Source organism: Pinus tabuliformis, chromosome Q (genome assembly GCF_031772625.1).
Source record: "Pinus tabuliformis cultivar Carrire ecotype Pingquan chromosome Q, CPIR1, whole genome shotgun sequence".
NCBI lineage: Eukaryota > Viridiplantae > Streptophyta > Pinopsida > Pinales > Pinaceae > Pinus > Pinus tabuliformis.
This window is the reverse complement of record NC_142296.1, coordinates 1,223,294,495-1,223,438,673: the sequence shown is the minus strand read 5'-3', so window position 1 is coordinate 1,223,438,673 and position 144,179 is coordinate 1,223,294,495.

Genomic DNA, 144,179 nt, shown 5'->3' with positions numbered 1-144,179 from the left:
AGGCAAGTGTCACAGGAGAAGATTCTGGAAGCTTCCATTGCCTCTCCACCTCGCGGAATGACACTGCCATTTGTCATTTCTCGCCCATCGCACCCCACAGAAGGGACTTTTGAAATGCAACGCACCCTCATAGTGTATTTAGGTGAGATGCAACGCACTTAGCCAGTGGAGCAGCTGCAATGATCCTGTTTTGACCAATTCTGAGTAGTTTCTCATGGAGAACTTCTGGGAGAAGCTGTAATCTGTTGACCTTGTTCCTTTAGGGGTTAGAACAACACTTTTAGGGACTTAGGAGCCCTTGGTTTATGGACATTTCATGCTTGGGGTTGTAGGGCACAAAAATGTCTATAACAGTTGCCCCCTAAAGTATGAGGCCGTTAACCTTTTGGTGTTAGGTGAAATGCTTTATTATGAGGATCCGAAGTTCTTTCAATGCTGGGAGGAGACCTGTAATAAGATACAATACAATAAATTATCTTCATAATATTTTCATGATCTAGCTGAGGCGGGCATTCCCATGCTCAGCTTTATAAATTCATTTTCATGTACATAGGACAGACAATCGTCTGAGTGTAGACTGATGATTCTGATAGAGCCATCATCCTTTTGAGTGGATGATTATCTATGCGGAAAATGATGTACATTTAATGTCTTTATTTCCCTGAATATATATCGCAGCCCGGATGGATGAAACTAGATCCGGGGTCTTCAATCTCGTCCAATCTTCACTCGAAGTACAAGTTGATCCATGTGAGAAATGTTCTGAAGTCGAACATGGAAAGACATCGCTTGATTACCAGTCAATGATGTAAACTGTTAACAAGCGCAAGAGGAATCACCAATAATGATAATGACCCGCAAGGTACTGCAGTACAATTCACGTGGTGTGAATAAAGGACTTGGCGTCGAACACCACGCAAAATCTTTCGGTCGAAGGCCATTGATGTAAACCTGTCGCCGGAAGTGAGAAACTTGCCATTGAGGCATGCAAGATTCTAAGTACTGAATGGGGTGTTCCTAGATCAACTTCTTGGATAATGAGCTGATGTCAACAAGAAGTGATCCGTCACAGGAGGGCCTTAATGAATCCCACATCAATGACACGGAACGGAGCAAATGATTTTAATGGAGGTGAAAACGATCTGGTGAGATAAGGTTCAGGGTGGCAGTCATGAAAGAATGGAGTATAATGTATGGTAGTGGGTGAGACACAAGTGAATTCTCTGAATGACTTCTCTTGAATATATCGGCGACATTGATGTGATGGATTGGTAGCATTAACCCCAAATGTGGATGTTATGATGGGACCATGGTGATGTGACCGGTGAATGAAACAACCCAACCCGACTTGGACAGGGAGTGGAAGTGTCATGTTCAAGAGCAACTTGCTACCAACAAAGTTTCTTCAAGTTTTATTCCCAATTTTCCCCAATCATTGTTGACCAGTACCTCTTTATTTTTGTCAAGCTTGAGGAGGATAACATATGCTTGTTCTATAATTTTCCCTTCAGGCAAACCCATCGCTATGTTTTAACGAGCCTAGCGATAGTGAAACTCATTCTCGTCTATAGACAAGCTTGTCGCTATTACACTTTTAACGAGTTTAACGACAAAGATAACTCGGTCCTTTTCAATTTTAGAGAGTCTGAAAAGGAACGTAAAGGTAACTCCAAAATTCCTTTTTCGTCATCTAATCCCTTAAGTCCGAAAAAGTATAAAACAATACAGAAGGGATGAATTTTGGATACTTTTAACGAGCCAAACAAAACAAGCGCTCGATCTTTTTGTGTAATAATCTCTCAGGTCCAAAAAGATTAAAATCTAGAGGAGAGATAGCACTTCCGGTCCCTTTAACGAGCTGGAGACACCAATGGCTTGACAATATTTTCATATTTTACGAGTCAGTTGAAAAGAGATTAAAGGAGACTCGTCTTTTGAGGAACGAGTGATAAAATGGGTAGCAACTGATTCCAGGTAAGGTTTGGAATTTTCCAATCACGGCAGTGTTACAAGGATGGCTAGTGAAATCACTCTTCGCAGCTGTTCCTCAAAATGGGTAAACAATCAAATGGGGGTGAATGATCGGCCAATGCAAAAGTGGAGGTGACGGTGCAAACACGACCAAGGCTTTAATGGCTGAAGTACTACATTCACGATGGTTATTTACCGGGGAATAGTTCATTTTTTAACGAGCTTAAACGCGGGGGGAAACATTTGCTCATGGCTTATGTTTATTTTTTAACGAGCTTGAACTATGTGCTAAAACTGCTCGATGTGGGTTTATTTTTTAACGAGCTTGAACCTTGCGGTAACACTGCTCGATTAATCCAGTTGTGTGATAAGAATGTCTCATATAAAATGGCAACTTTTAGAGTTTTGCCCCACATCCTTTCTTTATGCAAGTTAGGAAACGACCAATCCAAAAAATAGATAAATGACCGCTCTTTGCTTGCACTCCAAAAGGTTTGCATGCCCCTAGGTATAAAACAGAGTTTCAAGGTTACCCCTACTTCTTTCCGTTAAAACATTTGTTTTAGCGAGAGAGGCCTACCTCTTACAGGTTACCCAAATATTGTTCTATCCACAGCGCAAACAAAACACTTCTTCGGCGATGTCTACCGAAATAAATAAAGGTGAGCGGCGATGCCCGCCAACTCACATAACTTTGACAAGAGGATCTTATTCCAGTCCAAATCCCTCTTCCAATCACGGACGGGAGTACGGAGGTCATATTCTCTCGCGGAAACCTACCTTATACCCAAAGTTTTCCTACCGAAGCAGACCAGGGTGCATGCCCCCTAGGTTTCAGTCATGTCCCCCCGAATCACTCGCGCTCATCGGGTGGACGGACTGGGGATTGAGACATTTCTTACGTGAAAAGACCGTTCAGGGATGGTATATGACTATTTGCTATGCGTGATCCGGGAAATGAAAGCTGGTCTACGAGCTTGACCATTCTTCCTTCGTGCGGAAAACACATCACTCAAAAGAGTGATGAGACAATGGCTCTCATGCGATAAATATAGTCTCGTCCAAGGAGTAGATTGTAATCCAGGGGTCCTTGAACTACCATTACGTTCATGTGAACGGTTTTCCCTCTCAATGTTATGGGCACATTGGGAAGGATGTAGGAATTTACAGGGTAAGTTCCTCAGAAAGAACACCAAAAGGACACCGCTCACAACCAGATCTCAAATCAATACACCAGTATTTTTGACGTGGTTAAAACCCTCAAAGTGCAAGGAGGGAAATAGTCCACGGCCTATCCCAACGTGGGTACTACAGGTAATTTATTAATCAAAGAATGAAAATTTACATAAGCTTCTCTCATGCACGGATTACCTAAACAATGACCCTCCATGCGCTTTAAATAGAACTCATGGACCAATCGGGTGTCAAGCCACGGATCAAGTGTCGGTAATACCGAGGTGAGAGTGAACCGTCGGATCACTACATATCGTGACCGTCGGATTGTAAGTTACAAAATGTACAACGGTAAAGAAAGACACTTTACCTAACTCTATACCTAACTCTATACTAGACCAAGTTGAACTTAACTATATCCTATGTGTCGGAATATCCTAACATCCCCCCTTAAGAACAACTTGGGATAGGATTGAAGGATTTACAAATATGACACAATAGGAGAAGGAAGGAGGCACTAGAGCTTATCCCCCCTTAGTGACAACTTCCTGAACTCCAAGCATATATCGAAGTTTAGTGAACTTCGCCTCTGTGAGAGCCTTTGTGAAGATGTCTGCAACCTGATCATCTGTTGAACAATATTGCATTTCAAGAACATGGTCATGAATGAGCTTTCTGATGAAGTGCATGTGTAGTTCAATGTGTTTGCTGTGCTGATGCTGGACTGGATCTTTGCATAGCTGAATGGCACTTTGATTATCACACCAAAGTGTGGTTGGATGCTGCTGCTCAAAGCCAAACTCTGATAGGATCTGACGAAGCCACAAGGCTTCCTTACTAGCTTCCACGGCACCACGATACTCTGCTTCTGCTGACGAAAGAGAAATGGCAGCCTGTTTCTTACAAGCCCATGTAATAGGTCCTGAACCAAGAGTGAAGACATAACCGGCAGTAGACTTCCGATCATCAGGGTCACCAGCCCAATCAGAATCAGTGAAACCAACTAATAGAGGAGCTGCTTTGGCACTGTAATGAATCCCAAACTGTACTGTACCTCGAACATAACGAAGTATTCTTTTAGCTGCTTTCCAATGACTTTCACGGGGGTTTTGCATAAAACGAGCAACAAGGCCAACAGCAAAGGAAAGATCAAGACGAGTATGGGTTAAATACAAGAGTTTTCCTACAAGTTGACGGTATAAGGTAGCATCAACTTCAGGAGAAGTACAAGAGACTGAAAGTTTGACTCCAGACTGAAAGGGAGAAGGGGCTGGCTTACAGTCTTCCATGTGAAAATGACGAAGAATATCACAAGCATACTTGGACTGGGAAAGGGAAATACCCTCCTTGGATTGCAAGACTTGAAGACCGAGAAAATAGTGTAAGTGTCCTAAGTCTGTCATTTCAAATTTCTTTTTAAGGCTAGACTTCACATGGTTTATAAGGTTGGGATCACTACCAGTAAGGATAAGATCATCAACATAAAGAACAAGGATGATAAGAGAGTTGCCCACTTTCTTGGTGTAGACAGTATTGTCAGAATGACACCTAGAAAAGCCAGATTCTAAAAGAAAGCTATCCATTTTGGCATACCAAGCCCGAGGAGCTTGCTTGAGACCATAAAGGGATTTCTTAAGTCGAAAAACAAGGCTGGAGTCTGTTTGTATGAAGCCAATGGGTTGTTCCATATAGATTTCTTCCTGCAAGTCCCCATGCAAGAAGGCAGATTTAACATCCATCTGATGGACTTCCCATTTTAAAGAGGCAGCAAGGGAAAGAACAAGGCGGATAGAGTTCATTTTGGCAACAGGGGAGAAGGTTTCAGTGTAGTCAATGCCTTCAACCTGTGAAAAGCCCTTAGCAACAAGACGAGCTTTATGTTTATCAATTTTCCCATCTGGTCCATACTTGGTTCTGTAAACCCATTTACATCTTACAAGTTTGCGTCCCTTTGGTAGAGGAACAAGATCCCATGTATCATTTGTCAACAATGAATGATATTCTTCATTCATAGCTGCTTCCCAATGTGGATGGCCTGAAGCTTCTGCAAAAGTGTCAGGATCATGATTTACTGGAGCTTGAGCCAGTAAAGAAGAGGCTCTTTCAAACTGAGAACGTGTACGTCGCTGATCTGTAGGATCACCGGCAAGATCACCTGCTGCATCCCGAGTAGCACGGACCCATCTTGGAAGTTGAGGATCCTGAGAAGGTGGGGGAGGATTATCATCCTCACTTTCATCATCTGAAGAAGAAATGTTTTCAAAAGTAGAAGAGATAGGAAGAGGTGGCACATCCGCCGGACTAGGCTCGCAGGCCGATTTATTTTCATCAAATTTTACATCTCTTCTAATGATAACATTTTTGGACTTAAATGGAATAAGTCTATAACCTTTTACATCTTCAGAATATCCAACAAAAGTACATTTCTCACTCTTAGGTTCTAAAGCTTTATGCTTTTCATCTGGAATATGGGCCCATGCTTCACTTCCAAACACACGAAAGTGACTTACATCTGGTTTAATGGAACTCCAAGCTTCTTCTGGAGTGATATTCTCTAGAACCTTAGTAGGAGTGCGATTGATTATATAATTTGCACAATTAATTGCTTCGGCCCAAAAACTAAGACTGAGTCCTTTAGATTGCAGCATACAATTAGCCATTTCCTTTAAGGTGCGATTTTTCCTTTCAGCTACACCATTTTGTTGTGGAGTGTATGGAACAGTATGTTGCATTTGAATTCCATTTTCGGTGCAAAAGTTGATGAATGTGTTTTTAACATATTCTCCACCATTATCAGTTCTTAGCTTAAGAATTTGATGTCCAGATTGTTTTTCAACAAAGGCTTTGAAGGCCAAAAATGTGTTAAATACTTCGCTCTTGAGTTTTAAGAAGTATACCCAAGTGCGTCTGGAGAAATCATCAATGAAAGTTAAGAAGTACTTGCAGCCAGAGAATGAAGCAACAGGAAGAGGACCACATAAATCACTGTGCACAAGCTGTAAAGGGGCTGAGGCGTGCCAAGAGGCACGTTTGTCAAAACTGTCCCGATGATGTTTTCCGAGTACACATCCGGAACAAACACCATCTCTGCAAGATACCATAGGAAGACCTGTCACCATATTTTCTTTACATAGATGCTGAAGGGAGCGATAGTTTAAGTGACCAAATCGCTCATGCCAAAGTTTGCTCACTTCATCATTATGAGCAACAAATACTGAGGGAAGATTTGATGACCCAAAGTTGTGAAACTTATACAACCTTGTGGAATCATCAGCAAGACCAGTAGCTAGAATCTGTTTAGGATCTTTTAGATCCTTGATTACAACATCATGAGGTGAAAATTCAACAATTTTACCTTCACCTGAATGAGTTATCTGATAGACAGATAGAAGGTTGCAGGATAAGGTTGGAACACATAATACATCATTAAACTGACCATTGTCTAGATGAACAGTTCCAGTCCCTACAACATTAAGAGATCTATCATCACCAACATATATATTTTTGGTGTTACAATCATTTAAAGAAGAAAACATGGCTTGGTTTTTGGCCATGTGATAAGAGGCTCCAGAATCAATGAGCCACTCATGAGAATGAGAAGAAGAAGAAGATACATTTAATGCATAACCAGACTGAGATGATTGACAACGACATGCAGAAAGTGCCATTCCGAAAGTTGAAGTTGAAGTAGGCTCCACATGGATGTTATGTTTCTTCATTGCGGCTTCCAAGGCTTCCATCTTCTTAAAGCATTTAGATTCTAAGTGGCCATCTCGATTACAAAAGTTACAATGTCTATCAGTCTTCTTCCATTTGTTTTTATTGGTCTTATCATTTTGCTGAAATGATCTTTCATTTTGAGGCTGAGTTGGTTTAGGACCATTCTTTTGAGGATATGACTTCTTAGGATTCTTTGAATTTGGTTGCTGCTGGGCGGCTAACGCTTTCGTGGAAGAGTTTCCAAGATTAAGAAGACCAAGGTGTAAGAGTTTTTCTTGTTCTCTTATTAAGGAATCACAAAAGGAGTCAAAGGAAGGGGCCTTGTAGTCTTTTCCTTGACAAATGAAAGCTTCCCTTGTAGAATGGAAAGTGGAAACAAATACAGAGTAGGCTGGTCCCAACTTAGTAAGGATGGAATAAATAAGGTTACCATCTTCTTTCTTAACTTTAACACCTTCCAAGAGATATCTAAGGGTCTTGAATTTGGACAAGAAATCTTCAATGCAAGAAAAATTATTAGGATCCAAAGTAAGCAACTCATTTTCAAGTTGATGGGCTCTAATTTCATTTTTAATCCCAAAAACTTTAGCGAGTTTTTCTAATGCTTCATGAGGAGTCTCAAGTTCTGCAATGTGGAATCTAAGATCAGGAGAAATAGACATCCCTATCAAACCACGTGCTTGATCTTGTCTATTTTCCCATTTTGCAGCCTTGTCTTCATCTTTTGGTTTCTTCTCTTGGTCTGTGGCTATTCTGAAGAGACCTTTACTTCTAAGTAAATCTTCCATGTAGGCTACCCATTGGAAGTAGTTAGTGCTGTCAAGAATGACTTGGCATGGACTTTCCATTTTTTTTTTAAAACTGAAGCTGAAGATGCTGAAAGTAAGTGTTCCAATGGATAGATCTCGAAAAAATAGGTGGTTTTAAAAAAAACGGCTCTGAAAAAGGCTTCCGGATGAAGAAGTTATGGCTTTTTGAAAAAAAAATTGTTGATGTTGCCGGCAAAGTGCGCGAATGTGCGGGAATGAAAAAATCCGCCCCCACAAAATGGAGACTTGAACCCAAGACCTCTACTCTCTTAAAATAGCTTTGAACCAATTGATCTATACAAAAAATTTGAGAGAGAGAGAGAGAGAGAGAGAGAGGGGGGGGGGGGGGGGCCTTGGTTTGCGTGCTTGCCTTGAGAAAGCTCTTTTTCCCTACAAAACACAAAACACAAAACCCAACACGAATATGCAAAGAAAAACGAACCTTGCGGCTCGAAGTTAGCTTTAGCCAAAAAACTAGAAATTTTTAAAAAAAAATCTCAAAGTTAGCTTTAGCCGAAAAACTAAATATTTTTCTCAATGTTTCTGATTTTCCGAGATCACACTAAGGTGCAGGGAAAAGAGCATACGCATGAGAAAAATCCTTCCTTTCTGTTTCTGATTTGCCCAGATCGCACAGAGTCGCAGGGCAAAGAGCATACGCAGAAATGAAAGGTATAGATCCGGTTAAAAAAAAAGGCTAAATAAACCGAAACCGAAATAAGCAGAGAGAAAATAACAGTAAACTGCAAAAAACACTGTATACCTCCCGATCTGAAAAATGACGCAGCTAGGGCTACCGGAAACCTTTTCGCGTGAAACGAAAGGGGTTCCTCACTGGAACAGATGCTCCAAACGCAACAGAGCAGTCCTCTCGGCCCGAAAGCAGTCAGAAACAGCAGATCTAGGAAACGACAGCCGCATGCAGTTCTACCGGCTTCAGATTTGGATCACCAACGCACGCGGCCCTCAAATAGCTCTGATACCATGTAGGAATTTACAGGGTAAGTTCCTCAGAAAGAACACCAAAAGGACACCGCTCACAACCAGATCTCAAATCAATACACCAGTATTTTTGACGTGGTTAAAACCCTCAAAGTGCAAGGAGGGAAACAGTCCACGGCCTGTCCCAACGTGGGTACTACAGGTAATTTATTAATCAAAGAATGAAAATTTACATAAGCTTCTCTCATGCATGGATTACCTGAACAATGACCCTCCATGCGCTTTAAATAGAACTCATGGACCAATCAGGTGTCAAGCCACGGATCAAGTGTCGGTAATACCAAGGTGAGAGTGAACCGTCGGATCACTACATATCGTGACCGTCGGATTGTAAGTTACAAAATGTATAACAGTAAAGAAAGACACTTTACCTAACTCTATACCTAACTCTATACTAGACCAAGTTGAACTTAACTATATCCTATGTGTCGGAATATCCTAACAAAGGATCCCTAACAGTCGACTGGTTCCTTTATCAAAACCTGTTAGATTTCTCATCTCAGGCAAAAGCGATGGCGAACCAAGCACTTTCCAAGTAGTTGAGGAAAGGATACTCATAGAAGCCCCCTCATCTATGATGGTACCAGCCATAACCATTCTATATATTTGAAAAATGATTCGGAATGGTACACTAGCTGGTAAACGGGGTCTGCCTAGTTGATTCCAGTCGAAGGAGACAACTAGGTTGCTTGGAGGTGGGACCGAATAGACGGCCGGGTACGACTCTGACGAACTTCCTTCCTGCGGTAAAGGAACGGGTAAATTGCCCCCATGTTCGTTGGAGTCTGTGCTTATGAAAAGAATTTGGATGGTGTCATCCTTGTTCTCTTCAGTGACTGTATCATCTGAAGATGGAACCTCTGAAGGCAAGACCGGGTCAACTGCCGCCTCAACCTTTTGACTTTCGTCTGGTATGGGTTCAGATGGTTTATCTTCAATGATAGATGCTTCGGCCAACCACCTAAGCGGGCCAGCCGGGTTTTCAACTAGTGACGGACTCGGCAAGAGTTTTTTATATCCGGGAGGAAGTCATAACGGTGAAACCGGACGATCGTTCAAAACTCTTTTAGCTTCGTCTAAGAAGGGACAACGGTGGACGGCATGATCGCCTTCGCATAGTTTACAAGGAAATCTATATTTTCCTTTTTGTCCTGGGGCTTCACTTTCACTAGTTGACGGTGTGTTTTCAACATGATCATTAGAGGTTGACGACACCGGGTTGTGCAAACAAGGAGACCAGTCCCTTAAGATTCGAGGGATGCAAGGACAATCTCTGTGATAGTGGTCTCCTTTGCAAATGACACATGGTGATTTAGGCCTGGTCGGTACAGTGTGTGGATTTTCGCTAGACGACACTCGTTTGCCCCCATTCGCTTTTGGCTCCTTCTTCTTCTTCTCTTTCTTCTTCTTTTCCTTCTCCTTAGGTACTTGACTTTTGGCTTTACCAGCCCCATCAAGCGAAGAGGAAGGAGGAGAGGAAGAATTAGAGGAAGTAGAAGGTTGGTGGGTAACTCTGGACTCATCTAATTGCTGATTCGATTGTTCAGGAATTGCAGTGTTGTGAACGACAGAGGTTGAGAAGAGCCATATAGGTAAACCAATTGTCAGTATTGGAAGCGACAATGTGGCCATATGGGGTGCACCAACATCTCCCCAAGAGGAGAAGGGACTAGGATTTCCTCCAAGGGGAATCCCTTGGTTGGTGGATTCCATTTTCTCAACCCAAGATCAACATAGGAAAGGGTAATGAATATTCCGTTTAAAATAAATTTTAGATGCTTTGACACAACTTGTTTTTTCAGTTTTTAAGAGTCGAGAAAAAATGAAAGATGACTCTAGTCTCCTTCGATTTTTAATGAGCATGAAGTGACAAGTGCTCAGATGGACCTTTTTCGTTAAGGAGTCTGAAAAGGAGCGAAAGGGACTGCTCTGGAAGTCTAGGTAGAGGGAGTATCAAACCAATCGCAAAACTGCAGAATACTTTTTACGATACGGCAGTCAATCTTCCCAAATGCTGTGTTCAGTGCATTGCGATCGATAGGGCGGCAGACACGGCTTCCTATGGATAAAGGATTAAGCCTATTGGGGTCTCCCAAAATATACTTGACGGTACATGGGAGCACAAGTCCGTACTGGCACTTATCGTCTCAAAGTGGAGGAATCACCCAACCATCAGTGAGAACAACAGTTACCAGGCTTTACGATGCCAGAATACGTCTCTAGCCTAGACTTCTAAATGTTGTGTGTTAAGTTCCAAAGCGTTGTTAGATTCATTGAATTTATTTTAAGTTGATCTTGTTTATGAAGTTTGCCTTTCGGGTTCACCACGAGATGTAGATGTAATTCCTAAAATGCAATCTAAGATGATAAACAAACTTTTTATCTTCTTTTATGCAATGAAAATCCTAGCTACTAGGGAAAAGAAAGACAGAATCTTTTCACAAAGAGCAAAGAGCACACTCTAAATGCACTTTCCTAATTCAAGCCAATCAGACTGTCTATATGCAAATGCACATGCATGTATTTGTTTTCGACTTTCTTAGTATATGGATGCTAAAAAGAAAGTTGATGCACAAATCTGAATTTCTTTTCAAGCGACAAATATCAACAAGCTTCTTTTCGAAATCAAAAATGGAGACGATCACAACACCTTACGATTTTGAAATGAATACTCATTCTTGACACTAGAAAATTACAAATTCAGACCAAAAGCAACAGTAACAGGATAATCGACCATCAACAGCAATCAAACTTTTTCCTACGATCGAAATCGACACTTGTGATAGATTCAAATCAAAGGATGACAGTGTGACTATGCTACTTTTGCAAAGGAGAACTGTAAATGACTCAACAAACACACAAAAAAATCTACAGTTCTTTTGTACAAAGGAGGTGGAATAACAGTAAGGAAAAGGGGTTTCAAACAGACATATACTGATCACAGGCAGCAAAATTCAGGAATAGAACTGGAAAGAATGAATCACAGAAGCCACAGCTACACAGAGCTAGTCTGATCAGCGCACCTGTAACATAGAGAATCTGAAATGCAGCGCATGTTGTCCACTCGGGAAGTGCGCTGAAATTCAGAATCTCTGAACAGTACCTGCGTTGGGCCAGTAACGAGACTCTGTTCGGGTTCCGGGTCACAGTTTGCAGTTCAGTCCTTGGGTTTTGGCCGAGTAAAAAGCAATCAGTAATGCAACAATCAGGGGTAGATCTAAGGAGGATCTAAGAGCTATCACAAGGGCAATCAGATAGTTTGTGAATCAGTTGTTTAAATCATAAACAGATCCAGTAGACGGATTGAAGTAGCAGTTGTCTACTTTGCATTTGTTATGGCAAATGCAGTTCGAATGCTACTTGTAAGTTTATGAAACAAACAACAAAGAATGATAAACAAACAAACTAATTAGTCTCCCACTATGGTCGCCATTTTGTTACAGGGAAAAGTGTCTATTTAGAACTGCTCTATCCCACTAAGGTGTGACAGCTGCCTTAGAAACAAACAGAGAAAAACTACTTTTGTTTTTCCTTTATGAATTATAGATAGAGAGGAACAGAAAGACCAACCTCTGTCTTGCACTAGTCCTTCGATTCGATCCCTCTCTTCTTTGATAGTCCTCAGCTACCTGCTCCCTTGCACGCCCAGCTTCACAAAGTACCTGTAAGATCACAGAAGCATAGCACTATACAAAGACATGGATCTATAATCATAAACAATCTAGGATCAGATGTAAATTGACCATACAAATGTAACAAGCATCAATGATACAAAAGCATGGAGGAAAACTCAAATAGTTTTTATTGATAAATAATAAAAGATCCAGGAGGAGTTACAACCAGTTTTTCTGACCCAGCATCAACCTCCTAGCAAAGAAGCCCCTCTTCACCTCAAACAAAGCTTAGATCACCCAACAATCTGATATTTGTCTCTAGAAACCAACAGCAATTCCTTACAATATGAAAAATTCCAGCCTCCGGATATCTGGGATGAGGGATCCATATATAGATATCTGTAAGGGGGATGAGTCAGCTTTTGATTTGATTAGTGTCTTCTCTCTGACAGTTCTTGCTTCCACTTGGAGGCTGAGGGCCTCTTACTCATCCTTGGTCGAATTCAGTGAGGCAAGTGTCACAGGAGAAGATTCTGGAAGCTTCCATTGCCTCTCCACCTCGTGGAATGACACTGCCATTTGTCATTTCTCACCCATCTCACCCCACAGAAGGGACTTTTGAAATGCAACACACCCTCACAGTGTATTTAGGTGAGATGCAATGCACTTAGCCAGTGGAGCAGCTGCAATGATCTTGTTTTGACCAATTCTGAGTAGTTTCTCATGGAGAACTTCTGGGAGAAGCTGTAATCTGTTGACCTTGTTCCTTTAGGGGTTAGAACAACAATTTTAGGGACTTAGGAGTCCTTGGTTTATGGACATTTCATGCTTGGGGTTGTAGGGCACAAAAATGTCTATAACAGTGATCTTGCTTTTCATGAGGTGAAGAGGGCTTTGATGTTGGGAGGTGGTGGGCTCCAGTATTGCAACAATAATGTTGCAACTCTTGGGACTCCCTTCTTTACTTTTATCAACCCGGTAGTTCGTAACAAACTTGGAAGCGACGGTGTTGTATGCACAAGTACTAGCTCTTGTCGCAGCTGTCACTTGGTCAGCTGGCACAAGTCCACTAGGAGCTTAAGCCAACTTCTATGAGCTCTTAGAAGAAGCTTTTTAACTGATGGATGAAAGCTAACTCAAAGAAGGCTAATCTACTTGTAGAAAGAAACTGGAAAGCTGAAAGGAAACGCAAACCCTAGCAAACCCTAATTTTACTAGCTAGCTTTACTGATGCAAGAAAGAGGATGCAAGCTACTGAAAGAGATGCCATTGACTTCTAGGAAGGTAAAATGCATGTGTCTAAGCTACTTCTACAGTAACATCTGAAAAAAACATCTTTTTGTATTTTTGAATAAGTTGTCAGAATTATCATGCATGTGCTTTGGCTGTTTTGACTGTGCAGAGGTGGATTGGCCATAGGAAATTCTTGCAAGAGGTTGGGAAGGTTAGAAGGGGGCCTAAGGGGTCCCTAGCACCCTTCTAGAGAGTTTCAATGAGTTTTTCTATCAAGAAACCACTCCCGTGAGCTTCTACAGGAAGTTTGCAGGGGTTCTACAAGATGTTCTGTATTTTCTACAGGATGTTCAGAAATGGGATTTTGGAGGGTGGATGGAGAGAGAAAGGTGGAGAAGTGAGTATGGAGGTAGGATAAGGGTGTGAGGAGGTCCAGGACTTGGTGGATGGAGTTGAGGAGAGATGAGGATGGCTGGATTTGTTCAAGGAGGAGTGGAGCAATGTTGCACAAAAAATATGGAAACTGGGTCAAGATGTAGCAAATGTGAGGAAAGAATCAGAGTTATGGGATGGAGCAAATTGGATTGATGGAGTACGGATAGATGGAGAGGTGTTATAGGTGCTCTGCAAGTTACTTCTCAAATTGAACAAACAATGACTTGGAAAACCAATGACCTAGCTACTTTATTCTAATCTGGCCTAAGTAACAGCAAAGGAAATGAACAGAAGTTTATTTGCAATGAAATCATGTGAAATAGTTATGAAAACTGAGCAATCATGAATCTGAATGCTTAACCACAACTGGTATAAACTTCTGCAAATGAGAATCTAACACTAATGATTACATGGTGAGGCAATGACAGTGTTTTTGTTGGCAGCAAAGTCACCTTTGTCCTAGCTCATGATCCCACTGAGGGAGAGGTGAGATCAGAGGTCCTTGATGGCCTTTTTCTGGAGATATTCCCGGTTAATAACCTATCAACTCAATCTGAACATAAAAATCCTTTATAATCATCAACAATGACCTAGATAACCAGCAAGATTTTAATCTAATTAACAGAAATTATTTTGCAAAGACATAAAAAACAAATAACAGTACATAAAGGAAGACTTTGCACTTGGGTTGGGCCCAACCCTAAGAGCTATAGGCTCCTAAGAAAAGCTCAGAATTGATGCCAAGTAAAGCTGCTCTTCATTACTCAAAAATAATCATGTCACAAGAAATTTATACAGTAGTAGCTACAAAAATGAGCTGAGATAATGATAGCACTATAGTGCAAAACCCAACAGTTCCAAAAGTAAAATACAAAGGCTAAAGCCTTCCTATTTATGCCCTATGAGGGTCCTAGCATCCCTCCTTAACTCAAGGGGCTCGGCTGTTCAAACTGCCAATAAACAGTCACTCTTCACAAAGCTGCTCGGTTGCCTTTAGGATTCATCTTGGTGGCCTGCTGAGCTCCGAGTTGAGGGTGGAGATTTCGAGGAAGGGCCATTTAATGCAAGATACAACCTTCCTATGAATCCTCACCCTTGCTCCTTCATGCTTGGCTGTCACCTGGCTCATAATTGCTTGGCTTTGTTCCAAAATTTGTCCAAAAAACCTGAAATAACCACGTATTAGCCTCCTTGGTAAAGTGACCACCCTTATTCATTCAAATAACATAAACATACTCAAAAAACATGCATAATCTATGAAAAATGGTGGATTGATGAAGAACAGTAGGCAAAATGAGCCCAATAAGTTACCCATTTTTGGGGCTCATCATCACCCCCCTGCTAAATGGGTTGCTCATCCTCTGAGCAACTAATCTAGCTCATCATCCTTTATAGCTTTAACTGCCTCCCTCATGTCCCAGGCCTCCGCAGTGGTATCTTCTTCCCGGTCATGAAATCTTGCTTTCCTTTCCACTTCCTCCCACTGTCTGTTTTCCTCCTCTTCCTTAACTCCTTCTAGCAATCCCAAAAGCAAGGGAGGACTGAATTTCAGGCCGATCCAATTGGCTTGCAGATTTTGCATCGACTATTTGTAGAGAGGTACCCCTGCCAAGGCCTCCCTCATCCTGGTGGGAGAGTGGTATTCTCTTATCTTCAAGTTGTGAAGCAGTGTGTTCCACTACCTTGTGTAGGCATGAAGGCAGTTATCCCCCAACAGTCTCTCCATGTTCTCAAAGTGGGCAATAGATTGAGCCTATTGCTCAATGTATTCTGGTAAATCCTGAGGGCTATTGGCCAAGTGCTGGTGGGCATTTATCACTACTGAGGGGTCCTCTGGCTCTGCTCGGATCATTAGTGGCTCACTGAGTTCCCTGCTCATAATACTGCGGACCTCTGCTGCTCTTTTTTCCTCATGATTCATCCAAGAGGCCATGGCCATAAGTTGGATATCTCCTATCACAATGTTGGGATCCCATGAATTCATGTTTGGAAGGGCTAAGTTGTGCAAATAAAACTCTGCCAATTTAGCCTTATCCTCTGATGAGCTACTGTCACATAAAGCCACAAATTGGTGATAATTTTGAAATGGAGTGATGCCCCTTTGGGCCAAGGTGTTAATCTAAAACTGAAACCACTAATCCTTAAGGTATAGGTCGTATGATTTGGCAAGCTACCTACACTGCAGAGCTTCCATCGCCCAGCTGGCCATGCAGGCCAGTTGGGCCTCCTTTTCTTGTACCTGTTCTTTCAGAGGTTGTATCTCCTAGCCTGCTTGCAAGTCCTTCTCATGTAGCTGTCTAGTTAGTGTCTCAATTTCAGCATGCAACCCATCTCTTCTCTGTTGTTCATCAGGGGTTTCTTTGTCTGTTGTGGGCCCCTCCTGTTGCTGTTGTTCTCCGAAGATGTGAGGCCTGTCTTCCTTATGTTGTCCCTGTAGGTGTAGCTGTTGTTTAAGAAGCTCGTTTTCTTCCTATAGCTTGGACCGTCAGCTTCTTTCCACATGTCGTACCATAGCCAACTCCTTTCTCACCTCTTTGAGTTGTTCCTCCAGGGGACCTATATCTGCCACACCCTTGGACTTAGCGATCTTCATCCAAGTGTGGGTCCTCACTCTCTCTTCTTCTAGTGCAAGGAAAAGTGGCACTGCGAATTTTTGGGGAATGATCTTTCCGGCCTCTAACAAGTTATAGTAGGAGCCCAAGCTGGGCTGGGGGCTAGGTTCCACAATTTTCTCCACCTTTTCTTCCTCCTGTGGTGATTTAGCTGCCTCTCCTTCCATTTCTTCGGTCTCCTTTAGCCTAGCCAGTGTTTCCTGTAGAACAGTCTCAGCATCCTGTAGAGAGGTCTTTGTGTCTAGCATTTTCATCCGTTCTCTCCAGGTGGATGTTTTTGGGCTTCCCCGTTCATAGGTGATGGATGCCTTTGAAGGCGACCTTTCCTTTTATTTAGCTGGGGTGTCCACAACCATAATCGGCTCCTTTGACTGTGGCTGGGGTCTGCCAGTTTTTATTCGCATGCTCCTTCTAGCCTTAAAATACATGGAAGGCTCCCTTTTTCGCTTCCCTTTTTGCTTTGGAGATGTGCTTAGGGTAGCCAGCACTGCTACCATCTCCCTGGCCAAAATCTCAGGTGATTTCTCCCTTTGCTGCTTCATTTCCAGGCTTCCTGTAGAAATTCTTGTGTTGACTATTTTCATGCTTCCTGTAGAAACAGTTTTCATGTTTCCTGTAGAAACTGTTTCAACTATTTCGGTCTGCTTGGCTGGATGTGTCTTTCCTTTTAATTTCTGTGTGGTTGCCTTGGTTGTGCCCTCCTTTGGTTGGACATTTTCAGTCCTCTCTTCTCTACTCTGCAATTGTTTCTCCCTTGGTGTTTGTGCCTTTGTTCCTCCCACATTTTTGGGCTCAACAACTTGGTCTTTCCCTCGTTTCTCTTTTTGTTCTTTCTGTGGTGGTCTGTCCTGTGTTTCTTTACCACTGGATTTCTCTTCTGCCTTAGTGTGTTCCCTTTCTTCACTGCTAGATGAAGTGAGTTCCTCGGCCAGAATTCGAATATCATCATCCTTGGAAATGTTGCGGAAAATCTCCCAGGAGAGAGGGATAGTGTAGGTATGGAGGGCATCTTCCACTAGAAGCTTGATAAGCCCATGATGGGCTAGCTGATCCGATGTCCCTTCCTTCAATTTTGTGCCACACTCAATTAATGATTGTACGAGGAAATAGGGGATGCTTAACTTCTATTCTGGAGGTAAATCCATCCCATGTCTGAGTTCACTCAGAAACCGGAAGTGATAGCCATAGACAATACTGAACTGCCCCTCACAGGTAATGTATTTCATGATTTGAAAGCTGACTTCACTCCAAAAAGGATGTAGGCTAGCTCTCCGGACCCCGTTCTTGTCTTCTGCAAACTGTTCCTTTGGTAGGAAGAATTCTTTCTTGGCTTTTTGGCCCAATGCCCTCTCCTCTTTGCTCTAGGGTATCCCCAATGGCAGATCAGTAACTCGACTAATGAGTTGTGGGGTAAGCTTTAGGGTCAACCCTCTGAAATTCACAGTGGCCGGTTTCTTTGACTTAGGCTGTAGGGACATTAAGAACGCCTCCGTTATCTCATCGTCATGACCTTGAATTCTGTCACAAAAGGTCATCCAATTGGCACGGGTGAAGAGGTTCACCACCTCGGGATGTTCACGCAATTTTCTGGAATCCGAGGGTTCCTTCCTGATAAACCCCCCTGGCATGGTGAGAGTGCTCTGTTTTGTGCTCTGAGCAGAGAGGACTTGTTGTTTTATGGTTTCCTCCTTCGAGCTTGAAGACAGTATCTCTCAGGTGTTTATATTTTAACCTTGCACCAATTCCCTGGTTCTAAAAACTCGACTGTCCGTGTATAAAAGGAAGACTTGGGTTTCCCCAGACAGAGTGCAGAGCTCAATTTCCACCCCCAGCATACATATAACCATGTAAAATTCACATTTTTCCTACACAGGTTAGCCCTGACAGTGCTTTATCTTTTCTACAGGAGGAATTTTCTTAACAAGAACTATGGAGGAAAACTTGGACGCAAAACCAATGAAGAAATTCCATGCAACCACAAGTAAACTGCTATTTTTGACTCACAGGCAGACTTGTCTCTAACCCTCCAATTCAAGACAGCTCAATTCACCATGTTTTCGAAATATACCATGCATGGAGGAGTGTTTTCGAGCCTACCTCTCTCAGAACTCCAAATTTGATGAAGAAAAGTCCAGACCTCTCTGCTCCGGAAGGCTATGCTGTATTTCCTGTAGAGCCTCTTCCTATAGAACGCTTTGCCGGCTTCTGTAGGATGTCACGGTGCTTCTGAACGAGCCTGGGACGTGGGAGAATTTTGAAACAGGCCGAAAAGCTCGGGCTAACAGACTGTGGAGGAAGAGGACGCGTACTTCGCTGAGAACAGTTGCAAGTGCAAATGAACAGCGGTTAACGCGAGTTCTTCGGCCGAGCATTTTTGAATTACGGCACAATTCGTGGCAAGGGGGTGAGGTGGTCAGGCCGATCTGTTAGCCAACGTCATGGCCATCATTCCTCTACGTGTCCTTGACCGCCATTACCTTTCCTCTACCATTAACCGCCGCCACCATTGCCAGTCCCACCGATTCTCCCTGACTAGACACTTCACACGTGTCGGATGCAAGTATCGTTGGCAAATTCGAATGTAACCGAGCTTGTTCAGATCCCACGAAGCTATGTGACTGACTGTGGGTGGCCAGTTGACTAGCCACTGAATTTGTTCAATCCGAACCATTTCACAGAAATGCAGTTTTTGAAATATAGTCTATGCAATTTGACGAATAAGGTTAGACACTTACCTGTGTGGCTGTGGACATGTTCTGTAGGCTTCGGGACTTGGAACAACTGCTTCGCTCGTTGCTGCTTCGTGCACAGGCGCTAGAACTCATTCTTTCATTGGTTGATGTTGTATGCATGGCTTTGGCACCCAATCCTCGGTTGGCAATGCTGCATGCACAAGTGGTGTTTGGTTTCAGCTGTCGAGGATGTTTTCACGTCTAGGTGGAGCCTTTTTACAGGTTTCCTTTTTCTGGTTTCGGCTGCCCCTGCCTCTAGAGTATGTCTTCCAGAGGGATCAGCCGCTACAGGACTCCTGTAGGATGTCTTGTAGCTGCTTCTCCTCCTGGGATGCAGGCTAAACGAGTAGGGCTGAATTCGCTGATGAAGAGTCCAGATGGAGCTTGAACAGGTAGAGTGTGCAGGCCTTCGCTGCTTGATTTGTCACTGGAAAATTTTCTGTCCATCTGAAGAAAACAGGATTCCTTGTATGACTGCAGGAACACATAACCAGGTGGTTGCAATGGCGGTGGAAAGAGATGAAACAGGTGATGGATGGAAGAGAGGGGTGGCTGCAGGCCTAACCAACAGACTCCAAGCTTCAAATCCCCTTCCAAAATCGAATTTGGCCTGCCCGAAGGCTCTACAGGATGTTTCCTGTAGAAATACAGAACTTCCTGTAGAAAGCCCAAAACTTCCTGTAGAAATCCCAGAACTTCCTGTAGGAGGTGGAATCTCGACCCGAATGTGATCAAATCCTGGGAAAAGTGAGTGTCCATGGAGGGAGTGTCTGTAAGGATGTCCTATAGCTTGGTACGGACCCCTGTCCTCGTTTTGTGTGACCTTCTTTATCTGCAATGTATTCCCTGCAACCTGCAATAATTTTACAGAGATTAGACCTGTTTCTTTTTCTCTTTTTTCTTTTTTTTTTTTTTTTTTTTTTTTTTCTTTCTTTCTTTTCTTTCTTTTTTTTTCTTTCTTTCTTTTCTTTCTTTTTTTTTCTTTCTTTTTTTTTCTTTCTTTTTTTTTCTTTCTTTTTTTTTCTTTCTTTTTTTTTCTTTTTTTTCTTTATTTTTTCTCTTTTTTCTCTTTTTTTCTTGAGAGACAGTTGGGCACCTCCATGAGGTTTTCACCCCCACTATCTGCCTTGGGCGCCTCAGAGAGGTTTTCACCCAAGGATCTTTTTTATTCCATTTCTTTATTTTCTGAGAGATAGCTGGGGTGCCTCCATGAGGTTTTCACCCTCACTGTCTGCCCTGGGTGCCTCAGAGAGGTTTTCACCCAAGGATCTTTTCATTCCTTTTTTTTTATTATTATCAAGGTGTGGGTGGAATAGACGCAGAGCCTTGTTCTACTACCAGCACTGATTTTTCCAAAGTTTCAATGAACTCCTGCCTCGAAAGGGGTTTCTTGTAGATTTTCAATCGATGCCCATTGACAAGCATGGGAATGGCTTCTTCATCAATGGTCCTGATAAGGACTGAACCATTGTCATTGCATTTTTCCACTGTATATGGTCTTAACCATCTTGTCCTCAGCTTCCCTTTGAAATCCTTGTATCTTGAGTCATACAGTAGCGCCCAATCTCCCGGCTGGAATTTATTTTCACTAAGGTGCCGGTCATGCCATATCTTCCTCTGAAGTTCGACTACTTCTGAGTGGAGGAGGGCCTGCATTTTGTGTTCATCTAATCCATTCAGCTACAATAATCTTTCACGTTGAGCATGGTTGAGATCTAAGTCCAGCTGAGCTGCCACCCTCAATGTGTTGTACTCAAACTCTATGGACAGCAGAGCTTTCTTCCCGTAGACCAGCTCATAAGGTGTGAAACCTGTTGTAGTCTTCCAAGTGGTGTTGTAGGCCCAGGTGGCCTCAACCAGGCGATCTGCCCAATCCTTTCTGCTGCTGCTCACCACCTTAGTCAAAATCCCTTCCAATGCTCTATTAGTGACTTCCACCTGCCCATTTTCTTGTGGATGATATGGGGTGGAAGTCCTGTGCTTGATCTTGTGATGAGCGAGCAAGTCTTCAATCAGGTTAGAGGTGAACTGGCTTCCTTGATCGGTGACTAACTCTCTTGGGTAGCCAAACTTGTAGAAGATATTTTCCCTTAAAAACTCAGCCACCTTTTCTTTTGTCGCTGCTTTGATTGCCTTTGTTTCTGCCCACTTTGTCAGATAGTCGGTGCACACAATGATGTAAGACCTTTGCTTTGAAGGAGGGTTGATAGGACCCACAAAATCCATGCCCCACTTCTCAAATGGCTCAAAGGTCACTTGAGTTTGGAGAGGCATTTCATCCCTTGGAGTCAGTTTCCCCATCCTCTGACATCGGTCACACTGGATGATGTATCTTTTGACATCTTGGTGAAGTGTAGGCCAATAGTAGCCTGCCTGTAGAATTTTGAATGCAGTCCTTTTTGCTGCAAAGTGGCCTCCACAGGGCCCATCGTGACAGGTTAGGAGGATGTCAAATACTTCCTCCTCCCTAACACAATGGCTCAAGATCTGATCTGGGCCAAGTTTGAACAGGTTGCCCCCAATCCAAGTGAACGGGGCACTCTTCCTCACAATTCTGCTCTTCTCCTTTGAGGATAGATGTGGAGGGAACTGTGCCGAGACCAAGTAATTTGCTAGATCAGCAAACCATGGAGAGGGTACTGAGATAGAAAACAGGTGTTCATCTGGCATCTGGTCATCCACTGTCCCTTCTTCACCTGCAGGCAAATCCAATCTAGACAAGAAGTCAGCAACAACATTTTCCTTACCTAGCTTGTCGACAATAGTCAAATCAAATTGCTGCAACAAAAGTAACCATCTAATGACACGAGCATTTACATCAGGCTTATTCATTAAATATCTAATCGCAGCATGATCAGTGTGTACAAATGTTTGATAACCAGTGATGTAGTGTCTGAACTTGTTTAAGGAATGAACTACAGCCAGGAACTCTTTCTCAGTTACAGTATAGTTCATTTCTGCATTGGACAGGTTTTTGCTGGCGAGGTATATGGCATATGATAATTTCTCCTCAACTTGTCCTAAGGCTGCCCCTATGGCTTTGTTCGAGGCATCAGTGTGGATGTGGAAAGGTAGGGCCCAGTTTGGACCTCTTAAGATTGGGGCAGACACCAGCTTATCTTTCAACTCTTCCAGAGCCCCCTGACAGTCGTCAGCCCATTTGAACTCAACATCTTTTCCTAATAGGCCAAACAATGGCGAGGCTAGCTTACTGGAATCTTTAATGAATCTCCTATAATATCCTGCTAAGCCTAGGAAACTCTGAACATCTCTCACCTTTTGAGGAGGTGGGACCTTCTGGATGATAGCAATCTTGTTAGGATCCACCTGTAATCCTTGCTGGGAAATTGTATGACCTAGCACAGTCCCTTCGATCATCAGGAATTCACATTTTTTGGGACTGAGGGACAGGATCATCTCAATACACTTGTTTAAGACTTTTCCCAGGTTAGTCAATGCTTCTCGGAAGTTGGACCCATAAGGAGTAAAGTCATCCATATAGATTTCTACCGAATCGTGGACCAACTCAGAAAATATGCTCAATACTTCTCTCTGGAAAGTAGCAGGAGCGTTGCATAGCCCAAAGGGAAGGACTCGGTAGGAAAAGGTACCCCATGGACAAGTGAAGGTTGTTTTATCTTGGTCCTCCGGGCTGATTTGGATCTGGTTATACCCGTTGAACCCATCTAGGAAAGAGAAGAACTTCTTCCCTGCCAGTCCATCCAACACTTGATCTATGAAAGGCAAAGGGAAATGGTCTTTCTTGGTGGCTTTGTTAAGTTCTCGGTAATCTACATAAATTCTCCACTTCTCGTTCTTCTTGAGCACAAGCACTAGAGGTGAGACCCACTCACTGTCGAAGATGGGGTAGATGAATCCTACATCCAACAATTTTTGCAATTCTTCTTTGACAATGTCTTTAAAGGCTGGATTCATTCTCCTCTGAGGCTGCTTGACTGGTTTACAATATTCTTTAATGTAAATGTGATGGGTACAAACCGAAGGATGGACTCCTTTCATCTCCTTATAGCTCCAAGCGAAAGCATCCAGATGATTGTTCAGTAAGCTATACAGCTCCTTCTCCTGGGAGGGAGATAGGGAGGAGCTAATCTTTAAGGTTCTTTCAGGGCCAAATTCCACATTCTTAACTCTGGGAGAGGTCAGATCAGTCACACAGAGGTCCACTAAAGCGCTGGCTTGGGTATCTCCCACCAACTCCTCTAAGGACATTGCACTGGGAGGTGGATTTTAAATCAAATTCTCAATCAAGTCATCCTCGGTTTGAGGGCCTCCCCCGGTGGTTTCTACTATGCACAATGGTGCAGAGTAGACCTCATCCTCATCTCCCTCTTCCAACCAGAGTGGTAAGTCGTGTTCTAGCAGAGGTTAGGTAGGAGGGTATAGGACTAGCTGTTTGGACCTAAGCCCATTCTTAAGGTCATGCTTCCAGCTCGACAACTGATGTAAGCATCCGCAGTGGCTAACCAAGGCCTTCCCAAAATGAGGGGGTATCCAGTGAGCTTTTCCTTTGGCTGAAGGACAAAGAAGTCCGCAGGGTACTCCCAGGAGTCAACAGAGACCAAGATATCTTCCACAATCCCTTCGGGAGTCATGGTGGAGCGATCTGCTAACTGCAGGACTGTCGAGGTCTTCCTTAAGGAACTCTGAAGGTTGAGTTTAAGCATGGTGTCCCTGGTCATCACATTAATGGTAGCCCCTAGATCAATCAAGGTATGGGAAATTATGGTGCCATTGATGTGGACATCAACTACAGAACTCCCAGGGTCCAAATACTTTGGACAGATTACTTGCCCCAACATTAGATCGAACAGTTGTCCTATGACATTGATAGTCGAGGCATCTCTCTTTCGCCTGCCTGGGTGCCTGAAACACTTCTCCTTAATCAATTTGTTGCATATTTGTACATCTTTTATGGCCTGGAGAAGTGGTATTTTCACACACAACTGTTTAAGTTCTCCCAGAATTTCAATCTCCTCTAGGTTTGGTTGCGTGGTTACTGTTAGTTGCTCAGGAAAGGGTGGAATGGCTTTGGGTTCACTTTCCTGTTTCTCTTCCTCATCCTCTGGGGGAGGAGGTTGGCGATCTGGAAGGACCTTCCCCAATCGCAGGTTGATCTCCTGGATCTCCACAGCATAGGTAGGGCATGTTGTCTCCCCAATGTATACTTGTTGGGCCTATCAGTTGTTGGGGTTCGGGTTCAGTTGAGCAGGCATCTGGGGTTGTCTTGGAGGAGTAGGAGGTAATGGTTGTGGCTGAGCCAGTGGTGGAGGCAGAATGGCGGGAGAAGAGTTGTATTGGGGCCTCCACCCCGGTTGAGGTGCATTCCACTGAGGTTGTGGCTAGACATGTGAGTGAAACGAATGAGTAGTGGGTTGAGTATGGTATTGAGATGGATAAGACCACAGAGGAGGAGCGAACCAGGAAGGATGAGCAGGGGGACTACAAGAAGGTATGTGAGAAGATTGGTTGGGGCTATAATAAGCTTGGGATGTCCCTTGCATCCCCTGCTCGTAAGGTCTGGGCCCATGCGGCCTCCTTTGGTTGAGGAGGTAGAGAGGTTCAGTGGTTGCCTCAGTCCCTTGGTACATGGCTTTAAATCCGGGTAAGGTTGGGCATTGGTTTTTGGGGTGGTCTTCCTCACAAACGAAAGATACCTCTACTGAGTGCAATGGACACTCGTTCTTAGGGTGCTTCCTTGTACATCTAGGACAGAAAATGGCCAAAGCCCACTCAGCTTCCTCTTTCTTTTGTTAGATTTGGAAAGTATCAAGTTGCATGGAAATGGTCTATCTCACCTCACTTTTGAGGTCTTCCATCTGATTAGCAAACTCATGCTTGGGGAAGGCCGTACTAGCTGAAAGCAGATTCCCCCTACCTATTTTCTGGACTGCCCTAGAATGGTTTCTAAACACAGTCTTTATGTCTTCATAAGGTAGTTGGTAGATGTCCCCTCTAGCTAGCAAATGGAGGGTATCTAGAAGGTCTTTAGGGACACCTCGAAGCAGAACCAACTTTAGAGATTCAGGGTCAAGTGTGCACCTGGCCCGTTTATAGCTAAGTTGGAACCTTTCCTCATAGTCTTCTAAGGTCTCATCATTTCCCATGGTCATCTGGAAGATTTCTCCCTTTGTTTCCTTGGACCTACAGTATCCCGGTATTTGTTGTTAAAGGCTTGTTGCATCTGAGCCCAAGTAGTGATATTGTTTCCAAGTAACCCCATGAACCAGTGTAATGCTGCATCTTTGAGGGTATAGGGAAAGAGTTTCAACTTTTGCTCGTCTTCTTCATAGTCATAAGTTCGACAAAGGACAACAAACTCAAACAGGAAGGTATCAGGGTCTTCAGTGGTCAATCCATGGAAATGAGGTAAGGCTTTTTCATCTTCATGTCCCCGTTGGTCTCTCGGATGGGGAAGGTACCTTCTATTCTCTCATCATCTTCTCTATCGTTTATGTTTTTAGCCATGGTCTCAAAAGGAATGTTTTCTTTCTCTTCTTCTGTTATAGGATCTTTGTATATCTCAGGAGGTTCACCTATAGGTTCTTTTGGGTCACTGCCACCAAAGAAGAGAGAAGGGTGACTCAGTGAAGTGGTGGGGGTGTTGGGTAGGAATTTTCCGGTATTATCTCTATTCCTACGAGGCATGAAAAGATTTTTGGTTGCTTTTGCTTTTTTCTGCTTGTACCTGCAAAACTGAAACAAATGGAATTGCAACTAACTAAAATCTATCTTGCAGAAATGAAAATGCGGAATTGAAATGAAAGCAGGAAAGGACTAATCTATTTTGCTGAAATAAAATTGTAGGAATGAAATGCTAGGCTATGCTTGCAGAATTGAAATGCTATTATATGCTTGCAGAATTGAAAAGCTATTCTACGCTTGTAGAATTGAAATGCTATTCTACGCTTGCAGGAAATGTCTAATCTACTTTTGTAGAAATGAAATTGCAGAATGAAACTGAAATAAACTACTTAGCAGAAGGTTGGAGTAGAAAAATAGAAGAAAAGCAGCAATCACAAATACTCTGACGCGTCCCCGGCAACGGCGCCAAAAAGATAGTGGGCTCCAGTATTGCAGCAATAATGCTGCACCTCCTGGGACTCCCTTCTTTACTTTTATCAACCTGGTAGTCCGTAACAAACTTGGAAGCGACGGTGCTGTATGCACAAGTACTAGCTCTTGCCGCGGTTGTCACTTGGTCAGCTGGCACAAGTTCGCTAGGAGCTTAAGCCAACTTCTATGAGATCTTAGAAGAAGCTTTTTAACTAATGGATGAAAGCTAACTCAAAGAAGGCTAATCTACTTGCAGAAAGAAACTGGAAAGCTGAAAGGAAACGCAAACCCTAGCAAACCCTAATTTTACCAGCTAGCCCTACTGATACAAGAAAGAGGATGCAAGCTACTGAAAGAGATGCCATTGACTTCTAGGAAGGTAAAATTCATGTGTCTAAGCTACTTCTACAGTAACATCTGAAAGAAAAAACATATTTTGTATTTTTGAATAAGTTGTCAGAATTATCATGCATGTGCTTTGACTGTTTTGACTGTGCAGAGGTGGATTGGCCAGAGGAAATGCTTACAAGATGTTTGGAAGGTTAGAAGGGGGCCTAAGGGGTCCCTAGCACCCTTCTAGAGAGTTTCACCAAGTTTGGCTATCAAGAAACCGCTCCCGTGAGCTTCTACAGGAAGTCTGCAGGGGTTCTACAGGATGTTCTGTATTTTCTACAGGATGTTCAAAAATGGGATTTTGGAGGGTGGATGGAGAGAGAAAGGTGGAGAAGTGAGTATGGAGGTAGGATAAGGGTGTGAGGAGGTCCAGGACTTGGTGGATGGAGCTGAGGAGAGATGAGGATGGCTAGATTTGTTCAAGGAGGAGTGGAGCAATGTTTCACAAAAAATATGGAAACTGGGTCAAGGTGTAGCAAATGGGAGGAAAGAATCAGAGTTAGGGGATGGAGCAGAGTTAGGGGATGGAGCAGATGGGATTGATGGAGTACGGATAGATGGAGAGGTGTTACAGGTGCTCTGCAAGTTACTTCTCAAACTGAACAAACAATGACTTGGAAAACCAATGACCTAGCTACTTTATTCTAATCTGGCCTAAGTAACAGCAAAGGAAATGAACAGAAGTTTATTTGCAATGAAATCACGTGAAATAGTTATGCAAACTGAGCAATCATGAATCTGAATGCTTAACCACAACTGGTATCAACTTCTGCAAATGAGAATCTAACACTAATGATTGCATGGTGAGGCAATGACAGTGTTTTTGTTGGCAGCAAGGTCACCTTTGTCCCAGCTCATGATCCCACTGAGGGAGAGGTGAGATCAGAGGTCCTTGATGGCCTTTTTCTGGAGATCTTCCCTGTTAATAACCTATCAACTCAATCTGAACATAAAAATCCTTTCTAATCATCAACAATGACCTAGATAACCAGCAAGATTTTAATCTACTTAACAGAAATTATTTTGCAAAGACATAAAAAACAAATAACAATACATAAAGGAAGCCTTGGCACTTGGGTTGGGCCCAACCCCAAGAGCTATAGGCTCCTAAGAAAAACTCAGAACTGATGCCAAGTAAAGCTGCTCTTCATTACTCAAAAATAATCATGTCACAAGAAAGTTATACAGCAGTAGCTACAAAAATGAGCTGAGATAATGATAGCACTATAGTGCAAAACCCAACAGTTCCAAAAGTAAACTACAAAGGCTAAAGCTTTCCTATTTATGCCCTACGAGGGTCCTAGCAGCCCTCCTTAACTCAAGGGGCTCAGCTGTTCAAACTGCCAGTAAACAGTCACTCTTCACAAAGCTGCTCGGCTGCCTTTAGGATTCGTTTTGGTGGCCTGCTGAGCTCCAAGTTCAGGGTGGAGATTTCGAGGAAGGGCCATTTAATGCAAGAGAAAACCCTCCTACGAATCCTCACCCTTGCTCCTTCATGCTTGGCTTTCTCCTGGCTCATAATTGCTTGGATTTGTTCCAAAATTTGTCCAAAAAACCTGAAATAACCACGTAATAGCCTCCTTGGTAAAGTGACCACCCTTATTCATTCAAATAAAATAAACATACTCAAAAAACATGCATAATCTATGAAAAATGGTGGATTGATGAAGAACAATAGGCAAAATGAGCCCAATAAGTTACCCATTTTTGGGGCTCATCAAGAGGATGATGCAGACAGCTGGGTTGTAATTCTCCCTTCTATTTTAATAAAGTTCTTTGAGTTTTCCTCCATACAATCATGTACTTGTGAATCTTTTTATTTATGAATTCCATTGTATGATCAATGTATTTCTAATTCTCCATTGTTTATGATATTATGGATCGAGATGCTTTGATGGTGTTTTGTTACTTTGTTTCTACAGGTATTCTCTAAGCGAGACAAGTAGGAGAGGAGTTGCAAGCTCTATCAAGGGAGAGAGAAATCAAGCAAGGAGTCAAGCAGAAGATCCAGGTTGGTCCCTTTGCTTCTCCCTTATCTATCATACATAAAGGAAATCACAAATTGCTTTGATTGTTTGTTTCTAAGATAGCTACCAATCTTAGTGGGACTAGCAGATCGAAAAGACACTAGTTTTCCTAGAAACAGAACTGTTGTTATGCATATATTTTATCCAATAAATATGAATACATATAAAACCTTGCTCTCTCACCATTGGGAGGACTCTGAGCCTGTGCTACATGGTCCCTCAACTGTCGAGCCAACAAATCTGACTAGTTGAATGGTCTACCCTCATTCACCACCTAGTCGAATAACAGTTCCCACTCTCCAGGAAAGGTTTTCATGCTCTACTGAACATCGATCCTACAAGATAAGATAACCAAGAGCTAGTAGGCATTCCTTAGGGAATTTGTCTTTTATACATGGGTGGGTGTCTGTCAAAACTTCGATGGCTCTTTTACTGAACCTTTGACAATGTCTCTTGTGTTCACATTGCCATGGGTGGCACAAAAAAGTGAGTCCATGCACTCTATTGGCTCAGGAAAGTGATACATGCATTGATATTCTTTTGTCTGGAAGGTGGAAAGCTTATGTCCACTAGCACTACTCAATTTCATTGTCTTCTCATCGATGTGTGAAACAATCCAACTGATGACATATGCACATGTGAAGGCTGGATACCTGCATGTAACCTTGTATAATCCTGACTATGGAATGCTGAGATACACCTTCCAGTCCTCTAAGCCTACCTCAAAGTCATTTTCAAAAGCATCTTTAACCTACTTCCATGTTCGTGGTGATCCCTTTTCTATAAACAGCTGAGTGTCTGCATACACTAGGAAGTCTACTAAAGCTTGCTCAACTACTTCCCCACTACTGTTTTCAGTGGTTTCTTTTGAAGTAACTCTCTTAGGTTCCATGGTAATAGTGACTATTGGAGAGGTGTTCAAAAATTGTTATGCATATGGGAGAGAAAAGACACTCATGGCAAGAAAACATTAGTCTTTAGCAAATCTACTTTCAAGGCATGTTCAAGCAACAAACCAAGCATCTGATGGGGAGGATTGTGAAATTTTCATTGATAAGTGGGACTGAATTCTTGTGGTAACTACGCACTACATAATCCTAGTAGAGAGAGTTGAAGCTTGTGGATTGAAATTGCGCAATGCATAGTTCAGTGAGGGTAGTTATCTAAGAGAGACTATGCATTGCGCAGTCTCAGTGCCCAAGTTGACAAGATGGCTCTTGGAATTGTGTAGTGCGTAGTTGGAGCTAGCTTGTACTATGCACTGTGTAATTCCAGAGGCCAATATTGTGGCTTGAGACTTATGATTGCATAGTGCCTAGCTGGGAAAAGTGAAAACCATGAAAGAAAAGTGCATATTTTCCCAACCGAAGTGTGGAAAATGAGCAGATCTAAGAGATAGTGTGAGGTTGTGTGCAGATCTAATTAAGTATGAGTAAATCCATGTATATCAAGTGCAACAACTAATTAAATAGAAGGAAAATCAAGTATGTGAGGGGAGTCGATGCAACGATGACCTTTGGTGAAAAAATAGGAAAACCAATTCGACACTTGTGAGAGGAAAACTGAAACTTAAAATGAAACTTCTGCAAGTTAAAACAAGTTGAAATGCCAGCAACTATGAAGATAAATAAGTAAAACAAAAATCACGTAAGAGAGATGACAAAAAACAATAGAAAAAGTGGCAAAAGTCGACAAAAGAGAAACTTGCCCAAAAAAGCGACGATGATTGCACCGAAGGTTCCTTAATCTCCTCTGGAATGTTATAGATCCAAGATTGAACATGGAAATGAGCTATAGAAGTGTCAATTAAATAGATTTGAGAAAATTAGGGTTTATGACATACATGCCTAAAATCAAGGAAAATGCAACACATAGCAAAAGTTTCTAAAAATAGAAAAAATGCCTCCTTCATGATACTAAAAATAGATCCCTATTTTTTAAGGATTTTTTTTCCTTTTTTGGGGGAAATTTGCCATGCACACTATCGGGAAATACTGCACAGTTCATGGGAACTGTGCAACTTTTCGGCTCAGTGCACAATGCATTTTCTAAGCTTAGTGATGGATTACACAGTTTCTAGGCTTAGTGTTGTGTTGTCTTCCATGACTGTGTAGTTTCTAAGATCAAGGTTGACTTAAAGTTAGAACTGTGCAATTCCCGTCATCAAGGTTGCTTGCCATTAAGTACTGCGCAACTTCTGGAGGCAAAGCCAGAACTGTTGTTAGACCAAATTGGGAGATTAGCTTGTGACTTAGAAGGATCAACTATGTGTGAAAGCAACCAAGCACAAGCATAAATGAAAAGATAAGCCTCATTCGAAGCATGAATACCTGGATCAGTGCAAGATGAGTGCCTGTGGATAAGAAGGAAGCCTCCAAAACCAAAGCATAAGAAAAATTTTGGAGGGTGGTTGTAACCACTACAACGAGTTAGAAACAAGAACTTGACTCTTTTGCAAATTGCTCCAAAATTTCTTCCATACTACCTTGTCTAGTTTAGGAAGCCAATTTTCAAGCAGGATCCATTAATGTCAACTCATATTTCAATTCTCCTCAATCAAGTATTCTGTCATCACTATTTTTCCTTGAGCTCTCATCTATTGAATTAGCCACTCAAGTTTGGCTTGATCCCCTAGTCTTAAAAGTTGCTTAAAAGATTCAACCCATAGTAAAGTAGTACATCCATTTCTTATCTACTAAAAGTAGTGCTTATGTATCAAATTCATACCTTTTTCTTCCAAATTCCAGATTGACGAACCAGGAACAGTAGTATTTTATCTGATTAAGTATTATTGAGAGGTGTGGGGGACATATTTTCTCTTCCAAATTCTTTCCCAAAGGTACTAGCCACCTTATAGCTACCTCCACCAGATCTTTGCACCTAATATTATTTCCATGATGGACGGATCGTGGAACCATAATCCTCCCTATAACTTTGGTCGATGATGGACAACTTTGCCCAAATCCTTCAACGGTTACCCAGGGGCGAAACATCTACTCCCAGCAGCTACTCTGGAAGCGACACACCCTTTAAGGTACAAGTTAACTTTGACATTCCCATATTTAAGGGTCATATAGATGCAGATGTTGTAGATAAATGGTTAAATCTACTATAAGGGTATTTTTTGTTCATGATTTTTCCAGCCGGGAAGTGATTACTTTCGCTCTTCTCAAAGTCAACCCCCATGTCAAGGACTGGTGGGAAACCTACTGCAAGCAGAAGAATGAAAGTACAACCTCACTTTTTTCAGCCGCACCCACTTGGAATTCATTCCAGAATGCCATCAAGGAGTAGTACTACCATGTCAAAAGCTATGAGGATAAATACATAAAGTGGACCATGCTACAGCAAGGAAGGGACCAAGATGTGCCGAAGTTTACCAATATTTTTCATACCCTTTGCACAAATTTGGGTATCAAGGATTCTAAGTTGCATTTGGTACTCAAATTCCGTGGCTGCCTACATAGGTACATCTAGGATGAGATGGAGTTCCTGGACATCTCCTCACTTGGCACGGCGTACCGATACGCTGTCAAGATCGAGTAGAAGTTTAAACAGAAGAAGCTAGACTTTGGATCTACAAATCCGAAGCAAGGGAAATGATCTAAAATGAGATCCAAGACGATTAATAAGGTATTACATACTCACTTGCATGGATTAGTCTATGTCATTATATGTAATGGATCGATAAGATTGCGAAATGCACAGACAATGAAGTAGTAAACAAACATAATAGATAACACATGACACAAAAAAATTAATAAGGAGTTCACCCAATACTCCTGGGCTACATCTCCTGGTCCAGCCTTCAGTGGTGGCCTCTCTATTATGTCTTCAAGCAGAGTTTTTTTTACAATAGTGAGCTCAATTTGAGCCTCACACACAAACAGATTACAATAACAAGAGCTTCACTTGAATCCCTCAAGCTTCCTCTGAGTACATAGACTCCCACACAGCTCTCAGTCTACCCTAAACTCTGTCTCACATTTGCACTTCAATACTACCTACCTCTTTGCTCTCTATCTGTGGCTTTTAAAGCCATTCTAGGCTGCCTGTTTGTTTCGCATCCTCGGCTCTCAGTCTCCCCGGCCTTTGAATGCTCAGAATCCCTCTTCCAGCATTGTTCAATCATTGTTTAACGTATGGATGGGAGGTGGCCACCTATCCATAACGCCAGAGTACCCTGGGTCTCTGAAATTATTAAAATAATCGCGCCCTATTAACTCACAGGGAAATGCATTTGAAACGGAGAAATCCGCCAAACACATGACAAGTCGGACTTCAAAAGTCCTTAAATCCTCCCTATTCTCCATCGGGTCCGCCTATTATCGCTGTCACAAATCGCAATGGCTCATTTCCTTTGTATTTTGGAAATACACGAAAATCGTGAAAATACATTGAAATGGCCCTATTTGCAGATCTCAAATCCTATAAAATATTACCAATAATCCTATCGGTTCTAGATCATCGGATCACTCTGATTGCAATATCACAATCGCTCATCGCAATGTCCCCGGGCCATTGTAAGCACTCTTGCAATCCCTTGATAGTGATCTTGTGATGTAATATGGGTTGTCGATATGCGCGCTTGATTGACAATCCATATTAACTCCACCAATCGTCGTTGCCATATGCATATGTTAAGCACTGATATCATTGTTTGCGATCGCAACTCTTATGTGGATCTCGTTGATCTCTACCGAAGGTCACCACCGATTATGATTTCTAATCCGATCTAGGCTATTGATTGGCCAGATCAGACAGCTATTGTGCATCACTTATTCTGCTTGCAATTACTTTATTTTTTATTTCACGATTTCATGGGTTTTGGGCCTCCCAATAGTGTTTCTCCACCCTACTAAGGGTGTCCCTCTAATGATAATTTTGATATTCTAAGGGTTTTTTAACATTGGACATGATTTTTAATAGATTCATGAAGACTTAGAGGGCATTCTTGGATCCATTTGGATCACGCCTTCCCACTGAAAAGGGCTTTTGGACCACCAAAAGTTGGTTTTCGAGCATGAATCAAGTGAGGATACAATTGCCTCACTTGTCCAATCTCTGTCCATTTTGCACTGTTGGGTTTTGAACTTTTGATTTCAATCCTTAGGTACTCAACGTCTCCTCTACATGTTGTCCTCACCCTCATGTCCAGAACTGTATCTTCCTGCAGCTCATTGAGGTATTCAGGCAACATGTCATCAATGGAAGGAAATTGACTTTACACTTTAGGATCTTCAATTAATGAAGGTTCAAACAGTCTTAAATTTTTTGCATTTACTACTGAATAGATGTGCATGTATGCTGGCAGATCAAGGTGGAAAGCATTCTCACCAATTTTCTCAAGTACCTTAAAAGGCCCATACCTTATTGGCTTCAGCTTCTTTCCTTCACCTTGCATTCTGTCCTTGCTGATATATAGCCAGACTTGATCGCCAACTTGGAAGTTGTGCTCCACCTGGTGTTTATCATGCCTTGCCTTGTATTTGGCTTGGCTCTTTTCCAGTTGTTCCTGCACTGCCTGGTGAATCTCTTGGATCTGTTCAATGAATTTGGTTGCTTTGTCCACATCACTGTGTCCAGCAACTGCTATGTCTTTTTCAAAGACAAAATCCAAGGGAGACCTTGGTATAAAACCAAAACAGGTCTCAAAAGGAGATCTTTGTGTAGAAGAATGTTTAGCATGGTTGTAAGCATGTTGCACATAACATAAATGTTCATCCCAAAGCTTGGGATGCTTGCTGCAATAACCCTTGAGCAACTGGATCACTGTTCTGTTGACTACCTCTATTTGGCCATCTGTTTGTCGATGAAAATCTATGGTTTTCTTCAGTCTAGTGTCCATTAATTCCCACATACTTGACCAAAAATTCCCAACAAATCGGGAGTCTCGATCAGATACTATGGAAGTGGGTAACCCAAAATGCACCCAGACATGTTGAAAGAACAATTTCGTTGTTTGTTCAGCTGTAATCTACTTATTACAAGGTATAAAAATACACATTTTGCTGAATCTATCCACAATAACATATAAATAGTCATGTCCCTTTCTAGATTTGGGCAATCCCGCAACAAAGTCCATGGAAACACTTTCCCAAGGACATGAAGGGACTGGCAGTGGAGTGTACAGGCCTATTTTTCTATTGCTAGGCTTACTTTTAGCACACATGGTACACCCTCTTACATATCTAGAAACTGTTTCATGCATTCTTAGCCAATAGCAGTATCTTTGTAGTTGTGAAATTATTTTTCTTACACCAAAATGACCTGATATCAGAGAAGTATGTGCTTCCCTAATTATATTAATTATCTCTGTTTGTGGAATGCATAGCTTTCCGAAATGATACAAGAGTCAGTCCTTAACATAGTAATCCAATTCTCCTACCTTTTTGCCATTACTTAGAGCTGCATATACATCTTTAAAGTCTATATCTTGAGCATATTGTTCAATGTAGCTTTCGTGCATTACTGAATTATGCTTAAGTATAGTAGATGCATTTATTATTGGTCTAGAAAACATATCTACAACTTTATTGTGTATTCCCTTTTTATATCTGATGACTAAATGAAACTGTTTTAGGAAACCCATCCACCTATGGTGTCTTGATTTTTGCAACTTAATTTGTGAGTGTAAATATTGAAGTGGTTGATGATCAATATGTATAACTATTTCTTTGCCCATTAAGTAATGTTTCCACTTTTTTAGATTCTAGACTAATGCATACAATTCTTTAACATATGTAGGATAATTAACTATTACAGAATTAAAAGTCTCAGAATGGTAGCATATGGGTTTACCATGTTGCATCAACACTGCTCCCATGGCATAATCACTGGCATCTGTTTGGATCTCAAATGGTTGTTTAAGATTTGGAAATTCTAGTACTGGTGTTGTACTAATTTTTTCTTTCAAGGTGTTGAAGGCTTTCTGCTGTTTGCCTCCCCACTGAAACACCTTGTTCAATCCTATCAAAGCATGTAAGGGAGCCGCAATTAAGTAAAAGTTAGCAATAAACTTTCTCCAATATTGTCCTTCCCCTAAGAAGCTTCTAACTTTTGTAGCAGACTTGGGTTTAGGCCAGTTTACAATGACTACAACCTTAGAGGGATATATCTTCAATTCACCACCCCCTACAATATGACCCAAATAATTCAAAGATGTTTTACCAAATTCACATTTTGATAATTTAACATAGAGATTTTCCTTTTTCAAAACATCTAGAGTCTGCTTCAAATGTTCTTCCCATGTTTTACTGAATACAAGATTTTCGTCTAGATATACAATTACAAATTCATCAATAAAAGGCCTGAGTACATCATTCATTACTCTCATGAAAGTGGCAGGAGCATTAGTTAAGCCAAAAGGCATAACTAGTCATTCATACAGCCCTTGCTTTGTTTTGAAAGCAATCTTCCATGCATCTTGTTCTGCTACTTTGACCTGATGGTAACCACTACGTAGGTCCAACTTGGAAAAGTAAACAGCCTCTTTCAGCTAATCCAACAGATCATCTATGCGAGGAAGGGGATAACGATTCTTGATCATTATTTTATTCAATGCTCGGTAATAAATGCACATCCTCCACGAACCATCCTTCCTTCTCACCAACACTATTGGGGATCCACATGGCGATGTGCCTGGTCTTATGAACCCTTTCTCGAGTAGTTCCTGTACCTGCTTCTTGATTTTTACATTCTCTAAAGCAGATAACCTGTACATTCCAATGTTAGGCAATGGAGAATCCTGTTGCAAATTAATATCATGTACAATTTCCCTTTTGGGTGGTAGACCTTTAGGTTCTTGAAATAATATATCATATTCTGAAACAACTTTTTCTAAATCAGCTTGTTGTTTAGCATCAGAGCCTTCAAATACATTGGTTTTATCAAGTTTCTTTTCCTTTACAACCATCAGTAAAAATTGCTTGCATGAATTTACAATTCTTTTCATCTTCCCTGAGTTTATGAGAGTATAATTATTCTTGAGTTTATGAGCTCTTACAATATATTTGATTCCATATTTAATGAGTTGATACCTATTTTCAGCTCTATAAAATATGGCTTTTCTATCATACAAGTAAGTGTGGAGCACCTGGAAGGTATGCTTTTTGATAAGTAATCTAGTGGTTTTTCAGATACTATTTCTAATCCTTTCTGCATATTGAGCCTAAAAACATAAGGGTTTTGGTAAATTATGTGAAAATGGACAAACGAAGCTCAATCACTAATAAGCGATGTTTTCTATGCAGAAGGACGCGGAAATAGGGGATTATCGAGTAAAAACGAGAAGCGCAAGGAAAGTAACTGCTGCCCCGTCGACAAGGAACCGGATGCGGACAAGATCAAGTAAAATTGGAGCCGAATAATCCAGGAAAAGAGTGCAGGATACCGTGACGAAGAACGCAAGAGACCTGAACGATTAAGTGAATCCCTCAGGATATTCGATCCTGAGGGATCGCTGCTTTAAAGCTTATCTTTTGTATCTAGACATCTCCGTCAGTTATGTTATATAAAGGTACCACGCCATCGAGCGTGGGGGGATGACTGTTATTATAATTATAAACTCAGAACGATTTTGATCACTGAGCTTTTGTAAGATCTGATTCTGTACACTTTTGTTATGCAATCAATATAAAGGATTTGGTGTTCACTTCGTTTCTGTATTTGAAGTAACTCTAAGCAGTGTACCATCGTAGCCAAGGGCCCAGCTCCGACGGTCACTTGCTGTTGTATCATACGGTGACTTGTGTGGTTTGCTTATTTCTTTCATTACAGTAATCCGATACATTTCTTATATGATAGACTATGCTTCTTAATTAATATCTGAATCTGAATAAGTTCTGTAATTCACGTCTCTGTATTACACAAACTGAATCTATTCGAATTGCATCCATTTCTACAGCAAGTTATTGGCATGAATGTTATCATTATTGGATTCATATGAAATAATTACTTGTGAGACTTGAAGATAATATTACTTTGTTCAGAACCATAGTCGCATCATACATTGCTCTCGGATCGCTACAGTAGTACAGACCGTGTACATACTTCGGGATTTGCTGTTCCATTTGAGTTTGCTGTTCCATTTGAGTTTGCTGTTCCATTTGGGTTTGCTGTTCCATTTTATATGATTGACGTTTCCTGTTTATGATAGTCTGTTGTTCCATTTTATTACTGCTGTTCCATTTCATTACTGCTGTTCCATTTCATTACTGCTGTTCCATTTCATTACTGCTGTTCCATTTTAAGAATTGCTGTTCCATTTTACTTTCATTAATCTGCCTTTATTGCTTTCGCATGATAGCAGGCCTAAGGCTGTCGTGAGCCCAGCAAGACGCTGCCTAGCTCCCTGACCTATAAGCCCATGCTTTGGTTTTCTTTCTTTATCAGTTTCTAAAGGGAAGGGTTATTGGTTCCGTACCCTTGACTGATCATTTGCCTTGTGTGATTTCATTTTCTGAATTGGTTTAGTTACAGCTTAGCGATTGTTTCCTTTCAAGTCATTAGAACGCTATACTACCGAGCACTACTTGGACAGAATAGCCTCGGATTGAGTTACTCCTTGAAAGAACAAAACGATCCCGGATTGACTTAATAATGTGGAATAATTGGTGGTGTGGGAGACCCTAGTTATAGCTCTACAGTAAGGACTTCCTGAAACAATTCCACATATATACAAGAGAAAAATATCTAATTCAACCTCATCCACAAATGCTGACCCAAAAGAAAACATATGCTTACATTGTCTAGTCACTTATAGTTTTGCTTTATCACATACCCAACCTAATGGATATGGCTTCTTGTGAGGTGTGGTTAGTAGTCCCAATTCTTTACAATTTCTTCGGAAATTAAATTTACTTGTGAGCCACTATCAAACAAAGTATCAATCTTTTGATGCTTGGAGATAACTCTAATATGAAAAAGCTCATGTCTTCTCTCATTTTCTTCACTATCAATAGTTTGGGCATAATTATTAGTGGATGCTTCAGAATTTTTATCTTTTATACCCGTGGCTGCAATTGTTGTTTCATCACCTAAGTCTAACCCCAAATCTTTTTGTATAGTGGCAGTAGTCTTCTTCTTCTTACCATCAAAATTCTTTGGTTTCAGCTCCAGATGCAAAGACCAACAATGTTCATCATCATGTCCATCCTTCTTGCAGTGAGTGCATGAAGATTTGGCCTTTTGTACAGCATTGGCCTTCCTCTCTTTCCATTTCCGCTTCCTCTTTTCCTTGTTCTTGCTTGCATTGGGTTTTGATGATCCCCCAATCTCTGGATTCACATTCTTGCCTCTAGCCTCTAGATGGGTAGCTTGAACAGATACCTCATATGCTAGTAGGGTTAAACATGAGGATGGTATGTCTCAAATAACTATGTAGACCACCTATATACTTCAGCAAAGTTTCAGGTGAGTCTAAAGAAATGCCTAGAATCAAATCTCTTTTTCTAAACTCCTAAGTGTAGCTTTGTACACTTTTCCCTTTTAATTGGAGAAGATTTTGCCAACTCATCATAGCTTGCTGCATATAAGCTAGTGGATAAAATTGTTTTTTAATTGCAGAAACAAATTCACTCCAAACAAAAAGAATTTTACCATGCTTCTTCAAGTTAGCTTGTGTCCTGGCTTCCCACCATACTAACGCAGTTCCTCCAAGGCATAGGCTGGCCAGCTGAATTTACTTCTGTCTGAGTCAATATTTTGCACCCTGCAATACACATCAATTTGCCTAATCCTGTTATCTAACTTCTCTGCATTCAACTCTCCATCATAAACAGGCAAATCAAATTTAACATCTAATTTAATCAAAGATGTTTTCTTCTTTTTAATTTCAAGGCTTTCAATAGGTGTGGACAGAGGAACCTCTTTTTCTTTCCCTTTGCCTTTAGAATGGCCATCTATAAGAGATTATTTTGTTCTCTGTCTTGTTTGGAAGTAGAAGAATCTGCACTTCGACCTTTCTTAAATTCTCTATACATTTCTTCTACCATGGCTCTCATGGTCATGAAACTGTCCATGAACTGAGAGTATGATTTTAAAGGGTTTTCTTCTGCCATTTTCCTCCTAGTATAGACTCTACCAATTTCTGGGTTAGATTCAACCAATTCTCCTTCTCCTAATTTAAGCTTTGATCTAGTTATCATTCACAAACAGTCCAGCACATGCTTTTCTAACCTTAGCAACCTAGAGCTCTAATACCACTTGATCTTAAATGAGATCTAAGACAATTAATAAGGTATTACAGACTCACTTGCATGGATTAGTCTATGTCATTATACGCAATGGATCGATACGATTGCGAAATGCACTGACAATGAAGCAGTAAACAAACATAATAGATAACACATGACACAACAAATTTAATAAGGAGTTCACCCAATACTCCTGGGCTACTTCTCCTAGTCCAACCTTCAGTGGTGGCCTCTCTATTATGTCTTCAAGCAGAGTTTTGTTTACAATAGTGAGCTCAATTTGAGCCTCACATGCAAACAGATTACAATAAAAAGAGCTTCACTTAAATCCCTCAAGCTTCCTCTGAGTACACAAACTCCCACACAACTCTCAATCTGCCCTAAACCCTGTCTCGCATTTGCTCTTCAATACTACCTGCCTCTTTGCTCTCCATCTGTGGCTTTTAAAGCCATTCTGGGTTGCCTATTCATTTTGCATCCTCGACTCTCAATCTCCTTGGCCTCTGAATGCTTAGGATCCCTTTGCCAGCATTATTCAATCATTGTTTAACGTATGGAGGGGAGGTGGCCACCTATCCATAACGCCAGAGTACCCCAGGTCTCTGAAATTCTTAAAACAGTCGCGCCCTGTTAACTCACAGGGAAATGCATTTGAAACAGAGAAATCGGCCAAACACATGACAAGTCGAACTTCAAAAGTCCTTAAATCCTCCCTATTCTCCATCACGTCCGCCTGTTGTCGATGTCGCAAATTGCATTGGCTCGTTTCCTTTGTATTTTGGAAATACACGAAAATCGCGAAAATACATTGAAATGGCCATGTTTGCGGATCTCAAATCCTATAAAATATTGCCGATAATCCTATCGGTTTTGGATCATCGAGTTGCTTTGATTGCAATATCACAATTGCTCATCGTAATGCCCCCGGGCTGTTGTAAGCACTCCTGCAATCCCCCGATAGTGATCTTGTGACGTAATATGGGTCGTCGATCTGTGCGCTTGATCGACGGTCCATATTAACTCCACCAATCTCCATCGCCATATACATATGTTAAGCGCCGATATCGTTGTTCACGATCGCACTTCTTATGTGGATCTCTACCATCTCTACCGAAGGTCACGCCGATTGCGATTTCTGATCCAATCTGGACCGTTGATCAGCAAAATCGGACAGCTTCTGTGCATCACTTGTTCCACTTGCAATTACTCTGTTTTTTTTTCACTATTTCACGAGTTTTGGGCGTCCTGATAGTGTTTCTCCACCCTGCTAAGGGTGTCCCTCTTATGATAATTTTGATCTTTTAAGGGATTTTTAACCTTGGGCATGATTTTTAATAGATTCATGAAGACTTGGAGGGCATTTTTGGATCCATTTGGATCAAGAAAGGTGCCCCTAGACCGTTGAACAAAGGACGAAGCCAAGGCGTGGTGGCCCAGGACAACCCGCCAAAGCCGTAAGCAAATAACAGCACCGCGAAGCCAAAGAAGGACACGGGAAAGTGGTGTGAGTTCCATAAGACCTCCACTCACAACACAAGTGAGTGTCGGGCCAAGCAGTCACTAGTGGCTGAGCTAAAATCTTGGGAATCAGATGCATGTTCAGACTCTAAATCAGAACCCGATAAGGTGAATGACAAAGGGAAGCAGATTATTGATGCAACTCCCAACACCACTGTTGCCACCACGAAGATCCAAAAGGAGGAACCCGAAGATCCATAGGAGGAGGAGAGCCTATTTCACTCCCAGATGTGGGTAAAGGGCTCCCTACTACAATTCATTGTCGACGACGGGAGCCAAAAGAACCTCATTTTGGCAGAGGTCGTAAAGCGGTTAGGCTTACCGACCACAACACATCCACAACCGTACATCATCAGGAGACTTCACCAAAGACGGGATCTTTGTGTGAGCCAACAGTGTCACCTTCCATACAACATCAAGCCCTTCACGAATGAGGTATTGTGTGATGTTGCTCCCCTAGATGTTTGTGATGTATTATTAGGCCAGCCATACTTGTGGAAGCGACATGCTATATATGATTCAAGGCCTTGTGTTGTTATTTTTCTTTGGGAAATAAGTTGTATAGGATACTGGAGGTAGCACCACCTACCGCCATCTCTTTGGTTACTACAAAACAATGCAATAAGCTCATTTCCAAAATCAGGAAAAAAAATTTCCTGATGAAATGCCCTCAAGGAAAGAAGAAGACAGTGGCCACGACCTCCAGACCAGGCCCCTCCGCACGACAACTACATATGGACAAGGTCATGGAGGAGTACGAGTATATCTTCACCTCCCCGCAGGGGTTCCTCTACACTGTCAGTTCAAGCACTCCATCAGTCTAACCCCAGGTGCGTCGCTGCCTAATGGACTAATCTATTAGCATTCTGTTCTAGAGAACGATGAGATCAAGAGGCGGATTCAGGAGCTACCACAAAAATATCACATTCGACTGAGTTCATCACCCTGTGGGAGCCTGATCGTGTTGGTACAGAAGAAGGATGGGGCTTGGAGACTCTGTATTGACTATCGGGTGTTGAACAAGATCACTGTTTGGAATAGGTACTTGATCCCACGGATTGATGACCTTCTGGACCAACTGAAAGGGGGAAAATATTTTAGCAAGATCGATTTGAAGTCTAGATATCACCAGGTACAAATCAAACCCTTCGATGTGTGGAAGACTACCTTCAAAGCCAAGGAGGGCCTTTTGGAATGGTTGGTTATGCCTTTCAGGTTGACCAATGCTCCTACAACCTTCATGAGGCTAATGGATGACATCTTTCGGCCATTCACAAACTCATTTGTAGTGGTATACTTGGATGACATCCTGATCTTCAGCCAGAGTTAGGAAGAGAACCTCCACCACATCCGACAGGTTCTCCAAACACTACAGCAACACAAGTTATGTGCCAGCTTAGAGAAATGCACCTTTGGCATGACCCAAGTTTAGTATTTGGAATACATTATTAATGAATAGGGGGTGCATGTGGATCCAACCAAGATCCAAGTCATTCGGGATTGGCCATCTCTAACCACTCTAATAGAGCTCCGCAGCTTTCTGGGTCTTGCCAACTTCTACTGTAGGTTCGTGTTGGGATTTTCTCATATCACTTGGCCCTTGAGTCAAGCCACCAAGGGAGGAGAAGAAGAAAAATTATTTTGGTCTGAATCTCAACAAAAGGCATTCACAAAGTTGAAACATCGCCTCTGCTCGGCACCAGTGCTTGCATTACCAGACTTGCAACAACCATTTGAGATCGAGACAGATGCCTCTGACTATGCTATTGGGGAAGTCCTTACTCAACACGGGCATCCAGTGGAATATCACAGTGAGACACTTTCAGACACAGTCCGAAAGTATGTCACTTATGACAAAGAGATGTATTCCATTGTGCAGGTCTGTCGACAATGGAAGCATTACATTTTGGGGAAGGAAACAATCATCCACATAGACCACCGGCCTTGTAGTTCATACAGATGCAAGGGAAGTTTCAGAATGATCACCATCAGAAGTGGTCCACATACCTGCAACAGTTCCATTTGAATATCAAGTATAAGAAGGGAAGCACCAATAATGTTGCAGATTGCCTCAATCGACCATTGATCATGGCGTTAACCACCATGCTCAACTCTTGTGTGCAGGAGACTTCTGATTTTCTAATTCGGCCACACATGCCAAACACTCTTGGAGGGTCAGCGTGTTCCATATTTTCACCTCCAGGATGCCCTGTTATGCCACTTGGGTCACCTTTGTGTTCCTTCAAGCGAGCGTGCCAAGATGATTTATGAAGCACACTACAGTCGGGTTGCTGGGAATTTTGGGGTCGAGAAAATAGTGGCAGTACTACAAAAGTATTTCTATTGGCTGAATCTTCGACGAGATGTAGGGAAGTACATCAAATCCTGCACTGCCTGCACCATTTCCAAACCGACCATCAAGAAGCAAGGCCTCTATACTCTGTTGCCTACCCCTAGTCGACCTTGGGAATCCATCTCCATGGATTGCATGTTGGGACTTCCTTCTACTAAGCATGGAAACAACTATGTTTTTGTGGCCAACGACAGGTTCTCAAAGATGGCCATTATGGCAGCTTGCAAGAAGAATATCATAGTAGAAGCCACTGCTAAACTCTTCTTTGAACGAGTGTGGGTACATTTTGGGATCCCACAGTCTATCATCTCAGATCGGGACAACAGGTTCCTCAGTACATTTTGGTCTAGTCTCTAGTCGATGTTGGACACCAAACTCACTAATTCCACAGCCTTCCATCCCCAAACTGATGGCTAGACAGAGGTTGTCAATAGGATGATCGTACACGTTTTGCGCATGTACAACTCAAATCATCCACGCACAAGGGATGAGAGCACAGGGGCTGAACTGGGGAGCAATATCATACCACGTGGGTTCATATTGGGGGATATATATATTGAGGAAAAAATGACAATATATTGGGGGATATATAGGGGCTAAAGGGTTTTAATATTGGAAAATATAAAAAATGGAGCTCAAAGTTAATGAAAAAATATAAAGGGATGTAAAAAATGTTAATGAAAAAATGGATACATATAATATCTAGTGAAAGTAGGGGTTTTTTAAATTGGGAAGCTATATTAGGTTTATATTGGTAGGGGGTTAAATAATGTGATTTTTAGAGGGATTTTCCAATATGTAGTCAAATTAAGGTTATTGTTTAATATGCCACGAATGCACGTGATATGTCAGAGGTTCACTGAGTGAATCCCCTATGGATGAGAGCCTCCCTTATGTTCAACATAGCTATAACCAGGCTCTCCACATCTCAACTGGCCATAGCCCTTTTCAAGATGGCTTGTGATTCCAGCCACTATGTCCCATTGATGTGGTCATGCCATTTGCAGCTACTCAGGCAGATTCGGTTCATGTCCAGTCTGAAACAGATAAGGCAAAAAAATTCATTGAGCACATCCAACATATCCACCAACAGGTCCATGACATTCTGGAGAAATCAAATGCCAAGTACAAGAAATGACATGATCAACATCGGGTGCCACACAAGTTTCAGGTGGGCGACAAAATCTGGTTGCATTTGCAAAAGGAACACCTTACCAGAGCCTATCAGAAACTTAGACCACTCTGATATGGTCCTTACACCATTACCAAGGCTATGGGAGACAATGCATTTGAGCTTAGCAATTCCCCATTCCTTGGCCTGCACCCAGTGTTCAATGCGAACCGCCTTCGGCCATACTTTCCACTAGTACTCGACACATCCGACATTGCAGAATAGCTCACACCAACAGAGTTAAATCTAGATTGCATGGAACAAGCTACAACTAATTGGATCATGGACACGCAGATCAAGCATACTTGCCAGCAGAAGATCCAACTATATCGAGTTGTCAAAGCAGGGCAACTCCTTCACCAAGGCAAGTGGTTCATCAGGGATCAAGTTTAGCAGACGGTTCCTCATCTCATGGAGGAACTCAACGCAATGGGGATCATTGCTTCCTAAGGGGGGAGGAATGATCCAGGTGGATATTGGTGGCCACCCACCAATTCCACTTGGACCCCCACCATTGTTTCTTTCAGTTCTCGAGTTTCCTTATTTGTAGCACAATCTACTATTTTTGGTAGTTTTTCGGGTCCTGAACTTCCGGAGCCATTTTGAGGCCCTAAACGATGTTTTTTGGGGAAACTGAAGGCAACATGTGTCCACCAAAGTTGTATTCCTCAGATAGATCTTTCTAACAAGGTATTGAGCGTGTCAAACAAAGATCATATGCCAAAGTTACGACCCTGGGAAGTTGATGTACCAATTTACCCAAAACGAGGCCCATAGCTTGGCGCTTCATCTCCTAGGGTTAGGGTTTTGGATGTTTAGGGTTTTCCATTGTTTCTCAATAGTAAATAGGCCTTCGAGCCTCATTGTAAGGGAGTTCAGAGGCATGTAGCCGCCACATATTTCCTCAGAGATAAGCTACCATCTCCTGAGATAGTTTATTTCCATTTCTGTTCGTAAGCATATTTCAATATTTTACATTAATGAAATGAATGTTAGGTTGTGTTATATTCTTTCCACGTAGTTAATAGGGGGTTTGAAGGGCACCCGTAACCCCACTTTATGGGGTCCGAGGTAGCGTCCTGGAAAATTTTGGTTTTGGACCCCATGTTAGGTTGGGTGGACCCAACTATGGTTTTGTGCATGATTTTTGCACATGTTTTTTGGACGCGATGGTTTTCGATCCATGGTATTGGACGCGATGGTTTTCGTTCAATGGTATTGGAAGCGATGGTTTTCGATCCATGGTATTGGATGCTTCGGCATGTATAAATATGTATTGTAACATTGAAAGGAACATAATGAAAAATCAAGCTGGTAGTCCCGGTTTTGGGATCCAGGGGAAAATCTCTGTGTATATGTGTTTTATGTGTTATGATCTCGCATTGTTTATTTTCCGTGCTTTAGAATTTGTATGCAAGTAATTTATGTACGGGGTTAAAACCTATATTTGGTATCAGAGTTGTTTTGGCTTCAAGGGGATGCCTTTGTTGCTGAGAGGTTTCGCTCAGGCCTGTGGTAGACCCTGTTCAGTGGGAGATCTGCGAGATCGATTCTGGTGGTGAAAGAAGATGGTGAGCAGTGGAAAGATAGAGATCGAGAAATTTAATGGTCAGAGTTTTGAGTTGTGGAAACTCAAGGTGGAGGATCTGTTGGTATATAAAGACCAGTAGATCGTGGTAGATCCGGGTACTAAACCAACGGGAGTGTGTTATGTAAAAAATTAGTTAATTTTAGGTTTATTATTTAATTTTAGATTTAGTTAGACGAAAGGGCACGATCATAAGATCATGCCTTTTCCCAAAGGGTGCCCATGACGGTATATAAGCCAGGAACCCCATTGTAATCGATCATCATCTGTCTATCCATCTTTTTAATAAAATATTTATATTATAATTCTGTGTATCAGAAGTTTTATGCTTCATTGGTATCCAAGCAAGTTCAGTTCTCTGGTTGTCCACCCGCTGACTCCACTGCCCTCTGCATAGACCATATCACAACCGTCACCGCTTTGTGTGTCCACGCCGCGTACCATCCTCAGCCTGCTTGGCTATACCGCTGCACCACTGCAATCTGCTGCTCTCTGAACAGTCGATATCTGATAGCGGCATCAACTGTGCCACAAACCCTATCGTGGAAGCAGTCTCTCGTCCAGCAAACCCTCGGTCCATTCTGCCGTGCCTGTAATTTCCATTGTCCAGTCTTTACCGCCGTCCGACCACGTCTGCGGTAGTAATTCCTAAGTTTTGAACCGTAAAAAAAAAAAAAACGAACATTCAATTGACGTGACTGTTCTGAGTGGGAAATCCAACATTCAATTAACATGACGGTCAGCGAAACTATATACAACGTCCAATATATATTCAAGTAAAAATAGCATTTATTTGTATATATAACGGGAAATATATGCATATAACGTTAATTTATATATAATATATAACATATGTATAATATATTATATATTATAGATAATACATAAAATTTAATTAATTAAATTTATTTTAATTAATTAAAAAGATATATATATATATATATATATATATATATATATATATAAATTAATTTAATTAATTAAAATTTATATATATATATATATATATATATATATATATATATATATATATATATATAGATATAAATTAATTTAATTAATTAAAAGTTATATATATATATATATATATATATATATATATATATATATATATAAAAGTTAATTTAATTAATTAAATTTATTTTAATTAATTAAAAGTTATATGTATAAAATTTATTTTAGCTAATTAAAAAAAAAAAGGAAAAATATTTTAGCTGGCAAGTAAATACACGCCCCCGCAAACCCGCTCAATGTCGACAATGACAATGGCGGATTTCCAAAAAAAATTGTTGGACTCGGAGCATAAGATAAATAGCAACCACGATGAGGTCAGTAAAAAATTAAATGAATTCCAGATCAAGCTTGGGGAGCAAGCTAACGAAATAAAAAATCTTCACGATACGACAAATCGAATAGAAATAAAGATGGAAAATCAACATGTCCAAACAGAAGTAAACATCAGAGAGGTCTTAACAATGCTGAAAATTCTATGTAAAAGGTCAAATTGTACACCCGAACAACTACTAAAAGAAAGTGAAGAGAATCAACAACACATCTCATCAGATTCAACAAAGTCAATAGACTCTCATGAAAAAGTTGAATCCCCAAAAAATCAGCGACACCCCACCAAGAAGTGAGTAACACAGCCTTTACAAACACGCAACTATGGGATAATTTTACCAATCAACACCCTTTTTTCGCTCAACCATTAGCAACATACCAGCGAAGGGAAAAAGTCGAGATGCCTAAATTCGATGGAAATGAAAAAAACAATGTTGCATGGATAAATAAAGCAGAAGAATACTTTGATATATATGACATCAATGACGATGACGAAAAGCTCAGGCATGCATCCATGAAAATGGAAGGAGAAGCATATAACTGGTATATGTGGTGGAAAAAAACAACACACGTCATTAGCTGGAGAAAATTTAAAGATGCCTTCTTTAAAAGATTCCAAGGTGTAAGAGAAGAAGAGTTCTTTTCAAAACTCATCAAGTTACGACAAAAAGGAAGTGTGGACGAATATACTCAAGAATGGGAGACCTTAGTAACACGAGTACCTGGGTTATTAAAATCTCGTCTAATTCAATCATACGTCTCAGGACTCAAAACCCATTTACAAGCAGAACTTGAGATGCATGACATTACATCAATAGAAGTAGCAAGACGAAAAGCAAAAACAGCGGAAAAGAAATTCGAACCAATATTTTGGTCAAAAGCGGAAAAAACATATGCAAGACGAAGGATACCCCAGTATGTGGACTCAAATAATACAAGATATGTTCCACCACATCGTCGTGAAGATGAAAAATCTAATGTGGAAATGCAAAGGATAAAAGAGGGTAAATGTAAACATTGTGGTGAGAAGTGGGACCCCAAACATAGATGTGCTAAAGGAAAAGAACCAAAAAACCTATATAATTGTGAAGCAACCCATGATTTAAACAGTGAAGGTTCTGACATAGAAGAAATAGAAGATGCCCAAGAATTCTCACCAGAATTAGATGATGGGAGTATTCCGCAAGTGTCATTATCAGCCATGACAGGTATATCACAACCTCAGACTTTAAAGTTAAAGGGACACATAAAGAAGAACAACGTAGTGGTTCTCATCGACTCTGGAAGCACACACAATTTTTTAGATGCAACCGTGGCAAAGAGACTCAATGTATTTTCATTTCCCTTACCAAACATGAAAGTGATGGTAGCTAACAGTAAGAAGATTGAAAAGGTGGGGAAATGCCATAAGGTCAATTTGCAGATTCAAGACTTTAATCTAGAGTCTTTGTTCTTCACGGTACCATTAGGAGGAGTAGATGTAGTCTTAGGTATCCAATGGCTATGAACATTAGGTACTTATGCCACCAACCATCAAGTACAATTTATAAAATTCAAATGGGGAGGTCAAAAGTACAAACTACACGGACTCCAAGCACCAGAAAATCAAGTTGTATCATCATCTCAGATGATGAAGTTGAGTCGAAAAGGAGCACCTGCTTATGTAGTACAATGTCACCAATTAGAAATGTTATTTGCAAATATGACCAGAGAAGAGTCACTAGAGATACAAGATCTAATTCGGAATCATGAAGAAGTAATTCAAGACCTACCTATGAAGATGCCACCTAATAGGGAAATTGAGCATACAATAAAAGTCAAGGCAAGATCAGACCCCGTCAACATCAAACCATACCGATATCCACATCACCAAAAAACGGACATTTCAAGATTAATCCAAGACCTTTTAAAATGTGGGAGCTTGATCATCTTGGAATATTTGATCAAGTGGAAGGGCTTACCGAAGAAGATGCTTCTTGGGAGAATGAAACATTTTGTCAACAACATCCGTCGTTGCATATGCTTTGAGGACAAAGCATTCTTTCAAGAGGAAGGCAATGTTATGTAAAAAATTAGTTAATTATAGGTTTATTATTTAATTTTAGATTTAGTTAGACGAAAGGGCACGATCATAAGATCATGCCCTTTCCAAAAGGGTGCCCATGGCGGTATATAAGCTAGGAACCCCATTGTAATCGATCAGCATCTGTCTATCCATCTTTTTAATAAAATATTTATATATATAATTCTGCGTATCAGAAGTTTTATGCTTCATAGTGTCCGATGAAGAATGGAAGAAGTTGGATCGGAAGGCAAAGAGCACAATACGATTGTGTGTCTCAAATTCAGTATTGCTGAATGTATCAGGGGAAGCTACGGTGAAGGCTTTGTGGGACAAGTTAGGGACTTTGTACCAATCTAAGTCTCTACTGAATAAACTGTTCCTGCAGAAAACGCTGTATAACCTGAGGATGAAAGATGGAGACTCGGTGATAGAGCATCTGAATGCATTTAATACTATGGTAAGTCAATTAGCATCTGTTGATATTAAAATTTCAGATGAAGATAAGTGCATCAGTTTGTTGTGTTCTCTACTAGATTCGTGGGATAGTCTAGTTATTGCAATAGGTAGCAATGCAACTACCTTGCATTTTGATGAAATAGTCTCATCCTTGCTGACGGAGGAGATGAGACGGAAAAATATGGAAAGCCAAAATGGTGATGCCTTGTTTGTACGAGGGCAAACCCAGAACAGAAACAAAAATAAGTCATCGAGTAGGAGATCTAAATCTAAAGGGAGTTCTAAATATCCAGGAAAACCTGTAAAGGTGGTATGCTGGAAATGTGGAAAGGAAGAGCACTACAAAAGGGACTGTAAATCTAAAGCTCCTAACAAAGGAAAGGGATCTGATGAGGCTCCTTTTGCAGAGGCGAAAACCACCTCAGATGAACGTGGGGATGTGTACTTGGCTTCTTCAAGTACACATGTAGATCATGAGGCATGATTGATTGACTTAGGTGCATCCTTTCACTTCACTCCCCATAGAGGGTGGTTCTGCGAGTATGAGAAATATGATGGTGGTGATGTCTTCTTGGGGGATGACAGGAAGGATAGAATCATTGGTCGTGGAAAAGTAAAGTTGAAGTTGCAAGGTGGAAGGGTTAAAACACTTCCAGGTGTTCTACATATTCTTACATTAGCCAAAAATCTGATTTCTATTAGCAAGTTGGATGATGTAGGTGTAAGAATAGTGTTCGAGAAGGATACCTGCAAGATGGTTCGGGGAGCACTGGTATTGATGCGAGGAGTTTGGATTGGAACTTTGTACACGCTGCAAGGTAGCACTGTTATTGATGGGTGCAATAGTTTTGTGGTTTCTGAAAGTGGAGCAGAAAATCTAGTGATCTCTAGAGAGAAGACCATGTTGTGCCATCAAAGGCCTATACATATTGGAGAAAAGGGCCTTTAGATACTTCATGGTAAAGGTATGGTAGAAGGTATGAGTAATAGCTCTTTGGATTTTGATTTCTGTGAAAATTGTGTATATGGGAAGCAGAATCGGGTGAGTTTCCCCTCTGGTAGTAAGAGGGTGAAATAGATATTAGAGCTTGTGCACAGTGATGTGTTTGGACCTATGAAGGTTCCATGACTGGGTAAGTCTGTGTACTATGTATCATTTATAGATGACTTTTCAAGGAATACATGGATATATTTCCTTAAAAATAAATCTGAAGTCTTTGACAGATTTAAAGAATTTATGGCTCTGGTGGAAAACCAGAGAGAGAAGAAGATAAAGGTGCTGAGAATAGATAACAGTGGAGAGTTTTGCAGTAAGGAATTTGAAGAATTCTATAAGAAGTGTGGTATAGCATGGCAAAAGACTACTCCATATACACCTCAGCAAAATGGAGTTGCAAAAAGAATGAATAAGATGTTGATTGAAAGGGCAAGAAGCATGCTTAGTGGTGCCGGGTTAGGACAAGAATTCTGGGCAGAGGCGGTGGATATTGCATGTTACCTGGTCAACAGTTCACCTTCATCAGCGTTGGAGGATAAGACTCCACAAGAGGTATGGACTGGTAAGAAACCCTCTCTTTCACATCTGAGGGTATTTGGATGTGATGCATATGTACATGTTCCAAAGGAGAAACGAACCAAGTTGGATAGTAAATCTGGAAAGTGCATCTTTATTGGGTATAAGGATGGTTTAAAGGGTTATAAGCTTTGGAACCCAGTCACACGGAAGGTTGTGTACAGCCGAGATGTGGTGTTCAGAGAGGTGAAAGATGTTATTAAACATGAAGTCCAACGAAAGGAACCTGAGAAGATAGAGTTTGAGCTAAAGGAGGAAGAATCAGACTCTACAACAGAGGAGGAATTAGAAGATGAAGAGCCACAAACTCAGGCTGTGAAAAGATCAGTCCGAGAAAGAAGGCAGCCTGAAAGGTATAGTCCATATGCTTTCTGTTCAAATTTTGTTTTATCTATTACTGACGATGATCCCAGAACTGTGAAGGAGGTAGTAGATTCAGAGGATGGAAAACTCTAGAAAGAGGCTATGGTTGATGAAATGGCATCTTTGCACAAAAATGAGGCTTGGGATTTGGTGGAGTTGCCGGTTGGAATTAAACCCATTGGCAGCAAATGGGTGTTCAAAAAGAAGACAAATGCAGAAGGAAAAGTGGAGAAATACAAAGCTCGGTCAGTAGCAAAAGGTTATTCCCAGGTGTCAAGAATTGATTTTGGTGATATTTTTTCTCCTGTTGCCAAGGTAACTTCTATTAGATTACTTTTATCTATTGTTGTTGCTTTTGATTTTGAGGAAGAACAGATGGATGTGAAGACAACGTTTCTTCACAGGGATCTGGAAGAGAAAATCTACATGAAGCAACCTGAAGGCTTTGCAGTGAAGGGTAAGAAAGAACTAGTATGCAAGTTAAAGAAGTCTCTGTATGGGTTAAAACAGTCACCAAGTATGTGGTATCAGAAATTTGATACATTTATACGGGGATTTGGCTTCACCAGAAGCAAAGCAGATCACTGTGTTTATTTTAAATTAATTGGTGACCATGTTATTTATCTGGTCTTATATGTGGATGATATGTTGCTGGTTGGAAATGACAAAGAAATTATCCAGGATTTGAAAACCCAATTGTCCTCCAAATTCGAGATGAAAGATCTTGGTGCTACAAACTATATTTTGGGCATGGAAATTGAAAGAGATCGGGAAAAGAAGAAGCTTTGGTTAAACTAGAGGAAGTATGTCGAGACAATACTGCAGAGGTTTAATATGCAGGATAGTAAACCGGTGAAGGTTCCTATTCCTGTAGGTGTGAGGTTATCTGCTGAACAATGTCCCAAAACACAAGAAGAGAAAGAGGACATGTCCCATGTTCCATATGCAAGTGCAGTCGATAGCCTGATGTATGCAATGGTCTGTACTAGACCAGACATTGCACATGCAGTGGGAGTATTGAGCATGTTTATGTCAAAACCAGGAAAGGAGCATTAGACAGTAGTGAAGCGGGTTTTCATGTATTTGTGTGGCACTAGTGATTATGGTCTGTGCTACCAAGGAAGACCAGGATTGGACAGAGTGTTGGATATTCATGGCTTTGTTGACGCAGACTAGGCTGGAGATCTGGATCAGAGAAGATCTACAAGTGGGTATGTGTTTAACCTATTTGGCGGTGCAATCAGTTGGATGAGTAAAAAACAATCTGTAGTGGCACTATCAACTACAGAGGTAGAATACATGGCAACCACTTATGCAAGCAAGGAAGTAGTTTGGTTGCAAAGATTGTGTTCAAGTATGGGGTTAGTACAGGAAGCTATAAGGATAGACTGTGACAGCCAAAATGCAATTTTCTTGGCAAAGAACCCTGCATATCATTCAAAGACAAAGCACATTGATGTTCAGTATCACTTTGTGAGGGATATGATAGAAGACAAAAAGGTGTTGCTGGTAAAGGTGGACACTTTGAAGAATACTGCAGATGCATTGACAAAATCTGTGAGCTCTGAGAAGTTCTCTTGGTGTAGAGAGACAATGGGCATTTTAGCACTGGGAAAATGACTAAGCTCTCTTATGGCCCCCTGTGGAAAGAAAACAACTAGTGGGAAAATGTTAGGTTGTGTTATATTCTTTCCACATAGTTAATAGGGGATTTGAAGGGCACTCATGAACCCTCTTTATGGGGTCCGGGGCAGCGTCTCAGAAAATTTTGGTTTTGGACCCTATGTTAAGTTGGGCGGACCCACCTATGGTTTTGTGCATGACTTTCGCACATGCTTTTTGGACGCGATGGTTTTCAGTCCATGGTATTCGATGCGATGGTCTTCGGTCAATGGTATCAGACGCGATGGTTTTCGGTCCATGGTATTGGATGTTTCGGCATATAGAAATATGTATTCTAACATTGAAAGAAACATAATGAAAAATCAAGGTGGTAGTCCCGGTTTTGGGATCCAGGGGAAAATCTCTGTGTATATGTGTTTTATGTGTTATGATCTCGCATTGTTTATTTTCCGTACTTTAGAATTCATATGCAGGTAATTTCTGTACAGGGTTAAAACCTACAATGAAGTATTATTTTTGTTGTATCTCTATATTTATGGCTATCTCTGTAATTTGTTGCGTTCCTGTTTAAATCTGGATCACTTGCACTATGGGTTTTACCAAGCCTATTGCGTCATCGACAAATTGTTGATGACTCAAAGGCAAATCATCTCCATACAACATAAGACCAAATAACTTCATTTCAGATGCAAGTTCCTTGAATGAACACCCCAATCCCTCAAGGTTGCTTGCCCTCAAGGATTGCGCAATTTTTGGAGGCAAACCCAGAAATGTTGTGAGACCAAGTTGGGAGATTATCTTGTGACTTAGAAGGATCAGCTACGTGTGAAAGCAACCAAGCACAAGCACAAATGAAAAAATAAGTCCCAGTTGAAGCATGAATACCTGGATTAATGCAAGATGAGCGCCTGTGGATAAGAAGGAAGCCTCCAAAATTGAAGCATAAGAAAAATTTTGGAGGGTGGTTGTAGCCACTACAACAAGTTAGAAACAAGAATCTGACTCTTTTGCAAATTGCTCCAAAATTGCTTCCATACCACCTTGTCTGGTTTAGGAAGCCAATTTTCAAGCAGGATCCATTGACACCAACTCATATTTTGATTCTCCTCAATCAAGTATTTTGTTGTCACTATTTTTCCTTGAGCTATCATCTATTGAATTAGCCACTCAAGTTTGGCTTGGTCCCCCAGTCTTGATAGTTGCTTCCAAGATTCAACCCATAGTAAAGTAGTACATCTATTTCTTATCTCCCAAAAGCAATGTTTATGTATCAAATTCATACCTTTTTCTTCGAAATTCCACATTGACGAACCAGGAATAGTGGTATTTAGTCTGATTAAGTATTATTGAGAGGTGTGGGGGACATACTTTCTCTTCCAAATTCTTTCCCAAAGGTACTAGCCACCTCCACTAGATCTTTGCACCTAATATTATTTCCATGATGGACGGATCGTGCAACCATAATCCTCCCTATAACTTTGGTCGAAATAACTTATCCCAACCCACTAAAGGCCACCTCTATTCTAACAGTGAGACGCCCCATAGAAAAAATATCTTTGTATTCTATAGAATTCTTGGAGAATATCAGTTGGTGCCAGTATAGTTGGACACAAATATTTTGGGGAAGCATGGAATAGTGCCTTGAGGAGTACTAACCAGTGAACAATATTCAAGGATCAAAAGGTCCAACTCGCGAGTTTATTATGAAATCTTGAGAGAAGATCCTCCCATAGGCTCCAGTTATGGTAGTTGTTTGTTAGAGGAGCGCCTAAATATTCAAACAGGACTTTACTAATTTGAATCCCCAATACTTGTGCCACATGTCATTGAACAATCACTAGTGTATTAAAAAAAAAGACCTATGACTTGTTTATATTAATATCCATACTTAAAGTTATATCAAACATATCCAAAATATTATTAAAGGTATAAGATTCTTGCACTATGGGTTTTACCAAGCCCATTGCATCATCAACAAATCGTTGATGGCTCAAAGGGAGATCGTCCCATACAGGATAAGACCAAATAACTTCTTTTCAGATGCAACTTCCTTGAATGAACACCCCACTGGAATATGGTGGTGGCTCATATCCCACTGGGAATGTCTAATGTGATTGCCTTAATCTCTAAAACAGTGACAAATCTGACATACCATTGGCATATCTCTAAAAGAGTGACAACTCTAACATGCCACGTCATTATTTCGTGACATGACTTTCTTAACTTTTCTCAACTTTTCAATATTTTTGAATGTGATCTGTCACTGACACCTCCTAACATAAAATTTTCGAACGACTTTTGACATACCAGTTTTTTAGTGTGAAACACCCACAACTCTGACATACGACGCCATTATTCCGTGGCATGCCTTTCTTCACTTTTTAATATTTTTGAATACGGCTCTCAAATACCAAGGATCAGTTTCGAACCTTTTGATATTTTTATATGACTAACAAAAATGTATCAAATAAATATTACATACTATGAAATATATCAAACAAATTTTAACAAAGTGTATTTATAAATAATTTTCACTATTCACCGTCCTTAGGTTAAATATGGTAAATTTGGTCAAACAAACCTATGTTTAAATTTCCCCTCTTTAGCACAGCCTTATTGTTAGCGTAAAACGTACCAGCTGCGATACGGCTAAATCTAGAATGATATGCAGTACTTTCCATAGAAGATTTTTTAAATAATTTTATTTTTTTATTATTATCTATTTTAGGGTTTTTTGTTGTGTTTTTTATTATAAGTGTTTTTTTTTCCCGAAGGTGGCAAAACCTATCAAACTCAGGTGTCAAACCAACAGTGAGGACAGCCATCTCTGGCTGCTATCCGCGAATGTTGGTGTGACTCATCACTGTTATCAAGGAAAACCACGCCACCTGTAATAACCCGCTGGTGGTCCGTAAGGGAGCAGGCTTTCACTCCTGCCAGATGCCTCTGGGTCTTGGGCCGTTAACCTGTTTCCTTACGTCCGAGGAAGACGAGCTCTTAGCCAAGCAGAAGCAGTTTTAATAATACAAATAAGAATGTTTTTTGGATTAATTACATTATTAAAATTTGATTGGTTTTTCGTACTAACTAATAACAAAAATTTAAGATTTAACAATATTAGTTTTAATGATATAAATTTGACAAATCACAATATTACATAGATTAAATGGTATTAGTCAAAATTTAGTGATATAGTTTTGAATAATGAGATGGAAATATCATAATTTAAATATTCCTTTTAAACATGTACATTAATTCAACATCCTCAAAAAGAAATTATAATATTAAAATCAATGTCTTCAAAAATATTTATAATACTAAGATCGTGCATATTCAACAACAAATAAACAAACAAATATATATATATCGCACAACCACATTAGTAAATGTAGTTGATATACGTCGAAGGTGTATAACTACTATTAATTATTATTAATTGATTAATTATTAAGTATTATTAATTATTAATAATTAAGAATAATAATAATATTAATAATAAACCCAAGGGAATCATATTAAACCCAAAAGATTAATATTATAAACCAAATGTATATAAACTTGAAGATTAATACTAAAACCCAAGGGATTAATACTAAAACCCAAGGGAATAATATTCAACCCAATGGATAAATATTATAAACCCAAGGTATATAAACCCTAAGATAAATATTATAAACCCTAAAATAAACATGGTTGACCACGATTGATTTTTATATTGACACAAACTTTGTCGCAATGTGACGTTGGACTATGTTTGAACATGATCAATTTTCATTTTGAGACAAACTTTGGCGCAATGTGATGTTGGACAATGGTTGACCATGGTTGATTTTCATATTGAGACAATCTTTGTCACAATGCAGCGTTGGACCATGGTTGACCATGGTTGAGCATGATTGACCATTTAGACAATCTTTAACACAATGCGATGTTGGAACATGGTTGACCATGGTTGATTTTCATATTGAGACAATCCTTGTCACAATGAGACATTGGTTGGTTTTCATATTGAGAGAATCTTTGTTACAAAGTGACATTGGATCATGGATGACCATGATTATAAACCCAATGGATTTATATTAAACCCAAATATTAATAGTATGAACCATATGAATAATATTATACCATAGAAATATGAACATTTAGATTAAAAACTGCAAGGGATTATCACTAAAAACCTAAGGGATTATAAACCCTACGGAATAATATTAAACCTAAGGGATCAATATTATAAACCCATGGTATAAAAGCCTAATTACTATAAACTCAATGTATATGAACCCTAAGATAAATACAATAAACCCTAAAATAAACATGGTTGGCCATGGTTGATTTTCATATTGAGACAATCGTTGTCACAAACTGACGTTGGACCATGGTTGATCATGGTTCAAAATTATTTATTTTTCATATCAAGACAATATTTGTCACATTGTGATGTTGGAGCATGGTTTATTTTCATATTGAGAAAATATTTGTCAAAATGTGAGTTCGACCATGGTTGACCATGATTATAAATGCAAGGGACTTATATTTTTTTTGTTGTGTAATGCAAGGGATTTATATAATAAACCCTATGAATAATATTACACCCTAGGAAAATGAATCGTTAGCTTAAAAAACCAAACAGACTAATATTATAATCCCAACGGAATAATAAGCCCAAGGGATTAATACTAAAAACCCAAGGGATTATAAACCCGAGGGATTAATATTATAAATCCTATGTATATAAACCCTAAGATAAATACAATAAACCCTAAAATAAGCATGGTTGACCATGTTTTACCATGGTTGATTTTCATATTGAGACAAGCTTTGTCACAATGTGGTGTTGAACAATGGTTATCCATGGATCACCATGGTTGTCACAATGTGACATTGCATGAAGAGAATTTTTGTCACAATGTGACCATGGTTAACCATGATTGACCATGGGTGACCATGGTTGATTTTCATATTGAGACAATATTTGTTACAATACGATGTCGGAACATGGTTGACCATGGTTGATTTTCATATTGAGACAATCCTTGTCACAATGCCACATTTGACCATGGTTAACCATGGTTGATTTTCGTATTGATAATATTAATAATAAATCCAAGGGCTTATAAACCCAATGGAATAATATTAAATGCAAATGATTAATATTATAAACCGAAGGTATATAAACCCTAAGATAAATATTATAAACTCAAGGGATTAATACTAAAAACCCAAGGGAATAATATTTAACCCAAGGGATAAATATTATAAACCCAAGTTATATAAACCCTAAGATAAATATTATAAACAATAAAATAAACATGGTTGACCATGGTTGATTTTCATATTGACACAATCTTTGTCACAATGTGACATTGGACTATGTTTGAACATGATTGATTTTTATATTGAGACAAACTTTGGCACAATGTAACGTTGGACAATGGCCCTAAAATAAACATGGTTGACCATGTTTTGCCATGGTTGATTTTCATATTGAGACAATCTTTGTAACAATGTGATGTTGAACAATGCTTGACAATGGATCACCATGGTTGTCACAATGTGACATTGCACGAAGAGAATCTTTGTCACAATGTGACCATTGTTATTGACCATGGTTGACCATGGTTAATTTTCATATTGAGACAATCTTTGTCACAATGCGACATTGGAAAATGGTTGACCATGGTTGACCAACTCAAGACAACCCTCAAGGCAATATCATATCATCTCACTTCCTCAGGTAGTATTTATTTTCCCCTGTGTCTAACCCTTGCCTTGTCCCACCTCAGATATTTTTACCTATAGGGTCAAGGAAAGAAGGAGATAAATTCCCTTCCCCAACTGTCTAGAAGTTCAAAATTAGTTAGTGGATCCTCATCAGTTTGCCAACTTCTCAACTATTTTTTTTTATATATTTGTTTTAATTTAACAATTAACAACATTTGTTATAAAATACTTGTTTCTTGTAACATTGTTTCTCTCATAATAATAATTAAAATAAACAATAGTAATTATAAAATTTACTGTCAGGTTTGAGGGTGTTACATTGTTGAAATCGGAAACCCAAGAAATAAATATTATTTTGAATTTTTATATGTTCCGTAGAAGTATACAATTTAAAGTCGTTGGGATTTTTTTTATAGAAGACATTTCGGCATAATAGGGGGAAACCTTGGGCACTCTATTTAGTAGAAAACAATACCAGTTTGAAAGAGAAACCATATATTAACCACCTCACATATTTACATAACACCTATTATGAGAATTATCGAGCAAATAACACCTATAATCTTTTCTTTGAATCGTAGGGGCTTCACGTGATCCCAACAAATGCATTTATTGACTGACATAATCTTTGAACAATTGTTTGTTTTCTTGATTAAAAGAAATCATTCCTAACACTGACCACCCACATTTCAATTCAACTAAATCTGTTTCATTATGTCATGTTACCAGTAGTCGAGGATGTGGCGTGTAAAACATATCAGCAGTCAAGGATCCACCACATAAAACATACCAGCAGTCGAGGATCCACCACATAAATCAAACTTAGCCATAGATACGTCTCTGACAAAATTATATTCCCAACACATTAAATCTTTGTTGTTGATTTAAAAATTCAACCAACCTCCATCCACCCGAAAGTTGAAATATATATGCCTTTGGTGAAATATAAAACAAAGACTTTTCCAAATTCTCACAACTTTCTCAGGATTTAAAATTATGGTTTTCCAAATTTCTAACCGAGTTCAATGTTTAAAATTGGCCCAAAAATTTTTCCAGTTATACCACAACAATATTTATGTTCTATTATTTCTCTCATTTTGTCCTTATTTTGAAGTCAATGAGACCGTGATTTATTAGGATATTGCTTATTTTCAACTCGATCAATACAAAGGGCATGTTATTATGGGAGGGAAGCATGATAACCAGAATCAAAAGCAATGATTGCATCCTATGCAGAAGCAAGGGTTGCATCCTATTTAGAAGCAAATATAGGGGGAACATAGGTAAAGCTAGTTAAAGAACCAAGACCTGCTTATGATTTTGATTGTTCAGAGCTAGAGCATAGGTAAAGGTAGATAAAGAACCAAGCGTTGATTATGATTATGATTTTGCAATTGATCTACTTAGTGATCTAAATTTCCCATTAGCATAAAAGGCAATGTCTTAACCAGGATAAAGGCACTAGCCTTTAAAGCTGAACTACAAAGTCCTCCAGGAATCACAGCTAAGCACTTACATCTTTGGTTTCAGATAATTGGATTAAGGGGTTGGTATGGCTGACATCTTAGTTTAAGTGATTACATTGGTTTGATTGCAATTTCGATTGTATTAATTTAATATTTTGATTAATAATAATTAAAATAATGTAAAAAAAAAGAATTATTTAATACAAAGAATTATAGTGAAACATTATAATTGAAAAAATCAATAATAAAGTATAATGTTGAATTAATTAAAAATTAATAGAAATAATTAATCTAAGAATATTTCATCTCTTATAAGGAAATATATGTTATTAATCTAATCTAGATTCACTCGAATTTTATATATATATATATATATAAAAGAAAGAAAGAAAAATATCATATATATATAGATACATACATACATACATACATACATACATACATATTATGAAAGTTCTAGTATAATTAGAAACAAAGTTATTGTTACATATAGAGATGTGATATATATACATATATATAATACAAATATTACTTATAAATTATATATTTATCTTACTTAGTAAATTAAAATAATGATAATTATGTTACTAAACATGTTTATGTTGAAATAACCTTTTAAGAATTATAATTTAATTATCAATAAATATTAGGTGAATGGAATAGATTTATCTTTCATAGAATATTCTAGAATATTCTTAATAGTATACACAAATCAAAGGGTGACATTTATTTTCAAAGTAGTTGTGTCTTTCTTGGCATTTAATTAAATTCATTAATTAAAAAAATGTCATATGAACAAGTGCTACATGAAATGAGTAATGATTATTTCGGCATGTGGTATTGATAAGTCATAGTAATGTAAAGCCCCAAGGGTTAGCTCAATCGGTCAAGTCAGGGCCTCGCCAATGGGAGGTCACAGGGTCGAAACCCGAAAGCTCTTGGGGTTAGGTCTGTGGTGACCGAGGGGTGGACCCCCTTCGGGTGGGGTCCACCCAGATTTCTCGAACCTGGAGTAGCGGATCAACTGACCAGGGTCCGTGAACCAGCTGGAAACAAAAAAAAAAAAAAAAGTCATAGTAATGTAACAAAATATTTTTATAGAATAAGAATCTCCATGATAAAGGGGAGTGAATCTCCATGCTTAATAATTTTGTTACAATTTTTTTAAACATATATATGTTTAACTTATTTATTAATTACTTTTTAATGATTGTAGTTATCATTAATGTATATATGTTTAACTTATATAATATATTCTTTAATGATTAATAATAATAATTATTATTATTTTAAAGAAACTATAATTTAGTTAATTCATATTTCTTTTAATTCTAGCAACTTGAGATGTATGCTAAATTAAATTTTTTGATTTTTATTGTAAATTGATGCATATTGATATTTTAGACCCGATTCAAGCGAACTTGGTAACTAAGAGGGAAACCAAGTTTTTTTAACATTTAAGTAATATCTAGATCATTATCAATAGCATGCACACATCACCATTTATTTGTACAACGGTCAACTGCTTCTTCGAACAATTTGATGGTTTTGTTATAGAACATAATCTGCAGTGCTAACACTACTTCGGCCTTGTAACATGGTGTTATGTGGAATTTTGCATCTACAGATAAACACAATTTACTTATGGGGGTAGCTACACCTAGAACAACAGATTTAAAACATTTAACTTTTTTCTGTAGAAGATAAATAAGATAAGGGACCTACTTGTTACCTTTCGCTTCCCTTCGTCTCCTTTGTTTGGCTCTCGTCACTCCTTCTCGAACTTAATCCACTCGACAAGTACTTGCAATCATAAATAGAAGACAAAAACCAATCAAAGCAAGAGATCTATCTACTATAAGCAAATGGAATCGAAAGCATCTACACATATAATCATCACACATAAAGACAAGAATATGGGAAAATATGTAAACAACTTTATTAAACAGAAGGAAGAGTTACAACCATGAAGTCCGATCCAATGTCACTCCTCCAACTTGGGTTCCAACCAAGATCACATCAAAAGCACAACACTCTGGTAGCATAACAATACTTGCTTACAATCTCAAACCTCACACCAACAGTGTCTCCTTAAAAATTCTCAAATTCCAACCCCTGATCACTTAGATGAGTTCTCAATTTATAGGAAAATGGAGGAGGTTTGGTCATAAATGAGGGTATTGAATGAACTTCTGAACGTAGAGTTAGTTCCCATTCAGGAAGGGATGAGAGGGTAGGAGTTTACTTAATTCATTCCCTATCCAATTTCAAGCTCATAGGAGATGATAAGTGTGGGAATTTTCTAGAAGGATCCAGAAGATAAGAACATTCCCAGAACCCTATGTGGATTTCTCTCAATCTCACCCAGTGCAGGTCAAAGTGTCCCTAAGTGCTCTGGAAAGCACCCTGACAAGGGCCTACCTACACTGAAGTGCACTTACCCCTAACGAAGGTTGCACTGGTCCCTCAAGAAGGCATTTCTAGAGGGCTTCAGGCCAAGAAACTCTCAGGGAAGGAGGCATTAAAAGTGTTGACTTATCTAGGGTATGTAGCAACTAAATTAGGGTTTGGTGTGCCCTAAAAGTACTGATCTGAATGATGGGAGTGATGTGCCCAAATGGATTTGTAATAGCTTCCCCCTAAATCATGAAGTCGAAAATGTTAATGTTGAGTGATATTCTTTACGATGTGATGAGGAGGTTGTAAAGTGGATGGTGATCTGCATTAATTACAATACATAATATCCTGATATTTTTATTTTTTCTCATGAATTGCTGAGGGAAGGCATACCCATGCTCATCTTATAAACTTTCATAACATCTACATAGATAGTTGTCTATAGATATAGACCCATGATGGGATGACCATCAGTGTAAAGCCATTGTATGGATGATTTGGTACTTTCCTAAAATCGCAACCCGGATGGATGAAACTAGATCCGGGGTCTTCTATCTCATTCAATCGTTTGCTCAAGTACAAGTCTAACCATGTGAATATGTGATCTGAAGTCAAACATGGGAAGACATTGTCTGATTACCAACCAATGATGTAAGCTATTAAAAGATTGGAGAGAAATCACCGATAATGATAATGATCTTCAAGGTACTACAATAAATTATGCATGGTGTGAATAGATGTTTTGATGTCAAACACCATACAAAGTCTTTCGATCAAAGGCCAGTGATGCCCACCAATCACCAAAAGCGAGAAACCTGCCATTGATGTATGCAAGCCTCAAGGTACTGGAAGGGTGTTTCTAAGTCAACTTCTTGGATAATGTACTGATGTCGACAAGAAGTGACTCGTCGTAGGAGGGCCTTGATGTATCCCACATCAATGACACAAAATGAGTGTAATTATTTTTGGAGATGGAATGTAACTGACGACACAAGGTTCAGGAATGGTGGTCATGAAAATGAAGGTTTACGAGTATTGTAAAGGATGAATTTAACTGAGCGACTTCTCTTGAACATGTCGGCGACACTGAATGAATTGGCAGCATTGACCCAAAACCAATGTAATGGATGGTATGATAGACCAAGGTATGATGACCATCAAGCAGATAACCCAACCCATGTAGTCACAGTGATGAAGTGAAAGTGTCATGTTCAAGAGCATCCTGCTGCCATAAATTGGTTTACCCCTTTTTCAATTCTCCCTAGTCATTGCTGACCAGTACCTCTTTATTTTTATCAAGCTTGAGGAGGATAACATATGCTTGTTGTATAATTCCACCCTTCGGGTGAATCCATCGCTATGTGATGTTTTAACGAATCTAGCAAAGGTGAAACTCGGTCTTCTCATGATGGACAAATTTTTCACTATTTTATGGTTTTAATGAGTTTAACGACAATGATAACTAGGTCCTTTCCATGTTTAGAGAGTTTGAAAAGGGACAAAAAAACTCCACAAGTTCATTTTCGTAAATTTTTCTCTCATGTGCGAAAAAGCGTAAAACAATATGAAAGATAACCTATTGAGCATGTTCGATAAACGTATTTCTTTTTCGTAAATAATCTATCTCAGTCCGGAAAAGGGTTAAACTTATATTGACTAGCTGTCGTTTCCAATCCGTTAATGAGCTGAAAAGGACAAGCATTTGACTAGGTCTAGGATGATTTTTGCATGCACTAGGTCTACTTAGGATGATTTTTGCATGCATTTTGAGTTTTTAGGTCAAATGACCAAACATGTCCTGGACACAAATTTTGTAAAAACTTTTTAAAACATATATCTATTTTTACTTTCAAAGTTTTATATATGGTTATGTGCAATCCTATTCAACTAATGATGTGAATTGAAAATTTACTTTACATGTGTTGCAAATGTCTGTTTAACACATAATTCACTAATGAATCAGTTAATGTGTTAAAGTTTCTCGAAATATGTTGATATTGAATGTACTCAAAATATCTTTCCAAAATACGAACTCTAAGGAACATACAAAGAATTGTTGGGTTTCGAAGAGTATAAACGTTTGTTACTTGCAGTACAACGAGTTGTGAGTCCATCCCAATGATGATTCGGAAAATGCCAAGTGAAATGGCATCAGACAGAAGTTTGATCAACGCTCTATACTCAATGATATTGTTCGTAGAACGACCGATACAAATCCCTCGAAAACTCACTAACTCGCCACTTGGAGCGAAAAATGGCCCATGGTGCAGAAGATAGGTTCTACATACTACGACTAGCACCATCGGCGTAACCAGCAAATGGTTCCAAAGATTCCAACATCTGCAACAAATGTAATGCAGATTACTTAACCACATAAAAAATCTAAAAGATACACTGACACACACAGATGCAATTAAAGCATATACACAATGATTTTACTACACTTAATTAAGCATAGTAACATTTGAGGTACAGCCCGTTTCAGGGCTACGACAATGGAATTCCATCATAATCCACCAACTCGTATGCACCTTTTGCCAAAACACGCTTGACAATGTAAGGACCCATCCATAGTGGTTCAAATTTCCCTGCTCCTAGTTTATCAACTTCTTGATCATAAAGCAAGACCAGTTCTCCTTCTGAGAAAATGCGAGGCTTGACATTTCTATCGTATTGCGCCTTGATTCGTTTCTTATGTGCTTCATTAGCTAATGCGGATTCACGATGGGTTTCATCTAGATGGATTAGTTCTTAGAAACATGCTTCTTAATACGAAGTGTCACGTAACAGGTCAATTACGAGTTTAAGAGATGAAATTTTACATTGTATCGGAAATATTGCCTCCAGACCATACACAAATTAAAAGGTTGTGAATCTAGTTGCATTCCCAACCGAGGTTCAATATGCCCACAAAGCAGAGTACACGATTAAATTTCAGTTTCGTTTATGAACCCCTGTCATGCTTTGAAGCATTCACTTCAGGACTTTGTTAATGGCCTCAACTTGTCCATTAGCTTGCGAATAATAAGGAGTAGAACTGTCATGTGAAAGTCCTAACTTAGCTGTTAACTCAGTCATCATGTGATTGCAAAAATGCGACCCATGAAAAAGAAAAGTGCAGTCGTCTCACCATTGTTGTTTAATGTAGGCATTGCCTCGGCCCATCTTGTGAAATAATCAACGACGACTATAATGTTCCCATGCCCCTCGATCGAGGTGGGGTTACATGTCATGAAGTCAATGCCCCATTTGGTGAATGGTCCAACAATGACGACAGGATGTAGTGGTTCAAGTGGTAATCTAGCTTTACAGTCGTAGATCTGGCATGCATGACAGCTTCTGATGGAAATAATGGAATATTTGAATATGGTAGGCTAGAAGTAACCAGCACTGAGAATTCTCTCCGTGGTAGCATAACCAGATAAGTTTCCACCACAAGCACTTGAATGGAAATCATTCAAAACTTTCTCAGCTTCCTCATGCATGAGGCACCTTCGTAAAATCATATCAATACCATGATGGTAAAGAGTGTCACCAACGATCAAATAATATTTGGCTTGGTATCAGATACGTCATTGTTGCGAACGAGAGGTATCGGGCCAGAAAGTTTGGGTTTGGAGATAAATCAGTATATCTCCATACCACAGGTTAGATGACGAAATCAGGAACAAAGACTCATCCATAATTGATGGTTATGATGTTGAATCAATTGTATTCAAGGGAAGGTCGCAAAGAAGCTCGGCAAAGACTAGAGATTTCTTTGATTTAGATTTGATGAATTCCAAATGAAATTCCTACAAAATGACGATCCATTTTGAGTATTTTCCCCCCAACAATTGACGTGACAAAATATATGTCATAGGGTTGCAATCTGAAATGACAGTGGTCTTTCAGAGTAGGATATAGTGGTGAAATCTCTGCACCGCTTGAACAACAGCTAGAGCTAGCTTTTTGACATAAGAGTACTTGGCTTCTGTATCATTGAGATTGCGGCTCAAATAATATATTGGATGTTTAATCCCATCTTCCTCTTAGACTAAAACCATTCCAATTGTTGTATCTGTTGTGACGAGATACATGAAGTATTCATTTTGATAATTTGGGGAATACATTAATGACACTCTAATCAAGGTATCTTTAATAGCATCAAAGGAAGCTTGTGCTACCTGATCCCAGTGGAAGGGCATACCCTTTTTCAATAGACGAGTAAATCCTTTAGCCATTTCAGCATAATTGGGAATGAACCTCCTAAGAAAGCTAGCCTTCCCTTGGAGTCTCTGTAACTGAAGTAGATTTGAAGGTGGAGGCAAATCAAAAATTGCCTGAAGCTTAAGTGGGTCGAGTCGAATTGCTTCCTTAGACACTATGAATCCAAGAAAACAACCAGAACCAACACAAAGCAAACATTTGTGTGGTTTGAGTCATATTTTATAGTGTCGGCACCGTAAAAATATAGCTCTCAAATGCTATAGGTGATCAGTCCGCTTTCGTGAATGAGCAGGTAAATTGTTAAGGTATGGTTGAACAATATTTTTGATGTCATGGAAGGCATAATTAATTGCCCTTTGAAAAGTTTCCCCTATGTTCTTCAAACCAAAAGGGAGTTTCCTATAAGCGAATGTGCCCCATGGAAAAATAAAAGCAGTTTTTGATTGGTCGTCTAGGAGGATATTGATTTGATTATAGCTAGAAAAACCATCCATGAATGAGGATATTTCACATCTGGCACATTCACCAATAATTTGGTCGATAAAGGGAGTGGGATAATTTTCTTTTGGACAAGTCTAATTAACATTCCTATAATCAATGCACACTCGTATTGTCCCTTGTTTCTTCATGATAGGAACAATATTGGAAACCCAATCAGTAAGAGGAATAGGGTATATGTAACCAACATGCAAAAGTTTTTCAACTTCTGTTTTAATGGCAACAACCTTCTTTGGATGATCAAGACAGAGCCGTTGTCGCACTGGTTTGACATTAGGATACATTTTTATTTCATGTTCAACTATACCAGAGTCAATTCCTGACATCTCCTCATATGACCATGCAAATATGTCTCGGAATTCATGAAAGAGAGCACAATAAATATCAAGTTCTTATAGAGAACAAGATTTGCCAATGTGAATGTTTTCTACAAATTTAGGTTTGGTCAAAATATTTATAGAAATTGTTTCTTTGATATTTGACAGGTTTCACTCGGAATCTACTGTATCTATGAAAACATAATTTGAAAGGAAATCAACAATTGAAGGGTGACTAAGTTCATTTGAAAAATATTCTATGTGATCTCGAAGATGGGAACGATGATGATAATCTTCCCATGGTTATTCTTTTGTCATCATTGATTGGATGATTCCTTCATCAGTAGAAAATATAAGTGAAAAAGGATAGGAGGAAGTACTGTATTCTAATGAATGATCTACACATACAATTGGTGAAGATGGATTTGGGTTCGTCATACAAGCCAAAAATATTAATTTCTATGCAAGCTCAATGGGGCTTAGCGGCATGATTTCATTATTACTATCAAATTCAGAACTATTGGTAATCTTCCTTAAGTCAGATGAAGTGGAAGATATCATGTTGCAAGTCTCAATTTTTGCCACTTCCGCCAAGTTTGATGGTGACGGCAGTGAAAAAGTACTCATTAGGGAAGGATCCTTGAAGAGACCTACACCAACATTTTGAAGAGATAGCGGGGGTCCGCGTACTAGCAGAATGCTTCCAGTAGCCTATGGATTAGAGGCGAAGAAGAAGAGTTGGTAGATAACTGTGATTCCACCCTTATGAGGGAATGCAATTGTACGAAGGTACGTAGAAACCACAATAGTCATAGCATAAACCCACGGTCTTCCTGCCAAAATGTTGTAGTCAAGGGCTCCGTCAACAATCTCAACTTCAACAGTTACTGTTTTTCCTCCTAGTTCGATTTGTAGATTACTCAATATTCCACAAGGCATATATGTACAACCATCAAAAGTTTTTAACATTGTTGGTGAACGTGACAAAGGCAGTGAGCCAAGTATTTTCTAGCAATTCATAGACATAATACAAGTAGATGCCCCCTCGTCAATAATGGTTTGCGAATAAGTTTATTCAAGGAATTTACTTGAATAAGGAATGATAATTGCACTGGTAACTGTGGCGTATAACCCACATGGTTGAAAACCACAATATTGGAAGCAGTTGGATCGATTCCACCAATTGCTGACAACAAAGCCTGCTTTTGGGAGGTACTGTTTTGAAGCACCTCGAGCGTCGACATAGCAGAAGGTGACTGAGCCAAATCTTCTACTATGTTATAGTTCTTGCACCTCGAACTCGAGGGTTAAATGTTGATTTATGCACAACTCCCTTAGGCAGTTTTATTGTTAACTCTGGTGCAATAGGCCGTGGAATAGGATGAGACGAAGTCAAAGTCAAAGGATTAGGTTGATCAGCCTGGTTATTCGATGATGATGGTTGATTTCCATAATCTTTACTTCGTTTTGATACCAAAACTTCAATTTTAGGCTTAGAGGTGGATAACATAAGCACTTGGGAAGTGGAAGCATGGTATGTAGCAACCATATTTGTCTCCGATTTTGGAAAAGGATCAGTCAATACTGTGGATGTACCAGAAGTCTTAAGAAGCTTTGAGACTTTTGAGTGGTGATGACAATCTCGCGTAAAATGCTCAACTCTATAGATCAAACATGGGTAATGAGGTTTCCTAGCTGAAGGAGAGGAATCAGATGATTTCTCTTTAGGAGAATTATTTTGTTTCTTCTTGTTTTCCCCCTTCTTCTTGCTTCCTAGTTTCTTTTCATTCTTTCCCTTGTCATATGACACGACATTGATTACGGAAGCAAGAGGGGTATCAGGTGCATTTTTAGTTTGATTGGAAATGGCAAGTGTTTGACCAAATGGTCTACGTGCCATTTGTGTGCTTGAAGAACCAATCACACGGTCACCGGCATGAGAGTCCTCACTCGATGGTGGTGGAGGAACAATGAAAGCTAGTCGGGGTGCATTCGGATCTTGTCATAGAGTGTGCCAAACTAAGTATAAATGAAGTCCAAATATTGGGCACAAGAAATTAATTGTTCTTCAGTGACAACTCGAACTTTCGCCACATCCTCGGTGATAGATGGAAACAAGGATTTTCTAAACCACTCAACTAAAAGCTGATCAGGAACATAATTTTTAACCATTCAACGATGATGACGCCATTCAAAAGAAGCTTGTGGTAACTCAATATACCACTTTGCAGCCGGACGTAGTCTAACTGAATCATCATTCAAGGAGTTTGATGAACACCATAAATGAAAAGTCATGACATGGTTGGATGGGTCTTCTCCAGCGTTTCCATTGAATTTCGGAATATCGGAAGGTAATTTATGAGGAATCACTACCACCAAGGTGCATAAAGAATTGCGTCATTGGTGAGCTGGTCTAGATCTGGTAATTCAAGTGTTGCAACGAAAGGAAACTTTCTATTGAGGTCAGGTTGAGCATATCCAGGGTAAGATAGAATTGCCTGGGCAATAGGCCTTTGCATACTGGCATAAGGTATCTGCTGATGGTAACCTTGATAAGGGTAATTTTTCTGAGAAAATCCGGTGTGAGGTTGTTGTTGAGCACCAAGATACATTTTTTGTTGTCCAAACCTAGCATAGTCTTGCTGACCAAACCCAGCATACGCTTGTTGACCAAGTCTAGGTTGAGGTTGGTATTGCTGGAATTGTTGTTGTTGATATTGGGGCTGCAAAGGATGTTGAAGGAACTGTTGTTGTTGTTGATACAACGATTTTTTATTTAACGGTTGTTGCCCACCAATGTAAGCTTGACCAGGTTGTGAATACACTAAACCAGTGTAAGTCTGAGTCATTCCAGTAAAAGGTAAATTGTCCCGAGGATGTTGGACTCCAGGCACAAGTGGTTGTTGTGAAACTACCTGAGAAGGATGAATATGTAAACCTAAAACTTGGGGGTCTGAGGTTGAAGGACTAGCTTGCACAGGTTGAGATACAACAATCTGAGCTTGTGAGTGCGATAAAGCTGTAACAACAGACGTTGTAGGTATGGATGAGACAGATTGCATAGGTTGTGATGGATACACAAGCCTAGGTTGAATCAGCATTGTTGGTTGCCACTGACAGACAGTCATTCCAGGCTGACCTAAAGATGACAGCATACCAACATATGGTTGTCCTCCAGAAAATGGGGGATAAGGAGAATGTGGATATTGTTCTCCATATGGGGGTAGTCCACTATAAAGCAGATACGTAGGATGGTAACCATATGAACCAGCTTGATATTGACTTGATGGGTCCATTTGTTCGGTATTCGTTAATGAAGAACCATATAAAATTCTAGTAGAGTACATTGGTGAAGACCAAGGGATAGAAGCAACAACTGAGTGGGTTCCCGATAAATATTGGTAACCCGATGGGATGGACGAAACACTATACAAGTGTGACTCAGGTGTCGTAGTAAACATCGAAGAGGTTGTGACAAAATATTGTGACGTAGCCATAACAGATGGTATGGTCTGGGATGTTGACTCTACCATAGTCAAATGTCCAAATAAATTTCCTAACGAATCAATGGGTGTCTGAAAGTAATCAAGATCAAAAGGAGCAATAAAATGAGGAGTATAAGGATATAGATAAAGTCCAGTTCCAAAATGGAATGGAGTTCTGGGTGATTCTACCTTAGGTTCCTCTTCTATCGAAATCAAACCAGGTGGAAGGATTTCACCATCAGGTCCATAATAGATTTATGGTATTTGTTCCTGAGATAAAGAGGAAGTCTTGAAAATTACGGATGTCTGAGGATGTACTGGTCAATCTTCTTCCGGTATGGTAACAACTTCTGATTGTTCAACCTCCAGATCCAAGTGTTCTGGTAAAAGAACAAGTTCAGGTTGGGCTTCTTGAACAACTACTAGTTCAAAAGTAACTTCTGATTGAACAATGATAGGTTCAGGATCAACTTCCAGTTGAAGAGATTCAGGTTTAGAAGCAATTTCTTATTGAACAACCTCAGGTTGAGAATCAACTTGTTGTTGAAGAACTTACGTTATTGTTTCACTAGATTCAGTTCTAGTTTCCTCAGGTAATTATGGAGATTCCACTTTAGTAACAGATGTACTAGTAACCGTAGGAGTAACTGGGGTCACAGTACTTATTGGTATAGGTGTTTCTGGTAATTCAGATGAAGAACCAGACGTTTGTGAAGTACTGGATCTAGTCAAATGAGACCACTTCGACCGAATAGGTGTAGCTTTGGGTGGTAAAGGCGGTTTACTCGCTGCTCTCCGCGAACGATGGGTTAAGGGTTGATTTTCCTCCACGATTGTTGATTGATTTTATTACAAAAAAGGGTAAGCTAGGAAAAAGGTTTACCAAGCAACTGTGAACTGTAGAATACCTCTTGGCGAACCGAGAAGTACGGGAAGGCAATCTCCACGAATGTTTTGTTCAGTGTATAATAGTGTACAAGGCGGCTGACTTGGTTACCTAAGGATGGATAGCAACCTAGTGTTGTCGTCCCATATATACCTGAAATTACGTGGAGGCCCAATCTATATTAGTGTTGTATAATGCAAAATCAAACAGTTAGAGCATTCCTTTATACTTTACATACTGTAACACCGCCCTTTATACTCGAAGGTACATGGACGAGCTACAATATACTCACGTACGTGGAATGAGGTATCACACTTGGAATGTATCACAGACAAGTTAGCGACAACTGCTATGTTTTACGACGTCGGAACATGTCTTTAGCCTAGAACCTCTAAATGTTTTGCATTAGGTGACAATGCTCCATTAGGTTAATTGATGTTAATTTTAAGTTGATATTGATTAAGAATTTGCCTTTCAAGGTTCACCACGTGATGTATTTGAAATTCCTAGAATGCAACTAATATGATAAGCATCCTTTTCATTCAATTTGAATAATTAAAACCTTAGCTAGTAGGGATAGAGCAAACAGATTCTTTTAATCAAAGAACAAAGAACACATCTAATGCAATTTCCCTAAACTATTCCTATGAGCACACACAAACTCTTTCAATGCACAATGCAAGTTTTTCTTGTAAATTCCCTTAATGTTGTGATGAACAAAGGAAACTAATGCCCATATAATCAATCAATCTTTTTGCAAGAACGAAGACTTTACGACAATTCTGTTTCAAAATAAATGAAGTCTTTTACGACACTTTTTTTTGAACAAAAATTAATCGATTATAAACTAACTTTGACAATGAATTGATAGTGATAAATAAATCATTTAAGAAAAACTAAACAATCAAGACCAAAGCAAGGCTAGGAGAGGAAACACAAATTGATTTCAGAAGTACAATAATCATTGATCATTCAGCAAGCAGAAATAGAAGGAAATTTGGGAAAAATCAAGTCAAAGGAGGGATTTTTTGACCTAAGGAGGATCAGCGCAGCCTTGAATGGGAGAAAATGCTCTTCAGAGCACTGTCCTCAAGCCAAGGGTTCTATACAACACTCTGTCTCTTGACCAAACCTGCACTGGTGTTAGAGAGGCCATCCTAGGGGCTTGCAAGCACAATTTTTACCAAAAAACACTTCAAAAAGGGTTGAAACAAGATCAATGGAAGCAAGTAAAGCCTACTAGGGTGTACTATGATGAAGGTAAACTACCTAGAATGATGGCCATTCCCTAGCGGAGTCGCCAATTTGTTATGTGGAATTTTGCATCTATGGATAAACACAATTTCCCTAGGTGGGTAGCTACACCTAGAACAATAGATTTCAAGTGCTTAACCTTTTTCTATAGAAGATAAATAAGAAAAGGGACCTACTTGTTATCTTTCGCTTTCCCTTTGTCTCCTTTTTTCGGCTCTTGTTGCTCCTTCTCAAACTTAATCCGCTCGACAAGTACCTGCAACCATAAATAGAAGACAAAAACCAATCAAAGAAAGATATCTTTCTACTATAAGAAAATGGAATCGAAATCATCTACACATATAATCATCAGACATAAAGAAAAGAATATGGGAAAAGGTGTAAACAACTTTATTAAGTAGAAGGAAGAGTTACAACCATGAAGTCTGATCCAAAGTCACTCCTCTAGCTTGGGTTCCAACCAACATCACATCAAAAGCATCACTAGGTCTACTTAGGATGATTTTTGCATTCATTTTGAGTTTTTAGGTCAAATGACCAAACATGTCTTGGACACAAATTTTGTAATTTTTTTTTAAAACATCTATCTATTTTTACTTTCAAAGTTTTATATATGGTTATGTGCAATCCTATTCAACTAATGATGTGAATTGAAAATCAAAGAAAATGTGAATATCAAGATGTACCAAGGTGAGATTGATGCTTTGAATATAAATCGCTAGGTGCAACAATTAGAAGTTTATTTCAGTTTCCACCATATTTCATTTGTATAACTACAATTAGAGTGTCATGCACTAAATTGGTGGGAAAAACACATAGAGACATTGAGGTTGGAGGGATATACTCTAGTGAATAATTGGAAGAACTTAAAAAGTCTCATAAAGTCATAGTTTTAACCTATTGGGTATGTAGAGGACTAGTGGATCCGATGGCATTGCTTCAGGTAGAAACAGGGGAAAAGTGCACAAGATTACACCACAGAGTTCAAAAAGATTGCCATAATGTTTGGTATCTCCCCAAAGAATCCATATGTACTCCTCAAATATCTGGGGGTTCTACAAAACTATCTATGAAAGCAAGTGATATTGTTCAACCAAAAATTAATGGATGAGGCTTATGTGAATGCACAACACTTGTAGAACATAGGCCTGAAGAAATGGAAATAAATTAGATCTAAGCAGAAGGAGCAAAAATATGCTTCTAAGGAGGGGAAGAAGAAGTAGACATGGGGAAAAGATAAAAACATCGTAGCCATATCACACCAGTGCAAATATACTAGCAACCACCACAATCAATACAACATTTAAGGACATACAGAGGAGAAGTGTGGGAAGTTCCATATGCATCTTAGCATGAAGAAAAAAAATAAAATAGGAATAAGAATCTCATGGCCATTGATTCGATTAACCAAGCTAAAAGTAGCTCGTATTTGAATGAGAAGATCGTCTACATGTCAGTGTAGAAGGAGGTGAATCTAAGTAGATTTCAACAATAAGAAGAGAAAGTAATGACCAAATTCTTCCTCATAAATATACAAGTCATGATGACAAATATTGATGCTATAGTTGACTCATGATTGTAGGAAAATCACATTGCAACAGATTTGGTCAAAAAATTAGGATTTGAAGTTCATGATCATCTCAGCCCATATCCATTAGGATGGGTAAATATGGATGTATAGTTGAAGGTAAAAAAATAGTGTAAAATTATAATTTCCATCAGCACTAATTTTATTGATGAAGTAGAAATAGGTGTAGTTCCCCATGATGTGTGTGTATTCATGTTTGGAAGTTCATGCGTGTACATGAAAAATGTAATATTCATGTGGAGAGCCAACCAGTACTAGCTCTTCAAGAATGGAAAATAATTCACCATCAACACACACAAAGCAAAAAAAATCATTATAAAGTGCCAACCAAGCCAATAAATTAATCATTTCAAACAAGAAGTATGTTTTACCATTTTTAAGAGAAAATTAGTCTATAGACGAGTCTGTAAGAGGCAATGTATCCATGGAGGGGTGCACTAAGAAACAAATACAATAACTAGAAGGGTTACTATAGGCATATAGGGATGTGTTTTGGGAGCCTAAGGGGTTACTAGTCAAGAGGGAAGTGGAGCACGATATCCAACTATTACTGGACACCCCATTGTTAAACATTAGGCTATGTAGGCAGTTTGTTATAGAAGAAAGTGAGGTGAAGAAATAGTTGCAACAACTAATAGAACATGGTGCCATTTGGCCATGTACATCACCATGTGGGTCACCCATCATCATTGTTCCAAAGAAAGATTGGGACTTGGCGTATGTGTATTGATTACATGGCATTGAACAAAATTACACTTAAGAATAGGTAGCCCCTACCCAACCCAAGGTTGATGATCTGCTGGATTAATTGCAGCAAGCAAAGTACTTCGCCAATATGGACCTAAAGTTTGGATATCACTAAGTTCGAATCAAATAAGAAGACACCTGGAGGACCGCTTTCAAAACAAGGAAAGGTTTGTTGAGTGGTTATTCATGTTATTTCACCTATGCAATTCACCAACTACATTTATCAGGTTAATGAACGATGTACTGCACCCCTTTAAAGATTCATTTGTTATTGTCTATTTGGATGATAAACTTGTATATAGTGCTACATGGGAGAAGCTCATCACACATTTTATGTAGGTGATAAAGACATTAAAGAAGCACAAACTACTGGTAAATATCAAGAAGTTTGAGTTTTAAAAACAATATTTTGTGTCTCTAGGTATGTGATAGGTGGACAAGAGATGAAGATAGATCCCTCCAAGATGGAGGCCATAATGAAACAGATGGTGCATACTAATGTTTATGTGGTTAGGAGTTCCATTGGGCTAGCAAAAGAGGAAATTCATAGCCTTAGTTTTAGTGGTAGTAAGGCAACTTGATGCCATGATAGCAAGTGGCAAGAGTTTCCAATGGGAAAATGGTTAGTAGAGGGCCTTTGAGGAGCTAAAGAAGAATATGATTCAAGCACCATTTATGACATTACTAAACTTGCAGCAACCCTTTTAGGTGGAGACAGATGAGAGTGGGTATGTTATGGGAAAAAAGTGGTCTTGATGCAAGGAGGAGAGCTTGTGTGCTACTATTCTAAAGTATTTCATGGGGAAGTTCTTAGCTACCCTACCTATGATATGGATATCTATACCATGGAATAATTACTGAAGAAGTGGAAGCACTATCTAATGGGAAAGGAGACAATCATCCACACATATTACCATCCAATACAACACTTGCAGGCCAAGAGTAATCTACAAAAGACTAGACATTACAAGTGTATGGGGCTTCTACAGTAGTTTCATTTAGCAATCAAGTAGAAGAAGGGAAACAAAGGAAAGTTGGCCTACATTATTTTAGTGACACCGACATCAAAGATCATATATTTGGGAACTCTGATGCACATGGATCCATTCACCCGTGATGCATAAAAAGAGACATATTTAGAGGATGAGGACTTCAAATAGGTGTTTCAAGAGTTGCAGATTCGAAATCATGTGCATGATGGTGGGAACACAATTGACTAAAATTTCCAAGAAGGGTTACTTTACAGGTTGGATAAGTTATGTGTTCCTAAAGGTGAATGATTGTAGTTGTTTAGAGAGTCTCACACCTCCATGATTGTAGGGCACTTTGGTGTAGGGAAGACAGTGGGAAACCTATAGAGGTATGTGTATTGGCCCAAGATGCATGAATAGGTAGCAAGGTTTATAGGAGGAAACATGCTTCGTTGTAACAACAAGCCTAGTAACATGAGACATGGTCTATCTCATCCCTTAATTGTACCCTCTCATCCTTGGAAAATGATTTCTATGGAATTTCTGGAAGGCTTACCAAACACCAAGAAGAAGCATAACTACTTATTCGTGGTAGTTGATAGGTTCAACAAAATGTGTCTTCTAATGCCTTGTAAAAAGACCATCATTTGGAAATAAGTAACAATTTTTTTCTTTGGACAAGTTTGGGTATACTTTGGGATACCAAAGAGCATCGTTTTAGACAAGGACATGAAAATTCTCAATGCATTTTAAACTACACTATGGAAGAAGATGGACACAAATTTGAAGAGGTATACAACATTCCATCCATAGATAAATGAAGAAACAATAGTCAACATGAATTTGGTGCAAAATTTAAGAGGTTGTAATCATAAGAATTCAAAGACTTGGGTTGAAAATCTCATATATATACAACACTATTATAATAGAGAAATTTTCACTTTTATTGGTAAGTCACCATTTGAAACTTGTTTTGGATATTTGCCACCTTCACCTTTGCACAGTGCATATGAGTAACACTGAGGAGTAAGGGAGGATCTTACAGGATTTTCCTCGAGGGATAAAAATTTTGTTAAGAAGATTAAGTAGATCTGTATACAAGTACAAGAGACACTATGTAAGTCACAAGAAAAATATAAGGTCGGTCATGATAAACATGGAACAAAGAAGTCCTTCAAGGTGTAAGATGTAGTATGGCTATAGTTGAACAAGGAGAGGCTAGAGGGTCCTCGTGAGAAAATAAAGGCTTTGTGGTATTATCCCTTTGAGATACTACAAAAGTGGTCGATAATTCCTATCGACTCATTCCACCCCCATACATGTGGATTTACATAGTTGTTCATGTAGATAATCTAAAAATCTATGAGCCTTCCATGCTAGATCGGGAAGAGGAACAAGTCCTACCTTTTGGGTAGGATTTGGCACCATATACTCAAGAATAGTTTAAAAATATATATAATATCTTAGAATATATATAGAACTACAAGATATAGGTAGAATGACCTTTGGAAAATTTGGTTGAAAGGACAACTTCTAGGCAAAGCTAAATGGTACACTTGAGAGAAGGTGGAGGAAAAAACTCCTCACCTTATTCAATAAAATATTTTGGGATCAAACATTCCAAAATTGGGAGGTGTGATCTATATTAGATCATTATATTCCTTTTCATCCATCTCCATGCTTTTAGATAGGAAAAAGTGGAGGAACCATCACACAACACCATTTTTATTGGTAAGACCCAGTTTGGAAAATTGGGGTCTAAAACCTTCTGAGATAATTTCTAAGAATCAAAGGATCTTTTTCAGTGATAAATGTTTTTCATCTCATTTTTTCACCTTTATTTCATATTATACACTAAAATACCTTTCCAATAATGCCAGAATTTCCTCACTAAGAGTTGCAAAAGTTATGCCACTCTGAAATTGACCTTCTTGTTTTCACCACCATAACTCGAGAGGATGTCGTATTAGCCCCCATTATTCATGGAAAATGGGTTAACCATATGATTATGATGAAGAAGAGTCTAGAGGAGTCCATATTGTAACTTTGGTTAATATTTTACGTAGCGAAACCTAACCACTAGAAGGTTATAGGGTTGTGTCATAACCAGACCACTAAGAGGAAAAGGGGTTCCATTATTTAGAGTGCATTTGTTACACAGTGGTATATATATCGTCAGGTATGTCCCTCACTGAGGACACATGACCATATCATAAAATGCACTCTCCTTAAATAGGAGGGGGGTAATTGAGTTCTAACATACGAAAAAATAAACTAAGTGAAACTAATAAAATGTCCTAGATGGCCTTGTACATAGAAATCTTAAAACAAAACCAAATAGTCCATGAAAAATATCATAACATATCTAAGTAGAAGGATATGTATATGATACTCCAACCTAGATGGGTTCTTTTGGGTCCTCAATAGTACCACCCACTAATGGAGGAATGTTGAGGTGTTGCTCAATCCTCCCCATTCTCCAATACAAATCCTTCAAATGCCTTGAAAGTGTTTAAGGGAGTGCATGATATCCATGAAATTCTTGTTCTAGTCTAAGATAGTTTGTCCCATCAGAAGCTTCATCTGCCAGTAAAGGTTTATAGTCTGAATGTATTATTTGAATCGTCCCCTCTTGTGCCCTGTATCTAAGATGAAATCATCCCATTCACTCATAAACTCTATGTCTAAGAGAGTAATCCTATGAGAGGATGCTTCCTCCACAAATCAAGAGATTTCTTCATGAACATTGGCTAGTGTAAGCTCCTAATAATGAGATGAAAATCCTTCTAGCATGTATTTCATGCCAGTGACCTCTACGGGCCCACTCTTGGTAGTAAGTGATCCCTCTTCTAAATCGAGCTCGTTGGTATGGCATGGGGAGCAGACCCACTATTAGAAGGAATTCAGAATGAGATCAACCTTGAAACACAATGCAAGAGATGCAGTGATGTTGCCCCAAGAAACCACTACCTAAAAGAAAACCTCCAAACAACCCTAGAAAAGGAGAAGCAATAAAAAAATCCACTGACCATGAATTCCTTGCCCAACACAAACCAACAACTATGATAATAAACCACCAAAACAAAAATCCCATGAGAGAATAAAATCCTACAAGTGAAAATGAACCAATAACGTTCATAGGGTGGGAGTCGCAGGAGTGTAGGAATCATAAAAAAACAAGACGGGGAGCTTGATACAACACACAACAACTTTTCCAAAGATAGAAAAGTAAATCCAGGAGAAGGAGAAGCAATGGAATAAAATAACGACCACAAGTTCACTTCCCAGCACAAACCAACATAAAGGCCAATAAACCACCAAACTAACACTCCCATTAGAATAGGACAACCTCCATGTGAAAAAGGAAACAACAATGCTCAAAGAGGGAGAAAGGAAGAAACATAAAGCTCGGACCGAAACAAAGGAGAAGGGCCTAAAACATCATGTGAAGAATAACCAACATATGGAAATGGAAAGCCACTCCTAGAATAACAGGGAGAGGAGAGAAAAGATGGAAAAAGAAGTGACCACCAACCTCACTTGGACACCACATAGGACACCCTATAAAGATTCAAAAATAACTGAAATAGTAGAAAGTGGAGGCTAGACACATTAATACTAGATAAATACTAAATCCACATGGCCTAAAGGAGGACACTTGTTACCATCTAATGGAGTTCCAACTAGGGAGTTGGCCAATTTGCACTGCAGGACCCTTCATAACTCTTATATGATACCGGCCCATACCCGCCCATTCACCCTTGTCAATAGCAAGACTAGCTCTTCCTCCACCTCTTTCTTCCCTCTATCTACAACTAGGGATCTGACATTCCTTCATTGTAGATTTAAAAACCTAGGAGGGGTGATAACTTCCTCTACCATCACTACATTTAACTTCTTAAGGGGTGGGTTGCCACATCCCTTAACTCATTTTCAAGGTCGGGTAGAAACATCCTTCCCCCCATCATGTTTTTCACCCCATTTGGGGCTAAATAATCCTTCTAAACTAACTTTGAACAAGAAACCCTCAAATATGAATCCAGTATGAGGTTCCAAGTTGATGCCAACTACAAAGAGGATTCTAAACAACCATTTTTTTCTAGTAAGTCTACAATTTTTTTACCAGTTTTACAAACATGTCCAAGAATCTTTGCAGGGATGTAAGAGATAAGCTAGGAGAGATTTTCCAAAAGGGATTCCAATCTCGAGTTTGAAGAGAAATTGTGAATATGGGTACCATTCTGGAGCTTCATTATCATATTTATAATAACTTGTGTGTTGCCTTCCACCATAAGCTTAGAGAAGCCTTACACATGAGCATATTCCAAATTCGTACAAAGACCCATTAGTTCTGCAACATTGTTGTTACTAATACCAATTTTTCCTAAGTAGATGAATAGGGGAAACCCACTATAGTCTTGAATTATCCCCCCCATAGCTCGTAGGTCTTGGAATACCTTTGGATACATCATCAAAGTTTAGCTTTTTAAAAGAGGGTGGGGTCAGGGGGAGCTAATTAAGAGGGCTAGAGGCTTGGGCTAAGGAAGGAAGGGATAGTTGTAGCCTTATAGGAGAGGAGGGGAACCAAATAGCCTCGATTCATGTTTTTAAGCTTATCACTCCTAGGGAGATCAAGATGAGGCTAAGATCAATTCCTTAATTTGGCTGACTGTGAAGTACCACGTGGGCTATAGAGAAATCGACCGCCCTTTGAAAATTATTATATTATGTTCTTTTTGAATTCCCCAAAGGATGAAACCAGGTGAGAGGATCTAAATGCAATTAAGAGCCAGAATGGAGAAATATTGAGATTTCCATCTGATTATAATATTTGAGATACTTAAGGGATCTTTGTCCAGTCTCATAAAACAAACATATTTATTCCATTATACCACATAGAAGGTACAATTGTTGAATGATTTCTCCAACTTTTCTTACTGCAACAAGAATAGGTGACATCAAGAAGTGCATTGGTAATTTTTTTTGGATGTTATCCACATTAGAGGTTTATTTCGTAACATAAGCCAGGGGAAATGGATATTTTTGCCCATAGGTTTTGTTTCCATATTTTAGCACATACCTCAACCTGTTGTATATCTTAATACCCGCTTCTAGCGATTATGCCTCGCCTACTAAGAAAATACCTTTCAATTTACACCTCCATCATAGTTTATCCTCTTGGTTATGTTGACGGTTTTGCACCTGCCAACATTCAGGGGATCTCCCCGATATGAGCTCCCAACTAGACCTCACACTATTTGGAGTAGGAGTCCCAATAGTGGGTGGTAATGTTATGCCCTGAATGTGAAAACATGCAAAGTGAAGTATGGTAACTTTGGGTGAGAGAAAGTGTGTGACCCTGCGGAGAGTAAAGTACAATGCATGAAGGTTCCAACACACAAAGGGAAAAGGAAGTGCGCCCCTTGGAAGCTTGTAATAGTATGCAACTAGAAAGGAACACATGAGCATAATGCCATCACAAGCTAAGATGCAGAATAGTCCACAAATTAAAGTGGTGAATTAATACAACAACACACATTCAACAAGATTCATACAAATGAAAATGAAATAGTTCATAAGAATAAGCGTAAGTTAAATAACATACATTGCAAATACAACAAGAATAGGCCTACTATATTCACAACATATGCATGAAAGCGTGATGGCTCTGATTTTATTATTATAAGTGAAAGGTCCATTCATACATACACCATTAACGGACCACTAGCCTCAAAAGTGGAACATTAAAGTGAGAAACACCTGCTCCTCCAAAGAATTATACTCACTCTACACTACGTGTAGAAATTTTACCTATAGAACAAACCGATATATGCAATGTCCTAAAGCATAATACTTGTTCTACTTCTACAAAACATTAAGCGGAAGCATAATCGAATTCATGAGCAACATCAAGTAGAAACATGCATAACTGATCAAGAGAAATAATCACACATAACATAAGATATATCCAGGGGAAAGCACCAACATAAAACCCCAACCATGTATTATCAATCAAGTGGAAATCCTCTTCACAATACAAAAAGAATCAGCTCTCAAGCTATTCAGTTCTCAATGAACTATGAAGATATGAAGATATATCTCATGAACCAACCAAGCTATGTATATAAAGGCTTTACCTATGGTCCAATCCCTATTTCCTTGCGCAGTGTACTTAGGAAATAATAGCAAAAGCATATGCAATTAGTTCCAAACATACCAAGTTAACCAATGGTCCAACTACGCAATCCTTGAGGACACTAGTTCCTCAACCATGCAAAAACTACTTACTAGAAATAGTCAAGCATCTGATAGTACATTGTCCCACATTTGATCTCAACTGCGTCTCTGACAGAACTGAAATGCAACAGTTATCCATGAGTGAATTCTCAGTTATCTAAAATAATAGTTGTCACATGCATGCAAGCATTAACAAACTATATTTTATTATTTTAACAACTTGTTAAAATAATCTAACTGGACTTGACTAGTTAGAAATAAGTCAATTGATTCTCTTATTATAGAACTCATACTTATTCCCTCAATCAGTGGAGGAAATTAAGGATAAATTCCTCAATCAGTGGGACAACTCATGTGCATGCTCACAAAGACTTCAAATTCGAATTTCCTTAGCTAATTAACTCAACTGAATTAATTAATTAATATTTCCAACTACTGCTAAGACCAAAATTAATTTTACTTCCTATAGATAGACTAGGACTGCTATAAATAAGAAGGGACCCAGAAATGCTATTTTTAGAACTTTCTATTTTTAGCAGTTTCACCTCTCACCCAATGTGGCCAATGACCTCATTGGCCAAACTGCAATTTTTAGACATGCTATTTTTAGCAGGTCTATTTTTAGCACATTCTAAATTTAACATTTCTTGTTGCACATTTTTCAACACTCCCTCTCAAGAAGAAAGGCTTTCTCTCGAACCCGATCCTGTAACTCTGGAATGTTCTGCATGCAACACATCTACCCGGTCCACTTGTTCCAACAACACTTGGAACAAAAACACTCCCAACTTACCACTATGTTGTGCTAGGAACATACTCTGATGCTGAAGCTCTACCTGCTACTGACAAGTGCTCCCTCTCTAACATCTGCGCTACTGCAACATCTCCATGCATCTCGCACCATTGCACACCTCTCTATACCACCTAGCACTGTGCAAAACACTTGTGCCTCTCACATTGCTACAACCTACAACCTGCTAGCTATGTGCTATCCTAGGATTCCTTGCAATGTCGCTCTCTCTGCCTCTCTATCCGCATCTGTCTCTACCCAATCAGTCAGTTCTTGCTACTCCACATCGGGGCTCCTATAGCAAGGTCTCATCTAAGAGGTTGGGTACCTCAAGGATCTTGCCCCTCCTCCTTGGGACGATCACTCTATATCGCCCCACCTCCTACTTGGAGGTATGGTTGCATGTGATCCCTCAGCCCACCTGGCTCGAAGTTTCTCCCTACTGGAGGTCTTTGCATGAGTAGATGTCTCTACTCGATCTCCTCTCAGCTTCCCCTGTTGTGGCTGCTCCACAACCTCCTGAAGCTACTACACCAACTCTGGCTCCTCCACAATCGTCTGAGACTTCTTCTAGATTTGCATGTTGAGAGGTGATTTACTCTCCCTCTCAACCATCAAGTATATAACCTTTGCCTTGCTCCTCAAGGCTTTGCATGCATCTTGTACCTCAAGTGCATACAGGTTCTTGGCTAGCACACTAATCTATTTCCACTTTCCCGCCATCATGAAATTTTCTAGAAAAGGAGCTGATTTTAAATAAGCGATATCTCCCTCATCTGAACTCTGATTCAGCCAATTTTTTTTTTTGATTTTGGATATTTTTCCGCAAGGAATCCAAATCTACTATTTATTTCTGAAAATTTTGTACATAAATTTTTAGATCTGCTCTTCAAACTCTCAGCCCAAAACTCAAAACTTTGAAATCTCCCCTCAGTATATTGTTCTTGCTTGATCACCTATGCTCCGATACCATGTAGAAATTTCACCTGTAGAACAAACCGATATATGCAATGTCCTAAATCATAATACTTGTTCTACTTCTACAAAACATTAAGCGGAAGCATAATCGAAATCATGAGCAACATCAAGTAGAAACATGCATAACTGATCAAGGGAAATAATCACACATAACACAAGATATATCCAGGGGAAAGCACCAGCATAAAACCCCAACCATGTATTATCAATCAAGTGGAAATCTTCTTCAAAATACAAAAAGAATCAGCTTTCAAGCTATTCAGTTCTCAATGAACTATGCAGATATGAAGATATATCTCATGAACCAACCAAGCCCTGTATATAAAGGCTTTACCTATGGTCCAATCCCTATTTCCTTGCACAGTTTTCTTAGGAAATAATAGCAAAAGCATATGCAATTAATTCTAAACATACCAAGTTAACCAATGGTCCAACTACGCAATCCTTGAGGACACTAGTTCCTCAACCATGCAAAAACTACTTACTAGAAATAGTCAAGCATCTGATAGTACACTGTCCCACATCTAATCTCAACTGCGTCTCTGACAGAACTGACATGCAACAGTTATCTATGAGTGAATTCTCAGTTATGTAAAATAATAGTTGTCACATGCATGCAAGCATTAACAAACTATATTTTATTATTTTAACAACTTGTTAAAATAATCTAACTGGACTTGACTAGTTAGAACTAAGTCAATTGATTCTCTCATCATAGAACTCATACTTATTCCCTCAATCAATGGAGGAAATTAAGGATAAATTCCTCAATTAGTGGGACAACTCATCTGCATCCTCACAAAGACTTCAAATTAGAATTTCCTTAACTAATTAACTCAACTGAATTAATTAATTAATATTTCCAACTACTGTTAAGACCAAAATTAATTTTACTTCCTATAGATAGACTACGGACTGCTATAAATAGGAAGGGACCCAGAAATGCTATTTTTAGAACTTTTTATTTTTAGCAATTTCACCTCTCACCCAATGTGGCCAATGACCTCACTGGCCAAACTGCTATTTTTAGACATGCTATTTTTAGCAAGTTTATTTTTATCACATTCTAAATTTACCATTTCTTGTTGCACATTTTTCAACACTACGGAGAAGCCAGGGCTCTTCACAATACTCCCAAGCTCCTTTTAAGCCTAAACCGAGCCAAAATATTGGCTCCCAAAAGCCCCTGACATGACTTATGGGGTTCTATTTATAACAATAGGGGGTGACTCTTCAACTCCCCTTTGTGACCTTTGGACTACCCTCATGACTCTTCAACTTATTTACAAAAATGACTCCTTACATTACATGATGACTCTTCATATTCCAATATTGACACTTGGAATTTCACTTACAACATAATTAGAATAATATTACATTTTACACTTGTACCCATATAAGACAAAATAGAGTGGAGACAACTTGACAGCCTAAGAAGACACAATACTATGATGCTTAAGTTTGGGAGAAATCTAGCTCACCAACTTCCACTTGTTGCTTCTTGGTAACATATTGGTGTCAAGCTTGATATTGTGTGATGATGTCCCCAAACTATGTGATGGTGTCTAGCCAGAAGAAGACTCTAGCCTCCATTACCAGATCATCATCAAGGGGAACAACACCCCCTTCCTCATTCAGGGATGGCTTTGCTGCTCAAGGTGGTGGAGACTGAGTGATGATCTTTGGTGCACTTGACATCAAATAAACATCTTCATTTTGTAGCTCTTTTTCCATATCCATATTTATTACTTCAATCAACTGCTCAATCTGTTGAGCAAGCTCCCAATGCTACATTTGTTCACCTTCCTCCTTAGCTGCCAGTTGGTTTTGTTCCTTCTCTTCAACCTACATTGGCGTTTTTTCTTTTGTCCTTGCGCCTTTCCTTTCTCCTTCTTCCTTCTTATTCTTCTCTTCTTGTTCTCTCATCCTCTACTCCTATCCTTCCTTCAATTTCTGCTCTTTCTCCTACAGCTTTAGTTCTACTTCCTACAACCTATGATTTTCTCTTTTCCTCTGCTTTGCTCTTTTTATCCTATGATTCTTCTTTTCTTCTACTTCCAAAGCTTCTTTCATGATAATAGGATCTTATTTCATCTTGTAGCTTTGTTCTCCCTATGTATTATCAACAATCTTCCTCTTTCCCTTGTCCTGCATAGGATTGTTTCCTTATGTTGCCTTTTCTTCCAGAATTGATGTCGTGTGTGGAGCAGTCTGTGAAGTCCTTGCTAAACGGACCACCTGACGAAGTCTAGAGGCATTGTAGCACTACATCCATGGATCATCCTCTAGCGAATGGATTGCCCAGCTGATCCACAAAAAGTAAACTCTTGCACAATTGTCTTTACAAATACCACAAGGATCATATGAATTAAAGTCTCGTGTACCGAATGAAAAATTCACTATCTTCTTTCCCTCAATATTAGCAAATTTCAAGTTCTTTATCTTGTATAATCAAATTTGCAAAGGAAGAGTGAGCCATGTTGCTTTCTTCTTCTTGTGAAAAAGTGTTGACAACCCTATGGTGAGATCATACTACACTTCTTGCATGACAAGCTTGTTGGTGGCATACCTTGGTAAAACATGCAGAGGCTTATCTCTACCAAACACTCTAAGGAAGGTGCCACGTGGTGAGGCATACCAATCTACAATGTTTGTTATCACGTTCATTGCTCCTCGTGACATGCAAGGTGGATATTATTGAAAGATGAGCTTGTAAAGTGGGATGATGAAGTGGTCATTTAGTTGTTCCATTACTCCTCAATAATTGCAATCTGAAAGCAACTTGCAATAGACATGTATAACAGGTTCTCATGGCGTCCACGTCCAGTTCATGCTACGGAACTGCTGTTGTGCACAAATTACATCCAGTAAATATGAAACATATAAAACCTTGCTCGCTCACCATTGGAAGGACTTTGAGCCTGTGCTACATGGTCCCTCAACTGTTGAGCCAAAAAACCTGACCAGTTGAATGGGTTCCCCTCATTCACCACCTATTCCAACAAGACTTCCCACTCTCCAAGAAAGGTTTTCGTGCTCTATTGAACATGGATCCTACAAGCTAAGATAACCAAGAGCTAGTAGGCCTTCCTTAGGGACTTTGTCTTGTATACATGGGTGGGTGTCTGTCGAAACTTTGATGGATCTTTTACCTAACCTTTGACGATGTCTCTTGTGTTCACATAGCTATGGGTGGCATAAAAAAGTGAGTCCATGCGCTCTACTGGCTCGGGCAAGTGGTACATGCGCTAATATTATTTTGTCTGGAAGGTGGCAAGATTATGTCCACTGGCACTACTCAATGCCATCGTCTTCTCATTGATGTGTGAGACAATCCAACTGATCACATGTGCACATGTGAAGGCTAGATAGCTGCATGCAACCTTGTATAGTTCTGACTACCAGATGCTGAGATACACCTTCCAATCCTCTAATTCTACCTCAAAGTCCTTTTTAAAAGCATCTTTAACCTGCTACCATGTTCGTCATGATCCCTTTTCTATAAACAACTCAGTGTCTGCATACACTAGCAAGTCTACTGGAGCTTGCTCAACTGCTTCCCCACTACTGCTTTCAGTGGTTTCTTTTCAAGTAAATTTCTTAGGTTCCATGGTAACATTGACTGTTGGAGAGGTGTTCAACAATTGTTGCGCATATGGGACAAAAACGACACGCATGTCAAGCAAACATCAGTCTTTAGAAAATCTACTTTCAAGGCATGTTCGAGCAAAAAACCAAGCATTTGTTGGGGAGGATTGTAAAATTCTCATTGATAAGAGGGACTAAATTCCTATGGGAACTGCACACTGCACAATCCCAATAGCTAGAGTTGAAGCTTGTGGCTTGAAACTACGCGATGCATAGTTCAGCCAGGGTAGTTATCTGGGAGAGACTACACATTACGCAGTCTCAGTGCCCAGGATGCTCTTGGAACTACGAAGTGTGTAGTTGGAGCCAACTTGTACTGTGCATTGCATAATTCCAGAGGCCAATATTGTGGCTTGAGCCTTAGGATTGCGCAGTGCCTAGCTGGCTGAAGTGAAAATTGGCAAAGAAAAGTGCATATTTTCCCAACGGAAGTGTGGAAAATGAGCTGATCAGAGAGATAGTGTGAGATTGAGTGTAGATCTAACTAAGTATGAGTAAATCCATGTATATCAAGTGCAGAAACTAATCAAACAGAAGGAAAATCAAGTATGTGAGGGGAGTCGCCGCAACGATGACTATTGGTGAAAAAACAAGAAAACCAATGCGAGACTTTTGAAAGGACAACTAAAACATAAAACAACACTGGTACAAGTTAAAACAAATTGAAATTCTAGAAACTATTAAGATAAATAAGTAAAACAAAACTCACACAAGAGAGTTGACAAAAAACAATAGAAAAAGTGGCAAAAGAGGAAAAAAGCGAAACTCGCCCAAAAAAGCGACGATGATTGCACTGAAGGTTCCTTGATCTCCTCAGGAATGATAGAGATCCAGGATCAAAGATGGAAACGAGATATAGAAGCGTCCATTAAATAGATTTGAGCGAATTAGGGTTTATAACGTGCATGCCTCAAATCAAGGAAAAAGTGACACATAGCGGAAGTTTCTAAAAATAACGAAAGTGCCACCTTCGTGATGCTAAAAATAGATCCCTATTTTTAGGGATGTTTTTTTCTTTTTTGGGGGAAACTTCCCATGGAAACTCTCGGGAAATACTACACAGTTCCGGGGAACTAAGAAACTTTTTGGCTCAGTACACAATGCAGTTTCTAAGCTTAATGAGGGATTATGTAGTTTCTGGGCTTAGTGTTGTGTTTCCTTCCATGATTGTGCAATTTCTGAGCTCAAGGTTGACTTCTAGTTAGAATTATGAAATTCCCATCATCAAAGTTGCTTGCCCTCAAGGGTTGCGTAGTTTCTGGAGGCAAACCCAGAAATGTTGTGAGACCAAGTTGGGAGATTAGCTTGCAACTTAGAAGGACCAACTAAGTATGAAAGCAACCAAGCACAAGCACAAATGAAAAGATAAGTCTCAGTTGAAGGATGAATACCTGGATCAGTGTAAGATGAGTACCTGTGGATAAGAAAGAATCCTCCAAAATCGAAGCATAAGAAAAATTTTGGAAGGTAGTTGTAGCTGCCACAACAAGTTAGAAACAAGAATCTCACTCTTTTGCAAATTTCTTCAAAATTGCTTCCATACTGCCCTGTCTGGTTTAGGAAGCAAATTTTCAAGCAGGATCCATTGTCGCCATCTCATATTTCGATTCTCCTCAATCAAGTATTTTGTCATCACTATTTTTCCTTGAGATATCATCTATTGAATTAGCCACTCAAGTTTGGCTTGATCCCCGAGTCTTGATAGTTGCTTCCAATTCAACCCATAGTAAAGTAGTACATCCATTTCTTATCTTCCAAAAGGAGTGTTTATGTATCAAATTCATACCTTTTTCTTCCAAATTCCAGATTGACGAACTAGGAATAGTGGTATTTAGTTTGATTAAGTATTATTGAGAGGTGCAGGGGACATACTTTCTCTTCCAAATTCTTTCCCAAAGGTACTAGCCACCTTATAGCTACCTCCACCAGATCTTTGCACCTAATATTATTTCAATGATGGACGGATCATGCAACCATAATCCTCCCTATAGCTTTGGTGGAAATAACTTATCCCAACCCACTAAAGGCCACCGCTTTTCTAACTGTGAGATACCCCATAGAAAATATCTTTGTATTCTATAGAATTCTTAGAGAATATAAGTTGGTGCCAGTATAGTTGGACACAAATATTTTGGGGAAGCATGGAGTAGTGCTTTGAGGAGTACTAACCAGTCAACAATATTCAAGGATCAAAAGGTCCAACTCGCCAGTTTATTATAAAATCTTGTGAGAAGCTCCTCCCATAGGCTCCACTTAAGGTAGTTGTTTACTAAAGGAGTGCCTAAATATTCAAAAGGGACTTTACTAATTTGAATCCCCAATACTTGTGCCATATGACTTGTTTCTATTAATATCCATACTTAAGGCTAAAACAAATAGATCCAGAATATTATTAAAGGTATAAGATTCTTGCACTATGGGTTTTACTAAGCCCATTGCATCATCGACAAATTGTTGATGGCTCAAAGGGAGATCGTCTCCACACAACATAAGACCAAATAACTTCTTTTCAGATGCAACTTCCTTGAATGAACACCCCAATCCCTCAACTACCAAGATGAACATGATAGAGGATTACCTTACATGATCCCTCTAGAGGAGGCGGAGGGGGAATCTCCAAAGCAGTTATGCTCTTTTAATTAGATTAAATAATTAAAAAAATTGTCATATGAACAAATGTCATATAAAGTGAGTTATGGTTTTTTTAGCATGTGACATTCATAAGCTATGGTATTGTAACAAAGCCTATTTACAAATTATAAGACTTCATTGTAAAGTGGTAGTAAATCTCTATGGTTAAGAATCATGTTTTCTTCCGGAGTTAAGATTCAAACAATTATGAATGCGAAAACTCCAGAAAAAAAATACACACAAAACACTAATCGCAAAAGCCTCAAAACAATAAGAATCATGTTCTTTGTTTTTTTTAATATATATATATTTAACTCATATATTAATTATTTTTATAATAATAATAATTCTAGTTAATTTTTAATGTATATATATTTAACTCATTATTTCGTGACATGACTTTCTTAACTTTCTCAACTTTTCGATATTTTTGGATGTGATCTGTCACTGACACTTCCTAACATAACATTTTCGAACGACTTTTGACATACCATTTTTTAGTGTGATTTTGGTCAATATCTGAAACACCCACAACTCTGACATACGACGCCATTATTCCGTGGCATGCCTTTCTTCACTTTTTAATATTTTTGAATACGGCTCTCCAATACCAAGGCATTATTTCCTGACATCAGTTATATCAAACAAATCTTAACAAAGTGTAATTATAAATAATTTTCACTATTCACCGCACTTAGGTTAAATATGGTAAATTTGGTCAAACAAACCTATGTTTGAATTTCCCCTCTTTAGCACAGCCGTATTGTTAGCGTAAAACGTACCACTACCAGCTGCGATACGGCTAAATCGAGCATGATATGCAGTACTTTCCATTGAAGATTTTTTAAATAAAGTTTTTATTTTTTTATTATCTATTTTTATGGTTTTTTTTTGTTGTATTTTTATTTTATAAGTCTTATATTACAAATAACAATGTTTTTTGGATTAATTATATTATTAAAATTTGATTGGTTTTTCGTTATAGTTTATCCTCGGAACAAAAATTTAAGATTTAACAATATTAGTTTTAAGGATATAAATTTGACAAATCACAATATTACATAGATTAAATTGTATTAGTCAATATTTAGTGATATAGTTCTTAATAATGAGATGGAAATATCATAATTTAGATATTCCTTTTAAGCATGTACATTAATTCAACATCCTCAAAAAAATTATAATATTAAAATCAATGTCCTCAAAAATCTTTATAACACTAAGATTATGCATATTTAACAATAAACAAACGAACAAATAAATAAATATATATAAATAAACACACACACACATATATGCAACACAAGATATACGCCAAAAGCGTATAACTACTATTAATTATTATTAATTAATTAGTTAATTATTAAGTATTATTAATTATTAAAAATTAAGAATAATAATAATAATAATTAATAATATTAATAATAAACCCAAGGGATTATAAACCCAAAAGATTAATATTATAAACCAAAGGTATATAAACCCAAGGGATAAACATTACAAACCCAAGGTATATAAACCCTAAGATAAATATTATAAACCCTAAAATAAACATGGTTGACCATGACTGATTTTCATATTGACACAATCTTTGTTGCAATGTGACATTGGACTATGTTTGAACATGATTGATTTTCATATTGAGACAAACTTTGGCACAATGCGACGTTGGACAATGATTAGCCATGGTTGATTTTCATATTAAGACAATCTTTGTCACAATGCGACGTTGGACCATGGTTGACCATGGTTGTCACAATGTGATGTTGGACCAAGAGATAATCTTTGTCACAATGTGACCATGGTTGACCATGATTGAGCATGATTGACCATTTAGACAATCTTTAGCACAATGCGATGTTGGAACATGGTTGACTATGGTTGATTTCATATTGAGACAATCCTTCTCACAATGAGACATTGCTTGTTTTTCATATTGAAAGAATCTTTGTTACAAAGTGACATTGGATCATGGATGACCATGATTATAACCCCAATGGATTTATATTAAACCCAAATATTAATATTATGAACCCTATGAATAATATTATACCATAGAAATATGAACATTTAGATTAATAAACCCAAGGGATTATCGCTAAAAACCCAAGGGATTATAAACCCAACAAAATAATATTAAACCTAAGGGATAAATATTATAAACCCATGGTATAAAAACCCTAAGATAAATATTATAAACTCAAGGTATATGAACCCTAAGATAAATATTATAAACCCTAAAATAAACATGGTTGACCATGGTTCATTTTCATATTGAGACAATCTTTGTCACAAACTGATGTTGGACCATGGTTGATCATGGTTCAACATTATTTATTTTTCATATTGAGACAATATTTGTCACATTGTAATGTTGGACCATGGTTTATTTTCATATTGAGAAAATCTTTGTCAAAATGTGATGTTGGACCATGGTTGACCATGATTATAGATGCAAGGGATTTATATTAATGCAATGGATTTATATAATAAACCTTATGAATAATATTACACCCTAGGAAAATGAATCGTTAGATTAATAAACCCAATGGACTAATATTATAAACCCAATGGAATAATAAGCCCAAGGGATTAATACTAAAAACCCAAGGGATTATAAACCTGAGGGATTATGATTATAAACCCTAAGATAAATATGATAAACCCTAAAATAACATGGTTGACCATATTTTACCGTGGTTGATTTTCATATTGAGACAAGCTTTGTCACAATGCAATGTTGAACAATGGTTTACCATGGATCACCATGGTTGTCAAAATGTGACATTACACGAAGAGAATCTTTGTCACAATGTGACCATGGTTGACCATGATTGACCATGGGTGACATTGGTTGATTTTCATATTGAGACAATCCTCGTCACAATGCCACATTTGACCATGGTTGACCATGGTTGATTTTCATATTGACAATATTAATAATAAATCCAAGGGATTATAAACTCAAGGGAATAATATTAAACGCAAAGGATTAATATTATAAACCGAAGGTATATAAACCCTAAGATAAATATTATAAACCCAAGCGATTAATACTGAAAATCCAAGGGAATAATATTTAACCCAAGGAATAATATTATAAACCCAAGTTATATAAACCCTAAGATAAATATTATAAACACTAAAATAAACATGGTTGACCATGGTTGATTTTCATATTGACATAATATTTGTCACAATATGACATTGGACTATGTTTGAAAATTATTGATTTTTATATTGAGACAAACTTTGGCACAATGCGACGTTGGAAAATGGCCCTAAAATAAACATGGTTGACCATGTTTTACCATGATTGATTTTCATATTAAGACAATCTTTGTCACATTGTGATGTTGAACAATGCTTGACAATGGATCACCATGGCTGTCACAATGCGACATTGCACGAAGAGAATCTTTGTCACAATGCAACATTGCAACATGGTTGACCAACTCAAGACAACCCTCACGGAAATATCATATCATCTCACTTCCTCAGGTAGTATTTATTTTCCCCTATGTCTAACCCTTGCCTTGTCCCACTTGAGATCTTTTTATCTCTAGGGTCAAGGGAAGAAGGAGATAAATGCCCTTTCCCAACTGTCTTGAAGTTCAGAATTAGTTAGTGAATCCTCATCTGTTTGCCAACTTCTCATTTTTTTTTATATATTTGTTTTAATTTAACAATTAACAACATTTTTTATAAGATACTTGTTTCTTGTAACATTGTTTCTCTCGTAATAATAATTAAAATAAACGATAATAATTATAAAATTTACTGCTAGGTTTGAGGGTGTTACATTTTTGAAATCAGAAACCCAAGAAATAAATATTATTTTGAATTTTTATATGTTCTGTAGAAGTATAGCATTAAAGTTGTTTGGATTTTTGTTATAGAAGACATTTCAGCATAATAGGGGGGAAACCTTGGGCACTCTATTCGGTATAAAACAATACTAGTTTGGAAGAGAAACCAGATATTAACCATCTCACATATTTTCATAACAAATGAGAAACATGTTACATACACCTATTACAAGAATTATTGAGCAAATAACACCTATAATCTTTTCTTCGAATCATAGGGGCTTCACTAGATCCCAATGGATGCATTTCTTGATTGACATAATCTTTGAGCAAATGTTGGTTGTCTTCATTAAAAGAAATCATTCTCGAGACCGACTGCCCACATTTGAATTCAACTAAGTCTGTTTCATTATGCCATGTTACCAGTAGTCGAGGATGTGCCACGTAAAACGTACCAGCAGTTGAGGATCCACCACGTAAATCAAAACTAGCCATAGATACGTCTCAAATGAAAATATATTCCCAACATGCTAAATCTTTGTTGTTGATTTAAAAAGTCAACCAACCTCCATCCACCTCCATCGACTTGAAAGTTGAAATATATACGCCTTCGGTGAAATATAAAACAAAGACATTTCCAATTTCTCACAACTTTCTCAGGATTTAAAATTCTGATTTTCCAAATTTCTAACCCAGTTCAATGTTTAAAATTGGCCCAAAAAATTTGCCAGTTATATCACCGCAATATTTATGTCCTATTATTTCTCTCATTCTGTCCTTATTTTGAAGTGAATGAGACTACAATTTATTAGGATATTGCTTATGTTCAAGTCGATCAATACAAGGGGCATGTTATTATGGGAGGGAAGCATGATAACCATAATCATAAGCAAGGATTGTGTCCTATGCAGAAGCAAAGGGAGTTAAAGCATAAGCAAAAGCAAGGGTTGCATCTTATATAGAAGCAAATACAGGGGGAGCATAGGTAAAGGTAGTTAAAGAACCAAGACCTACTTATGATTTTGATTATTCAGAGCTAGAGTATAGGTGAAGGTAGATAAAGAACCAAGTGTTGATTATGATTATGATTTTGCAATTGATCTACTTAGTGATCTAAATTTCCCATTAGCATCAAAGCCAGTGTCTTAACCAGGATAAAGGCACTAGCCTTTAAGGCTACACTACAAGGTCCTCTAGGAATCACAGCTAAGCACTTACATCTTTGGTTTCAGATAATTGGATTAAGGGGTTGGTACGGCTGACATCTTAGTTTAAGTAATTACATTGGTTTGGTTGCAATTTTGATTATATTAATTTAATATTTTTATTAATAATAATTAAAATAATGTAAAAAAATATTTAATACAAAGAATTATAGTGAAACGTTATAATTGAAAACATCAATAATAAAGTATAATGTTGAATTAATTAAAAAATAAAAAACAATAATAAAAATAATTAATTTAAGAAGATTTCATCTCTTATAAATATAGGTTCTTAATCTAGATTCACTCAATATATATATATATATATAGGAAATATACCATATATATATTATGAAAGTTCATATATATATATATATCTTATTTAATAAATTAAAATAATGATATTTATCTTATTTAGTAAATTAAAATAATGATAATTATGTTATTAAACATGTTTATGTTGAAATAACTTTTTAAGAATTATAATTTAATTATCACTAAATATTAGGTGAATGGAAGGGATTTAGCTTTTATAGAATATTTTAATATTCTTAGTAGTATACACAAATCAAAAGGTGACATTTATTTTCAACTTAGTTATATCTTTTTTGGCATTTAATTAAATTCATTAATTATAAAAAGGTCATATGAACAAGTGCCACATGAAATGAGTTACGATTATTTTGGCATGTGGCATTGATAAGTCATGGTAATGTAACAAAGTATTTTTATAGATTAAGAATCTCCATAATAAAATGGGAGTAAATATCTATACTTAATAATTTTGTTACATATTTTAGAAACATATATATGTTTAACTTATTTACTAATTATTTTTTAATAATTATCATTATCATTATCATTAATTTATATATATATATGTATATATAGTTATTTTTTTAATAATTAATAGTAATAATTATTATCATTTTAAAGAAATTACCATTTACTTAATTCATGCTCTCTTTTTTTTTTTTTGACTCTAACCACTTGAGATGGATGTTAAAGTAAATTTTTTCAATGTTTATTATACATGGATGCATATTGACATTTTGAACGGATTCGAGCGAACTTGATCCCTAGGAGGGAAACCAAGTTTTTTTAACATTTAAGCAATATCTGCATCGTCGTCAACCGCATGCACACATCACCATTCATTTGTACAACGGTCAACTGCCTCTTCCAACAGTATGATGGTTCTGTTATAGAACATAATCTGCAGTGCCAACACTACTTCGGCCTTGTAACATGGGTTTGCCAAAGACAAATTTCTAAGAATTTTATCAAGCATTCTAACTTGGTGCTCCATTCATTGTGTGTGGGGACATTATAACGATTAGAAGTTCCACCTTTGTTTTCTTTAGCCAGCCAGGAAAGTGCTTATGGATCCCTTCTGTCGCTTTGCCTTCCAAACTGAGTGTAGAAAGAAGAGATGCCACATCAAGGCGAGTTCACAACCGTACCAACCTAGCAAGTGCGGCTGCGGCTTGTTACTTTCCCCGGATGATCCATTCCCTTAGGATTCTAGACAATGGTGGAATTATATAGCCTGCAACAGCTTCTCAATCTCTAAGAAGTGCTCGGGCTGACTGCATGGAAACACACTCATTTCCACTATTAAGTGAAGAACATCAAATACATCAGCAAGAACAGTTGCAGTATTCCTCTGGGATGTCATTATTTGAAAAACAAAGCATTTCCAAGAAAATTAGGAAGACTTACGCCGGTGAAACTCCAACCATCGGCTCTCTATCCATATGCATTTAGATTTGAAACTGGTGCACCAACTTCAAAGAGAGCAAGGTTGGAATTTCACATCTAAAACACTGGTCAAGTTTGACCGTTTTCATAACTCTAATAACAATTTTGATATTTCAACAAAGATAGCAAGGAAAAAAATTGACTATATTGTAGCAGGAGAAGCAAAATTAATTAAGTGCACAGAGTCAGGACAACGATATAAATGTGTATATCTTTTTTTGCATGTATTTCTGCTTATTGTAATTATGTTAGGTTGGAGTTTCAATGCTATGATTATATGTGGGGTTTAGTCTCCACAATTTTAACTGTTCACTGACAAAACCATATACACCTTAGAGCTAATTATCGACAAGATTATTTATCCTTGAGAGCCAATTACTGACAAGACTATGTACCCATGAAAGCCAATTACGGACAAGACTATGTACCCCTGAAAGCAGCTGCAAGTTAAATTTCTTCAATTGAAAAAAAAATAAAAAAATCAATCTCAAAATTGAATATCAAAATGTTACATAAACTAATCTCAATATTGAATATCAAAATGTTACATAAACTTCCCTCCAATTGAAATTGTCTTAAATAAACTTCCCTCAAATTGAAATTGGAAAGTTTATTTTTTCGTAATAAATAAATAAATAAATAATTCACATTCTCAACTTTTTTATGCTCATCACATTTTAGATAAACTTCCCTAAAATTGGTTCTATTAAATAAATTAATTCTTTAAAATAAATAAATATTTTATGTTTTTTTCATAAAATTTCAAACCAAGATTTAATAGAATTTGAATTCCTTACAAAACTATGTACACTTAAAAACAGCTGCCAGCTAAATTTCTTCAATTAAAAAAAAAGTCAATCTCAATATTGAATATCAAAACGTTATATAAACTTCTCTAATTGAAATTATCTTAAATAAACTTCCCTCAAAGTAGAATTGGAAAGTTTAATTTTTCAAAATAAATAAATAATTTATATTCTCAATTTTTAGATGCTCATCAAATTATTAAATAAACTTCCATCAAATTGGTTGTCTTAAATAATTTAATTTTTTTAAATAAATAAATAAATATTTTACTTTCTCCATTTATTTTATAAAATTTCAAACCAAAATTAATAAGGATTGAACTCCCTCCACTACACCATACCACCACACCAAGTAGCATACATATTGGTCCAGCAGATGATCAATTATGCTCATTATTTAAAAATGTGTTCTGCCTCAAACATGAACAGAAGTTTACAAAAGCAGAAACAAAATTTACAGATCTAAGATTTCTCTGCCTATGCATCCAAGAAAAGTTAAAAAGCAAAGACATCATGTATTTCGGTTTACTCACAACTGACAGCCATGTGGAAAGTTCGAGGAAAGTTGGGTAGGGTTCTGGATATTTTCTTTTATGTTATTGGGAAGTGTGCTTTGAAAAAAATGGCTCTTTTATATAGTGATTTCCTTTTGTGGAATTGACTGAAGAGGAAAGCAATCAATTTATAGATTATTATATCTGAAATCTCTACAACCCTTCATCATTCAATGACATGGTTGCAGGGAGGGGATCATTCAAACAACGTGACCAGCGTTGGGTAGAGTTTGGAATATTTTCTTTTATGTTGTTGGGAAGTGTGCTTTGAAAAAATTGGCTCTTTTATATGGTGATTTCCCGGTGTGGAATTGACTGAAGAGGAAGGCACTCAATTATAGATTATTATATCTGAAAGCTCTGCAACCGTTCATCATTCAATGACATGGTTGCAGGGAAGGGAGGGTAGTGCAAGTATTCTTCGAGTTGTTTGTTTCATTCAATGACAGGGTTGAAGCACATGGTTGCAGGAAGGGGAGAAAGGGTAGTGACAGTATTGTTCTGTTTGTTTTTTATTATATATATATTTTTAGAGTATTTAGATTTTAAAATTTATATAGCTCAAACATAGAATTGTAAAGCTGGCAAAGCTCAAATTTGTAATATCAATAAATTTTGTATCAAATTATATATATATATATATTCGTTACCAAAATGGCTTTTGGACTTTCCAATCGTCAACCATAGGCACACTGGGTATTCTATTCATGATCTTTGTACTTTTGGATGGTCACGTACTAGTTTAATGGGTATTTTATTTATAGGTATGGGATATTGTTTTTATTGTGATTTTTTTGGAAATTTTTTTGGTCTAATTTTTCTAAAATTTGATAAGAATTTATTGAAATAACAAGTTTGATGGGTAACCTTTGCACAATCAAAGTGCTCTTGAAGTTTTTGAAGGTGTTGAATCCATATATACAGCCAAAAAATCACTTTAAATAACACAAATCAATATTTCACCTCAAATTAGATTCTTGCAGCAAAAACAACTCCTCTATTTAATGTGAATGCAATAATTATTTAACGGATACAAATAAATATAAATATTTTGCCGGGCTAAAAAATATTTGTTTTTGTATTGAATCATTATTAAGTAAATTTTCTAAAAGCAAAATATTTGGTTTTGGAGTTAAAAAGCAGGATATAGCATAAATAATTTCTAGTTGTTTTGCTAATCCAAAATGCAAGTTTTTAGTAATGCAATATTTTTCCTTATTCAGCCCACTAGAATTCCATGCAAAGACAGGTGTTAAATCTTATAAAGTTATCCAAATGTGAATAGGTGAGTGTCGCGTGATTCAATAGAATTATATCTTAGAGCTACATTTGCTCAAGGGAATATCTTAGGGCTACATGTGCTCAAGGGAATATCATTGTGGGGGTACCTATCAGAGTTTTATTAATAGATATACAAATAAATAACTTGTTGATTTAAGTGAAAATTACATAAGTTTTTTTTAACTCTTTTATTTCGATTTGATTTAATGAAGAGATAATAAGGTATTTGCATTTTTAAAATATTAAAAGATAATTTTTATTTAATTAAATATTGATAATTATTTTTTAAATTTATTTTTTAATATAAAGATTTTTTTGGGCACAAATAATATTGAAACCAAAATAGAATATATAACATATTTTACTAGTTTCTGAGTTGAATCTCACCATTTAGTATGTTCAAGAAATGACAATTATTATGACAAGTGAAAATTCCAATTATTAACCAGTGTTACTCATTTAGTGTTATGGATATAGTTAGGTTAATTAATCAAACATTTTTATTGATTTAGTTTATTTAAAAATAGTTATTGCAATGAGAAATCTTTGTGCCTAAAAATACTCTTTAGCCTATTATAGGCTAAACATATAAATGTAATGTATACAAATGTCTAAACATTTCAAATAGGCTTAATAACAATATATTTATAGTTAAAAATATATATATGCTCTATTTTATTTTTCTCCCTGTATAATAATTAATTTGCATGTGTATCTCCCATATGTGTAATTTTTAAATTTGTATTTGGGGCAGAAATCTTACAACTAGAACTAAAATGATTTGCAAAAGGTATATATTCTTTACAAACAATTTTTGTGCTTGCATTGGCTAAATATATCACAATCCAGGTAATTCTTAAGGATCCTTTAAAGTGTAGTAATCACTTAGTCAAGTGCAGTATGTAGATTCATGTCAAAGCTCTATTGTGATATTAGCATAAGGCAAAGATTTCCATATACACTACCATACAAGTTAGTATCCAATAACATAATGCTTCATAATGGTAATGGTTTATAATAGATATTGATTATAGCAGTTAGAAATGCCAAAAAAGCTTGAGTACAGTTCATCTATAATAGTTTCCAAACATAAAATTAGAGTTAAAAGAGGTAACTGGTCCAATAAAAATGTATAATTTTTCTACAGTGGTTTCCAAACATAAAAATAAAAGTTATTATCCAATAAGATAATTCTTCATAATGGTTTATAATAGATATTGATTATAACAGTTAGAAATGCCAAAAATACTTGAGTACAATTCATCTATAATAGTTTCCAAACATAAAATTAGAGTTAAAAGGGGTAACTAGTCCAATAAGAATATACAGTGGTTTCCAAACATAAAAATAGAGTTAAAGAGGTAACTCCTGCACTAAAAATGCACTCACCTTTTAAAATACATATAAGTAAATTCATCACTTTAGTCTAATCAAATCCAAATGTGCACTTGAACCTCCCGCACTTCCAAAACAATTAGGGTTTTAAAGGTAACTAGCCCACTCAAAAATTGAGATTTGTAAAGCCTCTTCACCTTAAAATATGTAGAGTGTGTACCAAAACAATTAGGGTTTTAGAGGTAACTAGCCCACTCAAAAATTGAGATTTGTAAAGCCTCTTCACCTTAAAATATGTAGTGTGTATCAAAAAAATTCACAGCTTTTGTGTCTCTCGAGTTTTAGTGTTTGAAATCGATTTGTAAAGAGTCCCACTAGTGTTGTGGGTAGGGAAAAAATGAAAACCCTAGGGATTCTCTCCGTGAGATTTGGCTCTCATAATTGTAATGAATTCTAATTTTGTGTATTTTGTTTTATGTGTAAAATATCTTTGTTGAGTTTAAATAAATAAATTATAAAGGTAACTCCTGTACTAAACACAAATTCACCTCAATTACAATATACATTAAAAAAATGACAAAATAGAGAGGAGTTGTTTTTAGTGTGATTTTATTGGAAGTTTTATACATTAAAAGAATGACAAAATAGAATCAAGTTGTTTTTAGTGTAAATTTTTTGGAAGTTTTTCTTGTCTAATTTCTCTAAAATATGACATCAATTTATTGAAATCAAAACTTTGATGGGTAATACCTGCACAATTGAAGTGCCCTAGGGATTTTTTCAAGGTGTTGAATCCATATATACAGTCAAAAAACCATTTTAAATAACACAAATCAAGATTTCACCTCATTTTTAAGCCGGATGTTTTAAATAACGCAAATCAAGATTTCACCTCATTTTTACACCGGATTCATTTAGCGGAAAGTTCAAAAAGTCGCACTAAAAACAACTCCCAATAGAATTATTGAATTTTAACTGTATGTATTTTGTTTTATGTTTAAAATATCTGTGTTTTAAATCAATAGGCTATAAAAGTAACTTCATTTTTACGCCGGATTCATGCAGCGCAAAGTTCAAAAAGTCGCACTAAAAACAACTCCCAATAGAATTATTGAATTTTAACTGTATGTATTTTGTTTTATGTTTAAAATATCTGTGTTTTAAATCAATAGGATATAAAAGTAGCTCGTGTACTAAACACGAATCCATCTCATTAAAATACACGAATTATATCACGTAAGTAAATTAATGGCTTTAGTCAAATCCAAATCATAGAAATGGGGTTTCAGAGATAACTCTTTCACTCAACGATCATGATCTGTAGAGCCTTTGCACCTCAAAATATAATGAAATGAAATGAAATTGAGACTAAAAATAGTCTATGAGACCATTAGTTCCCTGTTTTTGGATTTTTGCAATTCAATCCTTTTTCTATTCAAATTGATGATGATGAAGAGACTGTATCTAATAAAAATCACATCCTATGTACCTCGATCTATAATTTTGTATGTATTTCATTTTTTAAATATTTGTGTCCATTTTAAATAAATATTTAGTGAGCATGTGTAACAATGAAAAAGTTCGTACATATTGGATAACTAAAGATTTATTTTAAACCTATATCCATATTCTTTATGATTCCAAGAGCTTTGTGGAAACTTATTTTGTATTAGATTTCACATTTAAGATTTATTTTAAAATTGATTTTATATATATATATATATATATATATATATATATATATATATATATATATATATATATATATATATATCTGTATTGGTGTTTGTTGAAAGGCCAGAATTCTCTACCAATCACGAGGGGATCTCATCAGTGTAGAGTCCTAACTAGATCCTGCACTGTTTGCTTTAGGGATAACGTTCGGTATGTAGGCCCACGTTTCATTAGGTGAGTTGAGTTTGCTTCGGACAGATGTGGGATACCGACTCAATTGAACGTATGGACTTCAATAAAAACAAGGGAATAACTGACAAATGTTCATGACATGAATACCATAAATAGCAAGATCAGAAATCAACAACATGAACCTCACATAAAGTAATTGTTAGCGAAACTTCAGATAAGATCATGTTTATGTAAATAATGTGCTCAAAAGCTATAAAATAGTTCAAAGTAGCTAAGAATCTATAAGCGTAACCAAATACACAGTCAATGATAAGATCATGCAAATGTCAACGAAACAGTTCATTAATACAAGCATAGAGTTAGCATATCATATACCATCCATGTATTGTAAAACTAGATTCATAGCACAAGAAGACACATGAGGAGACCAGGCATCAAAGAACTCTCAGGGCCATTCAATCCATCAAGAAACTAATATCCATGGCACCACGACATAAAATATTTGCCCAATCCAATAGTGGAAAATAACTATTACTCCTTGCATATATTAGAAGAGCACAAGTCCCTTCAAAACAATATTGTCCCTCAAATAAGTCCTCAGCTAAAAAACCTTTACCATGTGCCATGAGGGTGTATTTATAAAATGAGCGTGACCTTTGGCATACCCTTGACTCTTGGACTTCCACATGACCTTTCAACTACCTTGTGACCTCTATACTTCCTCATGACTCTTCTCATTCCAAAACTATCCTTTTCTATCCTAATTTGCCAAATTCAAAAAATGAGAAAAATCTACCCTATCAGCTTGACAATAGAAAGTTCGAGAATGTCCAAGTGGATTTTCTCCATTAGGTAAGTGCGCCAAAGCTTGTACTCAGCTACTATGGGGGTGATCTGTGGTTGTTCCTCATCATGTCTATGCCGGCACTCAATGATGTCTGGTATGAGGGTGGTCCTTTTGGCGTTCACCTGATTTCCTAAGGTCACCATCATTATGTACATTATTAATGGTTCAACCACGTAGTATATGATATTTTCCTTTGTAACTGGTAGGTCATCTGAGTGGGAGACCTGCCTATATGTGTCAAAAAATGTCTGAAATTCCTGTGATATGTCTTCCTTATTTCTCACCTACCCAACTTCTCTGATGGATGAGACTCCATGGTTCTCGATCATTGATTCCAGGCCATTGAAAAGCTGTATATATGAAACCAACACTCTGTCTACATCTTTGGCTAGTTTGTCTTTTGATTGGATCTTGATGCGTACCTAGACTTTGGCATTTTTCATGGTGATCCAATCCTTCTTCGAGACTTCCGTCGGTGCCCTCAGATACTTGATGGACCACTCATGTTTACTATCTAGAGATGTAACAACTTCCTTCGGCATAGCAGCCCTCTCTTTTGTATGGGTTTGTATGGCCAATATTGGTGCTACCGTGTGATTTAGTTTTGACATTTGTTCATAGACCATCTCCATGGCTTCACTTAACATCTCAGACTCATATTTGATTGCAACCTACAGGTCTATTGTATTGGAATGCACTAAGTAGAGAGCTGTGTTTTTTTCCTTGTTCTTTCCTAGCAACCTTCTGCTCTAATGTGTAAAGCCTATTTTGGAGCTCCGTGATTTGTTTTCTCATCCTAGCAACATTATGTTCAGTCATGGTCACAAATGCAGTTCTGGTCAAGGCGATCATCTCAGGATTAAATGTGGTTTCAGGAATAATTTCCTTAGTTGTGGTTACTAAAAGGGGTTTTGGAGGGTTTCTAGCATGTACTTTCTCCTCTCCTACATGATCTTGAAGAAAACTTGGTCAAAGGTGAGCTTGGTGAAATCCTTCACCTCTTCTTCTTATTCTTTAGGAATGCCCAACACTTGTAGAGGAATATGTCGTCCTGTGAGGGGAGTAAAAGGGGGAACATCTAATGGAGATAGTTCGATTTGCACTAAGTTTGGCTTAGTTGCTTCAATGGTTTCTCCATGCTCCTTCTTTCTCCTTTCCTCCTCCTTTTTCTTCCTTTGCTATTCCTCTAACTGTTTCTTCTCTTGCTCTTCTTGATCTCGCTTTTTCTTGAGTTCATTGGTCTACCTGAGCCTTTATTCCTGTTCTTTTAGCTCTTGTTCTCTCTTCTTCTTCTATTCTCTTTCCCTACCCCCCTGCTCTTCCTGGTCCTTTTCGCTGATTTTCTTCCAGGTGCTTCTTCCTCTCTTCCTCTTCTTGCCACCTCCTCTTCTCAAGCTGGTTCTGGTCACCTGAATCTTGTAATTATTTGAGCTCTTCCTCTCTCTTCCTTTTGAGCTCTTGCTTCTTCTTTATCAGGGTTGCATTCCTTTGTTCCACTGTCTCATTATCCTCTCCTGTTTCCAGGTCACTCGGGGCATCTTCTATCTCTTTCACTTCCTACTTCTTGAGTTTCCTAGTTGCCTTCTATTTCTCTTGCTTCCTTTTCAAGGTGGATGACCTTTCCTGTAAGCTCACATTATCCTAGGAGTGTTCGAGAAGCTCCTCATCTCTTGCTTACTGCTGGCTGGGGCTGAGTTCCCTGGTGTCATTGTTCTAGTTCCTAATTCTGTCTTCATGATCTTGTCTACAATGTGAGTATGACCATTTAAAATTAGCTCTCTTGCAATGAGCAACTACAACCTTCTCGGGGTCAAACACACAATGGTTTAAGGTCACAAAAAGACACCCCTTCAGTGCCTCAGCTTCTACCTCCACTTCCTTGAAATTTTCTACCACATAGGCCCTAATGACAAGAGGGAAAGTTGTCCATGGTTTCTTCCTCCCTTTGCTAAGTGTTTTTAAGAAGCCCTGTGTCATCTGGTAACATAATTCTAGCAAGATCACCTTATCTGTGGCGAACCTAGGAAGAGCATGTGGGGCCTTATAGGAATCAAAAACTCTAATAAATGTCTCCTCCTGAATCGGGAACCAATGTGCCACCTTGACATTGGTTTCCATGAACCTCTTTGAAATACAAGGTGGTTCTTCCCCAAACAACCACTAATATAGTGGAGCAATAAAAGACTTAGAAATAACATCCATCATACCCTTACAACTGGTGTCCAAAAAGATCTTGTAATGATGATGTACTAGGATGGCTGCAGGCGTGCTCCAATTGTATCTCTAGTTGTAGAATTGACACCTTGCATAGACTACATCTAGTAGGTATGAGGCCATATATAACTCTAGTGGCTGGTCTAGCTCTGACTGCTTAGCTGCAATTATACTCATTCTCGAGGTTGATATGAGAATGCGGACCCAATTAGAGACTATTCCTTGGGTGGCAATAACATATATAATTGGGACCCATGTCCCGTGGAACACATCACAATTTGCTTTCCTATACAGATGGTTCATCATGGTGGAAATCAACTGATAGACCTTCCTTAATCCACATGTCTTATAAATTTGACCAGTCCTAACCCGTAATTTGGACTGCTTTTGCCACCATTTATAAGAATATCCTTAGTAGGAGTCACAAAACTGGTGACCCACTGAGTGTTGAAGGTTTCCTGCTTCCCAAGCAACTAGTAGTAAGAAGCAATATTTGTGGAGGTATAGTTGCAATCAATGTGCTAGTATGATCCCTTAATGTCCATGAATCCATGTCTGTACTCTATATGATCCAATCAATTACTTCGGCACATGGGAAAACTGGAGGATGCAATGCTACCTTATGAAGCCTTGACCTCTTAAGTACACCACCAAATCCCCCTAGTTCTCTGGTATATCTAGTTTGGAAAACTCCTCATAAATATCATACTAGGAGATCTTGGTGTTATTGTTAATATTGCAAGTTGTATCCCCATAGATGGGGGGTTATTTGTATTGGTAGACTTTGTGTGAATTGCTTCCAGAGCTCTTACGGGTAGATTTTTTTACCAGAGGTGCCAACTCATCTTCGACGGAGGAGATGGAGATACAATCGAGATCCACGTCACCTGGCATATCGAATAAATTGTCCCGCGATGAGATAGACGACATGAGAATAAAACTAAGTGTTGAATATAAATATAGTTTTCAAAGTCTGGGAGAAGGCCTTTTGGCAGGCCGCGAAGGTGAGGAGGTCGTGAGAGTCATGTGGATTAAGGTGCGACGTAGCAACTAGGCAAACTAGGAGTGAGGTTACAAGGTTGTGTATTTAGTCAGGTCACATAGGTCGCAAGTTTGGTAAAGTTGCGAAGGTCGCGAGGTTGCTTAGGTCGCACTGCTTTGCCTATCGTGAGCTTGGGTCATGTGACTTGCATCTTTGGGCGTGTTTGAGGGGATGAATGAGACTTAAGAGAGGTCCTTGGGGTTTTCCAGGGGTAGATGGCTTGGTTTGTAGGGGTATTAGATGAGCTAGGGACCTAAAACGATCAAGGAAGACACTCACGGAGGCTCGTGAAGCTACATAGCAATGCAACTAAGGCTTGTAACCAAAATGAGGCCAAATCACAAATAAAACCCCCCTGGTTGGGAACTCGCAGAGTTGGGGCAGAAGATGAGGACACATGGTGAAAATAAATGATTGTTAGCAAGAGAAAAGGTCACCTACCTATGAGGGTTGCGTGCATTGTCCAGTCGCTGAGCTTCCCCATTCTTCATGTGACCAAGAAGAACTATGAAAATGACTAGTTGAGGCTGGTACTTATAATTTGGGTCGCATGTGTGGGGATCACATGGGTCATACTATCTAAGTTAGGGTGGCATGTGACCCTTGTCACCCTTGCGACCTTTGTGACCTTTGCGATATTTAGGGGTCTTTAAGTCACATAGGTCACTAGGTTGCACAGGTTGCGTTTCTAGGTGGCGAGGCCTTTGCGACCTTGCAACCTACAGACTTTGTCGGTCGCATAGTCACGCTAGTCATATAGGTTGCATGGTCACATGGTCATGGGTCGCAAAAGGAGAAAATAATCACTCCAATGTGTTGCGACTTGGTGACTAGACTTTGATTATGGACTTGGTTTGGCTTATGAGGATCAGACTTAGGCTTTTGAAACTTTTTTTGGGTTTCCAGGCTTCTCAGCAGATTCTAAGGATTTTTGGTAGCTATGGAAATGGTAAAGAGGCTCCGAAATTTTGAAGGGTTGGAAATTTTGGGGGGGTTGTTGTAGCAGCTACAACAATTGATGATTCATTGGTAGGACTCCAAAATCTTAGGACACCCATGGCCTTGCATAAGGCGGACCTTGAATAGTGTTGTCCCATAGAGTTTTGGGTCTTGCTGATGCTTCCAGGTCTCTCCTTAATATTGGTTATCTATCCCAAGTTGTTAAGACTCGGCCTTTTAACACACACAAGATGATATCAATTCTTGTTGGTTCGACGTGGGGGGGGGGGATTTGAATTAATGATATGAGCTTTAAGGATTTTCGGTATAGTAGTTACAGAAATTTGGTGTTGCTCCACTTCTAGTGAGCATGAATAGTACCTTGGTGGAGTCACTACATAGAAATCACAAACATTACTCCACTACTAGCAAGCCTAGACAGTACCCCCCCGGAGTCGTTGCATCACCTATTTGTGTAGGAAGCCTTTCTCAGTACTTTTTCCATTATTAGTTAATTGATGTGCTCATTGGCACTTATTTGGCTATGCTTATTTACCCTTATTCATGTGGTTGTTATAAGCCTGGGAAGATGAGGGATCTTGACTTATTTGACTTGTAATAGAGGTTGTTTCTGGTTTTTTAGAGACCTTATTTTTTTCCTGAAATATGTATTTTCTTAGAAGTTTTGTTCGCCCCCAACCTTCCAACCAATAGGTATGTAACAATGTCACCCAATTCCAGCCAAGTCAGCGACTAGGATAAACTGTTGAAATATAGGGGACCACAGATGACATCGAGTTCGCCGCTACAACAAGTTTCAATACTCTATTTCGGTCACGGATTAAGGTTCGGTCAAAAGGCAGTTCTAGGGAGAACCCGTCTAAGCCAAAGTGCAAGGGCTACCTCAACCTCAAAATGACATCCCAAATGATTTATTCAAGGAAAAACAAACTTCAAAACAAAAACTGAAAGTAAAATAAAACTAACGGAAAAGAAAGATCAGAAGGAAACTATAGTACAAGGTGTGTGAGCAGCCGCGAGAGCTGCTAGGTGAAGTAGAATTTGAGATTTTGGCCATTAACAGGAAGGGGTTCAACCCTCCCTCCTAAAGTTTGCAACTTATAGGTGTGCTAGCCAATTTTGTCTTTCACTTGGAACAGACTCATCCAAAAGGCTTGGAACTTAGTGTGTTTTCCTTTGCCCTCATGGGTCATGTCCCATTTAAGAATAAGGCACCCCACACTGAATACATTGGTCCCTACGGATACTTGTCAAACCACCTTTTAATTTGGCTTTGGTGAATGGAAAACTTTTCTCTAGCCTTTTGTCTTTCCTCTTCCAGTTTAAGGAGTATGTTGATGCGGTTTTGAATGGTAGGGAAAGGGGAGCCTTGTGATTCTTGCGACAATTGTAGGGCATAGAGGTAGAGGTTCAGCGGTAGGATAACTTCTTTCCCATAAACCAGAAAATAGGGAGATGTTCTAACAGATGGTTTAGGGGTAACTCGGTTGGCCCACAAGGCGTTTGTGAGAACATTGTGCCAATTTCCCTGGTGGGATAGCATGGTCTTCTTGAGGATGCAAATGAGGTTTTTATTTGTGGATTCTACCAGGTCATTCCCCTATGGGTAATACTTAGCTGAGTGTTTTAAAACAATGCCATTTTCCAAAGAGAAATCATATAGTCTGAAAGATGAGAAATATGTAGCATTATCAAACACAAGCGAGGTTGGAACACCGAACCTTGCCATGATGTATTGACTGAAAAAAGATATTACCTCCTCATCATTGACTTTCCTTAATGGAATTACTTTGACTCACCCAGAGAAATAGTCAGTGGTTGTGAGTATATACTTGTGCTGCCTTGACAAGTTTGGCATAATTTCTCCAATGACGTCCAATCTCCATTGTTAAAATAATTCTTCCACTACTATGGATTGGAGAGGGTTAGGTGACTAAGCTTGTCTTCCTACATGCTTCTGATAGATGGGGCATTTCCGAGCATAAGCATGTGCGTCTTTGAAAAGCGTGGGCCAATATAATCCTTCTCTCATAATCTTGTGGGCAGTAGTGTCGCCAGCATAGTGCCCCCTGTCTATCCGTCATGTACCTCCTTCAACACCAGTTGGGCTTCATCATATTCCAAACATCTAAGTAGCAGGGCGAGGTTGTGTTTCCAAAATAGATTACATTGTACCATTTGGTCTGTTGCGACTTTCAGCATAATTGCCCTCTTCTGTTTCGTGAACAAGGTAGACGGTAAAGTACCTTTCCCTAAGTATTTCTTTAGGTCAGAGTTCCATGATGAGGGGTTATGGATGATGGGTGATTCATTCTGATACACCTCAATCTCATGTTCCCAACCTTCTGACTCCTCGTTTTTTTGGCCTGCACCTTCAGCTGTTAGTTTGCATAGTTCGTGTCCTTTAAATATATGTGTGGGTTTGAACTCCAAATCATATTCTTGGAGGCAAGTCATCTAGTTGGCTCTTCTCTCGCCCAATTCTTGTTCAATGAAGAGTGACCTAACAACAAGGTGCAGAACCAAGACTGTGACAGGGTTCTTGAGAATGTACGGTCTTAAATGTTTCATTGCTTTGTAGACTGCATATGACTACTTATCTATGTTGGGGTAGTTAGGTTTTGTGCTTTGTAGTCCTTTACTTATGGAGGATATGGGACACTCATCATTGTGGCCATATTTCTACGTGAGGATGACAACTAGGGATGAATCTAAGGTGAAATTGTATAAGATGAAGTCCTTTCTTGTAATGGCCCTAGTGAAAATATCATGTAATAAAAGTTAATAAAGGCAAAATAAGACCAAGGATAAGGGACACTCATTCCAAGATGAATGTTGGGAAAAGATATCCTGGTGGGCATCACTAGATGTGTGTTTTGGCTAAGGAAAATTGGCAAAGGCATTAAAAGGAAAAAAGGCATTTTGGCACAGTTATTTATGAAAATAAAGGAAATAGGAGAAAAGAAAGGTAAAGGGTCACATGTTGTACGTGAGGAGGAAATTGAAAGAAAATAATGGAAAATGAAGGAAATAGAGGCCTCATTAATAAAAAGGCTTTTGAGGATTAGTTCATAACCTTTTTTTAGTTTAGCTTTAGAGATCTCTCATTATTCTCTCTCTCTCACTCACTCTTGGTCACTTAAAGTTTTCTTGGAGCACTCTAGTTTGAAGGAAGAATCAAGGAAGGAAAGTAGGATCAAGTAGCTTTAGCAAGAATAATTGTAGGTAACCTTTTGCATGTGTGATTTCCTAGCTGGTTTGGACATGCATGGCTTTTCATGTTTGTATATGGTTCTCTTGCGTTCAATGGCATGGTTTTGCCAGGTTATGATAGTGGATTTTAGCCTAGCCTTGCCTTTTTCTAGATTCCATGGTGTTGGGATGTTTATTTTGGTTTGAGTTTTGGTTTTCTAGATGGATTTCAGAATATAGGGTGGAGGTGGTCTCAAGTTCCATTCCCAAAGGCCTAGGAATCCATTAACTGGTTTTTTGGGATACACGGTAAAGCCTAAGGGAGTAGCCTCAGTTTAGGGCCTAGTGATTTGGGTTTGGATTGCGGTAAAGCTCGAGATACTGGTATCGGTTTAGGGCCTAGTGATCTAGTTTGGATTGCAGGAAAGCCTGAGAGATAAGGAGATAGAAAAGTCCTCAAGGATAGTGATGGATTCTGGATGGGATTCCAAGTTCGATTTGGTTGTGATCGGAACCCTGGTTTTGGTGTGATCACTCTTTGATGAGGGTGGAGGCGATTTAGCCTGTGGATTCCCAAGGTTTTTCTTGGATTGGTTGTTATATGAAATCCCACATTCATGCTTGGAATATGGCATAGGGGTGACTGGCTAAAAGAGAGATTTGGTTCAGCTATGTCTATGGTTGGGTGGTATGTGGAAGTCCTGAACCTGGTCAGATTTTCCCATGATTAATAAAAAATAATTTTTCTTACTTTTTCACTTGTGTATATCTGGATTAAATGGTTCTCTTATCTTTGATATTTACATGGTTTTATGTTGGTTATAAGCATGGTTAAATCACTGGTTCATGTCTTGGTTATTTTTTGTATTTACTTGTAACTATTAGATGAATGGATGCAAGACCTCATTGATGATATGATAGTTCATTAGAGAAGGAGGTGATCCTTTTGGTTATGTTTCATACGTTATTTTAGTCATTTATGCTCTGCCTTATATTCTAGACATGTAGGTTGTATTGATGCCAAGTGTTTGATAGAATGTAAGTCCTCATTGGGGATGCGTAGGCCTAATCCTGAGGTTGAGTTTGATTCATTGGCATTGTTATCATGTTTTTAATGATTCCTAAAGGTTCCAACAAGTTCTCAGCAGAGGCTTGGAAGTCTTGGCTAGAATGGCTCAATTTTTGGCATTGCTAGCCCACAGAGTGTTACCCTAGGGACTAACATTGTCGGCTAAAGTTTGGGATGCATTATAACTCACCTGGGTTGTTTCTAGGGTGCGTTACTCCACCCTAAGTTTCTCAAACAATAGTGGAAATAAGGGACAGGTTGTCTGAGTGGCTGACTTGTCTCCTAGGGGGTCTGTTGATGGTGTTGGATGACTGTGTGTGATGTTCTGTCAATTCCACTTCCTTAAGGACATATAGGAGGTTGAATCCCATCATAGTAGCCTCTTGTCTCTTGTTTACCCCAGTTTCCATGGTTACTTTGGGTGTACCTAGGATGGGGTGTTACAAGTTGGTATCAGAGTGTTTTTTACGCCTAATATTGGATGGGTGGTCTATGTTGGTCATGCATGCGAGTTGCATGTGTGTCTATTACTCTTTTATTCCATGTGATTGAAGCATTGCATCATGTTGATCATGATAGTAGTAAGGTGTCATGGGGAATTTGACGATGATTTTGTGGAATGTATCGTTAGAAGTACATGATTGGTTACTTGATTATGTGCGGCTTGATTTTATGAAACTTGAATACATTCTTGTATATTAGGTTACAATTTTGAATATTTTGATTACATGTATCAGTCTTGTAGGTTGATTACAAGAATTGATCACTTATGCTCAACTACATGTGTTTATGAATATGTGTAGTTGACTAGGCATTCCTTATGCATATTGATGGTTGCATGTGGCAATGTGTACAATGGAGTAATAGTTGTTGTCATGCATGTGGTCATAGCACGTAGTGTTGATATGGCCTTGCATTGATTAATGGACCTAACTAGAGTGATGCTTATGTATTGATACATTTAATCGCATATGTATATATGTTGTTATGATTATGTTATACATGTATCATGTAGATTTGGTGACCTTGTAGATAGGGTACCCTCCCCGAGCAATGTTAAGGTACGTCCATTTATTGTGATTTGGTTTATCTGATAGATTATGCATGGTAGGAAGAAACATCAATGGCTAGCAAGATGGTTGATTAGAAATACTCTCCCTATGAATCTGAAGAGTAGTATGGTGGTGAGAATACTTCCGATTTAGCAGTTACATTGAAAATATTGAAGGAAGAAATAAGAAGTTGCAAAGTAGACAATGACAAAATCATGCAGGCAGAAGAGAAACGAGAAGAGGTGAATTCAACACTACTTTAGAGTTTGTCAAATTTACAGGGACAGGGACCCCTTCGGATCAGCCATGAGTAGGAGGACAGAACTAATGGGGCATATCACAGTAGGTCTTATGGTGGTCACAGGTCAGACAAAGACGACATGATCATAGATGTCAAGTTGTGGGAAACTCCAGATAAGAGAGGTGATGGACATGGGTATTATTCTAGTTCTAGTTTGGACAGGCATCATGATCATCATTGTTATCATCCTTATAGGAGGAGTGATAAGGGATACTTTCCATATGATTTTAAGAAATCGAAGCCACCCACCTTTCATAGCGAAATAAAGAAAGTGCAATATGGAGAGGCTTGGTTGCTTGGTATGAGGAAATTATTTAGATTGCATGATTACTTAGAAAACATGAAAGCAAGAATAACCACTTTCAGTCTTAAAGGTAAAGTGGTTATTTGGTAGAAAGATGTGAAGAAAGTTAAAGGTATTGATGAAGATGATTTGACTTGTCATGCATTTGAAAGTCTCTTCAAGAAGAAGTATTTATCATAAAGATACTATGAAGACAAAGCTAAGGAGTTTTACGAGTTGCAGTTGGGTTCTATGACAGATGATGAGTATACTAGTAGGTTCTTAGAGCTATTAAGATATGTGCCTTACCTCAAGGAGGAGAAGGCCAAGGTTCAAAGATTCATAAGTGGATTTCCATTTGCATACAAAGAACATATTGAGTTCAATGAGCCTAGATCATTGGAGGAGGCCATCCGAAAGTTGATGAATTGTTATGAGCAGTTGAAGCGTAAAGTTGAGCCTAAGCATGACTTGAAAAGAAATGACAAATCTAAAGGAAAATGACCACCAATGAGAGGAAGACCTTAAGATGCAAGTGATAAATAAAATGTAGTTCCTTACAAAATATTCAATATATTCAATATATCTGAGAAGGGACATGGAGAGTAGCAGGCTAGACGCGGTGTTAGGGAACCATTGCAGTGTTGGATATGTGGTAAGGATCATCGTAACAAGGATTTTTCACAGTATGAGAGTGGTGGTAGACCCCAAATCTATAGTGCTCAGGAGGTGCATGCAGTTGGTGATGTTGGTCATAGTATTCCTCAAATCTATGTAGTTGTGGACAATAGGAAGGCGGATCATCAGGTATCGATCATTGAGATGGATGGTAAGCTTTGTGATCAAGTTGTTTCTATTTTGATTGATCGTGGATCTAAATATAGTTATATTAACCCTGACCTAGTGGATAAAAATGGTTTGAGGAAAGAAGTGCATGTAGAATATTGGTTAGTATAGTTGGCTAAAGGTATAAAGAAATGAGTTCACCATTAGGTAAGAGCTTGTGCATTTGAGTTAAATGGTATGTCTACAGCAACACATTTGCATTTATTTCCATTGGGATCATATATTATGCTTTCGGGTATGGATTGGATATACCTTCACAAAACCAAAGTGGATTTATTTGACAAGGCCATTGGATGTTTGGATGTTAGTGGGGAAAAGAGGACTTTGTAGGAAAAGAAGAAGCCTACATCAGTGAGGATGGTCACCGCTATGCAGGCTAAGCATAGTTGTAGAAAACGTTGTGTGATGTTTGAAGTAAAAATTTCTAGTGACAAGGGTAAGGAGGTTGAGGATGTTGATGCATTAAGCAAATACACAATATTGAAACAATTTCAACATGTATTTATTGGGGACATTTTAGAGCTACCATCTCATAGGGAGGTAGAATTTTCTATTGAGTTGGTACCAGGGGCAACTCTAGCATCGAAGGCACCTTACAAGATGAGCACACCTGAGTTGGTAGAGTTGAAATTATAGTTAAAGGAAATGTTGGACAAAGGATACATTAGACCAAGTGTATCACCTTGGGTCACACCAATGTTATTCATAAAGAAGAAAGATGGTACTTTTAGATTGTGCATTAACTAGAGGTAGCTAAACAAGGTAATGATCAAGAACAGGTACCCTTTGCCGTGGATTGATGATTTTTTTGATCAGTTAAAGGGAGAAACAATGTTCTATAAGATTGACTTGAGATCGAGATACCATCAAGTATGCATTAAGGAAGAGGATATCTTCAAGAGTACGTTCAATACCAGGTATGGAAATTATGAATTTGTTGTTGTTCCATTTGGTTTGACTAATGATACAGCTACATTCATGTGTTTAATGAATAGTTTGTTGTGTCATTATTTGGATAAGTTTGTTATTTATTCATTGATGACATACTACTATATTCTAAGAATGAGGAAGAACATGTCGAACATTTAGCAACAATGTTGAGGTTGCTAAGAGATCGTCGATTGTATGCTAAGCTCATCAATTGTAGTTTCCTTCAGACAGAGGTACATTACTTGGGACATGTTGTCTCCAAGGACGACATAACAGTGTATCTAGAAACGATAAGGGCTATCATGGAGTGGGAAGCTCCTAAGAATGTGGATGAGGTGAGATTGTTCATGGGATTGGCAAGTTACCACAAGAGGTTCATTAGGAAATTCTCACATATTTCATATCCTATCACGTCATTACAATGGAAAGGTAAGAAGTTCAAATGGACAGAAGAATGTGAGGCTAGTTTTGAGTAGCTTAAGCAGTTGTTGACACATGCACCTGTGCGAAAGATTGCAGATCTAGAAAAGGAGTTTGTAGCATGTACAGATGATTGCAAGAGAGGCTTAGTGGAGTTCTCATGCAAGAAGGACAAGTAGTGTGTTATGAATCACAGAAACTGAATGAGAATGAGTGAAACTATTCAATGCATGATCTTGAGCTAGCAACGATTATACATCCATTGAAGATATGGAGACATTATCTTTTGGGTAGGAGGTTCACATTGATGAGCGATCACAATGGGTTGAGGTATTTGTTTGACCAGCGGAATCTAAATGCCACACATGCTAGATGGTTGGCTACTCTTAGTGAGTTTGACTTTGAGATCAGATACATCAAAGGGAAAGAGAACCAGGTTACAGATGCTCTTAGCAGGAAGGTACAGGTAAATCATATAAAACTATCAACTCTTATGGGACAGAGTTACAGTGTAGGATATTTACGGCAGGTCAGCAGGATGAAAAATACAAGGAGATCATGCACATGTTACATTAGAGTGCAGGTATAGGTATAGGGGATCAGGATGCAAACTAACATCTCATGATAGATGGTTTGGTGAGGTTTAGAGACAAGATCTATGTGTCAAATTGCAGTGAGAGAAAGAAGCTTATATTGAGGGAGTTGCACGTGAAGCCATACTCAGGTCATCCAGGATATCATAAGACATTGACGGCGGTGAATAAGTTTTACTATTGGCCGAATATGAAGAATGAAGTGGCAAAATTCATGGCTTAATGTTTAGATTTTCATCAAGTAAAGGTGGAATGTAAGCATCTGGGTTCCAAAATGGAAATGGAGGTCATTTCCATGGATTTGACTATAGGTCTTCTGAGGACAGTGAAGCAACATGATTCTATTATGTCGTGGTTGACAGGTTGAGCAAGGTAGCTCATTCCATTCTAGTAATGATGACATATTCAACGAGTGGGGTAGCATAGGTGTTCATAAGAGAGATAGTGAGACTACATGATGTTCCAAGGAATATTATGTCAGACAAGGATGCAAAGTTCACTTCCAAGTTTTGAAAGGAGATATTTGTAGGATTGGGTACATATTTGGCCTTTAGTACAGCTTATCATCCATAGAAATATGGACAGACAAAGAGGTTCAACAAGGTCTTGGAAGATATGTTGAGGATGTACGTGATGCACTAGCAAAAGAAATGGGAGGAGTATCTTCCATTAGTTGAGTTCGTATACAACAATGGTTATCATGAGTCATTGAGGATAAGTCATTTTAAGGAATTGTATGGGTGGAGTAGTAGCACTCCCATCAGCTAGAGTGATCTAGTGAATAGGGTACTTATTGGACCGGACATGTTGGCAGACATGGAGCAGGAAATGCAGGTTATAAAGAAAAATATAAAGGTAGCCCATGATATATAGAAGAGTTATGTCGATCATCATATGGAATTAAAGGAGTTTCAGATTGGGGATAATGTGTATTTGCGCATCAAGCCCAAGAAAATATCTTTGAGGATTGGTTCATGTGCTAAGTTAGCACCATGGTATTATGAGCCTTTTGAGATCCTTGAGAGGATTGGATTGGTGTCATATCAACTTGAACTACCTCCAATAATGAAATTCCATGATGTTTTCCATATTTCATTGCTTAAGAAGTATATAAAGGATCTTGATCATGTTATTGATTGGTCTGTATTGCAGGTGGAGCAAGAAGGAGAGTTTCAGTTGGAGCCTCAGTGCATACTGCAACGGAAACATCTCATGCTCAGGAACAAAGCCATAGAGAATGTTAAAGTGTAGTGGAAACACTTTGGGCTTGAAGAAGATACATGGGAGATGATGGATCATACGTGAGCTGTGGATCCTTCATTGTTTTCCAGTTGAGAAAAAACAATTTTGGTTTGATGTTGGTATATGTTTGGCATATGTCTTGTTGATGTTTTGGTATATGTATGTATATATATATAGATGTAAATACCACCATGAGATAAGTTATAAAGCTCCAATAAGCGATATGGGTGTCATGCTATTATGGTTGTTATATTGTCATGTTGTCATGATGCTTTTCTTTTGAGCAGGTCTTTCGTTGTAAATACTGCATCGAGCTAAGTTATAAATCGGCATGGGAAGTACGTTTTCTTTTCAGCAGTTTTACTGAGGTCATAGTGTGGTTTAACATTGAGGATGGTGTTCCCCCAGGGGGAGGGTTTTGTAACAAACCTAGTGAGAATTTCATGTAATAAAAGCTAATAAAGGAAAAATAAGACCACGGTTAAGGGACACTTATTCCAAGCTAAATGTTGGGCAAAGATACCCTACTGGGTATCACTAAATGTATGTTTTGGGTAAGGAAAATTGGCAAAGGCTAAGGGAAAGGCATTAAAAGGAATTTTGGCACATTTATCTATGAAAATAAAGGAAAATAGGAGAAAATGAAGGTAAAAGGTCAAAGGTTACATGTGAGGAGGAAACTGGAGGAAAATAATGGAAAGGAAAAGAAAGCAAGGATGAAGGATGGGAAGTAGGATCAAGCAACTTCAATAGGAATACTTGCAGGTAACGTTTTGCATGTGTGATTCACTAGCTAGTTTGGACATGCATGGCTTTGCAAGTTGATGTATGGTTCTCTTTTTGTTGGTGGCATGGTTTTACTGAGTTATGACAGTGGATTTCAGCCTAGCCTTGCCTTTTTCTGAATTCCATGGTGTTGGGATGTTTATTTTGGGTTTGAGTTTTGATTTTCTGGATGGATTTCGGAATATGGGGTGGAGGCAGTCTCAAGTTTCATTCACAAAGGGCTAGGAATTCCTTGACTGGTTTTGGCGGGATACACAGTAAAGCCTAAGGGAGAAGTCTTGGTTTAGGGCCCAGTGATGCAGGTTTGGATTGCGGTAAACCTTGAGAGACTGGTCTCAGTTTAGGGCCTAGTGATCCAGTTTGGATTGCGGTAAAGCCGGAGAGACAAGGAGATGGAAAATTCCTCAAGGATAGTGATGGATTCTAGATAACATTCCAAGTTCGGTTTGGTTGTGATCGGAGCTCTAGTTTTGGTGTGTTCACAGTTTGATGAGGGTGGAGGTGGTTTAGCCTCTAGATTCCCTTGGTTGTTCTATGAAATCCCACATTCATGCTTGGAATATGGCACGGGGGTGAGTGGTTGAAAGAGAGATTTGGTTCAACCATGTTTATGGTTGGGTAGTATGTGGAAATCCCCAACCTAGTTAGATTTGCCTATCATTAATAAAAGCTAAGTTCTATTACTTTTGCACTTGTGCATATGTGGATTAAATGGTTCTCTTATCTCTGATATTTACATGGTTTTATGTTGGTTATAAGCATGGTTAAATGACTGGTTCATGTCATGGTTATTTTCTGTATTTACTTGTAACTATTAAATGAATGGATGCAAGACCTCATTGATGATATAATAGTTCATTGGAGAAGGAGGTGATCCTTTTGGTTATGTTTCATACATTATTTTAGTCATTTATGCTCTACCTTATATTATAGACCTGTAGGTTGTATTGATGCCAAGTGTTTGACAGAATGTAAGTCCTCATTGGGGATGTGTAGGCCTAATCCTGAGGTTGAGTTTGATTCATTAGCATTTCATCATGTTTTTAATGATTCTTGAAGGTTCCAACAAGTTCTAGGCAGAGGCCTGGAAGTCTGGGCTAGAAAAATGGCTCAATTTCTAGGATTGCTGGCCCACAGAGTGTTACCCTAGGGAATAACATTGTTTGCCGAAGGCTGGGAAGTGTTATAACTCACCTTGGTTGTTTCTAGGGTGCACTAATCTACCCTATGTTTCTCAAACAAAAGTGAAACTCACGAACAAGATGTCTAAGTGGTTGACTTGTCTCATGAGGGGTCTACTGATGGTGTTGAATGATTATGTGTGATGTTTCGTTGATTCCACTTCCTTAAGGACACATAGGAATTTTAATCCCATCATAGTAGCCTCTTGTCTCTTCTTTACCCTAGCTGGCATGGTTACTTTGGGTAGACCTGGGAGGGGGTGACATTGCTGAAATTAGGGATGTAGAGGGAAGTAGCTTCAGCGATAACTCTCTTTATATGATTGAAATCTTCCTTTTCTTATTGGTTCCACTTAAACATCGAATCCTTATATATCATTCTTTATAAAGGCTTAATAATATGGGAAAAATATGAAATAAACTTGCGAATGAAATTAATTTTACCAATTAAATATTTCATACCTCTTTTGCTGCCAGGATGAGGAATTTGTGCTATATCTTTCGCGTGGTCGGGGTCAATGATGATTCTGTCCTTGATGATGATATGTCCATGGAGATTTCCCTCAAAAAATGTGAATATGCTCTTCTTGGGGTTAAGCGAGATCACATACTTTCATCACCATTCAAAGATTTTCTTGATATGGCAGAGGTGGTCAATCCTCTTCTTTGGAAAGACAGTGGCATCATCTAAGTAAACCACCATACTTTGACCCATCAAACCCCTGAAACCGATGTCCATTTCTCTTTGAAATGTTTCCCTGACTTTGATAAGCTTGAAAGGCATACATTGGAATGTGAACATTCCCCACTTCATCCTGAAGGTTGTCTTTATCCAGTCTAGTGCAGCTACCAAAACTTGATTGTAACCAGAGAAACCGTCAAGCAAGGAAAAATTTTCCAACTCTGAAACTGTTTGGAGAATTTTTTCCATGGACGGGACTGAGTAATTATGTTTGTATCACGCCCGATTAAGATTCCATAAATCGACACAAAAATGGTTCTCGCTAGACTTTTTCCATATTAGAACGAGGTTTCAAACCCATGTAGAATGCCTAACTTTAAAGGTAATGCGTACATCTAACAACTTCTTGATCTCCTTTTGGATGAGGGTTTCTAATGTGGGATGCACATTCCTTAACTTTTGCTGAAATGATTTGACCCCTTCTTTCATAGGAATAACATTTTGAATGATTCATGGGTCGTAAGTCTTTATACCTTTGCATGTCCAGGAGAAAATGCTGTGGTACCTCTTGAACAAGTTGATGAGAGATTGTCTTTCCTGAGAGGAACATCCCAAACCTATGTTAATAAATTTGGGGTCGGCTTCAGTCCCAAGATTCACTTGTCTATGTGAAAGAGTGGAACTCTATGTTTTGGTGTTCGGAGGGTCTAATAAGCGGTTGTAGATAAAATAATGTTTCGAGTGTGACCAATCCTTTAGGTATGGGGTTCCCCTTATGTTAGTATGCCTCTTCCTGGAAGGAACTTTCATGTTCCTCTTCTTCAATGGTTGTGTCTTTAAATACCTATGTGTTTGCCATGAAATCCAATATCTGCTAGTCGTCATTGAAAATGTATAAGGTAGTTACATTATCAGGGATGACTGGTTTATAAACCATTTTAATTGAAAAACCATCCCTAAGAGGTGTAAATATAGTTGCAACATTTTCTAGAGTATTAGCAACGATGTCATTGAATCTAGGAACATAACTAATATTGAAAGCTTTAAAAGAATCGATCAGGTGTCATACCTCTTACTAGTAGCTCTTTAGATGTGGTGATAAACATTGAATTGTGTTCCATACCTATCTTGTAACAATTTCATAGTCGTTAATCACCTTCAAACATTCAACTTTCAGGTCAATAGCTTTCTTGAGGCCGAGGATCAGTGCCTCGTACTCTACGGTGTTGTTGTGCATTGGAACACCAACCTACAGGAGATTAAAAAATTGTTCCTTTTGGGGTCCACGAGTATGCAGTCTCCTCTGGCCCGTCGTGAGTCTTAGACCCATCATAATATAGTGTCCATATTTCATCATTAAGCACGGGTAGGTTTGGAGTACATAGATCTAGAGTACAAATTTCATTTTCATCAGCTAGGGTGTGTGATGGGAGTTCTAGCTTGGTATCAGGTGGGATGGGCGATAGTTTGGATCGATAACAACCCATAATTGCCTCAAGAAAAGACATTCCTAGTTCCTCCTGAACGAAGCTAATCGTCTCATTAGATCCTTCAAGATCTGTGACTATATGAATCATGAAAAGTTTGCTATTAACCCTGACTTGATTGTTCTTTCCTTTATAGGGTAACTACAAGTGGGACCAAGCTATGGCGAAATAACGTTAGATTTTACAAGACCAGTCCCTACTAAGAAGTAACCCATAGGCCTCTAGGATGACAACCACAATTATGTTGATGCACTGGTGCACCTGATAGTTACAAGACAAGCTAAATGTCACATTGTTTAATTCACCAAGGGTAGGGACTTGGGATCTATCCAATTGGATGATCTTAGCATCCATCTTCTTGGATTGGATGTTTAGGATTTTTCATATTGAACAGGGCATGACATTAGTTAATGCACGAGAGTTGACGAGGCAATTATTCACATTGAAGTTGAAGACTTCAAAAGATAGAAGGAACAGGGGAGTTGAACCTCTCAAGTTTGCGTTTGTGGCATTTACAATGGCTTGGAGGTCAATCACGGATTGAGATCGGTTGTGAGCATTAGTATTGGCCGAAGGGGAAATATTAGAGGTTGCTGATGAGGTGGCGAAGGTCTTGGCAATTAGCTCCCACTGGCTAGCTAACTTGGCAAAATCATAAAATGAGATGTTGGCTCACATATTCTTCATATCCTCAATAATATTTTACCCCAAGTCCATGAACGAAGTCCTTTCGAGGGAGGCCTATGGGGCAAGGTGTTGAACCATCTTTGGTCGAGACTCTAGATGCAGAGGTGTTTCCTTTACCACCTGACAAGGGATACTTCAGGCTCTCACCAGATGCCTCCTTAGGGGAAGGGGTGGATGGTTGGATTATGTTGTTAGGTGGAAAGACCCTTTTGAACAATGTCCTTTTCTTTTCTTCCAGGGTGGAGTCTTATAATGGCCCCTTGCTCCTGCAGCTATAATTTTTTGGAGGCTTAGGTGGGGGAGTGTATCCTACAATGGCTTCTTGAAAGACCTTAACCTCTTCCTCACAAATGACTTCGAATATTAGAATAGCGGAGGAAGTTTCATCATCGAGAGGTGTGGTTCCTCTTCTAGATCATTGGATTCTTCTTCACCCTCTCCTATTGCTTGATCTTCCAAGAGTTGGGTCACTACAATATTCATGTTATGGATCCATTGTGGGTAGGTATTTTTGGAATGAGAGGCCATGTGGAAAGTGCAGAAATTGTGTTTTCCTAATTCTTCTACATTGAAATTTGTATTGGACGATTGAGACGATTTTGGGGGGGAATTATTGGTCTTTCAAATGAAAGGTTTGGCATATTTTCCTCTTGGGGAGGATTCACTAGTCTTCCTTTTCAACTCAGAAACCTCATTCGTTAATTTCTTTAAAGATTTGGCTAGCCTCTCTAAATCGAAGGAATCCTTGTCCTTATTAGTGGAATTACAGGTCAAGTCTTGAGTTTTCTTGGCAGACAGTTTGGTTCCTCTCAGGAGTCATGCTTGAGGGCACCTGTAGATAGAAAATCCTTCTCTACAGCAAGATTTTTTGTGAAATTCTCCACTAAGGTGGTGTTGTAGTGGCTACAACCACCCTCCAAAATTTTTCCTTAACTTCGTTTTGGAGCCTCCCTACCAACATTTCACAACAACTTGTCTTGCTTCGTCAAGTTCACAAGCTTCAATGTTTTTCTTGCACAAAGGCAGCCTGTTGATCACAGTTCGATGCATTCCCCTCATAGGATGATCACCTAAACTCGGTCCAGCTACAGGTTGAGCAGCTCCCCGAAGAAATTGTGCAATTATGGAGTGCAACTAGCCTTTCCTCCAGAAATTGCGCGATCTTGTCGACAACCTGCTGGGCTGCAGAATTGTGTAATTCTGCCAGTCAACACTCATAGGGAAAATTGCGCAATTTTCCCCAGTAGGGCTGCTCAACCTAGAATTTTCATAAATCTAGGCAAAAATCAGCTGCTCTACCCAGAAATTGCTCAATTCTCCTAGGCATCCAATTGAAATCCCAACCGGAAATGCACATTTTCTCCCAGAAGTCAAGCAGTATCTTGCATGTGCAGCTGAGTTGACCATTTCCCTCCAAAACCGAGCAAAACTAATTTGCATGCATGGGCTGCTTCCCCCAACGCAACATACAAGGGAATCTTTTGCTTCAGGGATCTATTTTTAGCAGTTGGAGGTTACATGCATGAATCGTTTCAAAAACCTCTCACAAAGTGTCACTTTCCCTAGATTTGTGGCATGCGCATCACAACCTCGATGTTATCAAAACTCGTCAACTCAATGTCATAGAACTCATTCCTCACAACCTTACAACTCTAACATCCCACATCATGTCTAGGAGCATTCAACACATTCATCGTAGTTGTTTTGGGGTGAGCCCTCTTTCCATGCCTTGTGTTGCATTTTTGTCACTTTTTGTGTTTTCACTTGTATGAGTATTGTTTTCTTGTTTTATTTGAATTCTTGTTGTTGTTTACATGTATATTAGCTTGTCCTAACACTATCTCTGTTTTCGTTGCTATCTCACTGCTTTTGTATGCATGAAACTGTTTTTCACGAACGGTCGTCGATTCGACGACTCGCTTCACCCACATGCATGTTGATATGTTTACTGAAACTTTCATTCATTTGTTGCATGCACTTTCAATCACTTATACTTTCACTAAGTATCTCCATGCATCCACTATCATATTTTCTTTCAGTTGCCCATCGGCGAGTAAGACCAACCTTGGTCTGGACCCTGCCTTCACTGAGACAACATTGCTCAATCTGGGGAAGGAAGGCTCTATCCTCCTCTGCAAAAATGTGCATTTATGCTTAGGCACTATCCTCCATGACTATTTTTTTCATTTCTCAGGGATAGTGACTGATGGCCCAAAAAATTGCGCAATGCAGTCACTAAGCCTGCAACCATTTCCAGTTGAGATTGTACATTGTGCAATTCCAACAGTCAACAATGAGACTGGACAATGCATTGCATAGTTCCAACAGTCATCCAGTCTCCCAGTAGCCCAGACTGTGCCTTTCAAAGTCTTGGCAGTTAGTCTTCAGACCTCCTGACCGAAATTACACAACCTTCATGATCAATCACACAGGTATGTTGAAAGTCAGTTCTCAAGTTCATTTTGGTTTTCGACTGACAGATTTCTTACCATGAGTTTTTCCATGTCTCCAGGTATTGTAGGTGTTCATTTGCCTCTCGGAATTGTAGGTACAATGGTTTCCATGAGGGCAGAGTTGAAGACACCATTCAGAGCACCTGGAGATGCATTCGATCAAATATCTATGGGCATGCCTACTCACGAAGATATAAAGTTGTTCGTAGACAAGAACATCAAGATATCCGCGTGAGTAGCATCATGAACAACAGCTAAAGGCAACATACCGAATGCAATGAACGCAAAAAATGCAATGAACACGACGAATGCAATGAATACAGTGAACACAACAAATGTAGCAAACACAACAAATGTAGTGAATACAGTGAACGCATCAAATGAAGCGAATACAATGAATGCAACGAATGCAGCAAACGCAAGAGGAAGTTTGTTGACAACACAAAGGCAGAAAAAAGTTACAAGATCAAGCATATTCACTAATGATGAAAGCAACTTTGGAGACTCATGCTATGAGGTGACAGCATGACATGAAGATCACGTGAAGACAAAGAATGGAACAAAGAAGGAGTTGCATGTGCTGAAGCAGCAACTCAAGGAAGAACATGAAGCTGCACAGATAGACGAATGAGTGGCAGCAGGAACAAGAACAACAGTAGGCACAACATGCACTCAAGGATGAAATTGCGCCCATACAAGTTATAGATCTATCCCAGAAACTGGCACAAAACATACATTGTGAGTAGTGTTGTTGATTGCATGCAAGGGATTCATGTCATTGTGCACATGCATGAGATCCAGCCCATTCATCACACTCACCAAGGGGAAGACAAGAAGAAAGTCCAATTGGAGCTGAACATGTACATCAACAAGTTGATGCGCATGACCACTAACACACACTTGAAGATCAACATGAAAACTATGCATCAGTGTGTTGTCGGTTCAGCTGCACCTAAGGTGACCATGTGCATGCTAGCATATGAGTTGGATGAAGGAGCTGAACCAATGCACTAGTTGTAACGGAGGCAAGAGTTCGCTTCAGTAAGATGTCATCATGAGGTGCATGCACACCATCACGAATGACCAATCTGGACATCAACTCACCACCTTCACCATCACAAGCATGCCAAAGAGTTGGTCTCATCACAACAAAATGAGTGTCAGTGATGTCTTGCATAGATTAATCAAGCAATGTTGTCTCACATGAGTACATGTGCATTGGAATGTAACGTTATGTCAAGTGTAAGTCAAGTGTTAATAGTTGGATGTAACATTCATAGAGTAGGTGAAGAGTCATGAGGGTAGTTGAATTGTCACAAAGGGGAATGTCAAGGGTCACCCCACCCTTGTCTAAAGTAGTCCCTCATAACTCATTATATAGGCTTTTGGTCAGCCAAGCTTCTGATAAGACTATCTTGGAAAGAGCTTGGACAATATTGTAATGCACCTTGGCTTCTCCATTGCACGAAGCTAGTTCATCTCTTTAGAGGAGTAGACATATGTGGCTGTAACGTTCCACTGTTGGGGCTAGCAGGTTTACATGGATGTATTGTGTGATTGGAACTTGCACTTCTTTATATAATAAGAGCCAACACATTTTCATGCATATGTTATTATTGTAGTTGGACTATTCCGGTTGCTATAGAAATGTATGTTGTTTAACTTACGTAATTGTTTATGAACACTTTTGTATGCAATTATATGAATCTTGTTGCAGATGTGTTGTTGGTTTAACCAACACTTTAGATTGTTGGACTGACTTGCTTTCTAGCTTGTGATGCATCCTTTCTCGTGTGTTCCCTTTCCAATTGAGTACACTTACAGGTTACCAGGGGACACACTCATATCAACCCACCTGTGTTTGAAACCTCTCATACACCTTCCTTGACTCACTGCAATAGTCACACCCTTGCTACTGACAGAGTTATCTTACTTGCCTTTGTGCGACATCATGGTCAATGCAATATATTTAAGACCCACTGTTGGGACTCCTACACCAAACAATATGAGGTCTAATTGGGACTTCCTACTGAGGAGATCCCCTTGACATGTTGGCAGGTCCAGCACCGTCAACATTTTTGGCGCTAGAAGGAGGGGCAGATGACAAGCTGTGTTCTCTCATCTAGTTTTGAACCTTTGCATACTTTTAATGGATTCTTTCACTCTTCTCCCTCCGCGATGTTTCTCGAATCGTGAAGATGTCTCCATCACGAGGGATTTTTTCAATCCCTTTTCCACTTACACGTATGATGGTGAAGGCGAAGTGACCTGGCCTGTGTACTTACATGACTTTCTTTCCATGCTTCATGAGGAAGATGGGTGTATTGACGAATAGGCCAGCTTGCTTCTTTCACACACGCTTCGTGAATCTCCATGTCTATGGCTGCTCAACCTAATAGCTGACAACATGCACTCACTTGAGCACTTCTGTGATCTTACTGAAGACACTTTCTATCATTTTGTTCCAGAACATATTGACCAAAAATTGTTGTAGAAATAGAAGGTTCCGCATGAATCAGTTATTGATTTTTGGCAGCACTTGCATGACTTGCAGTTTCAACCTCTGAGAAGCCAAATGAAATTTTCCTATCTTTGGGATTGGTTTGAGTATTGCCTTAAGAAATCTTCCCATCCCAAGAAGAAGCTTGAGATCAAGCCTCACTCAACATTATTCATTAATGTAGCTACGCAATCTCATGTGGATGAGGTCACTCTCTCGACTGACTGTCCGCCTTCCTCTCATTCAACAACTCCACCACTACTGAGTGATGTTGAGAATCATGCTCACACACTTATTCATCTTTCACATCCTCCCAACATCACTTCACTTAATTTTAGTGCAGATTTGGTTGTGAGTCCTTTAAGTTCTCATACGAATTCTGTTCTATGACCTTGTCTTCACACTCGGGTGTTCCTCTAGATGAAACTGTCTTGTGCTCGTCTATTCTAGACTCTTCACTTATTGTGAATGAGGAGAAACCCATTGACGGAGTTGGTGTTGGACAACTAGGGTGCACTGTTATTCATGAAGAGTATGAGTGGGAGTTTGAGCATTGACACTCGGCAAAGGAGGACTCCCTTCTGTCTGAGCTCCCTCCGTTCTTTCCTAACATCTTTGGTGAACCTGCCATCCATGAATTCGCATGTGTGTCTTCATCCATGAATGCACCCATTGTTGATCACTCGCAGGAATCACCAAATGTTGGTCCATCATCTGACAATGGAGAGGATAAGATATTAATTGAAAATCCACTTGATCTTTCATCTGTCTTTTCTGGAAACGCAGAGGATGATTTTATCCTCTTTTCATCTACCCCTCTGTTCGATTCATGTGATCATGAGGATGTTGATGAAATCATTGATTTTTTGATTGTGGCAGTCGTGATTCATTTGTGTCTGTTTTTGATCAGATCATGATTATGATTCTATCATAGTTGATCTTTTGAAACCACCAGTTTATGATGATCTATATGATGATGAAGTTGAAACACCCAAGACTATCGAGGCACTTTAGCCTGAGCTGATGGTTATGTCAGGCCCTTGCTCTCTTGGGGTTAGTCTCACTTCTGGTTAGGAAACTATTCAATCACCCAAGGCTCCTCATCACTCATCTATATGCATTGAAGATCCATCTCACACAAAGATCACACTTCCTCCACTCGAACTGCAAGACCCCATCGCTCATGCATTGGAGGAATCTTACATTGCAAGCACTCATTTGTGACACAAGTTATCTTTGTTTCTTTCGTTTGCTTGCATGTCACAGCCAAGAGTGTGCTTATGCTTCAAAGTTGCCTGCAGTGTCACAGAACACCATAATAAGTCCACGGACTACTCGTCATGCACTTGCACTCACTTCTATCATGTGGGCTCTTTCAAACACAAACTGTGGTTGTCTTCATTGTTATATCTTTCTTGCTTGCTAGTTTGCACAATTGGGTTGCTCGTGGACCAAGCCTTCACCAACATCGGTCAACCAATGCACCGATGGCTGCATTTGAAATATGACTTCACGTGATCAGGCCCATGCACCGTTAGTGTAGGAGTAGGAGTAGTGTTTCCTTTCAGTCAGTTTTCTTGCATGCTTGTTTTCTTACTTGCTTTGTTTGCTTGTTTGCCTGCTTTCTCGTTTTCTTACTTACTTTTCTTTCACTTTTCCTTCTGCTCTTCCTTTGCTTTGTTGTTTGTTATTTCTCTTGTTTCATTCGTATAGTTCTCTCATTTCATTCGTAGGTTAGTTTCACATGAAACCATGTATGACCATTGAAACGAGTTGGGTGAAATACAAGAGGGCTTGTATAGCTATCACTACTTGGTTATCTATCATCCTACCTCTGTATGAAGAACTTGTTAATTTTAGTCTGTGATGCATCAAAGGAAAATATGTATTGTTCGAAGTGAACCTTGGTGAAAACACAACGCTTGCGTGCTAACTAGTGTCACCTTCTCTAGCCGGTTGTTTTTGGGTTAACCCTTGTCATCTCAATCAAGTAGAGTAAGGTGAGGGGGAAAACCTTAACAGGCACGTCAGAGATATAATAAACTACTTCCCTACTAGAGCAACCTCTTCTCCTCTTAATAAGTCGGGATCCATCTTCTGCCTCTAAAATGAATAAGTGCTATGCACAGATGAAAAAAATGAAAAAATGAAAAGTCAAAAAATTCAAAACGGAAAATGAATAAGGTGAAAGAAGAGAAAAGCTTCCTGCACAGGGACATGATCCAAGTAACTCCACCCGGGTACTAACCAAGCTCGCTAGCAGCAAAGCCATGCTTGTGTTCCTATGTGACTCCACCGGCGTACTGTCTAGGCCTGTTGGTAGTGGAGCAACACTAGAGATGAAACTAAGACTCTAACAACTATACTTCTTGTACACCAATATACTTGTCAACCCCAATTGAAATAATTGTGCTGCCTTGGCTGGGAATATGTCTCAATCGACCAAGAGCTTGGCATATGCTATATCTTACAATAAAGCTAGTGTGAAACCAAGATGAGCTAAGAATTGAACAATACTTTCGGAGGTGTTAGACTTGCTTTTCACGAACAAGGTCCATTCAGAGAGCTGGAGTTCTACCAGTGTGTCACCAAGTGTTGTAGTGGCTACAACCATCCGCTAATATCTTTCCTTAAATTCATTTTGGAGCATCCCTACCAACTTTTCACAGCAGCTTGTCTTGCTTCATCAAGTTCACAATATTTAGTGTTTTTCTTGCACAAAGGTAGCCTTTCGATCACATCTCAATGCATTCCCCTCACAGGCTGATCACATGGACTCGGTCTAGCTATGGGCTGAGCAACTCCCCCAAGAAATTGTGAATTCTGGAGGGAAACCAACCTTCCCCCCAGAAATTTCACAATCCTTTCTAGAAGCTTGCTGGGCTCCGTAATTGTGCAATTCTAATAGTCAACACTCACAGTGAAAATTGCATAATTTTCCCCAATAGGGTTGCTTAGCCCAAAATTTGCATAAATCTGGGTAGTAGTCAGCTTCTCTGCCTAGAAATTATGCAAATCTCCTAGGCAATTAGCCCAGATCCCAGCTGGAAATGTGCATTTTCTCCCAGCAGTCGAGAAGTCTCTTGCATGTGTAGATGAGTTGACCAGTTCCCTCTGGGACCAAGCAAAAATGACTTGCATGTTTTGGATACTTCTTCAAAGGCAACATGCAAAGGCATCCCTTATTTCAGGGATCTATTTTTGGCAGTTGGAGGTTACATGCAAGAATCATTTCAGAAACCTCCCACCAAGTGTCACTTTCCTTAGATTTGTGGCATGCACATCACAACCTCGATGTTATCAAAACTCATCAACTGGATGCCGCATAGTTCATTCCGCACATCAACCTTACAATTCTGACATCCCACATCACATCTAGGAGTAGTCCACACATTCAACTTAGTTGTTTTGGTGTGAGCCTGCTTTCCATGCCTTATGTTGCATTTCTATCACTTTCTGTGTTTTTGCTTATATGAGTACTATTTTCATGTTTTCTTTGAACGTGTATATTAGCTTTTCCTAGAACTGTCTCAGTTTTCATTGCTATCTGACTACTCTCACATGTATGAAACTATTTTTCACGAACGGTCGCTGATTCGGCGACTCGCTTCACCCACATGCATGTTGATCTGTTTACTGAATATTTCATTCATGTTTGCATGCATTGTCAATCACTTCTATTTTCACTGAGTGTCGCCATGCATCCACTGTCATATTTGCTTTCAGTTTCTTGTTGGCGAGTCGGACCAACCTTGGTCTAGACTTTGCCTTCACTATGATAGCATTGCACGATAGGGGGAAGGAAGGCTCTATCTTCCTCTCTAGAAATGTGCATTTCTACCCAGGCACTATCCTGTAGTACTATTTTGTGTATTTCTAAGGGACAATGACTGCTGGCCCAAAAGATTGCGCAATGCAGTCACTAAGTTTGCAACCATTTCCAGCTGAGATTGTGCATTGCACAATTTCAGTAGTCAGAAGCCAAAATGGACTATGCGTTGCATAGTTCCAGCAGTCATCCATTCTCCTAGTAGCCTAGACTGTGCCTTTCACAGTCTTGGCATTTAGTCTTCCGACCTCCTAACCGAAATTGTGCAACCTTCATGAGCAGTCACACAGGTATGTTGAAAGTCAGTTCTCAAGTTCATTTTGGTTTTCGACTAACATATTTCTTTCCATGAGTGTTGCCATGTCTCTAGGTGTTGCAGGTGTTCATCTGCCTCTCAGAAGTGCAGGTACAATGGTTTGCATGAGGGAAAAGTTGAAGACACCACCTTCACCATCAAAAGCATGCCAAAGAGTTGGCCTCCTCACAACAGACCGAGTGTCAGTGATGTCTTGCATAGCTTACTCAAGCCATGTTGTCTCACATGAGTACATGTGCATTGGAATGTAACATCATGTCAAGTGTAAGTCAAGTGTCAATAGTCAGATGTAAGAGTCATAGAGTAGGTGAAGAGTCAGGAGGGTAGTTGAATTGTCACAAAGGGGAATGTCGAGGGTCACCCCACCCTTTGCTATAAATAGTCCCTCATAACTCATTGTATAGGCTTTTGGTCAGCCAAGCTTCTAATAGAACTATCTTTTAAAGAGATTGGACAGTATTGTAATGCACCTTGGATTATCCACTGCACAGAGCTAGTTCATATGTTTGGAGGAGTAGGCAGATGTGGCTGTAACGTGCCACTATTGGGGCTAGCAGGTTTACATGGATGTATTGTGTGGTTGGAACTTACACTTCTTTATATAATAAGCGTTAGAGAATTATATATTACAGAGCAATGAAACACATAAAATATATTGTAGAAACATAAACACATAAAACACATAAAACAAGAGAGACACAGATATATGTGGTTCACCCAATTTGGGCTCGTCCACGGAGAAACAACCATCCTTCCTTTTATATTATCCAACAAACTGATGAGATACAACCTACAACAGATCCACTATACTTCCCTCTTCACTCTCAGACAATCTCCTCTCTCTTTCTCACTCAGAATACAAATCTACATAGACGCAATACAATTCCCTCATATATAGTGAGGGGTTTCCTTCTAGGGCAAAAAACCCTAAATTAAACATAATTTCTACCGTCAGATCTTTGCCTAATGAACGACCCAGATTGACTATGAAATTACAATATTTTACAAGGCTTACATCTGTTTTTAGCTTTGAGGGCACTACCCCCTGATCCCTTGCCAGGGGGGCTCCCAAAGATCACAACCACCCCCCTTGCACCCCCTTGCAACATACATTTTATGGGCAGCATTGTTGCCACATTATGAATGCGGGTCCAATGTGGCGATACCTCTAAATAAAGAAGATAATCATGCTCCACACCCATAATATCCCACTTGGAGACTAATGATAGCAACTCCACCGCTGCTTCATTTGCTGGACAATGACTCCACTTTGGACTTGGATATTTCTCATCTTCTTCATTATACTTGAAGACCAATTGAAACTGAGCAGAATCTCAGTTTCTCCCTGGTTACAAATTTTGTTAACATATCTGTAGGATTCTATCTAGTGTGTATATTTTCCAACTTCAATTGTCCATCTTCCAATGTTGACCGTATGAAATGGTACTTGGGCTGTATATGTTTAGTATTGGAATGAAATGCAAAGTTCTTTGCAAGATGTATGGCACTCTGGCTTTCACTGTATAACTTGCCTAAATCCTAGTTCGTACCCAATTCATCCAGAAACCTTTGTAACCAAATCATTTCTTTACTATCCTCTGTAGAAGCAACATACTTTGCTTCTGTTGTTGAGAGTGCAACAACACTTTGTAGTTTTGAGACCCAACTGAAAGTTGTTCCACCTATAGTAAACACATACCCTGTGGTGCTGCTCCTGTTATCTCTATCACCCACCATATCTGCATCAACATATCCCTATAGAGAAATGTTTGAACCACCAAAGCATAATGCTTAAATTGTGGTACCTCTCAAATACCTGAGAATCCACTTCACCGCCATCCAATGTTCTTTGCTTGGATTTTTCATGTACCTGCTTACAATTCCCACTGCATGTGTAATATCAGGCCTTGTGCAGACCATTGCATACATTAAGCTTCCAACTGCTGATGCATATGGAACTTTAGACATAGAATCCTTTTCTTCCTGAGTCATGGGACACATTTCCTTACTTAGTTTGAAATGGCTAGCCAAAGGTATACTAACTAGTTTTTCATTCTACATATTAAACCTTTTCAACACCTTTTGTATGTACTCACTCTGAGACAATGTTAATTTGCGATTCCTCCTGTATCTAGTTATTCTCATACCAAGGATTTGTTTTGCAGCACCCAAATCCTTCATTGCAAATGAGTTTGCCAATTTTATTTTGAGCACATTTATTTCCTGCATGTTAGAACTTGCAACAACCATGTCATCTACATACAATAACAATATAATATAGTTGCCATCATTTTTCCTTTTGAGATAAACACAATGATTAGAGTGACATCTAGTATAACCTTATCCAGACATAAACCTGTCAAATTTTAGATACCACTGTCGTGGAGCCTGTTTTAAGCCATACAAGCTCTTCTTCAACCTGCACACTAGTTTTTCCTTCCCTTTTACCTCATATCCTTGTGGCTACTACATATATATCTGTTGGACAGCGGAGGCCCCGTGTAACGGTTTTGGGGCTTAAAGCCTAGAAGTTAAGGTAATGCTATTGTAAATCTCTGAAATGCGCAAAGTACGAAATGTAATAGGTTGAGTCAAAGGGTTGTTTGCCCAAAAATAATATAGAATAATAGGAAGTAAGTCGGCCTACCCATGGTCTGTGGACCATGGGAATGTATAAATAGAGCGAGGCTCTAAGGGTAGAAAGTAGTTTTTTGACTAGATTTGATGTGTTATGGGTTGGTGAAAGTAATCGGTGTTTTGCGTTTGTAAGTTCGAGTCAAGGGTGTTAGTGGGTAGATAGAGGCTCCGCAGCTATGTGCGCAGAGGCCTGATAGAGTCTATAGCTATGTGCACGGACCCCTGCAGCTGTGTGCGCAGGACAGAGAGAAGATTGTATTGAAATAAAGATATTAATAAAGATGGGTTGGTTCTGAAACGTTGTGTTGATTATGAGTTATTACGGATCTGGTTATATTCTCATTTATGCATCTGTTATATGAGTTTTAGCCTATCTTTATGAATGATAGTAATGTGCACTGGGTAATATTGTTAAATGTTTGCTTAAAGACTGTAATAAGAAGATCATATCTGTAACAATTTGATTAATAAGAAAGTGCACCTACGTGGATCTACGCGAAAGTCCGATAGCAATACAGAGTAACGTGAAGGTACAGGAAGGGCCAAAAACCCTCCCGACCACATCAAGACATCCTAAGGGTGCGGAAACCTAGCTCCAACACCCTCCCTTGCTACCTCGGGTGAGACCTCAATCCGCGCTCCATGGACTGTTGCTGAAAGGGATGGTAGCTGCGGGATTTGTTTGGCTAATAACTCTTTCGAACCTGGGTTAGGGCCCAATAAGCCAACAAATGGTTCTGTTGCCGAGACCAGGATCTGCCTAAGGGATGTTTGATGTTGGAAGTTTGGAACCCTACGAAAAAAGAGATTGAATATTGATTGGATTAGAACCAGTACAAGTTCGTAGGTGGCCTTAACACACCTGCATACAAACCAGAAGTTTAGCATGGCGAACGCAATCAAGTTGCCTATATTCAAAGGAGTAGGCAGTGAAGATCCAGAATAGTTTTGGTTCGTAGTAAGGGCAGTGTCAGAAGCGCACGGAGTTACAGATGATAATATTAAAAAGGATACCCTGGGAAGTGCACTACAAGATCACGCGCTAACTTGGTATATTAAGCACTCTAGAGATCACCCCAATGCCAGAATAATAGAGATCCAGGATGCGCTAAAAAGGGAGTTTAGTCAGTTGAAATCAGAGACGCAGTCGATCATAGGATTCAAGGAGATCGTGATGTTTCTAGGAGAAACCCCTTGGGATCTAGATCAGAGACTGAAGAGTACGATCCGAGAGGCTAACATGACACTAACAGATGTGCAACACCACGTGTGGTTTGTGGGGTCTTTAATGCCACACCTAAGGATAGAGTTGTCACAGCAGAAGATCTCGAACCAGGCTGAAGCATTAGAAATAGTGATGAGGTTGCATGAGACTCCAATATAGGATCCTAGGTTGGGAGTTTAGTAGATCCACGTGCAAATACAAAATCTATGCTTGGAAATGCAGCGTCTAAAAGAGGAGAAGGCATCCAGGCCAGAAGTTTGCGAGGAGGTGTGGTGCGTAAAGTGTAAAGGCCAAGGCCACGATAATGATCATTGTCTGATATTCGTAAACTACTTAACAGTGGGGGGGCACCAATGCTGTTGCGACCAGAGGCAAAAACGGGGCCCAGCGTGGCACCCTCGCTCTGGTGTGCAATCTGTCAGGTGTGAGGAAAGCACAACACGGACAACTGTCACCAACTACAAAATTTTATCCAGACCCCCTAGCAGTGATTTTACAATTTTTGCAGATCGGTGGGCCATGATGAATGAGATTGCCGTAGTTATGAAATAGTGATGGATCGAACGCCAACCTACAAGATGCATACCGAGGCGCGAGGTCAGGATCTAGCCATAGTGATAGCATGTGGTGGGTTCCAGGGGTGAGGGCGAGGATGGGGAGGAATGGGGCTATGAAGGGGCCACGGGCAGCCAATCTGTTACAACTGTGGAGGACCAGGGCACTACGTGAGAGATTGTACCAACCCGAACAGAATATCGTGCCCCTACTGTGAGTAGTTCGATCATGAAATGATATATTTCCCTACACTAATAGCGCAGATCTATGAGAAAAGGGCAAGACAACCTATGGTGATGCAGAACGTCCAAGTGATGAGGTTCGAACCGCACGAGGAAGACCCCAATGTGAACATGATGCTCAGAAGTGGTGCAGCCAAAGGGGAGGATAAGGGGAAACTAGCCAAGGAAGACACAGGGGTTCACAAGGAGACATGTCTGGAAGCTAGGAAGAGCTTTGCGGAGGTCTCTACCCCAGGTAGTAAGGACCAACCTGAGCTGGAAAGGGATCCCTTGATGCTAACTACCATTTTAGAGACATGCATGAAATTGCTTCACGACAATAAGGCGGTTAAAGGATTACAAGAGCTGATAACTAGGTGTGCAGGGTTAGGTGAACCTTGCGTGGTCCGAAAATTGGGGAGATTGCAAGGAATCACACTAGATATAGAAGGCATGAGCACACAAATGAACTTTGAGGTAATAGAAGTCGTGGATGACAGTAGCCCTTACCCTGCATTGTTAGGGATAGATTGGGCCATAGATATGAATGGGGTAATTAATTTAAAGAAACGGAAAATGATATTTGAGAAGAAGTCACTCTGCGTGGTCATCCCACTAGACCCGGCAGAAGGAGCACGTTACACTGAACCCGTGTGTGATGAAGGAAGTGATGATGAATTGGATTGTATCTACAAGATCACTGCATGAAACCAAGATTGGGTCAATCTGACTATAGAAGGAAGAATGTCGTGGGAGTGTGCAGAGTCCTGCACTGTAGATTCAGATGAGGAAGATGAGTGGTGGCATAATCGGTTGAACGAAGTAACAACGTTGAAATGTGACATGATGACTAGGTCATTGTATTGTGTAAAAGCTCAGGATCGAGAAATGTCAATGTATGATGGGTTGACAGTGGTAGATGAATTCCTAACCACATTTGAGAGCACAGTACCAGAGAACCAATTGTTCGATGTGTTAAAATGGGTGTTGTACGTGATGTCTACGCGTTGGTGGGGAACACATGAAGGAACCTTTGATGACTGGCGCAGCTGCAGACGGATGATGCAGATAAGGTTTCGGAAACTAGAACTACGAATAACTGAGAAATATGATGGACAAGATGACTCGCGCATGCACCTCACCAGATGGACCCAGGCCTATGGAGAAGAGCCCCAGCCGGAGTGGGTACACTTATTTTATCATACCCTGGATGTCATCCCAAGGAACCGGTACACTGAAACAGAGCTCCAACATGGTATAGGTGAATGGGATATCTTGTGCGAAGGGTTTTTATTAACATTCTTATTTGAGAACCAATGGATGGACACTGTTGACAATGCATTGCAAGTGGTGAAGGCCAGAATTTTCAAAGTACCATTGGAACTGGAAGAAATAGTGCAACCAACATGGTCGCACCAGTTGAGCTGGGCCCTACAATGTTACAATGTACAAGTTGAAGATGATGAGGATGATCCCAGAAACATCAATATTCCATAAACAAAGGGGAGTCACGAGGTGTACGGACTAGCGATCGAGGACCCCGATATCACCGCACCACTGAAAATGAAACAAGTGAACATTGGTACAGAGGAGGAGTCGAAGTATGCAACACTTGGGGACTATTGGGATGATGCAACGGTGAATATGGGTGTTGAGTTACTTTGCAAATATCAAGATTTATTCCTGACCAAAATCACAGAGTTAAAAGGAATCCTCGGCGACCTAGGAATGATGAAGATAACTTTGAAGTCAGATGCGAAGCTAGTTAAGCAGTGGCCCTATCAGTTGAATCCAAAATATAAAGCAAAGGTCTGTGAAGAATTGGATAAAATGCTTGCAGCAGGCATAATTGAACCAATGGAGGAATCTGACTGGGTAAGTCCTATGGTTGTATAGGAGAAAAAATAGAAGGGAGATATTTGCATCTGTGTGGATCTCAGGAAGCTACCTGATGCATCTGTTAATGATCCATTCCCAACGCCATTTACAGATGAAGTACCGAAAAATGTTGGGCGAGAGGAAGCCTACTCCTTTACGGATGGTTTCTCGGGGTACCACCAGATCAAGATTGCACCAGAGGATAGGAGTAAAACAACTTTCGCTACTGAATGGGGCTGTTTTCAGTATACGGTGATGCCCTTTGGACTAAAGAATGCACCGGTGATATTCTCGCGCATTGTGGTAGCTGCATTCAAGGAATTTATACATAAGTTTTTAAAGGTATATCTTGATGATTGGACCATATTTGGGCTAGTTAAGAAACATACTGCGAGCTTACGGTTAATGCTGGATACTTGACGACGACACTAGATTGCGCTAAATATAAAGAAGTGTACTTTCCTCATCCCCTTCAGGAACTTGCTCAGCCATGTGGTCTACAAGCAAGGCCTGATGGTAGACCCGACGAAGATTGTTGTCATACTCAATCTGCAAGTGCCACGAAGTGTCAAGCAGCTGCGCACCATGCTAGAACACACTTGCTACTATTGAAAATTCATCAAGAGCTATGTGCAGATCATGGCACCGATGGAACAGTTGTTGAAAAAGGACACTACTTATTGCTGGAATGAGGAATGTAACAAAAGTATGGAAACGCTCAAGGAAAAGATGGCATCAACTCCTATATTGGTCTTTCCAAAATGGGACATTGAATTTCACGTGCATGTTGACGCATCGTGTATCGCATTGTGTGCGGTACTCACACAGGAAGGAGCGGAAGGAATTGATCACCCGATCACGTTCACAAGTTGATGATTGTCCAAAGCTAAGAAGAACTACTCCACTACTGAGCGTGAGGGATTGGCGATGGTATATGTGCTCCAGAAATACTGCCACTATCTACTCGGAGGACACTTTAAGATGTATACTGATCACTCTGCACTAAAATACCTAGTGAATAAGCCTGTGTTGGGGGGGCACATTTGTAGGTGGCTGCTATTATTTCAAGAATATGATTTTGAAGTCGTCGTAAAGCCGGGACGTCTAAACACAGGACCAGATCACCTGTCCCGAATTGAGAACAACGAAGAGCCCACAAACTTAGAGGAAGGATTACCTGATGCACAGCTTTATGCAGTACGCGTCGTGGATGGACATTTTGAGGATATAATCCACTTCTTAACCATAGGAACTGCGCTGCAGGAGTATTCCATTTAGTAGAAGAAGGAATTGGTGATACGAGCAGTAGACTTTACTGTCATTGTAGGGCATCTCTAAAAAATGGGCAACAATGAAATATTACGAAGATATGTACCTGAATTTGAGCAAGGGCAGACCCTTGCTGAAGCACATGGGGGGGTTGCAGGAGGACATTATGCAGGACATGCCACAACACAAAAGATTCTTCGCGTTGGACTATGTTGGCCAACTCTACATCAAGACTCCAAAGAAAATTGTCGGGCCTGCGATGTATGTCAACAGACGAGGAAACCATCGTGGAGGGATGAGATGCCATTCAAGCCACAGATGACACTACAATCGTTTGAGAAATGGGCCATCGATTTTGTGGGGTCTATCACACCTCCAGGAAAGATGAGGGTGCACTATATCATCACCGCGACAAAGTACTTGACCCGATGGCTGAAAGCATAGCTGGTTAAGGACTGCATGGCTGCTACAGCTATGAAATTTTTGTTCGAGAATGTGTTAACACAGTTTGGATGTCCAACAATTCTAATGAGCAACCGCGGAACACACTTCCTGAATGAGACTATCCGCGCGCTCACTAAGGAGTTCCAGATATATCATCAACAAAGCACACCGTACCATCCATAGGCAAACAGGACCGTTGAAGCTTTCAAAAAAAACTTGGAGACTGCGTTGACAAAGGTATGTAGCATGCAACGGAAGAATTGGGATCTGTGCATACCTGTTGTGCTATGGGCATATCAAACAATGTGTAAGAAGTTGATGGGCCAGATGCCTTTCCGGTTAGTCTATGGCAAGGAATCCGTCATGCCAATGGAATAAATTGTACCTAGTTTGCGAATAGTAGTGATGATAGGCAGGGCAGACCGCGTGGCTTTGGAAGAGAGGATCGCGCAACTGGAAGAACTTGAGGAGGAATGGTTTTTGGAAGGATTCCATCAATAGGTACAGAAGCAGCGGGAAAAAGCTTGGCATGATCGCCATATCAAGATGCGCACATTCAAAGAAAATGATCTAGTATTACTCTACGACAACAAGTTCAAGAAATTCTCTAAAAAACTCGGAATGCATTGGTTGGGACCCTATGTAGTCCAAGAAGTCATAGATGGGGGCACGATCCAGCTTGCCAAAATGAATGGAGAACCTTTCCCAGGCAGAGTAAATGGTAGTCGCGTGAAGCTCTACATGGGTGGGCCGACCGCATGACTAATTGACCGTAGGACAATCTCACCGCTGCAAGCAATTGAAAGAGAGCACGAGACATTAAAGTAGTTTGTGGGGGAGCTGCGTGACAATCAGGGGGCACGTAGAATTGGTATGTCACAAGGGTCATGGTTGCACAGAAGGGGCTGTGTTGCTACATGGACAAGTAGAGAGGTGACCGTTTCTGACACTATTCATGACAAGAGGTCTGAGTTATTGCAAAAGGGAGTGGGTGGCGGGTAATTAAGAGACGCGGTACGATCCAGATCTGGAACGATCTGTCGTAGGCTTAATGTTACGGCACCAGAAAAGGAGGGAACCAACGAATTTGAATTTCAAAACGCTTATAAATCACAGGGGGGCATCCGTAGAATGCTCTCCAATTTTGAGGAAAGTAAGCTATTCTGCCTTCCCACCGATATGGAACTATTCATTATTTACGATCAAGGACTAAGCCGAAGGGTTGGGATATGGCCAACGGAGATGCATGACTTTATGGAAAGTATGTTGTCGACAGTCGTGGGCACCACATAGAGTTCAACACCAATGGTAGGGGATGTGCCGGAAATTCTTAGACATGAAGCAGAACTGGTCCAGATGTCGCTGCCTAACCCATGCGATGGTCGGCGAACCATAAAAGATAAGGGAAAGACTGTAAATACAAAGACAAATGATGGAATTGCAGTTAATAGTTTGTCTCTAGTCCACCTTGAATATTGGGATCTCGCAGACAACAACAATTGTCTTGCAAAATTGCAACACAGGCGGCAACAAACAATGTGTATAGGAGACCAGAAATTAAAAATTTGTTGCATTGGCACGAAGAGTTCCTGTATGCAACACCCTCGCTTAAGCTAAAATCCTATGAAGGGATGCTCTGTGTTAACCAAGCAGAGCAAAATCAGCATCATCGGTTGCACAAACGAGTGGAGGCAATGGAGCAGGAGCTAGAAGAAGAGTTGCAGGAGACAAAGAGGGAGCAACAGAACGAAGTGCGTCACTCATAGGGATGGTGGACCACGAAGCCTAGGTAGCACGTATCGCCGGACTGACGAGTGACTCAGGACGAGTCACAATGATTGTGTGGGGGGCCTATTGGACAACAGAGGCCTCACGTAATGGTTTTGGGGCTTAAAGCCTAGAAGTTAGGGTAATACTATTGTAAATCTCCGAAATGCGCGGAGCACGAAATGTAATAGGTTGAGTCAAGGGGTTGTCCGCCCAAAAATAATATAGAATAATAGGAAGTAAGTCAGCCTACCCATGGTCCACGGACCATGGGAATGTATAAATAGAGCGAGGCTCTAAGGGTAGAAAGTATTTTTTTGACTAGACCTGATATGTTATGGGTTGGTGAAAGTAATCGGTGTTCTACGTCTATAAGTATGAGTCAAGGGTGTTAATGGGTAGATAGAGGCTCCGCAGCTATGTGTGAGGAGGCCTGATAGAGTCTACAGTTATGTGCGTGGACCCCTACAGCTTTGTGCATAGGACAGAGAGAAGATTGTACTGAAATGAAGATATTAATAAAGATGAGTTGGTTCTGAAACATTGTGTTGATTTTGAGTTATTACGGATCTGGTTATATTATGGTTTACGCATCTTTTATATGAGTTTTAGCCTGTCTTTATGAATGATAGTAATGCACATTGGGTAATATTGTTAAATGTTTTGTTAAAGACTGTAATAAGAAGATCAGATCTATAAAAATTTCATTAATAAGAAAGTGCACCTGCGTGGATCTACATGAAAGCCCGATAGCAGTACAAAGTAACACAAAGGTACAGTAAGGACCATC